The sequence below is a fragment of the Mytilus californianus genome, unplaced genomic scaffold (assembly GCF_021869535.1).
Source record: "Mytilus californianus isolate M0D057914Y unplaced genomic scaffold, xbMytCali1.0.p SCAF_2, whole genome shotgun sequence".
Lineage (NCBI taxonomy): Eukaryota > Metazoa > Mollusca > Bivalvia > Mytilida > Mytilidae > Mytilus > Mytilus californianus.
Genome location: NW_026262668.1, coordinates 58,545,356 through 58,687,910, shown reverse-complemented (window position 1 = coordinate 58,687,910; position 142,555 = coordinate 58,545,356). Strand labels below are relative to the sequence as shown.

Sequence of the window (142,555 nt, the reverse complement as noted above, 5' to 3'; positions counted from 1 at the left end):
TTCATGTAAATCATATAAAACTTTATGTACATATAACATGTATAAGGCTATTTTATCATGTAAAAAATGCCCAGTCATAAATAAACATATTACTGTAAACCAACAAATTTTTGAAGATACTTTATTTTGTGTTCAGCCGTTCCTAGCCAACTTCACTGAGATTTTTTTTCTCATGATATTCTAATTTTCTTGATCTTCTTACAAAAGAGAATATCTAAAGTTTGCTTATTCATGATGATTTATATTTATTTTAATTTTTATGCTTGTGGAAATAAATCGCTCACAAAAATTAGTTGGTTTACACTATTCATCTTTAGTTGTATAAAAAATATAATTGGCAGGTAACATTTTGTCCCATCAGAATCGACCTTACAAAAAACGTCTATTGAGATTCATAGCCACTGGTCTGACTTTAATATCTTTTTGAAATACAATAGTATCAAAAGGTTCTAGTTGTGTATATAATGCCCACATACATGTAATGTTGGATTTAACAAAAACAAAGACAGTACATGTATCACATATAAAATGGTAATATCAATTATAGCAAACAGTTACAGTTCATTTCAAGCAAAAGTTGACTAAATACAGTACACATAGGATGGTGCATTCAAAAATTACTCTATATATTAATTTCTTACAGAGATATAAAGTAAGATAGGAATAATGGGTTAAATGTCCTGATAAATATCTTCTCTAGTGTTCTAGCTAGGTCCTAAGGGCAGAGGGGCATAGTTTTCACATGGACACTTGTCGGTTAAAGGAAAACTTGATCAAGTTTATAGATATAAACTGAAATAATTTAATTCATTAATGTAATTTTGCTTGATTTATGAAGTCTTTACCAGCTGTCGAAATGATTTTTTTTTTCAATTGAAAAGTATTTATTTTCCTTCAGAAAAAAAATGCATAGGAAAAGACTATTAGGGTTGAGGAAATCACAGAACGGGCAGATGGGAGCTGCACACCTCTAGTTTGTGCCTACTAGAACACAGTTTTTTGTATATTCCATATCAAGGAAGTTATAAATCAGAATGTTATCACTTTATATTGATATAATTTATTCTCATAGGTATATAAACACCACTACCTTTATCCTCTTATTTTACAGTGACATATCTCAAAACCAGCAAAAGGGATTTTTACACGAGTCATCTTTTGTATACTGTACTTTAAAAAATTAACTATGTACATATTAGACAAACAATAAATATTATTGTTGTAAAATAAGCACCAAAAGTATACTTTCAGCACCAAAGTTAATATTGAATAAATTCCATAAACAAAAATAAACATAAGTCTTTCATTAAGAGTATTCTTTTTTACTGTCATGACTGTTTCTAGATATAAAGGTACATGTACTATACAAACACATAAAAATTCAATAAAACTTTCAAAAATGTTTTTCACAATAAAGAGAGAAACTAATTATTCAGATCATATTGGCATGTAAATAATGTTTGTATATAATGTATATATTGTATAACTGTATAAGTATACTGGTGGAAATTTTAACTATAATAGTTGGTTACAATAGTTCCAGGATAATCAACAACGGTAATTCACTGATACTTTTTATGCTATTACTTTTCTCTTTCAAGATACTTCATAAAAATAAGCTATAAAGGTAGAGAATCTCATACAACAACAAAAAGAATAGATCATGTTTATTTTGCAGCTTTAAATACATCTAGCAAAGATAAAAATAACTTCCCTTCAGCATGTTCAGTAATGAATGTATCATAGAAAATAATAAATTGCTTCACTGAGTGCAGCCGGATACGACCGCAGAGGTCCAACCCTGAACAGTTGGGGCAAAAATGGAAGCAATATTCGCGCTTGATACAGGTCTGAATTTGGATTGTAATTAAATATTTGACACATAAAAGGTTTCTGACAAGAATCACTGTAGTCAAAGAACTAAGAATTGGTTATATGATTTGAATTTATATTCAATTCTTTGCTTTTGTGCAATACACTTTGCTATTGCTAATTGACCCCCCTACCCCCACAAAAAAAAAAAAAATATTTTTGGCCCCCAATTCCTTAACTGTTGGTACCATAACCCCCAAAATCAATCCCAACCTTCCTTTTGTGGTATTGAACCAGCTTAAACTAAAGTTATTAAAACCAATGTCTCTTCGGACAACGACGACGCCAACGTCATATTTTAATATACGACCCAGAATTTTTAGCGGTCGTATAAAAATGTATGGATATATAGATTCTGAAAAAAATATATTTTACTTTGTTTATTCTTTGTTTTATTGCATGTATTTAGGAAAGGTTGTTTATTTTCCAAATCATAAAATTCAGAGTAAATACTTCCAGGTTAAATGTCTGATAACCTTAGGAATGTGATGAAAAGTTATTTACATACATGTCCATACATTTGTACATGCAAGTGCAATGTTCATGTACTGTAGGATACAAATTATAGAATTTCCATCTGATCACAAAATTTAAATTTCTCTACAATTACGGATAATCATGATAATAGTTGATAAATATTAAAGAATTTTCTAAGCAATTATTTTTTTTAATCTTCTCTTAATTTGTTAACTAGAGAAGATATTAAGCAAATTTCCAGAAAACTTTAAACTGAATAGGTAAAACAAAATTTGTGTATGAGTTGATGTATAATCCAGAATACAAATATTGTACATTCATGGCATTATAAAATAATTTTACAAAATTACATATATATGTACAACATTTGCACCTTATACAAAAGCGATTAATATTTTATCCTAAATCATGCTATGCTATCAAAAATGCAACTCTGGTTGGTAAGGATTCATTTCTGTCACCCATTTTCTTTTAGAAAGTAGCTTCATACTCTAAGTTTGACCTGATGGGATATTTAATGTAGCGAATAATTATGCTGATAATCTTGACAATAAGGAGAACTCCTGCAGAACACATCAGGACAAGCAAGAAGATAGAAATTCTATATCTTGCATCTAAATCATAGTTTTTGACGAAAGATCCAATTAAGGCAACAAAAAAGGTTACGTATGGACTGAATGTGTAACGTACATATTTGTCTAGAACAAAATTATCCAGAATAAACCACAGAACAATTTCAAAAGACAGGATTCCAAGTGCAATGGTACAAGCCAATTCCTGCTCTACATCAGCTTCATAAACAAGAACAATAACAAAATTTAGAAGTGATGCCACTGTTACCCAGGCTGCATAAAAAGCAAAACTATTCTGGACAAAAAATCGGATAAACCATATTTCTTTGGCAGCATCATTTTTAGACAGGAAAGCCAAGTTTCTGTAGAGCTGTCGAAACGAAAGAAACAAACACACATATAATGTAAATGGTGTGATGACAATGACACAGAGTCCTGCAATCATATATTGTCTATCCCATATCACGATCCAAGCAATGTTGGCCAAGTTGTTGACGATATAAATGGCATATACAGCAACTGGAAGTACCGACAGCTGGTAAATATAGTGGTTACGGACCTTTCTACAAATGGTTGTCAATACATATACGATGAAGATACCCTGCCATGTGTAGATTATTCCCCAGATACTGAATGTCCATCCAGCTGGTGTAATTTGTGTGTAATATTTGTCTGATATGTCACCAGTGGTGTTGAGGAATAAACCTAAAAGTAAAGAACAAACAACATTTAACTTCAAAACTATTTACCACAAATTATACTTAGTATTGCATATTGCTTAAGTTTTCTCACCATTTAAAGAGTTCTTCATTTATATTTGTATGTAAAGAAGGCTCTGTTAAAAAGACTATATATACACACAAAAAAACAACACATGTTTTCATTTTAACCCTTACTGGTACAGTAGGGCAAAATGATATCTGGCATATCTGGTAGAAGTGCATGGAACAACATGTACATGGTCAAGACAAATTTGGAATAACCAAAATATTATATTATTTATAAAACATATCATTTGTATTTAACAAATACAATGTACATGCATATATGTATCTCATGACAATGAGGGCCATTTCATGATTTGGCAGCTCTTCTCCAAATAAGTACATGTACCATGTCCAAATTTAAAGTGAATCCAAAATGTTAACAGTTTTCTATCAAAACAGCAAAGATGTATTTTTAACATAACAATGAAAATCAATTTCAATTCGGTGTTTTGTATTTTGTTGTAAGGTCACAACAGTTTTCAATATACAATGTAAATACATCAAAATATTTTTTCAGACATTCAGCATTACATGAAATGTTCCAAACTGTATATGGAAAAAATGGAACTTTATATATATATCAACTTTAAAATGCATCTATTCAAATGGAAAATTAAGACAAATGGCAAACATTTCAACATTCCTTATACGTTTGATGATTAATCATTGTTAATAGTGTTTTTGCTTTAAAGTCTAAAAAAATATACTAAAATTAAAACTGTATTTTCAATTACTTAACAATGACCAACTAATAGCTGCTTCCATCCACGTCATTTGGACTTTGGTCATGTTGGTGGATAGTTTTCTCTATATTTTATATGGCATATATACATTTAGCTTATGGTATACATGGTATAGATGAGCCATCATTTTGAAATTAGAAAAATATTTGGATATATAGTTTTCAGCATTTTGTTAGTATTTCCACAAAAGAAAGAATTCAACTTGTTATTTCCTTCTTGTCCAAAGTTCAAAGAAGAGCATACATGTACATACTAACATAACCTTGGTTCGTTTTAAATTCAATTATACTTTTCCATGTTTATTTTCCACTCAGATTTCTGTTACATGATTTACTAGAAAAGATACATGTTAAAAGTGTCACCAGTACTAGTTATGCCAGTATAGTACAGTAGGTGTCAAAATCAAAATTTGAGCTTCTGATTAGAAGATATTACCTTCATTTATGGGTAAATGTACATAACTTAACTAAATGTAAAATCTTACCTATGTCTCTACCAACTTTTACTGTTGCTAAAGCATTTACAACAATCATCACAGCCCACACAAAAACCATACAGCCTATAGTCAACAGCTTGCTTAAACTGTGGCCCGACATTTTTCTACAAATCAGATAATATTCAATGGTAAAAAAAGAAAATATTGGGTCTTTTATCTACCCAAGGTCATATTAGTGAAAAAGGATACATGTACAGACAAGATGCAATGTACCACATTTGCAATTATGGGATATGAATAATAAAATGATTATTTTAATGTTGTATTTAAGTGATAAATTGATTAAAACAAACTTAAGAGATGTACAAGATGTAGTTACATGTACACAGCTAACTACTGCAAATGTGGACATTTTCATGTCAGGTTATTTTGCTTGTTTTGCAAGCATTTTGAAATGCACAAAATATCTTCCTCTCCATTAGTTTGTACAAATCAATCTGTTATCATATTGATTAGAAGGGGTGCACTTCTTGTCCTTTGGCAAGTTTAACATCAGTACAAAATCCATGCTTAAAAATCGAGAAAAATAATGACCAAACCATGTCTACGATTTATAGTACCAGTTTCAAATTTCTTATCATCAAAATTGAAATTTTTTCACTGTTGATTGCATGGAGGAGTCAATTATAAAAATCAAATACTGTGTCTTTTGTATATGTTGTGTGATTTAAATTGTCAAATCATACAAAGTTCACTAAAAATAAATGATGACCATTCTTTGTAAATATACATTTTAGTTGTCATATGTATATATATATAAACTAATAATTAGAAATGTATGTTAATACAATCATAACAAAATTTTTACCAAGCTTAAACCCCAAGATTTAGCCTGAAACAGATCGATGGACAAACTAATGGACCCACAGACCAGAAAGTATAATGCTGACATTACCGACCTCTTAGTCTTAACATGTTCTTTAAGTATACCATGTGTATACAGTAGTATACAGTAAACAGCAGTGTGTTATTGTTTCTGTTTTTTGCGTGAACCCCATTCAAGCTTATATATTGGCGAGTTTTGGATGTGTCTATGGGCCACTCGATATCTCTCGGCCAGAAGTCGGAATAAAATTCTTGGAACGTCTCGAAAGTTTTCAATCATTTATACAGGTAGTTAACTCTATGGCTAGGCTACCACGTGACATTACACCATCAAAGTTAATTGGAAAGTAAACAATAAGGCTAGGTTGCAGTCAATAAATCGTTTAAATATAAGAACCTTTTTGCCTTTTCACAAAACATATGTGTTTTTAATAATGTGAATGTTTATAAGCGCTTTGATGTGAAAGTTTCTAAACAAGTATTATGACAACGCAATTATATTTGTTTTAAAACGACCCCTGTACACTGTGTGTATCTAGGTCAATTATAACGTGGTATGTTGTGCATTGTCATGATAACATGTAAACTAATTATGTCTGAAGATTTAACCACGCGTGTATTTTCATCATAGACTAAGGAGAGAACATTCTGGTTTAAATGTGTATATTAGAACGGAAAACAGAAAGATAATATTATTATCAAAAGTATTCAATTTTTTAATTAATTCAATAGAAATCAAAGAAATATATACACAGGACGAGTCATGGACATGCTTAATTTCTACTTTCTTTTTGGCTAATTATTATATGTTTAATTGATCCAACTTATTGTGTACTATACATATATGGATATCTATTTTTCTTTTTTTTCTTTTTGGGCTGCTTGTTTGTTATCTATATCAACCACACTTGCATTAAAATGCATTAGTATTAAAAAAAAACATACTATAGATTCTTTATCTACGTATTCTTCAAGAACTTAAATAGTTCTCATTAATCTTTTTTTTTTTTATCTCATTGTTTGTATTGTATTATGAAAAATTATTGATGTTGTAATGTTTATGCCCTTTGGGGCCCATAATTGGAAATAAAATATCTTATCTTATACAAAATATATACTGTATTTATGTTTCTGTAGAAACTAAATATTAAATTGAAGTCAGAATATTTTCAGAGTTGCAATTAAGAAATAAGTATTTATATGAAAAGATACTCTGCTTTGGTATTTTTAAATATTCATTTGTAAATGAAACATGCATAATAATTAAATCTGAATAAATCCTTGCATCAAGGGTCCGGAAACGGTCATATTTGCCAGTCATGTCCTAAGATGAAACTATTTGTCGTAAACGAGTAATTGGGATTTAGGACAAATCTTATTTTTTTACAGAAGTAATTTCAGTCATTTCTTTGACTCAATGTTTGAAATCGGATTTCTTAATCGCCATTTTGCACTTGTGATCACTTGTTTTTGTTTATAATCCCTTTCCTGTAATAAAACTTGGCTTGCATTATACAAAAAAAAATGTTGATAAACAATAATAATTATATTTCTACGTTAATTATTTCCCACCGTTTTAGTAAGGTTTTATAAGTAATTGTTATTTATTTTTTTGTATTGTAATATATCCATAAAACGGAAAGTAAGATAAATAAATTAAATATTTAAATTATAAATGGTCGTGAATAAAAATACTTGTGTGTTTTCAATTCACAAAGATTTTAAATCCTTGCAGCTCACAAAAAAACGTAATAATAATTTACAATAATCATAACAAATTTAATTAAGTACTATTTTTTTGTACTGTTTTAGTATGGATTTATAAGTCTTTGCTTATATTTTGTATAGTAATCTATTCATATAGTGGAATGGTAGAATTTAAAAATAGATTCATTTGATTTTAAAATGTCCGTCCGTAAATACTTGACGTTTGTGTTTATTGATACTACATGTATATATATTAAAAATTTCAGAAAAAAATAACTAACAGGAACGTATGTTTATTATTCAATTCTATTTTTGTTTTGTTTGTTTTAATAGTTTAACCTTATAACATCTACATATTTGTACTATGGTACGGTTTTGAAAATTGTTTTCACTGTGTTGCCCAACTATCCTACATGTCTTGATTCATTCACATTATAGATCACATTTCAAACGCACACTATCGGTTTGCGTTCTCAAAAATTCCAATAATACTAATTTCACTCGTGATTGCGCATTTTCATTTTTCTTGTCTAAATTTAGGACACGGCTGTAAGAGATTGACATGTGACTTTCATGCACGGTCATCATTACTTACGGTATTCTGACCTCTAGCTGTTTCTATTTTGTTTCTTTTTTGAGTCACTGTCCTATAATAAACTTTGACCTTTTCGAAAAGCTAAGGATTTTCTACCCAAGGAATAGATTCCTTAACTTTGTAATTTATTTGGCCTTTTAACTTTTTTCATTCGCGTGTCACTGATGCTTTTTTGTAGACTGGCGTCTGGCGAACATCATTTTGATTCTGGTATCTTTTTATATCTACATACCTTTTTAAATAAATTGGTTATTTTGAGGGTATGTACAGGTATTCATAAAATTTCTGAATTAAGATATTCTTCGGCAAAACCAAGTTTCCCTGTAGAATATTTGAATTGATTTAAGTAAAATCAGGAAATCCTTAAAATTTGAGATGTTTTATAAGACCAAAAAAAAGTCTCTTTATAAGATGTCCCAATCAGTTGCATGCCACAGGTTTCATTGCACATGGAAATTGGACTTTAGATTTATCTATACCATTAACATCTACCATGAGTACAGACAGCTTCAATAACGAGTTGAGAACATGAAGGTCCATGCAGGGAGCAAAATATTAAGATATGATAGATAAAATAAATGCATGCAGAATTCCAGATTATAAAGCAAACTGAGTGCATAAATTTATATCGCGATTAGTTTGTGCAATTTGCCTAAGTCATCCAGTTTGAAGAAATTGGGATTTGCAAAAGGGTTATCATCGGGGAAATTATGTACATTCCCAAGTACTAAATAAAATAGTATAGCTTTAAAATGTATATTCAAATAGTAGATGTAAATATACACTTTCAACTGACTTCTTCTAACATGTCTAATCACAGTCAATTATTTCAACTCAAAAGCAAACACAAATTCGACAACAATCTTTTTGTGACCCGGCAGTCAACGGTCTTAGGTTCACGTATTGCTTTTCTATTTTTTTTAAAGAAAGCAACTTGTTTCAAATTATGCAGGTAGGTTGTAGTGTGTGCTCTCATTATTTTAGAAACTATTTTTTGCACACATGCGTATATGATGTATGGACATTATTTCTTTCTTCTTTTTTTCTTTTCATTTTCAGAATTTTTTTAAATCAGGATACTATGAACAATTAAGCAAGAAATATTGAATTCAAAATATAAGGCACATTGGAAAATAAAAAAAAAATATTGAAGGAAGAGTTTGTTTGGTTGATTTTTCCATAGATTTAAAAATATATATATATATATATAATTCCTTTTAAAATTTTTTTAGTACAGTTTTGATTCAACTAAATGATTTGTTAGCAAAGTACTGCAGATACATTGAACATGTTGAACCACCTGAACTTGGAGATCACAATACTGATATAAAATTTTATTCTATTATAGCTATAAACGTTTGTGCAATTTTTTAAAATATTATATAAAGGATCTTTATTTGATTTATTACACATATATTGATGGCCATCATACTGGTGGGGTGTTATTGGATTTCACCTACATTTTGTACATGTAGTTGTATAATCATGTATTATAACAGGGTAACAAATAATTATTATCCTAATTTATGGCTATTTGTCCAAAATCAACTGGGACCAATGGATACATCAGAAATCTGTTATTTAATAATTTACGAGATTAAAAATTCAGGAATTTGTGTGAAAGGTGACATGTTTCTCCCTAACAGCCTAAGGCACTATGACCATGATGACTAAAATATCAACTGTATAAAGGTTTATGACCGTTTAATGTTGTTTTTTAAATTTCAATGTGTAACTTTGAAATTTCGGTGTACATTTTTCTTAATTTCAACAAGGATTTCAATGTGTAATTTTAAAATTTCAGTGTGTATATAATTTACTGGGACTAATTTAAAATAGTATAAATATTGTAAAATATCGCTATTTACATCGAGGACTATACAAATCCTTGTTTACATCAATGATTCAAACCTGAAATAGTGTTTGAGAGTTTGCTATTTACAAAATTCGTCGATAAGCGCCCAGTATTATTATGTATACTTACTCGGTTTCTCTGTCCCAGTTGCGTAATCTAATATCAAAAACGTAATAACCTGCGTGACAACTTCCCTTCGTATGTACTGAAGTTACGTAATATTTTCAATTTGGAACGTGGGCATAAACGTGATCTATCACGTGATACAAACTAAAGTGGAAAACGTCAAAGTGCTGAATGTGTTGTTGGAATGGTCGTAGTGCGTGTTAAAATAAATACCGGCGATGATCATTGCTGTAAAAATTATTTGACAAACTGGTTAATATATTATGTCCAAAACTCAATAGAAATAGAAATAATCTATCTTTTTTTTCCAAAATCCATTATTTTTTTTGTTTTCTATTAATTTCAATTATTTTCGCGTTTTTCTGTGTGAGATGAATACTAGAAATAATTTGTATTTGCTATATACTATCAATTCCAAGTTGACTATCCACAGCGGTCACTGCTATATATTATATACTAGAGAAATTGATAGAAAAAAAAAGAAAAAAAATAACGGATTTTGGAGAGAAAAGGGGAAGGCTAAAAATATTTCCTGTCCCCAAGTGCCTATGTAATAAACATGATAAATAAAATACATGATTACAACACAGGTGCGGATCCAGCATATTGGCTTTATATGTTAGTTTCTTTTTGTGCTTCGTTCCAATCTGAGCAAAACCCACTGATTTTTACAGTTTGTTCTTATTTTGTATTGTTACACCAACTGCCCCGGTTAGTCGGATGGTTAAGCGCTCACAAACATGTACTTAAAGCGCGGAAATCACTATGTGATCCGTGTAAACTCATCGAACCTTTAAACAGGCTTATTAGTAAAGGTTATCTTACCAATGTTGTAATTAGATCTTTGAATATAGTTTACATTGGCACTAATATCGATTTTGTCATCAGCAAATTAACACCCACGTTCGTTTAGATCTATAAAGAGGTTAAACTCCTAACTATCCTACTGTCTGTCGATACATTTATTTTTGGCATTGCACTAGTCATGTCTTCTTTGACTGTCCATGACGTTAAAATACTAAATCCCTGGGATGTGTTTTAGTTGATTTTATAGTCTCTGATGCATGATTTTTTATTATTAATTGTTTTGGCTTTTAACTAGCTGTCAGTAACTGCGAGTACTCTCAAATCGTACTTTCTTGTTTATTTGACCTGTTGATACTAATTGTATTGCTTTTTTGTTATTTAATGTTATTCAGGGTTATATCTGGTCTATATACCAGCTTTGATAAGTGTTTGGTATAACTATAAATTTTCACTTCGTACTATGAACATCAAAATTATTTATTTTGTAATAATATTTCCTTTCTCTATTGGTACTGTACACGTATACCTAACAACAAAATTATTTTCATTTACATGTGTTTAAAGTTATTGCAAATGGATGGTATTTTTGTTCGAGCATATTGTTTTTCTTTAATTGTTTAACATTTCTTACCGATATAACATGTTACTTTTATTATTCTTCCCTTAGTTTATTTATTTTGTATTCAAAATTATTTATTTTGTAAAAATATTTCCTTTCTCTATTGGTACTGTACAGGTATACCTAACAACAAAATTATTTTCATTTACCTGTGTTTAAAGTTATTGCAAATGGATGGTATTTTTGTTCGAGCATATTGTTTTTCTTACCGATATAACATGTTACTTTTATTATTCTTCCCTTAGTTTATTTATTTTGTATTTACATTGTGTCATAGGTCAAATTTATTTGTTCAGTGTATGTTCAATGGCGTTAATGTGTCCTTTGATTGAGTTAAGCTATTTCAGTTGATATTTTATAGTGTGTCTTTCTATGTTGTGATGTTACACTATTGTTTCAGAAAAAGGGTGAAGGTTTGGTACCATTAAAACGTGTAAACCCGCTGCATTTGTTTGCACCTGTCCTAAGTCAGGAATCTGATTTTCAGTAGTTGTCGTTTGTTGATGTGGTTCATAAGTGTTTCTCGTCTCTCGTTTTTTATATAGATTAGACCGTTGGTTTTCCCGTTTGAATGGTTTTACACTAGTAATTTTTTGGGGCCCTTTATAGCTTACTGTTCGGTGTGAGCCAAGGCTCCGTGTTGAAGACCGTACTGTGACCTATAATGGTTTACTTTTATAAATTTTGACTTGGATGGAGAGTTGTCTCATTGGCACTCATACCACATCTTCTTATATCTATTAATTTTTATGACAAAATAGCCATTTTTTTCATTCCCGATTGTTTATTTACCCTTTTAAGACGGTTTTGTCCTGCAGTGTGCATATTTCATAACCAGTTATCTGTGCCCGTGTCTGTAGTTGTGTTTTATATTTCGATGACCATAACCTATGTATAACTGATGAATTATCAAGATAGGAATTTAGTTACAACAAATTCAGTGATTAGAACCTTTACCAATTTCTTTCATTGATATACAGATTTGGTTAGGAAGTTTGGCTGTACCTGTAGAGCTCTGATTAAATACGGGATATCACATCCTAATTTTCACGGCGATATTGTTTATAAACCCGGAAACTCAGATACGATCCATGAAAATGAATTCTAATTGTTTTTTTTAATAAACGAATTCTTAAAGGTTATCAATCTAGCAAAGTTGTAAAATCTTTAAATATTATTTTGAGAACTCATGACTCTACATCCTGACGATACTGTTAGTTTTATTTTGGTATTGCACAAGGTCCTGCATTTCTCGGGCTGTTTTAAGACGTATTAAAACTAAATCCGTTGGATGTGCACGGATTGATACTTTAATCTGAGAGAACATGATTTATTTATTTGTTGTGACACATGTAACTGGCTTTGAAATTGATTTCAGTTACTGGTAGTACTTTTATTTCGGTGCTATGTGTCTATTGTTTTTATGTTAGTTGTTTTAGTGCCTCGTACCAATCTTTTGAGTTAAGCCAATTGCAACCGAATTTTACAGTTTCAACGTTTCTTTTGGTATGTTGTTACACCACTGTCCCAGGTTAGGGGAGGGTTGAGCGCTCACAAAAATGTTTAACCCACACACATTCTTTATGTGCCTGACCCAAGTCAGGCGTCTGTAGTTCAGTGGTTGTCATTGGTCATGTCTGTCATATTTGTTTTTCGTAAATTGTTTTATTGTAAACTAGACCTTTAGTTTTCTCAATTGATTTTTTTCACATTTTTCACGTCGGGGCCTTTTACAGTCGATTATACGCAATAGTTTTTCCTCATTGTTGAAGGCTGTACGGTTGCCTATAATTGTTTACATCAATTTCATTTCAACTTTGGTGGATACTGGTTGTCTCATCAGTTGGCAATCATACCACATCTCCTTTTCTACTGGTACACCTAAAGTTTTACAGTAAATATACCATTCCCATGTCTCAACACACTATATCAGTTGAAATTACTACTATGATATATTGATACAATGGATTGACATTTAAATTCTTCCGTTTAAAAGGAGGTGTGCCTTCAATGGAAGAAATTCGTCTACAGATAATAATTATAAAAAGATTATGAACAGTACGTTACTCTCCCCTCTGTATGTAGTACCCTTTGTTTTTTACATAATTTCGTTGACTTTGGTAGCCAATAACAGGGAAATTCGGTAAACAATGTTTGATAAATCTTTTTACTGATGTGAAACTAGTTAAACTGTTAAAGTTTCTGCCCATCAGATTGCCATCACCTTCTGTTGCTTTTTTGACAACAACAAAAGTTTTAAGTTGGATGTTAAAAATAGTGACAATCATCAGTTTTTGACTATTGCAAATAATGGATCACTACTAGTTGAGTACCAGTCCCCTTAGTTCAAATAACTAGACGTCTTGTATGGATATTTTTTATTTTTTGTAGCTGTGATGCCTTTCTACAACAATATAATGCTGAAGCCATTTTTTTTTTACTGGATCCAGAGACATATATATTAACTATGTATATGTCTCTGCTGGATCTGAGGAGAATTTTGCTCTCAACTATGTCACTGATGGCAAAAAATATTTGCATATTTACAAATTCTTATCTTTTCTGTTGCAAAAAATTTCCAAAAATATTCAAAAGATAAAATATGTTACAATTCCATCATGTCCATTTGAGACGACAATGATGTATAAAATGTATTGACCCAATTTAAGTAGAAAGTGTCACAGCAAAGAAATAAAAATAGCCTTACATTACATAGACATGATTATTTGGACAACAGTCCCCAATACCTTGCATTTATGCAATAACTGTCATGTTGGGTAAATACAGAATACTGCATTTTCCTTCAAACAAATATTTTTATTTCATTTGTAAAGTTACTGCATGTTTCATGCTTAAAGGCAGGGAATTGAAAAGCTTTTAAGCAGCAATAAACAAAATATGACTACTTACTACTTGATTCACACATAAAAAGAAATAATATACAACAGTACCCCCTTATCAAAAGAAGTTCACACAAAAATTGTATTATATATTATCATAAAAAATATTTTTGGCGACACTAGTGCTCTATGCCAGATTGCAAAAATTTTCCGAGATCTGGTAATTTTCCCTTATGAAACAATTTTAATGATGACACATACTTGTCATCATGTTGTATCTAATATTTACAATTACTATAAGTTTTAATTCTGACATTTTAGAATTGTGACCAATAGTGGTCTCTTACAGATTTCTTTGTTGTTGTTACAGGGTCAAATAGGCCCCTAAACATACCTCAATAACTTTTCACATTATTTATACAAGCTTTAGGATCTTTGTTAGATTGCCTTCAGAAGGTAGAAAGTTTATTAAGTTATACATATATATAGTTAACTTTTACTATTTACAGAGTTTGTCTGAACAGAAAATGAAGAATGTCAGCACCTACAATTAGTCATGTTTCAAGGGTTAGGGCACTTTACAAAGCAATCCTTAGGATACACAGAGGACTACCCCTGCAGATGAAAGCTATGGGAGACCAGTATGTCAAAGATGAATTCAAAAGACACAAAGATGCTCCTCCCCAAGAAACAGGAATTTTCATGGATGAATGGACTGTAAGATTTTTCTTGAGGATACATGTATCTTCTAAATTGAGATAATAAGAAGTAATGATTTTGTGTCATTTTGACCCAAAATGCAAATGTACTGTGGATTCATTTTTATTGATAGTCTGTAAAATTGATCGAAAGTCAGAAAAATGCTTACAATGTTTGCAACCCAAGCATGACCCAAAACATGCTTACAATGTTTGCAATCCAAGCTGCACCCAAAACATGCTTAAATGATAATAAATGGAATTATTATCTGAAAAATAATTTGTGTCCACCCTGCTCCTTCTTTTGATATTTTATTGAGTAAGATTCTATTTCGAAAAAAAAATCGTTTTTGTCCAGAATAAACAAAATGACATGCTTAAGCAACAATTTATCGAAATATTATTTGAAATGCAATTTGTGTCCTCTATTCTCCCAGTAAAAGATCTTTCACGAAAAAATGTCGTTTTGTCAAGAATAAAGTAAACAAAAATGCATAATTTTCATGTTAAAGTTTGTTTTTGGGTCAATACATAGGGAACCACCATGGTACTTGGTATGCAGTTGTATTAGCATTGGTTTTTTTTATTTCAACGAGATTATTTGGCCCTGCATCTTCAGTGATAGTTCACTGACCGTTAATGTTATACATAGTTGACATGTTAAAGTATTGCCATTTTAATTTCAACATTTGCATTATAATATCAAAAACTACATATAGGTGAGACATATCTCTGTGTCAAAAAAGAGACTAAAGATACGAAAGGGATATTCAAACTCATAAGTCAATAACAAACTGACAATGCCATGGTAAAAAAGCCAAAAACGACGATAAGACAAACAACAGTACACAAATCACAATAAAGAAAACTAAGCTCAACAGTTTATTTCTAATTTTCACAGTTTATGATTGCTATCTTCCTAACTACACGAGCTAAATTAAAAAAGTTTACTGCAAAAATGATCAGCGCAACAAGATGTATCCATAGTGAAAATTGGAGAAAAATCTGTCGACCAATTTTGGAGCTATCCATTTTTTTCCAATTATCACAGTTTTTTGGCCATTATCTAAAAAATATAGAAGTTAGGTTATAAGTGTAAATTGCAAAAATGATCAGCATGACAAGATGTATCCAACCTATTAAGTGGGAAAAAATCTGTTGACCTGTTATGGAGCAGTTAATCCTGAAATAACAATTGTTTTTTCCACTTTTTGAAGTTTTTGGTTGTAATGAAAAATATAGGAGCTAGGTTAAAAGTGTGAATTGAAAAACTGATCAAGATGTTAAATTTTATTAACCCTGAAATTTCGGAAAATATGTCTACTTGTTTTGGAGTTATTTCTTGGAAATATACATTTTTTATCTACTTTCACAGTTTTCTTGATGTAATCTTATAGGAGCTAGGTGATAAGTGTAAACTGCAAAATTGATCAGCATGACAAGATCTATTTACCCTGAAAGTTAAGAACATCTGACAATGTTTTAGATATTCCCCCTGAAATGTGGATTTTTACTGTTTTTGCAGTTTAAGCAGTCATCTCAAAAAACAATAGGAGCTTGGTAAAACATGTAAATTTCAAAAAAATAAGCAACACAAATAATAACTAGTATGAACATGTAAAAGTCCTTTTTAGCAGACTGGCTATTTTTTTACCAAGTGAGCTATACAGGCACAGGTGCAACTTCTTTAAAGATTTTATGGAATTTTTTAGCAAGCAACTCCCACAGAGATCTTATTTTTACCTCAGATGTTGTTCAAAATTTAACTAACTTTGAAATTCAGTTGTGACATCATGCATATGTACCTAATGTTTTATTGGAATTAGAACACAGCTTTGTTTAGAAAGCTGAAGCAGAGCATCCTGTTAGAATTTGAAAGAATATATGGAATTCCATTTTTCTGTAATGAGGAACACATGTAGTGTTAGATTAGTTTGGAAACTATACATTTATTCCCCTAGAGCTATCAAGTTCTTTGATTTATCTTTTTCAATGATACATACAGACATATTTCATATGGCGCATGTAAGATGCATAATTACTTCTCTTGAACATTAGCTTTTTTTTGTGATCAAAAGACAGTATCCAGAACAGAATAAGAAAATATTAGTATTCATTTTTCTGTACTTTACTGTTAAGAGAACTTAGTATGTTTTTTTTTGGCAGTTTAACAAGATAGGCTTGGGTTAAAGTTGTTTAAAAAATCAATATCTTTGTCAAAACTTTGTAGAATTTTATGAAACTTTGTTAGAATTTTTTGATGACAAAAGAGATAATATCTGGTAAAAATTTTGAAATACAGAAAAATGGACTTAGTTTGTTTGCAGTTAACATTTAGATACATTCTGGGTTTAAACTGTTTAGACAACAATAACTGTCAAACCTTCATGGAATGTTATATAGCTTCGGCAGAATCTTTTTCAAGATGAAGAAATAGCATATGAAAAAAAAGTTTTTGATTTAAAAAAAATCTGTTCTTTATTGATACATGAACTTAGTTTTGAGCAAATACCTGTACACCATTACTCTAACTGCAGCAATAGCAGGCAAGACACATGGTTCCATGGAACCCTGTACACTGTTACTCTAACTGCAGCAATAGCAGGCAAGACACATGGTTCCATGGAACCCTGTACACTGTTAGTCTGACTGCAGCAATAGCAGGCAAGACACATGGTTCCATGGAACCCTGTACACTATTACTCTGACTGCAGCAATAGCAGACAAGACACATGGTTCCATGGAACCCTGTACACTGTTACTCTAACTGAAGCAATAGCAGGCAAGAGACATGGTTCCATGGAACCCTGTACACTATTACTCTAACTGCAGCAATAGCAGGCAAGACACATGGTTCCATGGAACCCTGTACACTGTTACTCTGACTGCAGCAATAGCAGGCAAGACACATGGTTCCATGGAACCCTGTACACTGTTACTCTGACTGCAGCAATAGCAGGCAAGACACATGGTTCCATGGAACCCTGTACACTGTTACTCTGACTGCAGCAATAGCAGGCAAGACACATGGTTCCATGGAACCCTGTACACTGTTACTCTGACTGCAGCAATAGCAGGCAAGACACATGGTTCCATGGAACCCTGTACAAATTTTGTTTTATTTACCGATGAAAATTACTTGAAAGTTCAAAATATTATCATGATAAATTCTAGTCTAGTTTTAAAATTATCACTGACAATAAAATACAGATTTTTTTTTCGGTTATTTGGTGGATTAGATAATGAATTGCCTTGCTTCTATGATAAATGTTTTTTGTGTCAGAGAGAGTGTTTACTCTTTGATCACCTCTATCTTTTTAATGTTTCTGAGTGCTTAGAATAGTAAAGATGCTTTAAGAGAATTTTCAGTTCTATCATGCAAACAGGTAAAGGGTAAAAAGGAAGACAACAGATTTTGTTTTTCTGTAAAACATACTTATATATATATTGTAAGCTTAGAAAAGTAAGATAAATTCTATCACAATATGAATAAAAGAAGTGGGTTCAATGGGACAGCAAACAAGTGAGAAATACATTTAGAGGTCAATGTTCAGTTTATATTTGTTTTCTTCATTAGAACATTGTGAGCTTCTTCAGGCAGTTTATATTACTAAACTATTTTTTGCTTATATTTGGCTTCTCACATATAAGCTTATCAGTTAAAGGGGCCTTGGTGGTAGAGTGGTCTAAGTAGTCCGTCTACTATATCACTAGCCTGTCAACACTGAGGTTGTGATTTATAATCCTGCACGTGGCAGGTCGTTTGACTCCAATCTTAATTGACTAGGATAGTTAGTTTTCTTGACAAGGTCAGTAGTTCTCTCAAGGCATTCTGGCTTCCTCCACCATTAAAAACTGACTACCACAATATAGCCAATAGTGCTGAAAAATATGTTAAACAACAAAAATCAATCAATCAATCTTTTCAGTTAACATATGATTTCTATATATATCGATATTTTTGTTTATTACAGAAGTATTATTTAACCATTGGAAAGCAGCTGGCTGCTAGAAAGAAGGTGCAGACTATAGGAGTTAACATTTCTCCTGAACTTTTAGACTGTTTCCAGAATGATCAAGTTGCTCAGTTATTTGAACTATTTAAAGAAACCAATAAACCTTTAAACGATGATGTCATTTGATGTGTATAAAATAGATATGTAAATAATTTGTTAATAAAATGTTGTGAATTTCTGTACTGTCATAGATTACAAAAAATACTACATGTATTTCTTTGCCATTGAAAAGGTGTAGGCCTGGTAAGATTCAGTTTAGGGCCCCAAAATATAGCTTTTTACAAATTTGTTTAAAACTTTTAGCTATTTATTGGAAAGAAGAATACTTTTGTTACATAAAATATGGGTGTTTTTTTACAATACAATGCACATACATCAAGTACTAGCATCATTAATTCATGCAAAATTGCTGAAATCTTCAAAATTTTAGCATTTGTGGAAATTTTAAATGTTTTTTTTCTAAATTGGAAGTGGCTGCACTTGTATTCAGTCTTAATATTAAAATAGATATTGTATTTGATGATAATTAACCTGAATAATTCAGTCGTTATATTCCACTGCTCTACGATGGCTACATTAATGCCTGAAGGCCTTGTCAATAAAAAATCGTCAAATAATCATTCGGAATTAGCTCTGGATTTACTTATCTCGATAACATTGAGCTATTAGCTGATTGGCTCTCTCTCACAGAGAGCACCAATCAAAATCATGGATTCGTGACGCGTATTTATTGAATAAAGAATTCATATTTAAAGATTGAGACTGTCAGAACACGAATGCAGCCACTTACATTTAAGACTAACACCATCTGAAAAGTGACGTTTTATAGCATATTTGATAGATTTTAAATATTTAAGCTAGCATTTGAGCATCTTTAATGACCAAATCTGTTCAAACCCTTTACATAAACTAATTGAATAAACTGAAGGAGACACTTGAGTGCTTAAAAAATGTAAAAAAAATCTTTCATCAGATGTACTTCAATTTTTTTAGGCCAAAATTGGCCCTTATCGGACCACTTCTCCTTTATCTGTCCATATTGGTCAGGTTTTACATTTTTAAAGTAATTTTTTGTGGCTAAACAAAGTGCAAATTTAAGTAAAAACACCAGGTACAGGTGAACCACTAATTCAACCGTTCACCAAAATACAAATTTTCAATTGGGCTGTATACACTTTGGCAAAACCACACAATGAAATATCCATGAAAATGCAAGATTTCCTCAATCCAGGAAAGTTGGTACTGTCAAAAATAAATAAATCCAGAGTAAATAAAAATTCTATAGTTTCAGTCCAGAGGCTTCTTACTTTCAGATACATATTGAAGATGTGCAACTCAGTTTGTGTATAGCAGTACATTTTGAAGATTTTCCAGAAGGTGAAATTCAATTAAACAGCATTCTCAAAGGGCAATGTGAACTTTTCTCATTATTTGGCGTCTGTCATCAATTAAATTTTAAGACAAATTTTTTCTCTGAAAAGTCTTACGCAAGTTATAAATAAATAAATAGTAACGAACTTCTATGATAAAAGGCAACCTTGATAGAGATTCCTGACATGGGGTAAGCACAGTATAATTAGATCATCCTAACCTACTGTACCAAAATAATGGTCCAAGAAACACTTAAAATAGTTTTGGTGTGTATAGTTACTGTTCAATTAAGTTGTTTCCTGTTTGCTTACCATACATACTTTTAATGGACTAAAGTCCTATTGAATTTGACTTACAGGTTGATAATTGCTTCTTAGCACTAGTGCTGGTCAGCTACATCTTTTGATAAGTTAGATACTGAAGATTCATTTATTTCATGGATACTAATTTTTGTGGATTGAGAAAACATTGTAGTTTCATGGAATTTTCGTGGTTTTGCCAAAATGTGCATACAAACCTATAGTAAATTTGCACTTCTTTGAACATTTAAATTCTTGATTACCTTTACCCACGAAATCAAAGAAAATTGGTATCCAACGAATAATTATGAATCTCCAGCATTCCAATAGAAATTCCTCAAAAAACAGTGTTAAGGGTAGAAGAGTCTGGATCAACAAATCAAATTTAAAAATAGCGTCACTATTAGTTGCATAAGGTTAAACTAGCTAGGAAAACAACTACAACTTATAATCATTTTATTGTAATAAATTGAATGAGCATTACAACATAGTAACATTAAATAACAAGACATTGTATCCATTCATATAAAACAAGAAATTGCACACTTTGTTGTACTAAGCATAATCTTAAGTAGAGAGAACAGGAAGTAGAAGTCTGACATAAAAAAGTGCTTATATATTATTAAAAGTCATCACTGCCATGATATACACAAAAAGTGTACCTATAGTCATTTTGTTAAGTAGTACGGGAGATATATGTTGAATATTCAAAGTATTGGCCAATAGGAAGTAGAGGTCTGACAAATGCCCAAAACACACTTATGTTACAAGGCATCACTGTCAAGCTGTAGCTGCGGAACCGTAGCTCTATTAAAGGTCCTTATGATATTTTTGTACAATTTTCGCACCATAGACCACAAATTGTCAAATAAATGAAGAATGTGTCCATGAGACACAGATGATGCCCCTGCTGGCATATAACATATCATAAAGGGGCATAACTCAAGAACGATAAAAGTGAAGCAACCCAAATTCGAACTTGATCTGTGTTTTGTGGTAATTAGCATTGTGTATAAGTGTCATAACATTTGGTTGAGTCAAATTGAAGTTAGAGAATGGAAACTAATTTTTGGACGTACTTATGTATTGACGGACAAGGGTGCAATGCCCCCTCCACTGTGGCGGGGGCATAAAAATATCAAAAGGACCTAAGAGCTACAGTTCCGCAGCTATGTCAATCTGCTGATCAAAAAATGAAGTCATTCTGTTCTGTTGTTATGGAAAATGAGTGATGAAAATTTGAAGTTCATTAAATTTATTGAAAAATTCAACGAATCCTTAGAAAGGAAAAAGGTGTCTGACAAATCCCAAAAGTGTTCACATTATACAACTTACACTGTCAACATGCTGACCCAATACAAATGCATCCTCTTTATAAATACCTACGAAAAAGTGTGACAAAAATATTTGTTGAAAAAACAGACTGATGGACAGACTAGGTGATCGCAATATAGATCTCACTCCTAGAGTAGGTTATAATGACAGACTAGGTGATCGCAATATAGATCTCACTCCTAGAGTAGGTTATAATGACAGACTAGGTGATCGCAATATAGATCTCACTCCTAGAGTAGGTTATAATGACAGACTAGGTGATCGCAATATAGATCTCACTCCTAGAGTAGGTTATAATGACAGACTAGGTGATCGCAATATAGATCTCACTCCTAGAGTAGGTTATAATACAATAATTTATTAGCATGTCATATGTTCTAGTCCTCTCATCGATTAAATTAAGCTAAAGATATATAAGAAGGTAATGTCTAATGAAAAGGTTTTAGAAAGTACTTAAAAAATTCCTATATTTATTAAAATCTGCATTGTAGTTTCTCTTTGTTCTTAGGGAATAATTAAAATAAAAATCTTTGACTATAATTTAATTACACATTGTATACAATTCTCACTCCTTCATAAAACAAGATTGCAATTACACACAGAAAGACTTTGGAATAATACAACACATTTTTGGATTATAGTCACTGGGACTTTGAATTGTGTCTGTAATACATTGAATCTTTATAAGGAAACTAAGTAAGCTTTTAGTTCTTCTCAAGGGCATAACTTCAACATCACTTCATTTTCAGGCTTGAGAGAAAGGCAATCAATGCATAGCTTCTTTCAAAATTTTAATTATGCAGAAAAGCATTTAAAGAGATGGAGCCTTAATAACTAAGTAGCCATATTGATATCCAAAAGCCAGCTGTTTAAAATATTTTTTGAAACACCACAACATTATGAAAAAAATCTAGGTAGATAGTTTTTAAAAGAACTGAATCATAAAATAATTTGTATTTTCAAAGATTCACTGCATTAAATACACAATTCAATGAACAAATAACTAATATAAATCATTCAAAGTCATACAAATTACTGTTAGCTAATAATTCATCGTTATTATGTATAGATTCCATTGATCGATTTGGTTTCTTCTTCTTTACTTTACTCTTTGAACTTGCCTTTTGAGCTGGTCGTTTTTTAATGGCTAAACCTGAAGAAAATTTGATACAAGTAGGTAAATATATGTACATTTTGTTGCATCTGGTGATCTGTTTATTTGGCAATCGCCAATGGCAGTCAGCAGGGTTTTAGAACATCCGTTGTTCGACCTGCTAGTCAAATGCGTTTTGTTAAAATATACTTTTTCACTTTTTTGGTCTTTTGGAAAATGTTGTTTGTGCTGTATTTAGACCCCTCTACAAGAAATTTGTTTTGCATGCACACATATCAAAATTGCAGTTTTTATCCAATGCAATCATAGGTTTGAACGTTGTTTTCAATTTAGACTTGTTTATATTTTTTCGTTTGGGCTTGTATTATATTTGCCTATCGGTTTATATGATCCGTTCATCCTATTTCGACTCTTCAAAATTCAAGAGTCTATCCTAAATTGAGGTAAATTATATAGCCTTCCAAATACCTTTTCGATTCCTAATATCACTTTAGAGACATTAATTGTCGAAATCCGGATATGGTGTACTAATTTTTGCACCTTTTGATTGTGGTATACCATCTTTTCCGCAAGTTTATTGTTTTTCTGTTTGGTATTAAATTAATGAATAAGATCCATTTTGTTACATCTGGTGATCTGTTTATTTGGTAATCGCCAATGGCAGTCAACAGGGTTTAAGAACATCCGTTGTTTGACCTGCTAGTCAAATGCGTTTTGTTAAAATATACTTTTTCACTTTTTTGGTCTTTTGGAAAATGTTGTTTGTGCTGTATTGAGACCCCTCTACCAAGAAATTTGTTTTGCATGCACACATATAAAAATTGTGGTTTTTATCCACACAATCATAGGTTTGAACATTGTTTTCAATTTAGAATTGTTTATATGTAAATATTTATATACAAATAAATCTTATATATCTATATCAGTGTCAAAGGTGATTCTGTTATGATTAAATATTACCTAGGCTTTGCTGTATAGAACAAATTTCTATAGATGCTGAGCAATTTGACCTATTTCATTCAGATAAAGACAATAATAATGATATTTTCTCTGGGTTTTTTTTAAGTACCTCATTCCTGTATCTATTACCTCTAAAATGTTTCAGCTGAAATTAAAAAAACTAGAGGCTCTAAAGAGCCTGTGTCGCTCATCTAGGTCTATGAGTATCTTCAACAATAGACTCTCTCCAACATTGTGGACTAGAATAGAATTCATGACAAAATTTTTTTTTTTTGTTGATCTTGTATTGCTGATAATTTTTTATGTTTACAGTTTCTCAGTATTTTCTTTATATTTTGCCCAAAACACAAAAAATGTTAAAAACAATATCAATTAATGCAATCACTCCTATAAAGAGTAAACCAACAATTTAATCAAAATTTTACTTATTTGTAGATCTTGTCTTGCTGATCATTTTGGCTATTTGAAGTGTCTATCTATCTTATATAATTTTCAAGATAGTAGGCAAAAATGTAAAATATTGGTAAAAATAGTCAGTAAAGAGCAAGTACTCCTACAAGGAGTCGACTGATAATTTCTGCTATTTGACTTATTTGTAGATCAAGTCTTGCTGATATTTTTTGCTTAATAATGTTTCTATCTATCTATTATAGTTTTTCAGATCTTAGGCAAAAAAATGATGAAAATCGTTGTTAAAGGGCTATAACTCAAATAAGGAGTTGTCTGATGATTTCGACCATGCTAACTTATTTGTAGATCTTGTCTTGCTGATCATTCTTTGTATATAAAGTTTCTCCCTATCCATTATAGTTTTTCAGATATTAGGCAAACATGAAAAAAATCGGTAAAACCCGTCATTTAAGGGCAATAACTCATATAAGAAGCATCTGACAGTTTTAAAGCAAATACACAGTAGGTATATCTCATCATTTAGAACATTTTTGCCCATGTTGGATTTTCTCTATTCATAGCGGTTTTCAAGATAATAGACAAAAATTGCATTTAACCCCTATGTTCTATTTTTAGCCATGTCAGTCATCTTGGTTGGCAGGCGGGTTCATTGGACACATATTTTAAACTAGACACCCTAATGATGATTGTGGCCAATTTTGGTTAAATTTGGCCCAATAATTTCAGAGGAGAAGATTTTTTGTAAAAGTTATCAACGGATGACAAATGCCAAGTGATGAGAAAAGCTCACTTGGCCTTTTAGGCCAGGTGAGCTAAAAAGGTGCAGATCTCTTGAATGGAATTTTCACTGCATACATACAATTTGAAAAGGGCATTGTGATTAAGCATAGTGACATCAGAAAAGGCATAAAGCACAGGTTATGCATTTACTAAACAGAGATGTATTTCTCGGACTCTTCTTTACATCCTAACTTACATTAAATGTGTACTGATTGATATTTTGGTCTGGGAAATATGTTTTATTGGTTGCAATTGGCTTTGAACTAGCTTTCAGTAACTGAGAGTATTCTCAGATCGGTACTATGTGTCTTTAGTTCTACTTACTTGTAGTAGATACAATAGATCCAGCAGGGGAAGATGACGTTGAATTTTCTTCCCATAATGCATCTCTGACAGATTCACTATCTGGGTCATCTAATGTGTCAATATCTATGTGTACATCATCATCGCCTGATCTAAAATATTTCAAAGTTACATTTAAAAACATTTGATCAATAGGACTCATCTATATGTTTCGGAGTTTAGTTTGGAGTTTGTTTCTCTGAACTAGTATACATTATTGTTTAGGAGCCAGCTGAAGCCGGACTCCGGGTGCGGGTTTTCTTGCTGTATTGAAGACCCATTGTTGGCCTTGGGCTGTTTTCTGCTCTTTAGTCGGGTTGTTGTCTATGGGGAATCAGTAATGAACAGAAACTAGACATCAATGAGATGGGAGCCATCTCTGTGGGCCCCACTGTCCCTGAACTTTGACCTAGGAAGTTATACAAACATTACGACACACTCTCTGGTGTTGGTTAATACACAGCTACTTTTGCGTAGGTACTATTTCTGTACCAAAAATCTGTAGTACTGGAAATCAACTTTTAATATTTAGTACTATTTTGTTACTTTAAAATTATTGTAATATATACGTACCTGTATTTTACAGTACTTGATTTGTACTTGAAATTCAAGTACTACAAAATTTTGGTTACACCGTTACATTTTCAGCATTTTGAAAGTTTGTCTATATTAAATCTCTTATAAAGTTATGATGTTCAAACATGGAATATTGTGATCACTGTTTGTATTATTTCTGTACCAAAATTTTAAGTACAAATCAAGTACTGTAAAATACAGGTACCTAAATATTACAATGATTTTAAAGTAAAGAAATAGTACTTAATATTAAAAGTAAATTTCCAGTACTACAGATTTTAAGTACAGAAATAGTACCTATGCAAAAGTAGCAGTGTATACATGTCAAGTATAAAGTATGAAATTATAATGGTTCTCTCAATTTGTTATGGACGGACGGACAGACTGGTCACTATAGGGCGACCCGCCACTAGGCTGGGCCCTAATAAAGAATATACTCAGTCAAAGAAGTATATTCAAATTTAAGGAATAATAAAAATAGTAACATACACCTAGAAAATTATAGGTAAAGCATCTAAAAATGTTTTCATAAATTGTGAAAAAAATACCGCTATGAACAAGAAAGAGTTTGAAAAGTTTTGTTTATCATTTATCATATTACATCTGTCTTTGAAAAGTTTGAATTTTTCTTGATTTGTCTCTAATTGTGATTCATATACTAAATGTTACTTACATTAGAAATTGTCTAACTTGTATTCTTTGTTCATCTGAATGTTGAGGGCATCTATGTGATCTGTCAAAACAAAACATTCTTATAAGTAATCAAAACTGAACAGTACTATGAGTAATTGAAATATTACTTGGTTCAAAAATTGTAAACAAATAATTGCTGCATAAAAGAATTTCAGTGTTCTCAATTGAGTTTTCCAGATATTACAATCTTCAAAATATTTAAAACTAGATCCATGTCAATGTTGATTTTTTTTCTTTTTCATTTTTATTTTGGGGTGGAGGGTTGCACTAAAAAGTCTTGTTTTGTGTAAATAGAAGGAATTTTTTTATTTTTTTATTTTCAATATTAAGCAATATCTTATTCAAATTTTTTTCAATCTACATATACAAGGTACCCTGTAGGCTGTACAACTCAATGGAAGGATTTGCATAAAATCAGGGGATGTGATATGCTAGTCAGTTAAACAACTATCCAAAAGAAAGCAAATGAAAGGGATTTTTAAAACTATAGGTCAACATATGGAACTGAAAATTTATTCAGAATGGCCATAACCTTCGGTCAAATAAATCCATTATGACATATTTATGATGTTACAGTGACATCTCAAGTGACCTTTTACCCTTTTAAAAATTACCAATCTATCTTATTGCACTCATTTAACAATACAATTAAAATACAAAGGATTGAAGAAGTTTGCAATTTTTGCAATTTCATGTGCCAAATAATGACCATTTTCCATTCTTAGGCAAATATAAGATATTTTTGGCAGATTTTTTAAAGATCCATTTGGATGCCAAATATGGCTACCCATTTGGACTGAAACTTCATAGGCCATCTACACAACCAACTAAAACCAAAAGTATGAGTTTTAAGCCAAAGGTATCATTAGATGACTGAAACAGACCAATATCATAATTTTACGACCTGTATAAGGACTTCTGACTTTTTGATGTATGAATATTAATACATATATCTGTACCTTGTACACATCTTCTTTGTATGTTCTGATATCACACCACAAGTCTGTGAAAATAAACAAATATATTTATCATATCTTCATAGATATATGATTAGAGATGTTTCTTTTTTAATGCAAGGCCAAACTAGTGAAAATATTTGTATTCATCTTCACTACTTTTTATATGCATATATTTTTAAGGCCCTTTATAGCTTGCTGTTCGGTGTGAGCCAAGGCTCCGTGTTGAAGACCCTACTTTGACCTATAATGGTTTACTTTTATAAATTTTGACTTGGATGGAGAGTTGTCTCATTGGCACTCATACCACATCTTCTTATATCTATTAATTGAATTATTTTGCGGAATATTTCAATACAATACAAATCCCTATCATTATAATATATTGTAAATTATAATGCATTAATAAATCAACTTGAATTATATACTTATTCTGCAATAAGCACCAATAATTGGGAGATTATTGTATTGTGTTACAATATTTGCCACCATATATCATATATTTCATGAATGCAAAATGAGAGGTTCTGTGAGCAAAGTTTACACAAGAGTGCACACGCTGAAATGTCTCGCCTGCTTTACTGACCATTGATTTTATGTTGAAAGTATAAAAGAAAAATGTTTTACTACAAGTATCACATAAACATTTAAACATTTTTAAAGATCCATGACTAAAAGATCAAGGTCAGCTAAATTCTGTCAGACAGACATGTGCACCTTACAATTATTCCATACACCAAACATAGTTGACCTATTGCCTATGGTAATTAAAAAACAGACCAAAACACAAAAACTTAACACTGACCAATGAACCATGAAAATGAGGTCAAGGTCAAATGATACCTGCCAGACAGACATGTACACCTTTCAATTATTCCATACACCAAATATCGTAAATTGGGAAATTTTGGCGACTGGATATTTTGGCAGTTTACTCTCGAAAGGCATGTGTTTTATTTTGGTGTGTGTAATTTTGGTGCTTTGTCAAATTGATATGTTTAATTTTGTAACAACAGTAGTGAGCAGGCTCATTCATATTTGCCATTATCTACCCGTTTATTGACAAATTAAAATATCATTGAATTTCTCAAACTAGAATCACGCCAAAGTTAACTTAATAAAGGAATCAGATACGGATGCAATTGCAAATAATTCCGTTTATATTGTGGTTCAAAGCTGAATGAAAATATGAAATAAAGTCTTAAACATTAAAATCAATTTTTAAATAGATTATTTATTCTTTACAAATATCATATGAAATAAATTTTAATCATCTCTATTGAAGTACATGTTAATCTATTGACGATCAAGGATTCAAATTTTAATCCTTATGCCTCTGGCAGGACATGTTAATTAATTGAAGATAAAGGATTACAAGGAGTTTTGATTCTAATTACCAATAACAGTATCTAATCATCAATAACCTGTCATATTTATGACATGTGTGTTGTGTTTTCTTTACAATTTCAGAAATTTGACAATTCAGTAAAAATTATACAGTGTCTTTGTCAAATTATATCAGGTTTAATCAGGAACAGATATACTGTTTCCAGGTTTAAATTTGCAGATTTGGGTCTGTTGGAAATATATGGAACATACAATATTTTCCCCAACAATTAACATTACGATATTGTCGTACCGGTACACGATTTTGACGTTTCAATTTTTAGTGTTTGCCTTATTTTCGTGTGTTCAATTTTGGCACTTTCATTGGAGACACCAAATAAACCAAAATAAAACTACAACCAAAATAACCCAATTTACGGTATAGCTGACCTATGGCTATTAGTATTTGAAAAAACAAACCAAAACACAAAAACTTAACATTGACCAATGAGCCATGAAAATGAGGTCAAGATCAGATGAAACCTGCAAGACTGACATGTACCCCTTACAATCATTCCATATACAAAATATAGTTGACCTACTGCTTATAGTATCTGAGAAACCAACCTAATCATGTAACTTTAACCTTGATCATTGATCCATCAAATGAGGTCAAGGTCAGATGAACCCTGTCTGATGGACATGTAGATGATGCAAGGAATCAATATACCAAATATAGTTATCCTATTTCTCATAATAAGTGAGAAATTCACAAGACAAAAAAAATGAAATTTATTTTCAAGCAGTCACGGAACCATAAAAATAAGGTAAAGGACAATGGACACATGATAGACTGAAACTTCGTAACATAAGGTATCTGCATACAAGATATGAAGCATTAAGGTCTTCTTCCATTCTGAAATATAAAGCTTTATACAAATAGTTTACGCTGCCGTCGGATAGCAATACCTATGTCTCGCCGCGGGCGAGACAAAAATGATACTCCCATCTTTTTGCAAAGTCCTGATTTGCTACAGAAAACCCCAAAAATAATTCACATAAAAACACACACTATTGAGTTTATAACGGCTTGTCCTATTAATCTGTTTGCGACTGACAATTCATACATGGCAACATTTAGGATGTGGACCGGAAAACCTTTTCAATTTTATGTATTTAACAAAATGCACAGTGACGGTGACACCCTTCATAATACTTCCAAAGACCGTGTTATAATTGCTTTATAAAATAATATACAGGAAGATTTTATCACACAATCATAATGTTTTATCTACTAAAATATTCTAAAGACTTTTATTTACTATAATAGTATTTTAAAACATGATAGAGAACTTACATGTGTCAGGAGATTTTTTCTTTCATCTGGAAATAGAAACAAAAAATCAATCATGCAATGTCCCCAACATCACATTTATCTATAGAGCAAGTTATTATTCATAAACTGTTGCATGATACAATTTATCTATATTTGGTTTTATTTTGCTGCCATTTTGATTATCTTTCTGCTTCCTAAAACTGTTGTTTTGTAACACATTTTTACACTGCAACTCATAAAATTAACAATAAAAAGGCTATACTATGCTATTAAAGTAGAAAAAACAATATTCTGTGGATTCGCTACTTTTTTGTTTGAAATAGACTTTTGTTTTGTGGCTTCCAGTATTGCTTTACTTTGTTTTAGCTTTCCATACTTTTGTTTTTTCTTAATCATTTCTCATAAAGGTTAAACCAATAAACTAATGAAACTAATGCTATATTTGTAAACAACTTAAACCTTAATTCTAATATGACATGCTTCTTTTGCTTTGTAAACAACACCGTGATAAAATTCTCGATATATCTATACTTAGCGCAGACTCAGAGAAATACATAATATTGGCTGTTATAATATACCTCCCACGTAAATCTACATGTATCATAACCTATTTGCAAACGCTATGACGATTTTGTTGTGTTAAAAATTGTAATTGAAAAAAGACTACAGAACATTTATTATTATTCTGATGCATTACAAAAAGAATTAATGCATTAGAGCTTGGAGAAATGTACAAAGTCAAATCAAATAAAATTCCGCGAAAGTCCATTAATGATTTTGGCGCATTAAAGTCATTTCAAAACATGACGTCATACAAATGAAAACGCTAAAGCTGAATGTTTTTTCCGTTATGTGAACCATCGATATTCGGATAATATTGCATTAAAATGAAGTTTTGCGGTAGGTGCTGTTTTATTTTCTATTCAATTGCATTGTTCGCACATTAAAATTTTACTGATTTCAGCAAGTCAACATGGCGGCTCCTTAGTTACGAAATGTCAACTGTGGATTTGACGGTAGAATATGAGAAAAAAATGTAAATCCAAAATAGCAAACGTTGGGGTTTAGAATTAAAATTAAACAATTTTTTCTAGCGGTTATTTAAGAAATAGTTCATGCAAGCTATAGATTTATTGGAAATTTTTTAACTTTATTTAACAGGGGGTAAAAAAGAACTGCCATACAAAAGGCATACCCACCCTCGCTTCAGTTTTTAAATTACCGTATTTGTCCTATTAGAATCGAAATAATAATTTTTAGATTTCTCATTATGAAATTTTTACTAAAAAATAGTGAAAATATACCTACAGCTGTGTGTCTATCATAACAATTAGTATTCTTGATGAATAAGCAATTGGTCCTGAAATTGTCTTTTTTGTTTTTTCTATGTGACTTGGGTTGCTGTCTCATTGATGTATAAACTACATCTGCTTTTATTCAAATAGAAAAATGTAACCTTAAATTAATACTTTTTTTTTTTATTAAATAAACATTTATTTGGAGTTCACTTTGATAGAATAAACCAGACTTATAGTACAAACCTATTGTCATCATTTCATAATTTGGTTCTGGAGTTACCGATCTCTCCAGAAAACTGTCTCCTGAAAAACAATAAATACTAATGTACAAAACTTTCTAATCATAAATTGACTGATTGACAACTGCAAGTATTACACTCAATTATATTCAGGAGGATAACATTTTGATGTCATATGAAGATTCCCTGCATTGTCATGGACTGACATTTTTTTCCTACCAAATTTGTGACTTTTTCCCCATTTACCTGACATTCTAACTTGCATTTGAGGAAAACCAGAAAGTACAAATTTTAAAGTCTTTGGTTTGTTTCTTTCATTGAAACCATCCTTTTTTTCTTCTATTTCAGGAACATAAATGCTTATTAATATATTTGCATATTTTCAATAAGAAATGTAAAAATTTCTAAGACTTAACGGTGTGAGCATGTCATATATCAATAATCTACCATAAGTTCTTCTAAAACAGACCTTTACAGAAAACTCAGTAATCACTGCTGATGATAGAAAACAGTTGATATTTATAAAATGTTTTAGGAAAAAGTCGCATTATGCAAGTTTTTTATATCCAATTGCATCTGATATTCAAATCTAATTCTACATTTACAAACTCACTCAATTTTCATGTACTGTACCATTATGTTCATATTCATAGTAAGCTGATATATGGATGTTTAACAACAAGCAACAAATATCAATTGCATCAGGAAGAAAATGTTTAATGTTATATGATTATTATTTAAGGAATGACTGTAATATTTTATCTGTCTATTCGAAATAACATCAAAAATGTGCTGAACACTGAATAATCCGCATATCGGGTTATTTTAAAGTGTGCACCACATTTTTGATGTTATTTCGAAAAGACAGAAAAAATATTACAGTCATTCCTTATAATTTAATTCTAAATTCCATTTCAAGCCGGAGTAAATCATGAAAAAACGTTGATGACGTCACGGTCACATGACAAAATTATGTCTATGAGCTGATAGACAAAACACTTTCAGCCAATCAGAAGATGTGTTACATCCAAAATTAAATTATTCACAAATAATTGACAAACAGACTGAGCACAATTCTTGAATGTGCTTGTTCAAAAGATAACAATTTGAAGGAAGACTTGTCACATTACCTTCCATACAATTTGACTTTGAGTCCATCAGTCCTTTTTCTGTAATACTACTACCACATGCTTTACAGCAGAATAGCAGTAAATACCATATTTAAGGTCTATAGTTTAAACTAGCAAGGGAAATTACTCAAGACCTTCTGCACTTTTGGTTAGCACAGTACAATTTAACAATGAAGGGTGTTTCTTCTTGATCAACATATATAAGATGAGGGTTTCATAGTTAAGTTCTTTAAGGTTACTTGTGAGCATTAATAATAAATACCATTTCTAATCTTATTTTTGTTTCTTCTTGGAGAATTTGTCATCTTGTCTTTCTTTAATTTTTTCACTGAAAAAAAAACACATGAAGAGTATGTTTAAACTGTCAGCTTTATATCACTCTTTTCCTGAAATTATGTCTGAAAAATACATTATAATTCATCTATTTATCAGTGTTGTCATGTTAATACTCCATTTCCACATTTTGCAATGAACTGTGTCAACTGATTACTGTAAAATCAGAAATTATTGCGATGTTTTTATTATTGCGAAAAATGCGACAGGGTTATAAACGCAGTAATTTAAACTCGCATTTTGAAATTTTGAATATGAATTAAACAGGATTTTTCTCAAAATCGCAAAAATTAAAATCGTATTTTAATCTAAAATGACAAAATCGCAATAATAAATGCACGCAATAATTTCTGAATTTACAGTATTTATGTCACTTTTTTTTCATTTTTTCATTTGAAGCAAGAGCTGACTTATTGATGAAATAATTTTGGAATACAACATGTATTTCTTTGTATGTAAACTGTCTTGTTGCTTTGGATTTGTTTCCTCTATATTCATTGTCTTTTGAATTTCAATTTTTGATTCTCATGGTATCTTCCGTCTCTTTTTGTTTCAAAATAAACTGCTTTAGTGATATTTCTTTACCTGTTTATTGTTTGTTCTTATTTCTCTTTATTTGTATGTCTATTTTCTCTTCAACTTCATTTTTAATTTTTTAACTTTTTTTATTTGAGCGTCACTAATGGGTCTTTTGAAGACCAAACGTGCGTCTGGCGTACAAAATTGTAATCCTGATTTCAAAGATGAGTTTATTCTCAGATGAATCTGGTGGTGGTGGTTCCAGTGACCTGTTGTACTGTTTAATACTTTTGGTTATTTTTTTCATTTCTATTCTGTAGAATGTATGTATGTTATTTGATGACTTACATTTTTTATCAACATGATAGCTCCAGTCTACATCATTATCATCGTCAGGACTCTCATCACTGTCACGTTTACCTTGAGCACTGGATGGTCTGCAAAACAAATAATTTAAAAGCGTATTTATTGTGGATTTCGTGGGTATCCAGGAACCATGAGTTTAAATGTTCAACAAAGTACAAATTTTCCATAGGCTTATATGCAGAATTTGGCAAAAAAAGAAATCAATTATCCAAGAAAATATCATTTTTCTTCAATCCACGAAAATAAATGAATCCACATTATATAGTGTCCAGAGAATATTACAAGTAACTTGTGGGGTATACATCAATTACACAGCAACCTAATAAGACAAAAAAAATCAAAAGTAGCTTAGACGTCAACATACAATCTTCAACATTAGATAAGTGTCTATTCAATGTGTCAAACTCTGAATTGCCTCTGGTATATATAATTTATTATTATACTTCATGTTAAATTCCAGATTTTGATTGGTTAATGAGAGGTAGACATTCTACTATATCCAATGGCTTATATTCTATTACCCTTCACTGGGATAGTTGATCATTTACATGCTTTATCAAATATGGGTGGTTGTTATGTACATCATCTCATAGTTTATAACTTTCTTTTAAAATTTTGACAATAATAACAGAACATTCAGTATTATAAATTAAATAACACATAACTGAGAGTGAGAAAATTGTTACCCCTCAAAAAAAACATTGTCAACCTTGGTTTCGCCTCGGTTGACAATGTTTTCTCTGGGTTACAATATGCTCTATCACTCTCTCATCTATGTGTTATTTGTATAATGTTGCATACTTAATGTTGTGTCAATCTTTCTTTTGGGGTTTTGCCTTGATTAATTTTATTGAAAATGATTAAGAATTTAATTTTGTTTTGGATATTCTATTTTTATTTTATAAGTAAGTTTTAATATAAAGAATTACGTCTTTACAGAAAATATGTGTAAGTATTTCACATCAAAAGTCCTTTGTCAACATTAAAATAGACCCACTTGCTACTATGATTGTAAAATCCATTACCTGTCATTTGATTCTCTGGCGAGTTGTGCAGCCTGTCGTCTGCTTGCAATTCTAGAACTGTTTCTGCCCATGCCCATACACTTTTCAAGATGTGGAGCAAATCTAGATGCAGCCATGTTTCTCTGACAATTTGGACAAATACATTCAAACTGTTTCTTTGTAGGCAGTTGTCCAAACACATCAACACCAAATCTGTCAACAATTTCTATGAAAAGGACAAAACATTTATTTGGCACACAGAATAAATTACATTAACTGAAGTATGAAGGATTTGTGAAGCAATATATGAATTTAATTATTTAATCATTATATAGTGAAAAAGAGCTTAAAACATAGTAACAGAGTCTATCAATTAGATTGTCAAACTCTTCAATACCAAGTAAGGAACCAACTGATAACAGAGATATATTAACAACCTTTCATATATATGGAATAAATTTCAAACATGCCTGAAATAATAATCTACAAGGGCAAATCTTGTTCTAATACCTGAGTATCTATTGGTTCCAGTACAATGCTTATAATAACAGATAAACAATTTTTTGTTGAAACAATAAGATCTGGGGTATATTTATTTTTTTCAATACTGACACCTTTTTTCATCTCAAAAGTTTACAGTAGAACTTTTTTCATTTTAGAATTATCAAATAAATGTCAATATTGCATGTTTTGATTATATTTCTTTAAAGAGTCAATTCTTATTATTTTCACCATTTTAAAAATGAATTTTGAATTTAGGAGGGATTACAGTAGAGCAGGAACTACTGATCTTTTCAAAGCATCAATTACCACTGGTTTTAGGTGAGAATTGTGTTGCCCATTCGTTAAGTTTTCTGTGTAATGTTGTGTGGGATACTGTCTACTGTTTGGTTTATTAAATAGATCAAGGGGTTGTCTTTTTTTTTAGATTTTAGGGCTTTCTGTTTCTGTTTTCTTCAACTTAATGCTTTTGACTGCAATCTTAGTATCTAATCATCTATAAAAAAAAAGGCTTACCGAAGTCCTTTTGTGATCTGAAAAATAACAAATTAATTACTGTTTGATATTTCAGACAGGTAAGTGTGTACAGACTAAGATATTTGTATGCCACCTACAGCTATTGAAAATTTAGAAAAATTGCAAAGTGAAACTTATATGACTCACATTGTTTCATTGCTATTACTTTAATTTGTATAAAAAAAAAATATTAAAAGGAATATCCTGAATAACACTTCCTGTACAATGTATTTAAAAGTAACTTGTTTATATAGCATCTTATCAATTGTAGAGTTTTGAAAATATATGAAACAGAAATGTAAAATGAACTGTAGAGTTATAAATTTTGTAAAACTATATCATTTGTATTTTATTTACCACATTGTATCTGGTGCCTTCAAATATGTTTAACCCTGCCACATTCTTTATGTGCCTGTCCCAAGTCGGGAGCCTGTAGTTCAGTGGTTGTTGTTGGTTCATGTCTGTCATATTTGTTTTTCATATATTGCTTTATAAATTAGGCCGTTAATTTTCTCATCTGAGTTTTGTCATATTTTTCATGTCAGGGTCTTTTAAAGCCAACTATTAGGTATGGGTTTTTCTCATTGTTGATGGCTGTACAGTTACTTATAATTGCTTACATCCACTTCATTTGAACTTTGGCAGAAAGTTGTCTAATTGGCAATCATACCACATCTCCTTATTTTTACATTAATCATTTAGATATCACTATATAGCTCTATATAGCTGTAGATTAACAAAACTCATGCAATTTCCTTAAATAACATGAAGAAAACACAGTTGGGTCAATATCCTTACACTTAATGTTCCTCAAATTGAGGAACTCAAAAGTAGTGTGTAAACAAAAAATCTCTGTGCTGTGATATTGTACATGTTTCTAGAGACTGAGCTTAACCATTTGTGCTGATTTGGAGAGCAGAGAACCATAGACAAAAGGTATAAAAACTATGGAGTTATTAAATGTATGCAAAGAACTAAATTTTCAAAGAACTTATTGTGTGAAAAAAGGGGTTTTTTACCTCGAAAAGCCCCATCACAAAAGGCTTTTCGGGTGTGCTAAATTACTGAAAAATGAATCTCACTTGGTACCCCGAAAATTTAACCACACATGTGAAAATGTCCCAACTTCAAAACGAACCATCATACATATCCAAGTTTACGATATGGGCAGAGGAATTAAAAGGCTACCCTACTACCGCCTATCTGAAATGAATTGTGCATCTTTGCACAGTTAATAATTTTTTATTTATTTTTTTTTTTTAAACCCAATCTAATTAAACTGATTTTTGCTGTATTTTTATTTCTCTTTTCAAAAAAAAGAAGATATTAGACTAACTTGCACTAATTTATTTAATAAATCTCCTATCTATACATTTGTACTACATTGTATCTGATGTTCATGTTACCCATTGACAGGTTGTATCATATCTTACTTACTTTGGGTCTGTATCAGCTAAGAATAAAGTGCCTTTTTTATATGCTCTGTGGACTTCAAAACATAACCCTAAAGTAACTTCATCTATAACCTCATTCATAACTTCCTTTAGTAGTTCCTAAAATGGAATAAAAAAAAATATTCTAATAAATAGAATACTATCAGTAAACTCAGTGAAATTGTGATTTGGCACGAAAACGTAATTTGGCATATAATTTTAAAAATTCCCCTCAAAATTAACATAAAAATTCCCCTCAAGCCAGTACTAGGGGCTGTCTTAAACTTGCAGTGAGGTGAGTTTTTTGGCTCCGTGTTGAAGGCCTCACTATGACTTTGAGATGAAAAACATCAATAAAAGTGCTGTTCTTTTGCCTTTAGTGTGTTTTTTTGCTGTACATGTACTGATTTTGTGTAATGGATGGATACCCCATATCCTTTGTTTTTCTATTATGCATATTAAGTTTCAAGTTGATATGACCACAACTGCATGGCAATCTACCTTAATCAAAAAATTTATCTGAGAATGTACTGGTTTCACCCAATCACATTTCCATGTTCAGCGTACCATGAAACTGGTGCCAAACCGTAATTTGGCATACAATTACTAAGTTCACAACATAATACACATCTGTACTATGTTTCAAGTTGATGTGACAACAATTTCATGGTATAAAAACACTTTAACCTGATATGGCACAGACAGACACACAATAAAACTGACAATCAGAATAAACATCATACAGACAGACAGACAATCATGAATGATGGACTATGGACAGACAGATAAAAAACATAATGCTCCTCTATTATCATAGGCATACACCCTGGGACATACAAAGTTTTAAAAGCATACACAATTTCAATCATTAAGTGCTAAGGTGTTTTTGTTTGTAACAATGTAATTTTAATAGTTTAATAATGAGAAACATATTTGGGTTCGGTTAAATTATCTTCTAACTGCATGGTTTGAAGCTTTACAGTGAATGTCTAGTATTTCATTTCTCAATTTGAGGTAGAGAAGTTGATACAGAGTGGTGTCCTTGCATGACTACAGTAAAATATTTACTTAAGTACAATGAAAGGATTATCAATTCTGTTTTTATTTAGAAACTGATTTGTTTTAAGTGTATTTTTCTCAAAATGAAAATGAATTTTGAAAAGTTTTACCGTTTAACTTAAAGATAAATAATTTGACTTTTAATGTTTACCTATGCATTCCAAAGTGAACCAAGTATACTTTTTTACTTTGTATATTTAAAAACAGTTTTGTAATCTTTTTTCACTTCTAGATAATAAATAATGTCATCCGAGTGTAGTAGGATGTTTGATTCAAATCTAAACAGATATAGATAGATATAACAGTGATTTTAAAATATAAATCATAAAAATGTTTCATAATCATAAGAAGAAACAAGAAATAACTTTAGTAGAATTTTTCCAAAAAAAATGGTTTTTAAATGAAATTTATACAGTCAGGGGACTTATTGAAATAAGTGATTTTTAAATCACTTATTTAAGTAGCAAATTCGAAGTTTTGTCACAAATTGTAATTTTGTAGTTTTACCAAAATTTTAAACACATAGGTTTAGATAATATCTTTTCATTAGTAAAATTGAAAAAAATGAAATTTTTGCTTCTTTTAAGCAGCAAGGTTTATGCCTTTGATGCAATCATTTAGCTGCAAATTCTATTTTAGTTGAAAAAATGCTATAACAATGGCTTTACATAATGAATTGATACTTTCTTAACAGATTTTTCCCAGCAGTGGGAATATTTTTCCTGTAAAGTTCAAGGTTTTATCTTATAGATTATGTAATAAAATTCTACTGTTCGCAATCAAAATTTCACTGTTCGGGGGTGTTGAAATTAGTGGGGGTTATTAAAATAATGATACTGAAAGAAGTGATTTTTTGGAAGGAAATTGAGGTATGATACTTAAACAAGTGATTTTTATGTCATTATCCTAGATTTAGTACAAGGTTATCACCTGACATGACCCGGTCATCCTATCAACACAGATGTTGGTTCTGATAATTTTAGCAACATAATTAGTCCCTGGATCATTAGTATTCTATATTTAAAGCTACAATAAAATTAAATCACTTAGTCTAGTAATTAATTTGTACTACTTAAATAGGTGATTATTAAAGAAAGACAACTCTTACTTCCAACCTTTATGGACATAATGTTACTTGAATCAGTGATTTAGAAAGTCACTCATTTAAGTAAGTCCCTTGACTGTTATAGAGGAATATTCAAATGATGAAACACTTTTGACCTTTGACTTTAGCTTGGCTCTATGTCTAGGAAATCTAATTCTGATGATGGATGGCAGCTTACTTCCAGTGGCAAGTTGGATGCATATTCAGGATGAAACATGTTATTACCGTATAGCGGGTTATTTTCGCGGGGTGTTTATTTTCACTTATTTTGGCGGATAATAAATTCCGCGAAAATTTATGCATACGTTGGGTAGTTTCGAAGTTAACATGGTTAAAGGATTTTGTAAACAACCTATTTTTTTCTTGTCGGCAGGTCAATAACGGTATATGTTAGTTTTAACAAGATAAATGTCAAAGGGCATTGTACATAAATGTATTTTATAAAATCACTGTCAGGTGTGTATACCCTTATTAGTAAGTGTCAATTAGAATAAGAGTGTAAGGTACTCTTATCAGGTAATTACCCTTATTAATTAGTTTCAAACTATATAAGAGTTGTAAACACTCATGATAATTTTGTAACCTAATTAGTAAGTACATCAAAGTTCCGGTCAATTTCGTAACTAAACAATCGTAAAATTTACAAGACGTTTGAATACCTGTAACAAATATCTAAGTTAGCGGTATTCTAATGATTAACTGTATCAGAATCTAATCAATAAATAAGAGGTCATTCCGGTAAAAAAAATCAATTAACCATAACAATAGGCACTTGTTTGTCAAGTTTTACAACTTTTTAACTGCAACAATTTCAGTATCCACCAAAATATTTAATTGGGATTTAAGAATCCACCAAAATAAAAACCGCCAAAATTTTTCGTATACTTAGTTGCCCCTTAATTCCAAAATTTTACACCCGCTATACGGTAATATATGAATTTGAACCCTGCTTTGTACATGTCGTACAGACTGAGGCAAATTTTAAAGGTGCTAAGTTCACAAGGTCCAGTTTGCAGGAAGACATTTCACCTTACCCAGACACATTATTATGACTCTGGGGGCACCATAATCCCTATTGGGATTCTCAGTCCGTATCAGTTTTCTGATTTGGTCGCATCAGAATCCCTTAACAAGCCCTATTAAGTACCTCACCTCGAACTGGCTGCTTTCATACCAGTCTTTGCTCTTACTAATAAATCAAACATGCTTAGCAGAGAAGAAGCAGATACCAATTTTCAACTCTTTTGTTTGACCTAGCCAAAGATCGAACACACTACCTGCCAACCTCGAGGCAAGCATGCTACCAGGAGACCACCTAGGCAAGCATGCTACCAGGAGACAACCGAGGCAAGCATGCTACCAGGAGACTTCTGTGCATGGCCAGCATGCTTCCAGGAGACCACAGTAGTGGTACCCAAGGCGATAAATGAAATTAAAAGACATGTCACTCAATGTATACAAGAACCATTATATTTTTATGCCACTTAGTATTTTTTTTATGAATGATGAACATTTTAAGACAATTTTGTTTTATGCCAGAGATTATATTGGAATAGAGCACGCACACTGAGACCCTGAGCCTTATTATACATGGCTATATAAATTTAGTGGATTATGAATTTATGAAAACGGCGACACTACCATCAAATTTTGAGTGGGGACAACAGAATGCATTACTGGGTTTAAATCCTGAAAAGATGACTTCTCTTCTCCCATGACTAAGGCGCTAAGGGAAACTAAATTTCGACACACACAGCAATTCCAAGAGCTCAACTGCTCATCAGTCGTTCTGGGTTTATTATTGACGTATCCGTTCCGGTTTCAACAATTCTTTATTATTTAGTGATTTCATTTCCGGTTTGTCTGCAAAAATTATCATAATTTGATCGACTGATTGTGCTAGGTTTAGAGTCTAATCTGTCAATATGTCTGACAGAAAGGCAGAATTAGAAAGAAAGAAGCAGCGGCTTGAACAGATGCGAAAAGAGAGACAAGAAAAAGAACGTGCACGAAGTACAAGACAGGTGTGACCAAATATTGTCATTGATTTTTTATGATTTGTAGTATTGACTATTGTACATAATGAGTCATGGATGATAAAAACTTTTTTCTTCTTAATTTTGTATCCAGTTATCCATCAACATTGATGATTAAATGTAGCTGCATTTATTTGATAACAGTGCATCTGTTCTATTTACTCCTCTTGCTCCTACATAATATCTAATTGAAGAAATCTGGTTCTGTTTGTCCACAATATGCCAGTCCAAGATACGGTAGTTAGTTATATCCATCATGTGACTTCCATCACCATGTGAACAAAATTAGGCATCGTCACTTTCAACACATGTTACATGTGTGAGCTAATGGCGGTAAAAGTTTGATGCTATACAGCACGAAATATTCGGAAAATTCAAATCTAATTAGGTTGCCACCCTCCCTTTAGTTGTACAGGAATTGAGAGAACGTAACAATGGACTTCAATTATTTCTAGAGTACCCTGCAGAATTATGATCCTGAAGATGCTTGAAACTTTGATAGTGCAGAGATACATGCGCGCCTTCTATCTGCTAAATGATGTTATAAGGGTGTGTGTAATTGACGATCTTTTCAGTGAAAGATATAATTCAAGAAATAGCCTATAAGTTCACCCACATACATGTAGCTCTTTTCCCTGAGTTGTCATCTGATGAAAAAAAGATACGAAAGACAATAATCAGCTACACAACATACATGTAAGACTAGAGATACCGCTATTGAAAGGTGATCATCTGCAAACCCCTAATAAGACTTTGAAAGATTTGAGACTCCATTTTGTCCGTGGAGGAAGATAAAGCATTGTAATCACCAACTTTTTTTATACACTTGTATCCTTAACAACATTTAAAAGTCCTACCTGCCCTTTAGATGTTGAGGCATGCCAGGTGAAACCATAAGAGTCTGGAAGGATTATATCTGAAAATGTACAAATTGGTGGATATATTGGTTGAAAAAAATTATTCTAGACCTTCCACAGAAAACATATCTGTTGAAAGAGAAGAGATTTCTAAAGAAATTTGACAGTCACACAGCACAAGTTCCATAGAAAAAACGTGATGAAAGATAAAGTAAACCACCCTGTTAACCGCTTCTAAAAGAAAAATTTTAATATACAAATCAACTAATAACTATTGTGACATACAATGTAGTTTAATTATCAAATGGGAATGCATGGAAAATATGAAATAAAACAAATAAACATCAATCTATCACATCTCACTTATTATTCACTTGCTCCAAGCTTCTGTGTTTATCAAGATCATGAGTCAGTAAACTTTCAGCACCAAAACATGAAAGTTAATTAGAAGACAAAATGGTTCAATCCATAGTGGAGAGGAGCATTAAGTTTTACCAATGTCTGTACGTCCTGAAATTGGTTTCCTTTCTCTAACTTTAGTTTGCCTGAACCAAATGTTATGAAACTTATACACAATGCTTATTACCACAAAACACAGATCAAGTTTGAGTTTTTTTTTACCTTTTACCTTTCTAGAGTTATGCCCCTTTACAAATGGAAAAATTGCTGAATTTTTCCTTTCCGTTCTCTGACTTAAGTTTGCCTCAACCAAATGTCATGAATCTTATTATTTAACTTGATATAGTATAATCAAGGGTATGATGAATATTCTAAGCTGTAGTGATAAGAATTTTCTATCTGATAAAATAAATGTTGAAGAAAAAAAAAATCTGTTAAAGCAAAATGCTGATTTGTGTAATTGTGAACACCTTTATAAGAATTCATAAATAAGTGTCATTTTAAAGTGCATTTTGAACATGTTAATATGAAAAAATGTTTTTTTTACCTTTTTACCTTTTTAGAGTTATGCCCCTTTACAAATTGATGAATTTTTCCTTTCTGTTCTCTAACTTAAGTTTGCCTCAACCAAATGTTATGAATCTTTTACACAATGCTTATTACCACAAAACATATGTTGGGTTATACTGGCCTTTATTGGTCTCACAACCACTAACAAGGTCTTTCACATGGGACAGAGGGTGGCCGAGTGGTGTAAGTAGTTACTACTGTAATCACTAGCCAGTCAACACTGAGGTTGTGAGTTCGTGCGGGTGCACTCGACTCCAATCTTAATTGACTAGGATTGTCAGTTTTCCTATCGAAGTTCGGTGGTTTTCTCCGGGCACTCTGGCTTCCTCCACCAATAAAAACTGACCGCCACGAAATAGCCCAAAAGCGGTGCTTAAAAATGGTGTAAAAACACCAAAAATCAAAAAATCAAAATCAAATGATAAAATTGCTGAATTTTTCGTTTCCATTCTCTCTTTAGTTTGTGTCGACCAGATGTTATGAAACTTATATACAAAGCTTATTTCCACAAAACTCAGATCAAGTACAAATTTGGGTAGCGTCACTTTTACCATTCTTGAGTTCTGTCCCTTTATAATGTTATATGCAAGTGGAGGCATCATCTGTGTCCCATGGACGCATTCCCCATTTATTTCCTTTTTGTCGAGCCTTCGACTTTAGTCGAAAAAGTGAGACATAGCGATCCTACATTCTGTCGGCGTCATCGTTGCGGCGGCGTCCACAAATATTCCCTCTGTGATTAAAGTTTTTGAAATTTTAATAACTTTCTTAAACTATCCTGGATTTCTACCAAACTTGGACAGAAGCTTGTTTATGATCATAAGATAGTATCCAGAAGTAAATTTTGTAAAAATAAAATTCCTTTTTTTCCGTATTTTACTTATAAATGGACTTAGTTTTTCTGCCGGGAAATATTACATTCACACTGTGGTTAAAGTTTTTAAAATTTTAATAACTTTCTTTAACTATCCTGGGTTTGTACCAAACTTGGACAGAAGATTGTTTATGATCAAAAGATAGTATCTAGAAGTAAATTTTGTAAAAAAAGAAATCCATTTTTTCCTTATTTTACTTTTAAATGGACTTAGATTTTCTGCCAGGAAACAACACATTCACTCTGTGGTTAAAGTTTTTAAAATTTTAATAACTTTCTTATACTATTTTGGATTTGTACCAAACTTAGACAGAAGCTTGTTTATGATTAAAAGCTGGTATCAAGAAGGAAATTTTGTAAAAAAATAAATCCATTTTCCGTATTTTACTTTTAAATGGACTTAGATTTTCTGCCCAGAAACAACGTATTCACTCTGTGGTTAAAGTTTTTAAAATTTTAATAACTTTCTTATACTATTTTGGATTTGTACCAAACTTGGACAGAAGCTTGTTTATGATCAAATGCTAGTATCTAGAAGGAAATTTTGTTTTCTTCCAGTTAACATTACATTCAGTCTGCAGTTAAAGTTTTTAAACATTTATTAGATTCATAAACTATCCTGGATTTTTACCAAACTTGGACAGAAGCTTCTTTCAATCAAAAGATAGTATCAAGAGGAATATTTTTATTGATTTACTTCTTCATTTTTTGTCGAGCCTGCGACTTTTGTCGCAGAAAGCTCGACATAAGGATAGTGATCTGGCGGCGGCAGCGGCGTTAGCTAACTTCTTAAAAGCTTTATATTTTAGAAGGTGGAAGATCTGGATGCTTCATACTTTGTATATGGATGCCTCATGTTACGAAGTTTCCGTCAGTCACATTTCTAATGTCCTTGACCTCATTTTCATGGTTCAGTGACTACTTGAAAAAAAAGTTAAGATTTTTTGTAATGTTAAATTCTCTCTTATTATAAGTAAAAGGATAACTATATTTGGTATGTGCATACCTTGCAAGGTCATCATGCCTGTCAGACAGTTTTCACTTGACCTCAACCTCATTTCATGGATCAGTGAACAAGGTTAAGTTTTGGTGGTCAAGTCCATATCTCAGATACTATAAGCAATAGGTCTAGTATATTCGGTGTATGGAAGGACTGTAAGGTGTACATGTCCAACTGGCAGGTTTCATCTGACCTTGACCTCACTTTCATGGTTCAGTGGTTATAGTTAAGTTTTTGTGTTTTGGTCTGATTTTCTTATACTGTATGCAATAGGTCTACTATATTTGGTGTATGGAATGATTGTAAGGTGCACATGTCTAGCTGGCAGGTGTCATCTGACCTTGACTTCATTTTCATGGTTCAGTGGTCAAAAGTAAAGTTTTTGAGTTTTGGTCTTTTTTTCTAATACTTTATGCAATAGTTCAACTATATTTGGTGTATGGAAATATTTTATGATCTGTGTGTCAGTCACACAGGTTTTATTTGACCTTGACCTCATTTTCAAGGTTCATTGCTCACTGTTAAGTTTTTGTGTTTTGGTCTGTTTTTCTTAAACTATAAGCTATAGGTCAACTATATTTGTTGTATGGAAGAATTGTTAGCTGTACATGCCTGCCTAGCATGGTTCATCTGACCTTGACCTCATTTTCATGGTTCATTGGTCAATGTTTAGTTTACTTGGTTAATGTTAAGTTTATGTGACAGTTGTAATAAAGCTTTATATTTAGGACTATCAACATAATATCAATGATTAGTAAAGAAGGCGAGACATTTCAGTGTGTGCACTCTTGTGTTGAGCCTGGGATTAACAGAAAAAGTAGGCGAGACACTGGGTTCCGCTGAACCCTTACGAATTTTTTTTTCAATTCACATGATATTTATTTGTCAATGAAACATGATGGATTCATAATAAATGTAAAATAACATGCTCAGAGTACTTAGTTTAGTAAATATTCATGCTTTGGTTGAACAATTCCTTTACATTTATTTATCACCATTTTGGCAGAAACTCATTTCATATGACTTGAGATATATTTGACTTGCCCAGTTGACAAGTATTACTTGTTTACTACACAGAATAAATTTAGTTAAGGGAAATGTGAGAGAATTTACATCTACAATTCCATATTATAGTGGAAAATAAAAATACATATGTTTCACTGTCTTGAAAAGGGGGGCTTCAACAATGATCTTAAGAGATTACACCTTAAACCAGAAGAAAACAACCCCAGATGTCAACTTAAATGATATTTTTTTTTTATATCCACCAATAACTGTTACATTTATACAAATGCTTTTGTAGGTGAATATATGATATTTGATTTTTTGCCTTGATGAAAATATTTCAGTTGTTGTTAAATATATTGGTGATGTTTTTTATCCTGTTAATCATGTCCATGTATAATACATGTACATACATGTAGACAAATGCTATACACAATGTTTAGTCAGAATTATTCAGGGAAAGTCAGACATTTTATGCTAGAAGTTGTATCTGATAACAATGTATCAGATTTTGTTAAATCAGGACTCCACTTGATTGACTTACTTTTAGTATATGTTAAGTCAGATGTAAATAAAGAGGGTCGGTCTGGTTACCAAAAACACATTTATTATCTTTGTCCTTATCTAGTTTGAATAAGAAATATATCATATAGATTTCTCTTTTTTTAACAGACTGATGAAGCACCAAAGCCTGCACAATCACAAGATCTAAGAGCAGAAACAGATGAATTATTGAAGGATCTTGGGATTCCTCCTTCAGGTAATAGTTGTTTAGGATTTTACTTTCAGTTCATTTAAAGGAGAAAATAGAGAAACAAATAGTAGTGTACATGTATGTTAACATTATTTTAAATTTCTTTTTACATATATATATATATATTTTAATTAAATTTAACCAGTGACGACTAAATTTGGTTATATTCTGGCAGTTGAAACTGAATTTGTTTTTACCTGACCATGCTGACCTAGAATGTGTTCTTCTTAAGTTTTCAAACAGTCAGTGTATTTAAAACATGTTCATAATGATATAATGAACCCAGCAATAAAAAATCATTTGAGGTACATTATAGTCAGGAGCAGGTCCAAGGGCCTACACAGTATACAACAAGCTCTTTATATAATCATTATCCAGATTATTGAAAGTTGTGGAATTAAAAATAAAACCAAACACATCAGAAAATATGAGTGACATCAGAAAATATTAGTATCAACATATATTTCAAATTAATCTCAACTTCAATGTACTTCACATGTATTTCAAACTGAACTTCTTGAAAATGATAGAATAGATATCATTAAAGTAGAACATTTGTTGTATTATACTTTTGTAGGACCAAAGAGTTCCAGTCCAAGTCCAACACATTCCAATAAATCTGCTTCAGACACAGAGGCCAAACAAGTTATTGTCACAACTAGGTTTGTAATCAAATATGGGTCACTTATTGATTAAACAAGGATTAACTCAAGTTCCCTATGTATTGCCTACATGGAGGTCTGCATTTTTAAGTCATTAGCCTACAAAGTCAAATTTGTAAACCATTTTACTTTAAATATAGAGATTTATTTGTAATGTAATGCTTTGTCTTACTTAGAAGATATCAAAGCTATAATAAAGGTATCTTTGGATAGAATGACCCCAATGAATGGTAACACATGGAAAAAAACATCAGCTGATTTGTTGTCCTCAAGGAAAATGGATGGTGGAAGGTACCGTTTTTTTTGTACATCCTAGAAAGTGGTCATGAGAAAATTGACAACCTTATTGTTATCATTAAATGAAAATGTCCCTTGATTCAGTAGTCTGTTGGTCAGAAATGGCCACCAAACTTGGTCCTCAAAACTAGAAGTAGCCATTTCATGGTCCTTATATAATTCATTATAAAACTAAATGTAGACATATTTTTACATGTTTGCAACCTAATTGGACTTGTCTCCTGCTTTGTCTTTTAAAATGTGACCTGGAAAAAGCAGTCCACCACACACACCAAAAAAAAGTCTGACAGACCAATTTTTCCAAGTCAGAATTTGTGCTATGAGCCATTAATTTTTTCATAATACACTTCAAAATAGCTGTGACTTATTGTATAGGCGCATTATTTAAATTGAAAAGGAACTAAATGTAGCTGCCCTTTAAGACTGGAACGACCATCAGAGGATTTAAAACTAAATGTTGTACCTAACCTGTCGAAAGATAGGTCATGCATGGTAAGGGTTATGGATTTATATCAAGCAAATACACCAGAACTAAAATAAGTCATGAATACATTTTTTTGCAGGAATTATTTAACTTGATATAGTATAGTATAGTCAAGGGTATGATGAATATTGGAAAATGCAGTGATTATGATTATTTATCTGATAAATAAATGTTGAAGAAAAAAAAAAGAATCTGTTAAAGCAAAATGCTTATTTAGATAATTGTGAACACCTTTAAAAGAATAAGTGTCATTTTTAAAGTGCATTTTGAACATACTCTAGATCACACCAAAGCTTGAATTAACTAACTAATTCTTAAAAATTGCAGCAGAAAACCAAAAATTAAACTGTCTGTGGTCAAAGTATCTGAAACTAGCATACCACCTAAAGAAAATGTATCCTATAGTAAAGAAACACAGACTGCTGTAGTAGAACCATTAGATAAGGAAGGCAAGTATATTATTAAGACAGGAATATATTGATTGTGTTATTCTATCATGCATGTTTTAGGCTGACATATAAAATACCATTTGTGGAAGAGGTGCATGCTGACCAATAAAACAAATGGTAATTCAAGTGTTTTAAAAGCACTTATATGGGCATGGGTATTTGATATAAGAACAAAAACTAAATGCATTGGATTATGGAGTTATCTTTTTCTTTGTCATTGCTGTTTTGCATTTATAAGGATACTTTTTTCCAGGAAATTATAGGCCATGCTATTTATATGTTGCTGTTAAAATTGGAATTCAGAAGGACCAGAATCCTCCAAATTGGAAGTCAATATTTACCAGTAGAACTTGAAATTTTGACTCATACTTATTAAAATCCAGTACAAATCAGAATTTTAAATATCTACTTGTAAAAATTGGGATATCTAGATTTATACTAGGATGATCCTGGATTATACTAAATTTATTCTAGGATCCAGGATATTACTAAAGATTATAGCTACATTGTAAAATTGAGAATGGAAATGGGGAATGTGTCAAAGAGACAACAACCCGACCATAGAGCAGATAACAGCCGAAGGCCACCAACGGGTCTTCAATGCAGCGAGAAACTCCCGCACCCGGAGGCGTCCTTCAGCTGGTCTCTAAACAAATATGTATACTAGTTCAGTGATAATGGACGTCATACTAAACTCCAAATTATACACAAGAAACTAAAATTAAAAATGATACAAAACTAACAAAGGCCAGAGGCTCCTAACTTGGGACAGGCGCAAAAATGCGGCAGGGTTAAACATGTTTTTTGAGATCTCAACCCTCCCCCTATACCTCTAGCCAATGTAGAAAAAACAAACGCACAACAGTACGCACAGTAAAACTCAGTTTAAGAGAAGTCCGAGTCCGATGTCAGAATAGGAAACAAAAGAAAATAAACACAATGACAATAATACATAAATAACAACAGACTACTAGCAGTTACTGACATGCCAGCTCCAGACCTCAATTAAACTGATTGAAAGATTATGTCTTCATCATATGAATATCAGGCACAATCCCTCCTGTTAGGGGTTTAGTATTATACCATCATAAAATATATGAGAAGAACATAACCTGTGTCATGCCAACAACTGGTTTTATAATAAATATGTTTAATTCCGATGCAAAGACCCTATAAGTGAATCAATATTAAAGCCAAAATATGCAATCTTTAATGACCTGACAACAGTATCGTAAAGTATGATTCTGGATTGTACTGCGTTTTCTTTTTTAATCATTTTTACTGACAGCAATTAATTAGAAGGAAACAAAATAAATGATAATACAAGTCAAATATCAATACTTTATATTATTAAAAAAAATTTTTGGCGCAACAACTTTGGCTTTACTACTAGAAAATGGATTTTTTTTTTATACTAATCAAAATCCAGTACAAATCAGAATTCCAATGTCTTCTAGAAGAAATTAGGATATCCAGGTTTGTACTAGGAGGATCCGTGATTATACTAGAAGACACAATATATAATTACAATATTTTGATTTACTTCATAATGAAATAAACTTGCAATCAAAATTTGTCTTCAACAAGCCTTTTTCAAATACATAAAATGATAACACAATTGAAGCAAAATGAAATTTTGGATGGTGACAACCCTTTAAAAAGGCATGTTTCAGAATTGTTGGACTAATTTTGATAATTCCTGTTGGAAAAATGGATATTTTTTTTTGGTTAGTAATATGTAACCTATGTTCCAAAATTTGACAAAAGCATGTAAAATTTGCAATAATGTCTTCAACAGCAAAATGAAGCAATAAAAACATTTTAATTCTATGGAAATTAATGAAATTGTTTATACTGTAAACCAGCTAATTTTTGCAAGAGATTTGTTTTTCGCTCCTTTTGAGAGTAGAAAAATAATTTGAATATGTAAAACTTGGATCTTTCCTTATTTAACAACTTCAAGTAAATTGGAAATTCGTGAAAATTAAAACACTGTGAAGTGGGCTAAAATGGTCTAAACCCAAAATAAAGTATCCAGCAAAATAAGTTGGTTTACATTATATTATCATTTAATTCCATCCAGCTGCAACTGTGCATGGCAATGTAATATTAAATTCATGGGGGAACTTGAGGCACTTTTGTAAGACCCTGACCACCCATAACAAAAAAAATTTCATTTAACTTTTATTTCTTACAAAATTCTAAGAAAAAGGGAACCAGACGTATTTAATTAATTTGAGTGTCTACCATCTCACTACATGATAAATTTTTTAACAGACCTTAGTGAATATTGGAATTCAAATATGCACTAGGGGGATTCGGGATCCTACTGGATTCTGAATTATACTGTAACGCTTAAAAGTTGTGTCTTAAATTCTGCATCTCACTTTGAAATACATATAAATAAAAAAAAAATTTGATTTTCAGCAATAATTGTTGTCAAGTAGTTTTAAGTTCATGGTGATCAGATAAAGTAAATAACTTTAAAAATACTTAGTTAAGAATATTTTTTGAAGCTCTGAAGCAATGAAAATTGATCTGTTTTTTTTAGATATTCTTTTAAGGCATTTTTTTTATATAATTTTCTGTATTATTTTGTTGAACACTATATCTGGTTTAGAAAATGCATGACCTATGGGTTTGTTTGTATAGTTTACGATCTTTATTACCATGTTTTTATTTTTGCAATCTCCTCAACTTATTTGTATGAAATTGCACCTAGTAGTAAATATGATATTTTCATTCATGCAAACATTAGGAAGAAACCCGTGGGATTATTACGGTGAGTTGATTGTCCGCAACTATTTAAATATCTTGTGTTGTCTATTTCAGTTATCAAACGTATGTATTTTACAAATGTAAAAATATCTATAAGCTTTCTACAGTTGATACGTAAATATTGCATCATATGTCAAAGATAATCTTGATTTTGCTTCAGATTTTATTGTACAACTAACTTTATGTATTTTACAAATTTATTCAGATGTACCATATACCAGTAATTGGCAAACTTTTGTAGTCCATAAAAAAATATATTATTTGTATATTTATAAAAGATATATAACATGTATATGATGTATTGGTGAAAGTTAACTGGATTATTCTGAGTTTTTAACAGTGTTATGCTTCTAAGTTATGTATAAAAAAAGCTTTAAGTTTTTTGTTTTCCTCAATTACTGGTGTATCCTCAATTATATCATTCAGTATTTATAGACAGTTCAAAGAACCACTTACACAACTTTATCAAAGGTTAGGTTTAGATTAGACACATTTCACATTTGTCACTGTAGAGTTAAGTTCCTTCATAACAGGATAAATAGACAAATTTAAGATTTCTCCTAAGTCACTGAGTATACCTTAACAAAAACATGGTTAGTTTGATGCTAGAAACAACTGTATACATCAAATTTGAAATTGGCACATTACAGGTTTTTGGTTCTCAAATTATGTCCCCAAAGTGGAAATAAACAAAAATAATTTGGCATTTTAACACAAATCTATAAATAGCTTAAGACAGTCGTAGCTTAAATTTAACATATTTCTTGTTAGTGGTCCAAAGTTATGCCCTTAAATATTGTGACACAGAGAGGTGTGGGGTTTCAGCTTAATATCTGGAATATGTGTAAACGAAACCATCTGAAATACCAAGAAAATGCAATGATATACAAAACTCAACAGTAAATGTCTTTTTTTAACACATTTCACATATTTCATTAAACTAATGTGATCCTTAATAATTGGAAAGATATGCAGATTTCATTTCCGATTGATTTTGACATGATTCTTGCTTTGAAGCTAAAATTAAAGATGTGTTATACACATTCTTTTTCATTGTTTGATGTGTATCTACATTTTTTCTCTTTTAACTGATGCAGTGGATCTAAAACAGAACATTGATTACATTTATTAAACAAATATTTAAATCCATTTACAGAGATATTATGACTTAATATCTTAATCATCTTAACTTATTGGTACATAATATGCATGTTTATAACCTGTCTGTGAAAATTGTGGTCCATTGCATTAAAGTAAAAGATCGCATGCTTAACTGCTTAAATTAAAAAATACAAAATTAAATATTTAAAAAATTTAAATCCATTCTACATTTATAAGACCTTGCTTATAGTATAGCTAAAAGTTTACGACATACACTATTATTATTGATACAGAAAGGCATACTAGAAGTATGTGTTTATTTGTATATATACATGTATTTGGTGATGAATTTTTTTCAAACATCATGTGATGTACATGTATAACAAATACACATTATAAGTAAAACTGTCATTTTTTAAATTGCTTTAATAATATTTATAGTTGGGTTACAAATACAATTGTTCCAATTGTTTTGACAGAAAAAAAAGATGTGAAAAAATGGTTGTCAAACAAATGTAAATGCACCTTCCATCCTACCTCATGTTTTGTTGTTGCTTTTCAGTGTTGTTATTTTCTGTTTTTCAGCATAATGATTTTTTTTCTCATTTAAAGAATAGAAATAAATTTACAAATTTTAAATTTTGGGTTAAGAGGATAGAGACTCATAGAGAGAGTATTAATTGCTCTTGCATTAGAAAGAGAAAGAAAAAACAATGTAGCAAAATAATTATGTACAAGTTGAATAACTTCTAACCCAATTTACAGTTCTTTTTGAATTTATTTAAAGTAAGAAAAAAATAATATTTACATAAAATCTGTTCCAGTATCATGAGATTTAACCTCTGAAATTTTTTATTATGTTTTTCATTTCGATTTGTGTTTCTTAACAGTTTTTATTGCAACTGAAAGTTGAACAACCATCAATGGATCCATAAACTGTTCTTGTTTTTATTGACAATGTAGCTTTTTAGTTCAGCCTGTTTCCATGTTTTAATTTTTTGATTGTTTGACAAACAGACAATTCTCTGATAATGAAATGGTATAACAATTTAAATAAATATTTACAGCAGTGAAAACGTTCCTGGAGTGTGAATCTTGTATTAAAAGATAATGGGAAAAAAAGAATAAAAATAAAATGTCATATGTTTTTTGAAAAAATTTTAGATTTAGTTATTGGGGAAGTATATTTTTGTCAATATTTTGTAGAAAACTTCTCTGACGGAGACAGTTCCAGGCGGGGTAGGTCCAATGCTCTGCTGTCATTTTTTTCAGTTCAATTTTTAGTTCTTCAGTGTAATGTGAATCGTGGAAGGTGCCTTTGCATCAAGTTTTTACTCTTATTCAGTAGTGAACTATATTAGAGCAAACTGAAAAATGTATTCATCAATTTTTAAATTTGTTGTTAAATTACAACATAAGCATCTAATTTTTTTGGTTTTTAGATTTTTATGATTAATACTATACTCAGCAGTGTGGTTGGCACTGAAAAACCAAAAGAGCATATATAAGTTCAATTAAGGAATAATCTATTGCCTTATCAATAACAAATATTTTTAAGTCTAAGGTAGGAGAAAGGAACATGAAATACAAAAATATAATTCATGTTTAATTTAAAGAAGCTTAATTTATTTTTTCAAGTAAACTTGAAGATATGAACTTATCTATATTTGCTTGGAAGGTCTGCATAAAAGATATTAAATTACTTATAAACGTTGCCATCAAAAATCCTTTTTTTTTGTGTAAAATTGAATGTGTAAAGGATTTTTCAGTCATACACATCATTTTATATCCGTTTTGATACTGTAATAGAGAAAAAGTTTTAAAATCGAACACATTATATACATTCGATGCAAAGATTTCTTCCCATTTTCTTTTCATTGCGGCTTATGTTCAGGGGGATCACAATACAGTTCCCCGCTTCATGGATCTCATGGATCTCCGCGCTTTATACATCATGATTTTGAATGGGAGGATGAATTTGATGATGAAGGTACATTGTTGTTTGTGGTTGTCATGTAAATGTTTTGTAGGTGTTAGATATCTCTTCTTAAAAAGTCAGATTTTTTACTTGAAGAGATCTTTTTATTCAATTGAATAAGATTTTTTTATCAGGACAATGCATATTTTGATTGAAATGATCTGTATATTCTACTATTGCGGTACTCTTTACTCATTGTTGTATGCTTTAGCTGTAGTCATGAATGCAAGTTAGTGAATGTTAGTAATACTTTGTATATTGTTTTTTTTTATTTAAAAAAAAAAGTGAAAAAGTAAGATGCAAATATTTTTTTTTATTTTATGATGTCACTTAGGGAGAACTTATCTAGAAGTACAGAAACCAATATAAGACTGTGGAGGCATGAATCGGGAGTTGTTTCTTTGGCAATCATACCACATATCCTTATTTTTATTATGAATTCATTGTCATGAGATAGAGTGATGTGAGATAGCTTTCAGTAACTGTATGTTTATTATAATACAGTACTATCTAGTTCTTACATGTTACCGTGGTTTGTCATCTGTAATCAAGTATTATTTAATAATTGGATTTTTTTGTTTTTGATTTTTGTCGAGCCTTCGACTTTTGTCGAAAAAGCGAGACATAGCGATCCTACATTCCGTCGGCGTCGTCGTCGTCGTCGTCGGCGGCGGCGGCGGCCACAAATATTCACTCTGTGGTTAAAGTTTTTGAAATTTTAATAACTTTCTTAAACTATCCTGGATTTCTACCAAACTTGGACAGAAGCTTGTTTATGATCATAAGATTATATTCAAAAGTAAATTTTGTAAAAAAAAAATTCCATTTTTTCCGTATTTTACTTATAAGTGGACTTAGTTTTTCTGCCAGGAAACATTACATTCACTCTGTGGTTAAAGTTTTTGAAATTTTAATAACTTTCTTAAACTATCCTGGATTTCTACCAAACTTGGAAAGAAGCTTGTTTATGATCATAAGATAGTATCTAGAAGGAAATTCTGATAAAATTTTGTTCCATTTTTTCCATATTTTACTTATAAATGGACTTAGTTTTTCTTCCAGTCAACATTACATACATTCTGCAGTTTAAGTTTTTAAAACATTTATTAGATTCATAAATTATCCTGGATTTTTACCAAACTTGGACAGAAGCTACTTACAATCAAAAGATAGTATAGAGAGGAATATTTTTATTAATTTTTTTCCTCAATTTTGTTGAGCCTGCGATTAACACCAAAAGTAGGCGAGACACTGGGTTCCGCGGAACCCTTACGAATTTTTATATAAACTGAGGTCTTAGTGAAGAATAAGATATTGATTCATCTTACCATACTAAATCAGGAATATTTGTTTTTTTTACCTGCATCATTATTTCTTCAATGAAGGTGCAAGGGTTGAGAGAGGAAACTGCACATGTACCAAGTCAGGTGTTTTGTCCAATATTTTGTTTTTATCTCCAACTGTTTTGTGTCCCTTTACAGAATTTGATGTTGATTTATGACCTATCGCCTGTCTCTGCTAAATTCACATGAATAGATTTAATACTTGTATTTTGGTATACAGACTTGTCCATAATTGAATGTTTTATATTGGTCTTAGATGTTTATCTTTGGTAAACCAAGATTATATCTGTTTGAAGTTACTTCATGTTTCAGCTGTTTCTTTTTGAATTTTTTTGTATTTGTCTCGCTTTCAACGAAAGTCGCGGAAAGCAAGACATAGGGATTGCTTTTCTGCGGCGATGGTGGCGTCAACAATTGTTAAGTTTTCTGCTTAAGTTAGTTTGATAGGAACTACTTGTGATAGATCATTGATATTTAATACAAAGTTGCATTGCTATCAATACATATCAGTTTGACGACTATTTTTAGGCCCTGCCCCCTAGGTCATGGTCCAGCAACTGTGAATTGACTAGCAATTTTCAATGTTAAGTTTTCTGCTTAAGTTAGTTTGATAGGAACTACTTGTGGAAGATCATTGATATTGAATACAAAGTTGCATTACTATCAGTATATATCAGTTTGATGAATATTTTGAGGCCCTGCCCCCATAGTCATGGTCCAGTGACTGAATTAATAAGCAATTTTCAATGTTAAGTTTTCTGCTTAAGTTAGTTTGATAGGATCTACTTGTGATAGATCAATGCTATTTTGTACGAAGTCGCATTTCTATCAGTACTTATCAGTTTGATGACTATTTCAAGGCCCTGCCCCCTAGTTCATGGTCCAGTGACTTTCAATCAATTAACAATTTTCAATGTAAAGCTTTCTGATTAAGTTAGTTTGAAATGAACTACTTATAATAGACAATATTTTCTATAAAGTTACATTGCTGTCTGTACATCTCAGTTTGTCATCCATTTCGAGGCCCTACCCACTAGTTGGTCCAGCGACTTTGAATTAATTAGCAATGTTACTGTCCATCAGATTGTCTTTTTCTGAATTTTATGCTGACAGGCGAGACATATCTCTGTGTCAACAGTTTATTTTTAATGCAACTGATTTTTTAACTGTGATATTCTGCATCTCATTATAAAGAATAAAAATTTTAAAAAATGACATTCCAAAAAGTACTGATTAATTGTGATTCTACATGGTTTCTAAATTTTAGGATCACAAAAAGGATGGTTATTATCTCGGTTATGAATGGCATTTTATTCTTAGACAGTGCTTTATGTTGTTAACTATTTATGATGTATAATTACTTTTTAGTTTTAATGGGTATACAGAAAAAAACTTGTGTGTGGGGGGGGGGGGGGGGGGGAAGAAACAGAAGAAAATTTAAAGTATTAAAGTATTTTTTTTAAAGTTTTATAATAAATTTTGAGTTATCAGAGAATTTTATTGAAGAGTGGGCACTTAAATTTTTTAAATACAAATATAGTATCCATTTACATAGTCAGCAGATAAACTGCAGATTTTTTGTATCAATTTTCAAAAGACAATTAAAATACATCTGAAAATACATTAATTTCAGAACTGTTCTGATATTAATTATTTTTGTTTCTTCCACATGAACAACTTCTATATAAATAGAAGTCTGGTTTTTAAACTCTGACTTTTGGTCTGCTACAAAATTTGCTGCTAAATTTTTTGTATAAAAGCATCTTTTTTATTGTGGCCTTTTAAATTTTATTTCCTGAACAAAGTTTTCAGATCTGCACTTATTTATTCACTAAATTTATTTATGTTGAGTTTTGAATGGAGGGTGCATTTACATGAATGTTTGTTGTATATATGTAATAAATATAGTCAGTAATAACTTCTATGACAGTCAAATACTATATTAGTTTATAATTATTGTATACATTTGTACTTAAATCATTATGTGTGGCATTATTGCTTATAGGTAGTTCCCACATGCTTCTATAAGCATAACCAACCTGTTAAGCCTATTTTTGATGCATAGCAATTTTCTTTGAAAAGATTTTCTTGGTAGCTGCAAGTTATGTGTATTTAAAGAATTACATGAAATAATCATACAAAAAACAACAACAACAACAACAAAAGCAATTTTCCATTTCAGAATCTAAAGAACTATAGGAAATAGCATTGTTTGTACACCAAAATTGTTTGTACACCAAAATGAAAAAAAAATATCATGCCATTGGTTGAATTTCCAATGTTTAAGACATCGCAAGCAAACATTTTGTTGTACGCTTTTGAAAATATTACCCAGAATGCAGTAGATTCTGAAATGGGGAATTGCTAAAGGCTATTAAAAAATGTATGGGATTCTTGGAGCAGACATTTTTCTTGTGCCCCACACCCTTGTAAATTTTGTTAGAGATTTTGAGTATTTTCTTCCAATAAGTTATTTGAACCCCATCACCTATGAATATATTCAGGTGGTTTAAAGTTAAGGCCCTGCAAGTTAAAAAAGGAAACATTACAAAGGTATTATAAGAGGTATTTACAATATTAAACATGTTTTGCCTAATATGTACCAAGGTAAATCGCGAACATCAGTGCATCTACCAATTTTCTTCTTTCTATCTTTATTATAAGTCTGATCTTTAGAATGAGCTATTATTAAGTTTATCCATAGGGAGGCTTAGCAATAATTTTCAGTTTATGGTCAGACATTTCAGGTAACCTTCAGCAAAATTGGTAGACACTTCTTCATTTAAGATTTATATCATCTTGAAGTGTGAGAAAGGATATTTTAAAGAGCTTTTATGCATTTTATAACAAATTAATGTAGAGGAAAATAAATGCATGTTTTAATTTAATTTTTGTCAGAATGTATTTATTATGCCACTTTCACGCTAGAAAATAAAAAAATTCTCTTATACAATTAGTCAAAAGTACAAAAATAACACTATTAGTGTATGAAAATACTAACAAAATTGTTATTGGACAGCAACATTAAATACTAACACATAGTTCTTACTTATGACGACCCCATGGGTCACACAGATGAGGACGGAGAAACAGATTCTATGGCAGCCCAGCCACAGACACCAACATCATCTAAGATGCCACATGTTGAAATGGTGGCACCAAAACAGACACAAGAAGATTTGGACAAAAAGGAAGAAAAACCATGTAAGTTATGTTGGTAGAATAAGGATGTTAAATAAAAAAGAATTATCTTCATTAATATATGTTAATAAATTTGAAGTTTTTTTTTAATTATGCCCCCGCCGTAGCTTTTGCTGTGAAATATGCACCACAAGTAAGGAAATAATTTGCCTTCCTACCAAAATAACCTCAAGTTATTAGGAACAAATAACAGAGAAACTTAAGCATAGCCATTATTTTTGACAAATCCCCAATAAAAATATTACTCACATACCGGTATATGTAAAATGAATTCTATTTTAGTGCCAGAATTAAGTGAGGAAGAGAAACAACAGATTCTAAATTCTGAGGATTTCCAGACGTTCTTCAGTAAATCTGCTCGGCTTGTTGAAAGGATACTTACAGAGGAAGTAGATATCTACACTGATTATTCAGGTGGAGATAATGAGGGCAAAGATGAGTAAGTTCTTGTATAATTATGAACAATTTAAAGGTCACCATATGACCTTCAACAATGAGAAAAACACATACCATAAAGTAAGCTTTAAAAGACTACTGGATAAAAAAATTTGAAACAATTTCAAAGAGAAAACCAACTGCCTGACTTAGTTGATAACATTAAACAATAAACAATTATAGCAAACAGCAACTACAGAGTTCTTATCAACGAACATATTTCAAAGAAATGCAATTATATTATTGTTTTTTTTCTCAAATTTTGCTTTAATCTTTTTTGTGATAATTGTTCATATTACGCTCCTCGAGTGATCTTGGTTTTTCTATGTCAAATATAATGTAGAAAGAGAATGTATGACATCATGAGCCTACATTATTGATGTTGCCTAAGTAGAAAGAGAATGTATGACGTCATGAGCCTACATTATTGATGTTGCCTAGGAAAATAGCAATAAACAGATTATCAATGGTCTTTCAAACCTAAAGGATGTTACTGTCGCCCTTCCATGAGATTGTAGCTGAGAAACACCATTCCGTTTGAAAAACCATTGAAAATGTTTAAGTATCTTCATTTGTAAAGAGACAAGAATATGACTATAGTGTTGACATTTGGTCAAATTATAACATTGCTTAACAGGAAAAAAGTTAGATTGTATTTTTTTTCATATTTAACTTGTAAACTTGTATAAAAGAGTTTACTGAATGAGATGTTTGATATGTCTAAAACTTACTTCTGATGTATGTTACAGAACTATGTGTCTTTTGTAGTGAGTTAGCTGGAGAAAGACTGAAGTTAAACAGAATATTTTATGATGAGAGATGGTCTAAGCACAGAACAAATACTAGTTTAGATTGGTCTAAACAGGTATGTACTTCTGTTTAAAAAATATGCAGAATACCCATTAAAGGAACTATAAAAAATATAACTTGAAAAGAAGTAAAGTTCATTGACTGTTATTCTCTTATATATCTAACTGACCCTTTTACTGTAATGCAGTATCAAATTTGTGGTAAAATTCAATTAAACCACCTGTTAATTTTCCTGTAAATAACATGAAAAAGAATGTTTGAGTTGTCTCCCATACTCTGTCATTTTAAATGAAAGTAGACAGACTATTAGAAGTGATGATTAATACTTTGAATGTTATTTAGAATAAGTGATATGATTTCTATATGTTTCAGCATCCAGAACTACTGTTAGCATCCTACAATACCAATGAGGATTCACCACATGACCCAGATGGTGTAGCATTGATTTGGAACATGAAATTTAAAAAACAAACTCCAGAATATGTCTTCCACTGTCAGGTTAGTTCAAAATACATTGTATTTGTTAGAATGAATGAATTACTTTGAAGCAATTAATTAATCAACCAACAAAATGATTTTATTATACCAGGTATTGATTAATAAGAAGGACTTTTATAGAGTACTGACAATTTAGAAATTATTGCGTGCATTTATTATTGCAATTTTTGAAGACTGTACAAATATACAAGATGAATTATTGTGATTTGAGGAAAAGCTTCATACAGATATATATATCAGATATCAGACTGTGATTTCTTAGTATTGCGATACTAAACCAGTTGCATTATTTGCATTAATAAAGACCTTGGAATAATTTCTGAATTTACAGTAATTTATATATATAAAAAATATTACATCTACATAGCAATACAATTTGATTTTCCAAGACAAGGGTTATGGTTCCATGTTTTTTTGAATTAGTACATTTCTGTAATATTTAGCTCAGCAATGCAAATTAGCATGGCATAACAAAACATTTTACCTCTAAAATTTATATTCCAACTATAGTGTGACCACATCTATTTATGCTTATGATCAAAGTTTTCAAAAAGATGGTACTGCTATGAAATACCTCAAAATAAATTCAATGCAAATACTGGTAAATCATAGAAAATTGAGCTGAAAGGGGTAGGGGTGTATTGATGCCTAATACATCAAAGCCATGATGATTCCTTCTTTTCATAATGGAAACTAACTATAATCAATGATATTTTTTATTTCAGTCTGCCATTATGTCGTCATGTTTTGCTGAATTTCACCCTAACTTGATAGTAGGTGGCACATATTCAGGGCAGATTGTATTATGGGACAACAGAGTAAACAAACGCACCCCAATACAGAGAACTCCTTTGTCTGCTGCTGCTCACACAGTTAGTATAGTTATATTCATTTCTTTCTAACAGAGAAAAACTATGCTATAATATGATCATGTTTCTCTTAACACCCATCTTTGATAGGACAACTAGCTGTAGAAAAGAAAAGTAAAGGAAAAAACATGTATAAACTTTCTATTAATAATTTACCACATGCATATCCTTTTATTAACAGAATATAAGATCAATTAATGTGATTCCAGTCATTTTTAGCTCACCTGACCTGAAAGGTCAAGTGAGCTTTTCTCATCACTTTGCGTCCGTCGTCCGTCGTCCTGCGTCCGTCGTCCGTAAACTTTTACAAAAATCTTCTCCTCTGAAACTACTGGGCCAAATTTGACCAAACTTGGCCACAATCATCATTGGGGTATCTAGTTTAAAAAATGTGTCCGATGACCCCGCCAACCAACCAAGATGGCCACCATGGCTAAAAATAGAACATAGGGGTAAAATGTAGATTTTGGCTTATATCTCTGAAACCAAAGCATTTAGAGCAAATCTGACGGGGTAAAATTGTTTATCAGGTCAAGATCTATCTGCCCTGAAATTTTCAGATAAATCGGACAACCCGTTGTTGGGTTGCTGCCCCTGAATTGGTAATTTTAAGGAAATTTTGCCGTTTTTGGTTATTATCTTGAATATTATTATAGATAGAGATAAACTGTAAACAGCAATAATGTTCAGCAAAGTATGATCTACAAATAAGTCAACTTGACCAAAATGGTCAGTTGACCCCTTAAGGAGTTATTGCCCTTTATAGTCAATTTTTAACCATTTTTCGTAAATTTTTGTAATCTTTTACAAAAATCTTCTCCTCTGAAACTACTAAGACAAATTTAACCAAAATTGTCCACAATCATCATTAGGGTATCTAGTTTAAAAAATGTGTCCAATGACCCTGCCCGCAAACCAAGATGGCCGACATGGCAAAAAAATAATACATAGGGTAAAATGCAGTTTTTGGCTCATATCTCTGAAACCAAAGCATTCAGGGCAAATCTGATGAGGATAAAATTGTTCATTAGGTCAAGATCTATTTGCCCTGAAATTTTCAGACCAATCAGGCAACACGTTGTTGGGTTGCTGCCCCTGAATTGGTATTTTTAAGGAAATTTTGCCGTTTTTGGTTATTATCTTGAATATTATTATAGATAGAGATAAACTGTAAACAGCAATAATGTTCAGCAAAGTATGATCTACAAATAAGTCAACTTGACCAAAATGGTCAGTTGACCCCTTAAGGAGTTATTGCCCTTTATAGTCAATTTTTAACCATTTTTCGTAAATTTTTGTAATCTTTTACATAAATCTTCTCCTCTGAAACTACTAAGACAAATTTAACCAAAATTGTCCACAATCATCATTAGGGTATCTAGTTTAAAAAATGTGTCCGATGACCCTGCCCGCAAACCAAGATGGCCGACATGGCAAAAAAATAATACATAGGGTAAAATGCAGTTTTTGGCTCATATCTCTGAAACCAAAGCATTTAGAGCAAATATGATGGTATAAAATTGTTCATTAGGTCAAGATCTATCTGCCCTGAAATTTTCAGACCAATCGGGCAACATGTTGTTGGGTTGCTGCCCCTGAATTGGTAATTTTAAGAAAATTTTGCAGCTTTTGGTTATTATCTTGAATATTATTATAGATAGAGATAAACTGTAAACAGCAATAATGTACAGCAAAGTTAGATCTACAAATAAGTCAACATGACCAAAATTGTCAATTGACCCCTTAAGGAGTTATTGCCTTTTATAGTCAATTTTTTACAATTTTCATAAATTTTGTAAATTTTTGTAAATTTTTACAAAATATTTTCCACTGTAACTACTGGGCCAAGTTCATTATAGATAGAGATAATAGTAAGGAGCAAGAATGTTCAGTAAAGTAAGATCTACAAACACATCACCATCACCAAAACACAATTTTGTCATGAATCCATCTGTGTCCATTGTTTAATATGCACATAGACCAAGGTGAGCGACACAGGCTCTTTAGAGCCTCTAGTTACCTGTGTCACCAACAGTGAAAACAGGTCTACAAACTGCTTGACTCTGTCAATTCATCAGCAAGACCTTGGATAGAAAACTTCATCAAAGTTTTCTTGACTTATATGAAAGCTACTATAATGTTGTATCTGGCCTAGAGCTTGATAATGTTGAGTTGTACGGTTACTGTAAGCAATTCAACATTATCAAGCACCAAATGTTTACATTTGCCATGCAGTCACTTCCTATTGTGTTAAGTTTGAACACTCACTGTACAAGGAAAAATTTCGTCAAAGTTTTCTTGGGTTTCCGCAATCAAATCCAGGCAACAACACAGGTACAGACCTAGTATTGGTCTAATTAATGAAAAATTGATTACAAAGTAAATATATGTTTATTTTATCAAACAATGCTCTATCTGTCACATATTATTATGAATAAAACATTGCTATAACATTTTAATATACATTAATAGTAAAGAAGAGACATACATTGAACAAGAGAGTCTGAGATCCTTCAACTGCATCTGGTCTGTCTAATATATAATATTACCTATATATAATAAACATTCTTTCAGCATCCAGTATACTGTGTAAATGTAGTGGGAACACAGAATGCTCACAATTTGATCAGTGTATCTACAGATGGAAAGATGTGTTCATGGAGTCTAGATATGTTAGCTCAACCACAGGTGAGTAATTCTACCTATTTATCAAAGACTTAGAAAAATGATGCAGTGTAAAATTTTTGGATAGTATCAACATTAAATAAATTCTATAATTTATATGTAAAGCACCTATTGAAGTAAAAAAAAACTAGGTCTTCTTTCATGGAAAAGTAGACATATAAGACAAAAAAGACATCATCCGATGTGCAGATGACCTGCTGCTTGAAAAAATTTTACTTGTTGAGATTTAAAACCAATCAATTTTGTGTCAAAAAGTAGGACACCATATTGCTTCTTTTACAATTTTCATTCTTTTGACTTAGATATGATTTAAATATTTTCTTGGTTTTTTTTTTAATGTGAAATGATGTTTTATTGACTAAATCTTGATTTTGGGTTTCAGGACAGCATGGAACTGCATTTTAAACAAAGTAAATCTGTTGCTGTTACATGCTTCTCCTTCTTGTCTGGTGATGTTAACAACTTTGTTGTAGGCAGTGAGGAATGTACTGTTTATACTGCATGTAGACATGGCAGGTAAGGGGAGACAATATAGTGATTCGGTAATGGTAGGGAGGATATAATCTGTTGCCTTACATTAATAAAAAGGGAATCATATAATTTCTGGAGATCTTTGAATTAACATGTAAATGGAATATAAGGGAGGCTGATATAATTATATGATCTGCAGCTTGTTTTTTTTATAACTATTGAGGTATAAACATGGAGATAATCATATCACTTTAGTTGTTCATGTATTCTTCTTAGGTCTGTCGATATAGGCAGAGGTGAGAGGTAAGGGAGAAAAATAGTTTTGGTTACAGACGTTTTTGTAGATTGATGGAAAATTTTTGTTTGTAGGTTTTAGTTGATTAGTAAATTAGGAATTTTGTTTTGAATTAGTTTTTAGTTTTGGGTTGTCATCTAAGTAAATTGATAAAATTAGTTTCCTAATGGTTTCCAACGAAGTTCAAATTTCACAGAATTATATCATAAATTATTGCATATTTTGTATTAGATATGTGATTACTGTAAATTCAGAAATTATTGCTAGGTTTTTATTATTGCAAATAATGTGACTGGGTGAGTATTGCAATAATAAGAACTCGCATTCGGAAATCTGACACATATATTTGTATGCAGCTTTTTTTGTAATCGCAATAATTATTCTCAAATTTTGGTCTGTTATGTCGACATTGCAATAATAAATGCACACAATAATTTTTGAATTTACAGTAACTTTTTATAAAAAATGCCTTTGTGTGTTAGTAATTTCTATATTGTAGGTAACATTATCATAAGTTAATTTATTCAATAAATCTAACTGGTTTTATTTGGTAAATTTTTGTTTTACAGTAAGGCTGGTATAAGTGAAGGATTTGAAGGACATCATGGTCCTATCACTGGTATAGACTGCCATAAAGTTCCAGGACAGATTGACTTCTCACCTTATTTCTTAACATCTTCATTTGATTGGACAATCAAACTTTGGAGCATTAAAGTAGGCCAATTATAGATTATTATGTTTCAAACAGTTACATTTTCAAATTTTGAAGTTAGATAAATAGGGACTGTTTCATATAGATCTTTATAAAAAGTTTATTTGTTTCTTTGCACTCTTTATAACTTTGAATAAGATTTCTCTAACTGCAATATATAACAGGATATTGTAGGAATCATCTAAATATCTGGGGATTACACGTTGATTTCATTTGAATAGTCCCTGCTTTATTCTAGAAGATCAGGTTAAGTTAGATATTTTTTCGTGCTATCTCACAAGATGAAAGTATGTATGAGTACATAGGTCAAAAAGGTAAATACTGAAAAGCCCTTTGGATGCACCTTTGTAAAGTGTTTATTTCATTGTTGAGCTTATATACATTTGTGATATATTATCTTACTATGCTCATATATAATGTACATTCCAGTAAGAAATCTGCCATGACAATAAATTCCAAGTAAAAAATTCAAAGATTTTCTGTATAAGCCTGTGATCTAGTATTAGTTCATTATGGTTTGAATACAAATAATAAAAATATGACATTGTGTTCATCCCTTAGTTAGTTAAGTGTTATTGGGAAATGCTATATATTTTTTTCCACAGGAACAAAAATTTTTGCATTCATTTGAAGATAACAGTGACTATATTTATGATGTAAAATGGTCACCCACACATCCTGCCTTGTTTGCCAGTGCTGATGGTAATGGTAAATTAGACCTATGGAATCTTAACAATGATACAGAGGTAAGTATCACATCACAGTAGTAACAATTCAGTAAAAACAAATTGAGATTGTAATGGGCAGAGGGGCACTGTTTTATAATGAAGGGCAGAGGAGTGCACATAAAGGGCTGAAGTGAGCACAGAAAAGAACAGAGGGGAGATCGGTCCCTCTTATTTTGGGCTAGCTAGATAACTAAGAAAATAATTTTTATTGCCCAGTTGATGCAATATATTAACATAAAGTAGTATAATCCCCTGTGACTGATTAACAAAACAAAACCTCTGTAGAAAAAAATGTTTGAATTTGCAGAATTCAGTTCTATTAAAATTGATGTTTTTTATGCCCCCACCGTAGCGATGAGGGCATTAAGTTTTACCCTTGTCCGTCTGTACGTCCCAAAATTGGTTTCCATTCTCTAACTTGAGTTTGCCTCAACCAAATGTTATGAAACTTATACACAATGCTTATTACCACAAAACACAGATCAAGTTTGAATTTCGGTGGCATAACTTTAACCGTTCTAGAGTTATGCCCCTTTATAAATGGAAAAATTGCAAAATTTGTAGTTTCCGTTCTCTAACTTAAGTTTGCCTCAACCAAATGTTATGAAACTCATACACAATGCTTATTACCATAAAACACAGATCAAGTTTGAATTTTGGTGGTGTCACCTTAACTGTTCTAGAGTTATGCCCCTTTATAAATGGAAAAATTGCAAAAATTTTTAGTTTCCGTTCTCTAACTTAAGTTTGCCTCAACCAAATGTTATGAAACTTATACACAATGCTTATTACCACAAAACACAGATCAAGTTTGAATTTTGGTGGCGTCACTCTAACCGTTCTAGAGTTATGCCCCTTTATAAATGAAAAAATTGCAAAAATTTTATTTTCTTCTAAATATCAAGTAATTTTTAAAATTGGAGTTATCTTCCTTTGTCCATGATTACAGTTGAATCAACTACAATCAATGCTTTATACAATGCAATGTTTAATTTTGATTTCCACTGATAAAACTCAGATCAAGTTGAATTTGGGTAGTGTCACTTTAACCATTATTGAGTTATGCCCCTTTATAAATCGAAAGATTGCAAAATTTTTAGTTTCCATTCTGTAACTTAAGTTTGCCCCAACCAAACATTATGAAACCTATACACAATATTAAAAAACAAAGCTAAGATCAAGTACAAATTTTTTGTGCTCGTTTTCTAACTTTAGTTGCCTCAACCAAAATGTTATGAAACTTATACACAATGCTTATTACTACATAATACAGATTAAATACAAAATTTGGTGGCGACACTTTTACCATTCTTGAGTTATGTCCATTTATAAACATAAAAATTGCTGAATTTTTCGTTTCTGTTCTCTGACTTTAGTTTGCCTCAACCAAATGTTATGAGACTTACACACAATGCTTATTACTACCAAACTCAGATCAAGTTCAAATTTGGATAGCGTCACTTTTACTGTTCTTCAGTTATGTCCCTTTATAACTATATGATATGTAAGCTGGGGCATCATCTGTGTCCACATGTGGACACTATCCACATTTATTATCTCCTAGTTATATTATCAATGTCTTAGTAATATAATATTTTGATGTTATAAATGTGAACATTCAAAGATTCATTGATTGATGGTTCATGAAGATAAAACTTTTACTGAAAAAGATTATAATTTATTTATTTAGGTCCCTACAACATCAATAACAGTAGATAATAATGCTTGTCTAAATCATGTACGATGGCATGAAACAGGAAGCCATATAGCTGCTGGAGATGATATAGGCCGGATACATTTATATGATGTTGCAGAGGTAAATTTACACTACCCACCAATCATATTGTATTTTTAATTATGAATGTACAGTTCCTTAATTTTTATTTAAAGAACATATGAAAAAAACCTGTTAAAGTCAAAAGAGACATCAAATACTGTATATCAAGGATAGTTGATCAATAGGCAAAAAGACAAGATTAATGAGTGTGATTCCTTGAAATGCTTTATACGACCGCAAAATTTTTTTTGGGATCGTATAATGGTATGATATCGTCATCTGCTTCGTCGTCTGCGTCGTCGTCCGAAGACACATTGGTTTCCAGACAATAACTTTAGTTTAGTGAATGGATCTCTATGAAATTTTTGAAGAAGATTCAATACCACAAAAGGAAGGTTCTGATTGATTTTTGGGATGATGGTCCCAACCATTTAGAAATTAGGGGCCCAACAAGGGGCCCAAAACAAGCATTTTTCTAGTTTCAGGATAATAACTTGTGTATAATATTTTGATTGCTCTGAAATTGTATCACAATGTTTAATACCACAAGTAGAAGGTTGGGATTCATTTTAGGGGTTATGGGGCCAACAGTTTAGGAATTAAGGACAAAAAGGGGCCAAAAACAAGCATTTTTCTAGTTTCCAGACAATAACTTGTGTGTAAGTATATGGATCTCTCTGACATTCTACCACAAGGTTCCATATAACAAAGGGAAGGCTGGGATTGAGTTTGGGGTTAATTGCCCTAAACATGTAGGAAGAAGGGGCCAAAAAGGGGCCAAAAACAAGTATTTTTCTAGTTTCTAGACAATAACTGGTGTGTAAGTGTATGGATATCTCTGAAATTGTACTACAAGGTTCCATACTACAAAGGAAAGGCTGGGATTGAGTTTGGGGTTATTGCTCCAAGGGGGGTTTCAAAAAGTTGGGTGGGGGGGGGGGGGATTGTTTTCCCAATTTTTTTAAGGGATTCATATTTTTTTTTCAAAATTTTTAAAATTTCGAATTTTTGAAAAGTTTAAGAAGAAATCTTCAATTGCACAGTATTGCACAATGGATTTATAAGATCTTTGACCACATTTATTTTGTATCAGAAACCTATATTATGTCAAAAATTTGATCACAATCCAAATTCAGACAGTATCAAGCTTGAATATTGTGTCCAAATTTGCCCCAACTGTTCAGGGTCCGACCTCTGCGGTCGTATCAGGCTGCGCTCAGTGAAGCATTTTATTCAGGTACTGTGATCAGGATATAATATTTGAGCTCTTATTTATGCCATAATAATACCATCATTGTTTCACTATGATTAAAAAAAATTGACAATTAATTTTGATATTCTATGTCCAGTATATGTGGTGGTGTTTTGTTATTGTTGGGTCCATTTGTCAATTCAATTGTTTATCCATCCACATTTTTATCTGTTTTTATCAAACCTTCAAAACTAATGACTGAAGTTCAGTGAAATCTTCCAAAATGGTACTATGTACTTCTCATTTTTGATCCAAGTGATTCTTTGGTTTCTCATAGCATAATTTATTGTATATATACAAACAAGGGAACAGTTTGTATGAAAGGATTGGGTTTTGGTGCATGCTAGAATTTAGCATAAAATGATATCCAAGAATTTTAGTCTTTCAGACATTGAAGGACACACATTTTTCATAAATTTGTCATTTTGATGGGAGTGAAAATGACCATTTTAAATTGGACCATTTTGGACTATTTCAGCCTTTATAAACTATCAGGTTCATTTAGAACACTTTTTGCTAGTTCTATGAAGTGTGTTTTGTTTTATGTTGTAGACTGTAGCTGCACCTAAAGGAAATGAATGGTCCAAGTTTGCCAAAACATTACAGGAAATGAAACAACAAGCCACAGAAAGGGAAGAAGAAGCTATGTCACTATCAACAATGACATCACCCTTACGATGAATTCGGCTTATTATACATCATTTATTTATATGGACTTCAAAAAACTTTTTAGCTGGATGTATTCAAAATTTCTTTGATGACGATTTATGTTTATCAAGTTTCAGCAAAAATACTGTGTATTTATCTGTAATTCTGAACTTGTCATGCATCAGACTTTGATGTTGTCTACAGTTTGCATGTTTAAAATTAATTAGTAGATTTTCATCCATCTGGAGAGGAAATGGAACATTTTGGAGGATTTTATTTTTCATTTCCTCTGAAACCATGTTTGCTTGAGTAGAATATAAAAATAAGTAGATGTGGTATGCTCTCTTTAAGATTGCTTGCATCAGTTTCCTTTCACTTTCTGAGCTCTGATTTTTAATACCCATTCAAACGAATCAGTGCTTCAGGAACACCACAGGCCCTTTTAGCTAATGTGTGATGATTATCATCTACATACCACAAAATATTTCTCCTTGTATTAACCAGATTAACTCCAAGACTGTTATAATCTGTTGACAAAAACTTGCACCCTGTTTCTTTAGCCTCTCTATAATATCATGAAACAACTTGTTCTTTTGGTTCAGTTTATGTTTTAGGTTGGGTAAATAAATGGATATATTTGCACTTTGTATAAGAATCTTAAAAGCATCAATCTTAGTATTTTCAACAGATATTTTGTATTCATCTATATTCACTCCCTACTTATTGTATAGTTTTGTATGAAAAAGATTTATCAGCACATCCACCAGTAACAGAAATGAACAAAGTCTGGATAATGTCATTTAAGAAAAAAAATTTGGGAGAGATGAAAGATTGCATTCTTTCTAACTGCTTATTCAAAAATAAAAACAAAATGTAAGCATGCTTTAAAGGTCATTTTTTCACCTTGAACTGTGTTCTGTATTCAAATTCTAGTTTTTTTACACTTCGTTTAAGGTATTACTTGAATTTTGAAAATTTATGGAGTAGATTAGGTAGAAATAGCAATGGGGTTTTTCTTAAGTTAGTGAATTCATTATTTTTAATGTATGATAGATTCTTATATTTATATCAATATGAGGTGGAAGTTGATTTAAGTATTATCTGAAGTTTCGATGATAAAAGAATACATTTTTGTATAACAAATAAGTTATGCCAGGCATTTGTCACTTTTCATGGTGCTGACTTAAAATAGCTTCAGTTTATGTATATGCATTGTTTATATGGTTATATGATGAACTTTTGTATAGAAATACTTGCAATATTAATTGAACAGTTATAAAATCATGCAAATAAAACATGCTTATAAATACTCAATTGATACTTCAAAATTTTTTGTGTTTTCAAAGATGATCTACCCCACATGAGCAATATCTATTCAGTCTGCCAGTCCTTTTTATTGTCGAGCCTTCGACTTTAGTCGAAAAAGCGAGACATAGCGATCCTACATTCCGTCGGCGTCGTCGTCGTCGGCGGCGTCCACAAATATCACTCTGTGGTTAAAGTTTTTGAAATTTTAATAACTTTCTTAAACTATCCTGGATTTCTACCAAACTTGGACAGAAGCTTGTTTATGATCATAAGATAGTATCCAGAAGTAAATTTTGTAAAAATAAAATTCCATTTTTTCCGTATTTTACTTATAAATGGACTTATTTTTTCTGCCGGGAAATATTACATTCACTCTGTGGTTAAAGTTTTTAAAATTTTAATAACTTTCTTAAACTATCCTGGGTTTCTAGCAAACTTGGACAGAAGCTTGTTTATGATCATAAGATAGTATCCAGAAGTAAATTTTGTAAAAAAAAAAATCCATTTTTTCCTTATTTTACTTTTAAATGGACTTAGATTTTCTGCCAGGAAATAACACATTCACTCTGTGGTTAAAGTTTTTAAAATTTTAATAACTTTCTTTTACTATTTTGGATTTGTACCAAACTTAGACAGAAGCTTGTTTATGATCAAAAGCTAGTATCTAGAAGGAAATTTTGTAAAAAAATAAATCCATTTTTTCCGTATTTTACTTTTAATGGACTTAGATTTTCTGACAGGAAACAACACATTCACTCTGTGGTTAAAGTTTTAAAAATTTTAATAACTTTCTTATACTATTTTGGATTTGTACCAAACTTGAACAGAAGCTTGTTTATGATCAAATGCTAGTATCTAGAAGGAAATTTTGTTTTCTTCCAGTTAACATTACATTCAGTCTGCAGTTAAAGTTTTTAAACATTTATTAGATTCATAAACTATCCTGGATTTTTACAAAATTTGGACAGAAGCTTCTTACAATCAAAAGATAGTATCAAGAGGAATATTTTTATTGATTTACTTCCTCATTTTTGTTGTGCCTGCGATTAACAGAAAAAGTAGGCGAGACACTGGGTTCCGCGGAACCCTTACGAATTTTTACATTTTACAGTTATATTGTTTTAGATTCACTGAATGGATTTGAATGTAACTTGATGGACATTTCCTTTGACAATCATAATTTGAAAATATAAAAAGGTTCCAGGAGATAACATAATTGACACTAGATATGAAAATGTTTGCCATGCATCATGCCACATGTAGCAGACTTGCTGATAGAATATGAAAATAAGAAGATGTGGTATGATTGCCAATGAGACAACTTTCCACCAGAGACCAAATGACATAGAAGTTCACAACTATAGGTCACCATTCAGCCTTCAACAATGAGCAAAACCCATACCCCATAGTCAGCTTTATAAGTTCCTGAAATGACAAATCTAAAATATTTCAAAGGAGAAAACTAACGGTCTGATTTATATACAAAACAATGAACAAAAATCAAATATGATATACAGCAACAAATGACAACCATGGAATTACAGGTTCCTGACTTGGGACAGGCACATACAGAATGTTGTGGGGTTAAACTAGTTTACTGTCGCCAAACCCTCCCCCTAACCTAGGACAGTGATGTAACAATACAACATAAGAACAAACTATAAAAGTTGAAAAGGGCTTAGCTAGTTCAAAGTCAATATCAACTAAAAAAAAAAACATGCATCTAAGACTAGAATATCTTTCAGAAGTCTAATGTGAAGAGAGCTAGGCAGTTTTCCCAATTAGACATACATTGGAGGAGTATTATAATACATAATGCATAACCATAGATCTTAGTAACCAGAATATTTGTCTGATCTTTTAATGAACTGATTTTGTCCCATTGCATATCTTGACATTTGGACTGTGTTTGGATTTGCATGGCAGGTGATGCATGTATAAAAGGAGACTAACCGTGTCAGCTCACCAGATCCCTCTCCTTTTAAGGTCATGTGATCACTTTTGGTTTTTTTCAATTGATTTGGATATTCAAAATGGAGATTCGATCATATTCTTATTCATACTAGCAGACAAGAAAAGTCCAGGTGAAATGCTTCTTATCTATACCTCAGTCATCCTTGAGAACCTGGATTTCAATTATTTTCAAGACGGTAATGACAAAGGAAAAGGCAAGATTTGAGCCCAAATTGGAGATATTTAAGAACTGAATGTTGAATCTACGAATTTTAATAAAACATTTTAACTTTGGCTAAAAAACGATCTTTTCATGAGTTAAACAGCCATTATACGACTGTAAATTGACTAAAATGATGAAATTATGCAAAATATCAACCATATAATATGTACATGCTTAGAGTTTATAAAGAACAAAATGGTCACCCATAAGATATTTCAACAGTTAGAGTATTTTGTGTTTATCTATTCACTGACATACAATTATTTGAAGGACATGTGTGTTCTTATGTTAATTTTGAAAAAAAAAGTTCTTAAAATAAGCCTACTTTTCCCCCCAAAAAAAATCTGAAAAAAACTCCACTTATGACATCACTTTAATATCACAATCAATTTGGCTTAAATTCTTATTTTCGAAAAGTTTTCTTTCTGGTAGGTATCATCTGTCCTTGACCTCATTTTCATGGTTCATTGGCCAATGTTAAGTTTCTTTTCTCAAAAACTATAAGAAATAGATTAACTATCTTTGGTTATGAAATGATTGTAAGATGGACATGTCTGTCTGGCAGGATTCATATGATCTTGACCTTATTTTCGTGGTTCATTGGTCAATGTTTAGGTTTTTTCGGGTTAAATCTGTTTGTTAGATACCATAAGCGATAGGTCAACTATATTTGGTGCATGGAATGATTGTGAGGTGTACACATTTTTCTGGCATGTTTCATCTGACCTTGACCTCATTTTCATGGTTCATTGGTCAATGTTAAGTTTCTCTTCTCAGATACTATAAGAAATAGATCAACTATATTTGGTTATGGAATGATTGTAAGGTGGACATGTCTGTCTGGAAGGATTCATATGATCTTGACCTTATTTTCATGGCTCATTGGTCAATGTTTAGTTTTTCGGGTTAAATCTGTTTGTTAGATACCATAAGCGATAGGTCAACTATATTTAGTGCATAGAATGGTTGTAAGGTGTACACATTTTTCTGGCATGTTTCATCTGACCTTGACCTCATTTTCATGGTTCATTGGTCAATGTTAAGTTTCTCTTCTCAGATACTATAAGAAATAGATCAACTATATTTGGTTATGGAATGATTGTAAGGTGGACATGTCTGTCTTGCAGGATTTATATGATCTTGACCTTATTTTCATGGTTCATTGGTCAATGTTTAGTTTTTCGGGTTAAATCTGTTTGTTAGATACCATAAGCGATAGGTCAACTATATTTGGTGCATGGAATGATTGTAAGGTGTACACATTTTTCTCGCATGTTTCATCTGACCTTGACCTCATTTTCATGGTTCAATTGTCTGTAAAGTTTTCCTATATAAGTCTGTCTTACATACTAAAATCAATATATTAACAACATTTGGTGCATGGAATGATTGTAGGGTGTACACGTCTGTCTGGCATGCATCTTCTGACCTCGACCTCATTGTTATTGTCAATTTGTCCGTTTTCATGATAAGGTCTGTTTCTCAGATTCTATAATGAATTGAAGGGTTTATCTGACCTTGACCTTATTGTCATGGATCATTGATAATGTTAAGTTTCTATGATACTTGTAGTTAAAACTTTATCTGTAAAATTTTCAACATTAAATCAATCGTGGTCAGTAAAGCAGGTGAGACATTTCAGAGTTCAAAGTGGTGAAGTTGAAATCGTCACTTCGTAAATTTTATGGACGTCATCACGAGTTGGTTGACCTTTATGGAATATCCGTTTCACAGATGACAACGGTGTGTTCCAATTGTTGGAACAACAATCATGTCCACTTTTCCTCAAATGTGACCTGTCGGTATATTTTGACTTATGAGTTTGAATTTCCCTATGGTATCTTTCGCTAATTTTTTCAGCATGTGCACTCTTGTACATCAACGTTGAGATTTTCGTGATTATGTCCGTTTTTCAGATACAGTAGCAATAGGTAAACTATATTTGGCATATAGAATGATAGTCAGGTGAACATGTCTGTCTGATGTGGTTTTCCTGACCTTGACCTCATTGTCGGCAGTTTTTATGATTAGGTTTGTTTCTCAACTTCTATAAGGGAGCTACCATTTGATTTTTATGGGGGGGGGGGGGGGGGGGGGCTAGGATGAAAAATTTTGTCCTGCCTTTTTATTTTTCCCTCTATTCGGTCCTGCCTTTTTATTTTTCACTCTATTCGGTCCTGCCTTTTTTTAGTTTATCTTGACTTATTTTTTACATAAATTGTCATCCTGCCTTTTTTTTTTTGCAAATAATCTCATCCTGCCTATTTTTTTACTCAAAACTCCTGTCCTGCCTATTTTTTCAAATTTCATCCTAACTCCTCCCCCCCCCCCCCCCCCCCCCATAAAAATAAAATGGTAGCTCCCTAAGTATTAAAAAGGTCAACTAAATATGGTATATATATTGGTTCTGAGGGGTACATATGTGATTCCTATCTGACAGGCTTCCCATTTGGTCAACTGTTTGACGATACTAATTTTAAGCTCTACATGTCCGTCTGACAGGGTTTATTTGAACTTGACCTCCTCTTCATGGATCATTGATAATGTAAAGTTTATTTGTTATTTGTATACGTAAGTAGGCGAAATTTCCGGTTTTTTTTCAAAATTTATATGTATTTGGATTTCGTTGCACTGCACCCATCTGAATAAAAACAATAATGTATGAGGCATTTAAACTTCCAGCGATACTATCAACTACAAAGTTTATGAACTAGGTCTAAAATTGTATAGAATGTGCGTAACAAGCAGGAAAACAGTTTTGTCACTAAAAATATCGATTTATCGAAAATCCGTTTACAGAATTTTACATGAAAATTATATATGTTATTGCTGTAAACATTTCTGTTTGAATGACAAGAAAATATCAGAGGATCACTGGATTGTTTTTTTTTCATTTGATACCAGCAAAATGACAAAATCAGTGTAACGAGGTCACCGTCTGACAAATTGTAATTTTTCATGTTTTTTTTTAGACATCGCTGAAACTTACATGATTTTGACAGCAACAACGAAAACGAAGACACCGAGTATTTTCATATCATTTGAAAAAAACGGAATTTCCGAAACATGATGTTCACAACAATAACATTTAAATAAAAGTTCATAAAAATCTGAAATACGCCCAATTACGTATACCTTTCTTTAAAGACCGTAACATAAAACTCCATCGTAAAGCAATCGAGACATTTTAAACTCTTTTTTTTTCAAATTTGATTTAAATTACACAATCTTGTCAAACGTCATAAACTTGATGATTTGAACTCTTTGCAAAAAAATCTCATTTTATGGTAATGTATCGTCTACGTTAGAAACTATAGAAAGTTACGTTATCATCTCTGACATCATCTCTGACATCTCTCCGGTCTGAGCCAGTCCTTCTAAGATAAATGTGTGAAAGGTCCATCCAGTATAAATATTACTCATTTGTAAAATGACAAGCCTGATTTAACCTAGTAACTGATATGAGTACACATATAAACAGACGAATGAAGATACTCCTAGAAACATCTGGTTATTGTTTACTCGGATAGAAGTATCGCAACAACTTATAAGATTGTTTACAGATATAAATATTACAACTGCTTATTACGGTACATAGAGTCGTACAACACGTAAGCTTTTATTCAAGACTGATACTAGTTTTTAAAAAGTTATCGTGTATCAGAGCATTTACCTTTAAAATTTTACAAACGCTTTGTTAGCAAGGTGCCTTATTAAAAGAGTCATAGATGAAAGCCACCATTCAATAAAAATAAATCAATCATATATAAGTTTTATGAATGAATATCGTCGATCAATGAACTCGTGTGATAGGGGCGTACTACCGTACGTCCTGCACCTTGCTGATTTCAATTTCATAATATTTAATATATGTTAATGCATTCTGAAAAATCTTAAGAAAATTTGAAATATCACGTATATTGATCATATAGTTTTGTGAAAATAAATCGTACACACCCATAACGAAACGTAACATAGATTTAATAAATACTTATTTTTGACGAACTGTATAAAAGCACTTTAAAACTTCTTAAAATGAACTGTATAAAAGCTTCAAATTAAAAAAAGAACCACTGTATTACTCCTTAAAATGGAAAACAAATATATCCATTTGTGTTTCTTGTATGTAATAATGTTCTTATTTTATAATTGTTTACATTGTCTCTATCTTATTGGTCACTCACTGACTATTACCTGAAATACTGAAGAAAAACGTAATGTCATTCACGAAAAAAATATGGGAACGTTCTTATAATTTTCTGTTTTAATGCTTGTAATAATTTGATGAAATGTGAACCATGGACGTATAATAATTTTTAGACATAAAAATATCAAACATCCTAATTTGTTTCTTTATTAATATAGGCGTAAATTTAGAAAAGTGTCAAACTTAAAGTTTACTACGGGGGGGGGGGGGGGGGGTCTTTTTTTTAGATAAGCATTTTTTTCAACTTTAGTCGAAAATTTTAATAAATGCTGTTTGTTTTCAATTAACAAATTATACTTTATTTTAAAAAATTAAGAATCAAACAATTTATTTAAAGAGAACAAATGATGCTCCTTCCCCAAAAATGTGTGTTCCGTGCCTGAGATAGATAAAACGTTTAGTCGTAAAAGCAAGCAACAATCAATTTAATTTGAGGAATTAACAGTAGTTAATGCACATTAATTGACACACGTGGACAATCAGACAAGCGTACATTGATTGCTTAAACTTTTTACTTTACACTTGATTTCCCGGGTACCTCAAAAATACACACGACGGAAACGCACAAGTTATTGTTCCATTCCACAGGCCCTTATCTCTGATTTTTTTCTTTCTTATATACCTTAATATAACACAAGGTACTCAATAGCATTTGTGAGAAATGACACTCGGTCGCGAACTTACGTTATATTTCGATTCCACTGACGGTTGTCTATCCCACTGAAACTTGTTATGTCGTAATTCTACTTCGAATTATCGAAAAATGACGTATGACACGCTTATTTCTGGTGTCGGAATTCTTCGTGGTAGGCCTTCCAAATAGGTCAACCGTAGATTAATTCGTCTTCTCATAGCGAAATGGCAAAAAGTTGGTTACGCGTTATATTAAGGCATAAATGAAATTTTTTTCACAGACAAGTGTTACATTTGCTGTGATGTCCTCCAGGTAGAACAACAGAATCAACAAGGATATACATATGTTAAGATCTTATTGCACCAGAAAGAAAGAAATATCAAACAACCCAATTGTTTTGTATTCATTTAAGATAATAAATACAACATATGTACATGCTCAGTATTTTATTTAATTCCGTGGTATTATGAAATGATCGCAAATGAGTTTTAAAAGATTTCGCTTGTAATTGAAACATTCGCAAATGTAATGCATTCCCAATATTGTACACCATGTCCTATTTCATTAATTAATACTTTACATTTGAAGGTATAAACAATTTGCCTGTAAGTTTCAAGTGGTCTCTTGCAACGTGGATTTTTATCCTAGCTTGTACTCAAAAGGCCCAAGTTTTCACAACTGACGTTTAAAAAAAAAACAGGGAGGCATCGTAAAATCACTGTAGCTGAAGTAAAATATAACATTTAACGTTGAATATAAACCCTTTAGTTATTTACTAACTGTAAAAGGTACAACTGATTTAAAATGATAATTCCAGAAAGAAATCCATCATTTGAAAATACAATACTTTGAATAAAAATACAGTCTCAAAACGTACATTTAGGTCTAGCTGGGAACAATATATATGTTCCTGGGTCTGGTTAAATCTTAAATAGCGTGAAAGACGTTCAATATAACATGTACATTATTATTACTTATTATAATTTTGTTTAAACTCTGCGATGTGAAGTATACAACTTAATATAAATACTAGAAGAACTTTCACGTTCTTGTGTGGGAACATTAAAGATAATGATTAAACTTTCTTTCAAACTCACACATTTTTAAAATGATTATGCATAAACGCGATTTATCCAATCACAATACAAATACTTTCCGGATCAATTCTCTAACCATAGCGATATTAAAAAACTTGAACATATCGGAATTAAGTCACTAATATTGTTGTTGCGGTAATATTATTGGGTGTCGGCACAAGCTTTCAATATGCAAAATACGTAAAAGCCACAGTTCAATAAACGTCTAAAATAGACACTATAAAAGTGTAACTATAAACAGCAAAATAGATGAATCCCCTCCCATCACTCAATAACATAACTTGTTTATATCATGGGGTCCACAAACCAAATTAATTTTCATTCATTCTTTATTTTTCGTACTTAGTAGTGTAACTTTAGGAAATTTCTTACAAACTTTTCGGAAACCAATTACCAATGACCATAGAATGGTGAGTCTCTATTTAAAAAGTTATGGTGGAATCTTATTAATGTGTTGAAAATTAATTCGGTATATTGCTCCATAAATCAACATTAACATTACTTTTTAATAACAAACGTATTTTTGCAGTTTTACATTTAACATCACGAACTACTTTGATGCTGATCTTACTTATTTTAAATTTTCATGTATTACTTTGTCCTATTATATTTACAATTTTTTGCCTCTGGCTGCACTTTGAGAATTTAGTCCAATAAGCAATACGCAAATAATATCAATTTTTCGTTGAACACTTTTTTATCCCGTGCTTCTTTATTTTTATTACCGTCTGTGTGCATTTTGAATTGTATCGTCAGCACATACTGGTATAAAAGCATTTTTAAGGACAGAAGCTATGAAATTATTTTTTGAAAAAGGGATATCAAAAACACAGATGTGGACATGTTTGGTTTATTCAATGAGCAAACAAACAAAAAAGAACATTTTTTTACTGATGGAGAAAATGCTTGATCAGGGATCAGGATATTGACAACCAACCCTATCTCCCTTGATACTCTTATCACATTATAGAATCGATTGATAACTGTTCTTATAAAGTGAAAATAAGATTAATCAAGTTAACATTCTACTTGCAATTAAAAATTCATTGAAACTTGCATGAACCTAATTAGTGGTACTGGATTTTATTTAAATATTGATTACCATAACGATTCCTCTTGGAATTGAAAGAATATATTCATAAGAAATGTGCTTAGAAAATGAAAACTTTGGATTTTTTGGAGCTTGACATATTGTATAGAAACCTATTTATTGCTGAAGTCTGTATGTTGACCTCTAGATGTCTTTTGGTCAATAGTATGTCTTCCGGTTGCTGTCTGAATAGTTCATACCCGCATCTACTTTTATTCATGTTTAGATATATCTATATATTTGTTAAGACAAAGTCTCATGCATTAGCCGTGCATGTAACTTCATAACGGGGAGCGCCCCTCTCCCCATTAATCCACCTCTGAGACCTATTATATATACCATCAGTAATGTCGTGTTCTGAAGATAGGTGTAACTTTGAAATGAACGGAAGCAGGCCAAAACTTTTGTACGTACCAGCACCGGTTTTTTCGTTCAATGCATGCACTACTTGACATCACCCAGACGAATTCATCGTTTTCGGTCCTCGTAAAATATGAATATGATATTAATTATTTTGTTTGTTAATACTTGTAGAATATCATTAATTTTAATGTCTGACTTGTTATAGATTGAACTGTATTTGAAAACTCTTCATATTTTTGTGCGATTACATTGAGGAATCATATCACATCGAACGGGTAACTGGCCAGTTACTGATGCAAATATGCTTGATGACTGAAATGATTACATATACAACGTAACATGTTAAAAGGCTTTCTATGGCGTAACATTTGAAATCAAAATATAAGGAATCTTTGAAAATGATTAGTTAAGTGTTAAGGTGATCATTATAAAATCATTCGGGTGCTTAAGTCATCATCCGATAATAACTAGTATTCATTCTATAATGACAATTCATAGAGAGATTGAAAAGTCAGTGAGGTGCAGCAACCCGACAATGAGCGACCTAAAGCTATCAGAGATCACTGTGCGAACTATTTAAAAAGTTTACCTCATTGGTTTTAGACACTAAACACGATTTTCAACTATAGGCAATAAACAATATGACAAAAATGGAGATTGTAATTGTCCTGTCTGTTCAATAATGTAAGATTTCTGCAAGGATTTGTATAGTCACTATACAAATCCTTGATTCCTGGAATCAATATTTTATAAAAGTAATAAGAAGATGTCATTGATTTTGGACTTTTAACTTTGTAGTTAATTTGTACCTATAATTAAGCCTTTAGTTAAAAAACAATGTATAAACGCGCAAGCTGGCACAATTCCTGTTAAATTTTGACAAGACTTCAAGAGTATCTGCAATTTTACATGTGTCTAGGATTTCATTTTATCTACATTTGTATTCGTGTTTATGCTTTTAAAAAACGAAAATAAAAATGTGTGCATATAAATATGAAACAGAAAATGTTACAAAGACTATCAATTTAATTACATCACTAGGTATCAATTAAAACGGTTGCTTTCACAAAAAAATGATATAAAATGAAGTGTTCTTTCTATAAAGATATGACACAGACACATGTGTGTGCCTCCTGAATTAATAGGGATAAAGGAAACATACTTTTAAATAAAAGTTCATCTTAAAATGCAAGAAAATAATGACAATTATCTCAAAAGTCGTTGAATTCCAATGTAAAATCGAAAGGATTTTGCAGTGACAAACTTTCCTATAAAGATATGAAGTGTTTCATTTTTGTTTTAAGCCACCCCTATAAATCAATCGGATATAAAAAGGAAAACAAGTGCGCAACTAAATGCAGTATAGGTAATTCTTTCGATACTAGTTCCATCTTAAGAAAAAAACTATAGATTTTGATTGAACAAATTTCTACATTTTGTTCGTTGAACCCACAAAATCGTTCCCAATTGCAAGCGGTACGTCGTAATTCTTGTTTGGTTCGACTCCAATGTGAACTGTAGAAAATTTCCCAATATCATATTTAGTAGTAAAGTCCCTTTTTTACCATTGAAAACCCGAGAATCATTCTAAATAAATAGTAATAATAATAATTCGATACACCAATTAAAGAAGAGGTGCACAACCACTTATGGTATATATGATGTAATTTTGTGATGTTTCGTTCCATTCCCATGTTAACTGTATGTGTTTAAATACTTTTGTAAGTGGCAGATTATAAAGGGACTATAATAAGTTTGATCCGAGAAATGGAAAGATTAGTTATGTATTTCATGAGAATTTTACTGAGCTCTTACAGCCTTGAATATATGTCTTTCTAAGTGTTTTTGAATGACAAAGTTAAAAGCATTTTAAGCTTTACATAGACACCAATAAAAAAGAAAACATTTGTAAAGTAATCCCACGATTTATATATTCTTTAACAATTCAAACTTATTTAAATAACTTATTCTAACAATTTTAAGGCAAATAGTTTTTTGTTGCGTGTATCATTTTATTACCTAATATGCACTTAAAATCAATTCATTACAACTTATTTACTTTATGGAGGATTTGTCAAACTAAGGTTTGGTTTACGACCAAAAAAATGTTCGGCTGTTGACTCCACACCTTTAGAAACACGTCCTTACAAATATCTCGAATTATTTAGCCATCTCGCCAAATGACAAATGAATATACCTTTGAATAAAAGTAGAATTGTGATGAATACTATTATTATAAATAATAATACTTAATTGCCTTACAGTCATATAGGTGTTGGGGACAAACAATAAGCTAAAACAAAGAAATGGCCAATTTCGATTGATATAGAATGAATAAATGAAAAATTTAGAGACTTCTGTCCTCAGTTCTAATGACTGTTTTATAAAGGAGCCAGTAGCAAGATTAAATATTTCTTCTTGGAGAAAAATACAGTGAATAGTATGAAGACGAAGTATATTAATTTTCTTAAAGGTATTTCATAGTTTTACAGTCAAGGAGGTAGTGCTTTTCGTCCTCCAGCAAATGACAATATGATAAATCGTTTCTAGGAATTTGATAAAATCGACCCTTCACTATTTTCAGATTTTTATACTAACTTTAAGCTCAGAGGAGCATTTTCTTATAGAAAACAAGAATACAAATATGATTTTCTATCCGAACTGGACTTCATTTTTTTGTAAAGACAACAATTTGCTGTTTTCATCGTAACTATTTATTTTGTTTAAGAATATTTTTTTCTACTTTTCTATTTTTTTCCTTTTCAAAATTAATTTTAACGCTGTTTACTATAAATATAATTTAGACAACCGATCAACACAATTTCATTAAAATAGACTCGTCGGTAACTGCGAGGACTCTCAGTTCTGTATTTTGTGTCTTTTTTGTTGTGAGAGATGTATAAATATCACGTCCGGTCTGTGTTTTAGTTAGATGTTCTTCTGTTTTGTATCGATCTGATGAGTTAGGCCATTTTCAACTGATTTTTATAGTTTGTTCTTATGTTGTACTGTTACACCACTGTCCCAGGTTAGGGGAGGGTTGGCGCCTTCAAATATGTTTAACCCTGTCACATTATGTATGTGTCTGTTCCAAGTCAGGAGCATGTAGTTCAGTGGTTGTTGTTGGTTCATGTCTGTCATATTTGTTTTTTTCGTAAATCGTTTAGTTAAAAACTAGGCCGTTCATTTTCTGAATTGAATTGTTTCATAATTTCATGTCGGGGCTTTTTATAGCCGACTATACTGCATGGGGATTTCTCATTGTTGAAGGCCGTACGGTTGCCTATAATTGCTTACATCCACTTCATTTGAACTTTGGTGGATAGTTGTGTCATTGCAATTGGCAATCATAACACATCTCCTTAGTTTTATAGTGTGAAGGTTATTATACGACCTTCAACCAAGTGTATTACAAGGTTAAAATGCACGACCCTACACCGCCGCGGCTACGGTCACCCAGACAATCAGGGTACAAAACATTGGTCCAGAGACGAACAGCCAATTTAGACTAGCCTTAAAAACATTTACTAGTGATCACCAAATGGAAAACAATTCTCAATAAACAAAACACGAAGAGTTTTCTAGTTTGGACAAATTACATAACTGTTGCGAGCTTAACCAAGATAAAACTTACGCCTTTCTTTCATGCCCCGATCTATGAAGAAAATACAAAAAAATCAAATAGAATCATGTGCAAAACAGTGTAGCCGAGACCATTGATTGGCGCGCTAAAATATCCCATTGACTGGGTCAGATTAGGTGAACGTTCTAAATATCAAAACATTTATTTGTATTACAACGGTATTGCATAATAACAATTCAGAGCAAGATAAAACTGATGTTTTCTAAGTTAGGGACTGAAGATAACACTACTGTACTTTGAAATTTGTTGTTAGTAAAATTATTTTTCTTACCGACCATGAACTTACATAATAGCTCACATACAGCAGCAAAATCTGCAGTGTAAGAAAAATGCATTTTAGCGCAATATTCATAAAAAAGGGCAAAAATTAAAATAAAATTATTTTGATATACTTCGTGTTGAAAAATATTAGAAATATTGATAAAAATCTTTTTTCTTAATTCAAGCTTCAACGACAGAGGTGTTCTTAAGTCAATACGTTAATCAAGCAATCCGAAAATAATAATAAAGATCCAGAAGGACACATCTTAAACGTGTACCCTTTGTTTACGAAATAAGCATACCATGTTGGATGGAAACATCGCTTTTAAATTTAATTTCTTCAAGTTTATGTTTAGACTAAAACTGATTATATAGAGACTATGCTTGCACAACATTTGTATTCAAAATAACTGGTCACATATTTTTTGGAACAATCATGATATAGGCTACTCTTAAGATGAAAGATATTAACTATTGCTTATTTCAAAGATTTAAAGCACAAGCACTTGTCTGAAATTTGTTTTCCTATACATCTTAGTGTTACATTAAGGTATAAAGAGAGATGAAAAAACAAGAGACAAGTGCTTGTGATTTGAAGACCAATTGATGTTTAGGAAACGGCAGTACTGTTATTTTTTATTTCATAAAACTTGTAACAAATAAGATATCAAGGGTATTGACCGGGATACACGCTGACATCATTTTATCTAAAATCATGGGTATATTCAGTATGTGAAGGTTCATAATTTAGACTCTTTTTCAAATTAAATCTATCGGAAACATACAAAGAATGCTTTATACAGAATGTTTATTTGACTTGAATCTTGGATAAGCGATCTCGGGTCTTCACTGTACGTAAATACAAACAAATATTTATGAATGGTTTTTCATATATCTGAAATTTTATGAATGATTCCAGAAAAAAAATATATAATTGATTTTATGGATGTACAAGTACACAAGCACGTCCAGTCGGAATGTGAACATTATAAACGATGCCTTGTGTATGGAGAGTGCCAGGCTCTCTGTGCGTTAGAAAAACATTCGGACAACTCTTTCAGTGGTCTGTTGATGGCCTGTTGCAAGACACAGTCCCAACATCTATCCACTCTACCGACTCGTCTCTATCATACCCTCGTTTCCAGTGGAAGTCGAAATTCCCGCCCTTTATAATGCTTATTCCGGTCGACCCACTTTATACAACATACCTATTGGATTTATTGTAGATTTGTTCTCAAACTGAATATGAAATATTTGCCACTGGGCGTTACGGAAACAACAACCAATAAATCAATGTGCATTTTTGAATGTTTAATTAAATTAATGGAGGGGTCTTATTTTAACTTGAAAATGTAAAAATGGTTAATGTGGACATTGTCTTCAGAACATCCTTAACGCCCTTTATCAATGGCAGAATTTCTAGTTCAAAATCTTTTACTTTTTTAAAGATTTCTTTATAAAATAACTCGTTCCTGAGTTTATAGTAATTAATTAAATCATGATAAATGTACATGTATCTACATTTGACTTCTTGTAAAATTTTGTCGTATCAATTTGACAGTGAGAATAAATGATACAAATGAAAACTTCAAATTAGTAAAAACAAGTCTTGATGATAAGACAGGTATAAATACGACATTGTTTGTTCTTTGATAAGCTACAAACTAGAATTTTTCGACGGGAACGGAACCTCGTATCCTGGGCGTCCCTTCAAGAAAAGTTCACATTTAGTCAACATGAAATAATTCGATATTAAGTTTTCTGGAGCATTAAAAAAATATAGAAAATACAAATATCAGAATAAAGTTAATGCTTCTTAAAATAGTACCCAAGAATAAAAAATCTCGACTATCCTATTTTCACAATAAATAGATTCCAGAGAACTTGTTGATGCAAGTACTATAAAGCCAAAGCAGTGGCATGAAGGAATTTAAATTGTCAATAATTCAAATAAAAACCGAAATCAACGAGTACTTTTACGGTTACATGCACCATTAAGTTCTACAATATCCATTATACGTTTTAGGGTGGAGTTCATATCATATGAAGTGAAAAATTACTTAATTTTGTATTCGAGTTCAAAATGTCATTAATTTTTGTATAGGTTGATATAATGTCACCATGATGAGAATTATAAACCATATTTTAAGGATCTTATAATAATCCAACGTTTTCTAAATATGTCGTATTAAAATTCTGGGTTACATGTGATTGAAATTGAGAAGCACCTGAATCTTACTTTATGTATTCAAACATATATTCAAACAAAAATTATATTGAATATTTCATTATGAAGACTAATTCATCAATTTATTAAGTTATGTTTGAAAAAGATTGAAATGTTTCATTTATTATATTTTCTGCTTTGAAATTCTGTACAATTGCATTCTTGGGCTCTCGGTCATAAAAAATTACTCAGTACTCGGAGTACAAAATTTGTGCTCAAAACACCAAATCGAGTGTTTTGATGTGTTGACTTCTGAGTCTGAGTACGATAATCGACCGTACTCGAAATTGTTATGACCGCAAGGGTTGGCATTACTAAGATCGTGTCTTCCTATACTGTTTATGAGGGTGTGGATCGGGGTTTACTGAATATAGAATAATGAGCCAAAAATATAAAGAATAGAGAAAAATGGGCCAAAAAAAAAGAATACTGAGGTGCATTAATATAAAGAATAGAGAATAATGGGCCAAAAGTATAAAGAATAGAGAAAAATGGCATAAACAAATAAAGAATACAGAAAAGAAGGACTCCCATCCAGACCCTCGCTTATGACGTTGCTGTATTAAATTTACTCCGAAGTACATCCACTGATACCAGATTGTAGGACGGCAGGATTTTATATCAGTAGTTTCAGTCAGTTTTCTGATCCTTACTTTCAGTAACTACAAGCACTCCTTGATACGTAACTGAATATATTTAAAATTTTCATAGACGCAAAGCAATTTATAGCTTGATATAATATAGATAATTGTCTATTGTTGACCTCTAGTCTTTTGTTGTTTTGAATTTTTGTCGGTGTGTTGCTGTCTCATTGGTGTATACTACCAATAAAGATACAGAGATAGGTGGAGTAAATTAACTTGCATGTCTTACGTCAAGAATCTCATTGGTGGTTGTCTTGTATATTTGACTGTTTTTTTTTCTGTAATTCAAATAGTTTAGTTTTAGAAAGTCAGTTATTGAAAAAAGGCAGCTGAACAGCTGATCCTTGACTAAAGACATACGCATAAAACCCGGGAAAATGAAACTAAAATTTTGAAATCGCCACCTTTGTTTCAGCGGGTAATAGATTGAAACACATAGATAAAAACCCAAAATCAGAAATGATGTCAATTTATAATGTTATCAATGAGTAAAGGCGCAATAAACGTTTTAAAGGAGAAAATCTTCAAAATTTGTACAGGTACTGTCTGATCTAAAAATTTAACTTATAGATTTTAGCATAGCACTTTATGCTTTTTATAGCTTGTCATATCGTTTATAATACACTTGTCTATTGTTAAAAACAATATCTTCACCTCAAGATGTTTTTTTTTTGGCTTTTGTCTCATTAACATATACCCCATCGTGTTCTATTCTAGTTTTGATAGTACTAAAAATTATAACGCTCATTTTCATGTTGTAAATGATTTAATTTTTTATTGTAGATAAATACTTACATGAAAACAACTTGGGGCATAATATTTCTGGTATCGGCCATTCAAGATGACTTCGTTTTGGCTGCTACAACTACACCACAAATAGATACGACTTATTTACCAACTTCTAACATAACAACGCAGACTGATACTACAGCATCAGATCAAACTGTTACCACTGAAGCTCCTACAATAACTGAACAGGTTACCATAACAACACAGACTGATACTACAGCATCAGATCAAACTGTTACCACAAAAGTTCCTACAACAACTGAACAGGTTACCATAACAACACAGACTGATACTACAGCATCAGATCAAACTGTTACCACAAAAGTTCCTACAACAACTGAACAGGTTAACACAACAACGCAGACTGATACTACAGCATCAGATCAAACTGTTACCACTGAAGTTCCTACAACAACTGAACAGGTTAACACAACAACGCAGACTGCTACTACAGCATCAGAACAAACTGTAACTACTGACGTTCCAACCACAATAGAACAGGTTAACATAACAACGCAGACTGCTACTACAGCATCAGAACAAACTGTAACTACTGACGTTCCAACCACAATAGAACAGGTTAACATAACAACACAGCCTACAACGTTAACATCAGAACCAATAGTTACAACCGAAGATCCTACCACAACAGTTCCAACTGCAGAACAAACAACAACTGTAGATCAAATAACCACTGAAGCTCTTACTACAACTGATGAACAAACTACAACATCAGATCAAACAACCACTGTAGCTCTAACTACTACTGCAGAACAAACAATCACTGAAGCTCAAACTACAACTGCAGATCAAACTACAACAGTAGATCAAACAACAACTGCAGCTCAAACCACAACTGAGGAACAAACAACAACAGTAGATCAAACAATCACTGCAGCTCAAACAACATCTGTAGAACCAACTACAACAGTAGATCAATCTACCACTGAGCCTTTAACTTCACCTGTAGAACTAACAACAACAGTGAGTAAAACAACTACTGTAGCTCTAACTACTACTGCAGAACAAACAACCACCGAAGCTCTAACTACAACATTAGATCAAACAACAACAGTAGATAAAAAAACAACAGAAGATCAAACAACCACCGAAGCACCAACTACAACTGTAGAACAAACAACAACTGCAGAACAAACAACAACTGTAGAGCAAACTGCAACTGTAGCTCAAACCACAACTGCAAAACGAACTACAACAGTAGATCAAACAACCACTGAAGCTCCAACTACAACTTCAAAACAAACTACAACATTGGATCAAACAACAACCGATTCACCAACTACAACTGTAGATCAAACAACCAATGAGCCTCTAACTTCAACTGCAGAACAAACAACAACAGTAGATCAAACAACAGTCGATCAAACAACCACTGAAGCTCTTACTACAACTGCAAAACAAACAACAACAGTAGATCAAACAACCACTGAAGCTCCAACAACAACTGCAGAACAAACAACAACAGTAGATCAAACAACAACTGAAGCTCTTACTTCAACTTCAGAACAAACAACAACAGTAGATCGAACAACCACTGAAGCTCCAACTACACTTGTAGAACAAACTACAACTATAGATCAGACAACCACTGAGCCTCTTACTACAACTGTTGAACAAACAACATCAGTAGATCAAACAACCACTGAAGCTCCAACTACAACTGATGAACAAACAACAACTGCAGAACAAACTACAACTGTAGATCAAATATCCACTAAGCCTCTCACTACAACTGCAGAACAAACAACAACAGTGAGTCAAACAACGACTGAAGCTCTTACTTCAACTGCAGAACAAACTACAACTGCAGAACAAACTACAACTGTAGATCAAACAACTGTAGATCAAACAACCACTGAGCCTCTAACTACAACTGTAGAACAAACAACAACAGTAATTCAAACCACTACCGAGCCTCTAACTACAACCGAAGACCAAACATCAACAGTAGATCAAACAACCACTGAAGCTCTAACCACAACTGCTGAACAAACAACAACAGCTAGTCAAACAACCACTGAAACTATTTCTTCAACTGCTGATCAAACTTCAACTGTAGATCAAACAACCATTGAAGCTCTTACTTCAACTTCAAAAGAAACAACAACAGTAGATCAAACAACCACGGAAGTTCCAACAACAACTGTAAAACAAACTACAACTGCAGATCAGACAACCACTGAGTCTTTAACTACAACTGCAGAACAGATTACAACTGTAGATCAAACAACTCCTGAAGCTCTTACCTCAACTTCAAAACAAACTAAAACTGTAGACCAAAAAACCACTGAAGCTCTAACTACAACAGCAGAACAAACTTCAACTGTCGATCAAACAACCAGCGAAGCACCAACTACAACTGCAGAACAAACAACAACAGTAGATCAAACAACCACTGAAGCTCTTAGTTCAACTTCAGAACAAACAACAACAGTAGATCGAACAACCACTGAAGCTCCAACTACAACTGTAGAACAAACTACAACTGCAGAACAAACTACAACTGTAGATCAAACAACTGTAGATCAAACAACTGTAGACCAAACAACCACTGAGCCTCTAACTACAACTGTAGAACAAACAACAACAGTAATTCAAACCACTACCGAGCCTCTAACTACAACGGAAGAACAGACATCAACAGTAGACCAAACAACCACTGAAGCTCTAACAACAACTGCTGAACAAACAACAAAAGCTAGTCAAACAACCACTATAACTCTTTCTTCAACTGCTGATCAAACTTCAACTGTAGATCAAACAACCATTGAAGCTCTTACTTCAACTTCAAAAGAAACAACAACAGTAGATCAAACAACCACGGAAGCTCCAACTACAACTGCAGATCAAACTTCAACTGTCGATCAAACAACCAGCGAAGCACCAACTACAACTGCAGAACAAACTACAACTGCAGAACAAACAACAACAGTAGATCAAACAACCACTGAAGCTCTAACTTCAACTTCAGAACAAACAACAACAGTAGATCGAACAACCACTGAAGCTCCAACTACAACTGTAGAACAAACTACAACTGTAGATCAGACAACCACTGAGCCTCTTACTACAACTGTTGAACAAACAACTACAGTAGATCAAACAACCACTGAAGCTCCAACTACAAGTGATGAACAAACAACAACTGCAGAACAAACTACAACTGTAGATCAAATATCCACTGAGCCTCTTACTACAACTGCAGAACAAACAACAACAGTCAGTCAAACAACCACTGAAGCTCTTACTTCAACTGCAGAACAAACTACAACTGCAGTACAAACTACAACTGTTGATCAAACAACTGTAGATCAAACTACTGTAGACAAAACAACCACTCAGCCTCTAACTACAACTGTAGCACAAACAACAACAGTAATTCAAACCACTACCGAGCCTCTAACTACAACCGAAGAACAAACATCAACAGTAGACCAAACAACCACTGAAGCTCCAACTATAACTAATGAACAAACAACAACAGAAGATCAAACAACAACTGAAGCTCCAACTACAACTGATGAACGAACAACAACAGTAGATCAAACAACTACTGAAGCTCCAACTACAACTGATGAACAAACAACAACAGTAGATCAAACAACTACTGAAGCTCTAACTTCAACTTCAGAACAAACAACAACAGCTAGTCAATCAACCACTATAACTCTTTCTTCAACTGCTGATCAAACTTCAACTGTAGATCAAACAACCATTGAAGCTCTTACTTCAACTTCAAAAGAAACAACAACAGTAGATCAAACAACCACGGAAGCTCCAACTACAACTGCAGATCAAACTTCAACTGTCGATCAAACAACCAGCGAAGCACCAACTACAACTGCAGAACAAACTACAACTGCAGAACAAACAACAACAGTAGATCAAACAACCACTGAAGCTCTAACTTCAACTTCAGAACAAACAACAACAGTAGATCGAACAACCACTGAAGCTCCAACTACAACTGTAGAACAAACTACAACTGTAGATCAGACAACCACTGAGCCTCTTACTACAACTGTTGAACAAACAACTACAGTAGATCAAACAACCACTGAAGCTCCAACTACAAGTGATGAACAAACAACAACTGCAGAACAAACTACAACTGTAGATCAAATATCCACTGAGCCTCTTACTACAACTGCAGAACAAACAACAACAGTCAGTCAAACAACCACTGAAGCTCTTACTTCAACTGCAGAACAAACTACAACTGCAGTACAAACTACAACTGTTGATCAAACAACTGTAGATCAAACTACTGTAGACAAAACAACCACTCAGCCTCTAACTACAACTGTAGCACAAACAACAACAGTAATTCAAACCACTACCGAGCCTCTAACTACAACCGAAGAACAAACATCAACAGTAGACCAAACAACCACTGAAGCTCTAACAACAACTGCTGAACAAACAACAACAGCTAGTCAAACAACCACTGTAACTCTTTCTTCAACTGCTGATCAAACTTCAACTGTAGATCAAACAACCATTGAAGTTCTTACTTCAACTTCAAAAGAAACAACAACAGTAGATCAAACAACCACGGAAGCTCCAACTACAACTGTAAAACAAACTACAACTGCAGATCAGACAACCACTGAGACTTTAACTACAACTGCAGAACAGACTACAACAGTAATTCAAACCACTACCGAGCCTCTAACTACAACGGAAGAACAAACATCAACAGTAGACCAAACAACCACTGAAGCTCTAACAACAACTGCTGAACAAACAACAACAGCTAGTCAATCAACCACTATAACTCTTTCTTCAACTGCTGATCAAACTTCAACTGTAGATCAAACAACCATTGAAGCTCTTACTTCAACTTCAAAAGAAACAACAACAGTAGATCAAACAACCACGGAAGCTCCAACTACAACTGCAGATCAAACTTCAACTGTCGATCAAACAACCAGCAAAGCACTGACTACAACTGCAGAACAAACTACAACTGCAGAACAAACAACAACAGTAGATCAAACAACCACTGAAGCTCTTACTTCAACTTCAGAACAAACAACAACAGTAGATCGAACAACCACTGAAGCTCCAACTACAACTGAAGAACAAACTACAACTGTAGATCAGACAACCACTGAGCCTCTTACTACAACTGTTGAACAAACAACTACAGTAGATCAAACAACCACTGAAGCTCCAACTACAAGTGATGAACAAACAACAACTGCAGAACAAACTACAACTGTAGATCAAATATCCACTGAGCCTCTTACTACAACTGCAGAACAAACAACAACAATCAGTCAAACAACCACTGAAGCTCTTATTTCAACTGCAGAACAAACTACAACTGCAGTACAAACTACAACTGTTGATCAAACAACCATTGAAGTTCTTACTTCAACTTCAGAACAAACAACAACAGTAGATCAAACAACCACGGAAGCTCCAACTACAACTGTAAAACAAACTACAACTGCAGATCAGACAACCACTGAGTCTTTAATTACAACTGCAGTACAGACTACAACTGTAGATCAAACAACTCCTGAAGCTCTTACATCAACTTCAAAACAAACTTCAACTGTAGACCAAACAACCACTGAAGCTCTAACTACAACTGCAGAACAAACTTCAACTGTCGATCATACAACAAGCGAAGCTCCAACTACAACTGCAGAACAAACAACAACTGCAGAACAAACAACAACAGTAGATCAAACAACCACTGAAGCTCTTACTTCGACTATAGACCAAACAACCACCGAAGCTCCAACTACAACTGCAAGACAAACAACAACAGTAGATCGAACAACAACTGAAGCTCCAACTACAACTGAAGAACAATCTACAACTGTAGATCAGACAACCACTAAGCTTTCAACTACAACTGTAGGACAAATGACAACAGCGAGTCAAACAATCACTGAAGCTCTTACTACAACTGCAGAACAAACTACAACTGCTGAACAAACAACAACAGTTGATCAAAAAACCACTGAAACTGTTACTTCAACTATAGACCAAACAACCACTGAAGCTCCAACAACAACTGCAATAAAAACAACAACAGAAGATCAAACAACAACTGAAGCTCCAACTACAACTGATGAACAAACAACAACAGTAGATCAAACAACTACTGAAGCTCTTACTTCAACTTCAGAACAAACAACAACAGTAGATCAAACAACCACTGAAGGTCTAACTTCAACTTCAGAACAAACAACAACAGTAGATCAAACAACCACTGAAGCTCCAACTACAACTGCAGAACAGACAACAACAGCAGATCAAACAACCACTGAAGCTCAAACTACAACTGTAGATCTGACAACCACTGAAGCTCCAACTATAACTAATGAACAGACAACAACAGAAGATCAAACAACAACTGAAGCTCCAACTACAACTGATGAACGAACAACAACAGTAGATCAAACAACTACTGAAGCTCCAACTACAACTGATGAACAAACAACAACAGTAGATCAAACAACTACTGAAGCTCTAACTTCAACTTCAGAACAAACAACAACAGTAGATCAAACAACCACTGAAGCTCCAACTACAACTGCAGAACAAACAACAACAGCAGATCAAACAACCACTGGAGCTCCAACTACCACTGTAGATCAGACAACCACTGAAGCTCCAACTACAACTAATGAACAAACAACTACAGTAGATCAAACAACCACTGAAGGTCAAACTACAACTGATGAACACACAACAACAGTAGATCAAACAACCACTGAAGCTCCAACTTCAACTTCAGAACAAACAACAACAACAGTAGATCGAACAACCACTGAAGCTCTTACTACAACTGTAGAACAAATTATTTCTGTAGAACAGACAACCACTGAGCCTCTAACTACAACTGTAGGACAAACAACATCAGCGAGTCAAACAACCACTGAAGCTCATACTACAACTGCAGAACAAACTTCAACTGCAGAACAAACTACAACTGCAGATCAAATATCCACTGAAGCTCTTACTTCAACAGCATTACAAACTTCAACTGTTGATCAAACAACCACTGCAGCTCCAACTACCGAGCCTGTAATTACAACCGAAGACCAAACATCAACAGTAGATCAAACAACCACTGAAGCTCTAACTACAACTACTGAAAAAACAACAATTGATCAAAAAACCACTGAAACTGTTACTTCAGTTGCCGAACAAACTTCAACTATAGACCAAACAACCACTGAAGCTCCAACTACAACTGCAAAACAAACAACAACAGTAGATCAAACAACCACTAGAGCTCTTACTTCAACTTCAGAACAAACAACAACGATAGATCAAACAACCACTGAAGCTCTTACTTCAACTTCAGAACAAACAACAACGATAGATCAAACAACCACTGAAGCTCCAACTACAACTGATGAACAAACAACAATAGATCAAACAACTACTGAAGCCCCAACTTCAATTGCAGAACAAACAACAGTAGATCAAACAACCACTGAAGCTTTAACTACAACTGTAGAACAATCTACAACTGTAGATCAGACAACCACTGAAGCTCCAACTACAACTGGTGAACAAACAACAACAGTAGATCAAACAACCACTGAAGCTCTTACTACAACTGCAGAACAAGCTACAACTGAGGATCAAACAACCACTGAAGCTCTTACTACGACTGCAGGACAAACTACAACTGCAGAACAAATTACAACTGCAGATCAAATATCCACCGATCCTCTTACTACAACTGCAGAACAAACAACAACATTCAGTCAAACAACCACTAAAGCTCTTACTTCAACTGCAGTACAAACTTCAACTGTCGATCAAACAACCACTGAAGCTCTATCTTCTACTGATGAACACACTACAAGAGTAGATCAAACAACAACTGAAGCTCAAACTACAACTGAGGAACAAACAACAACAGAAGATCAAATAACCACTGAAGCTCTTACTTCAACTGCAGTACAAACTTCAACTGTCGATCAAACAACCACAGATGCACCAACTACAACTACTGAAAAATCAACAACTGTAGATCAAACAACCACCGAAGCTTTCACTACAACTGTAGAACAATCAACAACTGTAGATCAGACAACCACTGAAGCTCCAACTACAACTGCAGAACGAACAACAACAGTAGATCAAACAACAACTAAAGCTCTATCTTCTACTGATGAACACACTACAAGAGTAGATCAAACAACAACTGAAGCTCAAACTACAACTGAGGAACAAACAACAACAACAGATCAAATAACCACTGAAGCTCTAACTTCAACTGCAGTACAAACTTCAACTGTCGATCAAACAACCACAGATGCACCAACTACAACTACTGAAAAATCAACAACTGTAGATCAAACAACCACCGAAGCTTTCACTACAACTGTAGAACAATCAACAACTGTAGATCAAACAACCATTGAGCCTCATACTACCACTGTAGAACAAACTACAACAGTAGATCAAATAACCACTGAAGCTCTTACTTCAACTGATGAACAAACAACAACAGTGAGTCAAACCACCGAGCATCTTACTACAACTGATAAACAAACCACAACAGTAGATCAAACCACTTCCAAGCCTATAACTACAACAGTAGATCAAACAACCACTGAAGCTCAAACTACACCTGTAGAACAATCAACAACAGTAGATCAAACAACCACTGAAGCTCAAACTACAACTATAGAACACACTTCAACTATAGATCAAACAACCACTGAAGCTTTAACTACAACTGTAGAACAATCTACAACTGTAGATCAGACAACCACTGAAGCTCCAACTACAACTGGTGAACAAACAACAACAGTAGAAAAAAAAACAACCACTGAAGCTCTTACTACAACTGCAGAACAAGCTACAACTGAGGATCAAACAACCACTGAAGCTCTTACTACGACTGCAGGACAAACTACAACTGCAGAACAAATATCCACCGATCTTCTTACTACAACTGCAGAACAAACAACAACATTCAGTCAAACAACCACTAAAGCTCTTACTTCAACTGCAGTACAAACTTCAACTGTCGATCAAACAACCACTGAAGCTCCAACTACAACTGCAGAACGAACAACAACAGTAGATCAAACAACAACTGAAGCTCTATCTTCTACTGATGAACACACTACAAGAGTAGATCAAACAACAACTGAAGCTCAAACTACAACTGAGGAACAAACAACAACAGTAGATCAAATAACCACTGAAGCTCTTACGTCAACTGCAGTACAAACTTCAACTGTCGATCAAACAACCACAGATGCACCAACTACAACTACTGAAAAATCAACAACTGTAGATCAAACAACCACCGAAGCTTTCACTACAACTGTAGAACAATCAACAACTGTAGATCAGACAACCACTGAAGCTCCAACTACAACTGCAGAACGAACAACAACAGTAGATCAAACAACAACTGAAGCTCTATCTTCTACTGATGAACACACTACTAGAGTAGATCAAACAACAACTGAAGCTCAAACTACAACTGAGGAACAAACAACAACAAGAGATCAAATAACCACTGAAGCTCTTACTTCAACTGCAGTACAAACTTCAACTGTCGATCAAACAACCACAGATGCACCAACTACAACTACTGAAAAATCATCAACTGTAGATCAAACAACCACCGAAGCTTTCACTACAACTGTAGAACAATCAACAACTGTAGATCAAACAACCATTGAGCCTCATACTACCACTGTAGAACAAACTACAACAGTAGATCAAATAACCACTGAAGCTCTTACTTCAACTGATGAACAAACAACAACAGTGAGTCAAACCACCGAGCATCTTACTACAACTGATAAACAAACCACAACAGTAGATCAAACCACTTCCAAGCCTATAACTACAACAGTAGATCAAACAACCACTGAAGCTCAAACTACACCTGTAGAACAATCAACAACAGTAGATCAAACAACCACTGAAGCTCAAACTACAACTATAGAACACACTTCAACTATAGATCAAACAACCACTGAAGCTTTAACTACAACTGTAGAACAATCTACAACTGTAGATCAGACAACCACTGAAGCTCCAACTACAACTGGTGAACAAACAACAACAGTAGAAAAAAAAACAACCACTGAAGCTCTTACTACAACTGCAGAACAAGCTACAACTGAGGATCAAACAACCACTGAAGCTCTTACTACGACTGCAGGACAAACTACAACTGCAGAACAAATATCCACCGATCTTCTTACTACAACTGCAGAACAAACAACAACATTCAGTCAAACAACCACTAAAGCTCTTACTTCAACTGCAGTACAAACTTCAACTGTCGATCAAACAACCACTGAAGCTCCAACTACAACTGCAGAACGAACAACAACAGTAGATCAAACAACAACTGAAGCTCTATCTTCTACTGATGAACACACTACAAGAGTAGATCAAACAACAACTGAAGCTCAAACTACAACTGAGGAACAAACAACAACAGTAGATCAAATAACCACTGAAGCTCTTACGTCAACTGCAGTACAAACTTCAACTGTCGATCAAACAACCACAGATGCACCAACTACAACTACTGAAAAATCAACAACTGTAGGTCAAACAACCACCGAAGCTTTCACTACAACTGTAGAAAAATCAACAACTGTAGATCAAACAACCATTGAGCCTCATACTACCACTGTAGAACAAACGACAACAGTAGATCAAACAACCACTGAAGCTCTTACTACAACTGATGAACAAATAACAACAGTGAGTCAAACCACTGAGGCTCTTACTACAACTGATAAACAAACCACAACAGTAGATCAAACCACTTCCGAGCCTATAACTACAACAGTAGATCAAACAACCACTGAAGCTAAAACTACACCTGTAGAACAATCAACAACAGTAGATCAAACAACCACTGAAGCTCAAACTACAACTATAGAACACACTTCAACTGTAGATCAAACAACCACTGAGCCTCATACTACAACTGTAGAACAAACAACAACAGTGAGTCAAACAAACACTGAAGCTTTAACTACACCTGTAGAACAATCAACAACAGTAGATAAAACAACCACTGAAGCTAAAACCACAACTGCTGAACAAACTACAACAGTAGAGCAAACAACCACTGAAGCTTTCACTACATCTGTAGAACAATCAACAACAGTAGATCAAACAACCACTGAAGCTCAAAGCACAACTGCTGAACAAACTACCAGAGTAGGTCAAACAACCATCGAAACTAAAACATTCACTACTGAAGTTGCTACCACAACAGAACAGGCTACAATCACAACACAGACTGGAGCTACAGCATCAGAACAAACTGTTACCACTGACATTCTTACCACAACTGCACAGGCTACAGTCACAACACAGACTGGAACTACAGCATCAGAACATACTGTTACCACTGAAGTTCCTACCTCAACAGAACAAGCTACAATCACAAAACAGACTGAAACTACAGCATCAACACAAAATTTTACCACTGACATTCCTACCACGGCAGAACAGGCAACAATCACAACACAGACTGAAACTACAGCATCAGAACAAACTGTTACCACTGACATTCCTACCACGGCAGAACAGGCAACAATCACAACACAGACTGGAACTACAGCATCAGAACAAACTGTTACCACTGAAGTTCATACCACAACAGAACAGGCTACAATCACAACACAGACTGGAACTACAGCATCAGAACAAACAGTTACCACTGACGTTCCTACCACATCAGAACAGGTAACAGTCACAACACAGACTGGAACTACAGCATCAGCAAAAAATGTTACCACTGATGTTCCTACCACATCAGAACAGGCTACAGTCACAACACAGACTGGAACTACAGCATCAGAGCAAACTGTTTCCACTGACGTTCCTACCACAACAGAACAGGCTACAATCACAACACAGACTGGAACTACAGCATCAGAACAAACAGTTACCACTGACATTCCTACCACATCAGAACAGGTTACAATCACAACACAGACTGGAACTACAGCATCAGAACAAACAGTTACCACTGACATTCCTACCACATCAGAACAGGTTACAGTCACAACACAGACTGGAACTACAGCATCAGAACAAACAGTTACCACTGATGTTCCTACCACAACAGAACAGGTTACAGTCACAACACAGACTGGAACTACAGCATCAGCAAAAACTGTTACCACTGACGTTCCTACCACAACAGAACAGGCTACAATCACAACACAGACTGGAACTACAGCATCAGAACAAACAGTTACCACTGACGTTCCTTCCACATCAGAACAGGTTACAGTAACAACACAGACTGGAACTACAGCATCAGCAAAAACTGTTACCACTGATGTTCCTACCACAACAGAACAAGTTACAGTCACAACACAGACTGGAACTACAGCATCAGAACGAACTATTACCACTGAAGTTCCTACCATAACAGAACAGCAACTAACCACTACAGGAATTCCCACTACAACTAAGCAACTAACCACTACAGGAATTCCCACTACAACTGAGCAACTAACCACTACAGGAATTCCCACTACAACTGAGGAACTAACCACTACAGGAAGTCTCACTACATATGAGCAACTAAACACTACAGGAATGCCCACTACAACTGAGCAACTAACCACTACAGGAATTCCCACTACAACTGCAGAACAGACTATAGTTGAGACTACAGAAGCTACAACAGTTACTACAAATACAACAGGAGTCTCTTTCCGAGTTTCATTTGTAGACGATGCAGCTTCTGACCCTTCTGTGTATAACAATCCATCTTCTACAGAATATCAGAATTTATTGTCAGGGGTAAGTAAAATATTAAAATGAGTAAATGCCGAACAAAACATCAAGTCTAAACACCTGTGTAAGTTCCTCATTCAAATACATTGATAATCCGACCGTCCATTTTAAAACTGCCGACTTTAAGATTGACACAACACTTTTCTACAAAATTTGTAAGCATCCAAAGTGAGTCTAAAAATCCATAAATTGAAAACATTTAAAAGAGAGATGAAAGATACCAAAGGGCTATTTAAACTCATAAGTCGAAAAAAAAACTGACAGTGCCATGGCAAAAAAAAAGAAAAACGATCAAAAGACAAACAACAATATACAAATCACAACATAGAAAACTAAAGACTGAGCAACACGAACCCCACCAAAAACCGGGGGTGATCTCAGGTACTCCGGAGGGTTAAGCAGATCATGTGACACCCGTCATGTTGCGCATGTAAATACAGACTAGTAAATATTCTAATGGATTTTAATGATGATTATGCCACACAATGGAAACATGAGGTAAACTTATGCATCCTTGGCTTTCAAATTTTGGGGTTTTTGATCGTTCCTCATAAGATATCTCCAGAAAAGCGTTTCGGGCGCACGAAAATAAACGATTTTAAATAAGCAGTCTATGTATTTCAAAATAAACAATTTTTTAGACATTTTTACTGATTAATGCAACAAATCTTGGATAAAATATAGCACTCCGTTTATGCATTGGTTCGTACAGAACCAACTCATTTCAGAGGCACTTTTCAATGTTAGTTTGATACATTTATACTTGATACATATAATTTAAAAATATGTGTTATACTTTCATATATATTTTTTTCTAGCTTAAAGATATTTTCAAGTCGGACCCAGGATATAATGGAATATCAATTCTGAATATAAGGTAAATATTGACATTTTTTATATTTGAGCATTAATATATTTTACTGTAGTTACTTTAATCAACATAAAATGTAATATGTCATTTGATCTGTAATCAAGGACATCTATATAAAACTTTGAATTGTTCGAAATACTAAGGATTTTCTACCACAGGAATAAGTTAACTCAGCTGTATTTGGCAAAACTTTTCGGAAATTTTAGAAATCAATTCTCTTCAACTTTGTACTTTATTTAGCTTTTTAACTTTTTTGATTCGAGCTTCACTGAAGAGTCTTTTGTTGACGAAACGCGTGTCTGGCGTATATAAGTATGAGTCTTTTGTTGAAGAAACACGTGTCTGATGTATATAATTATGAGCCTGTTATTTTTTATTAGTTTTTTTTTATCTTATCTTACCTGAATTGTTACATAATTTCATTTGCAGTGTTGTTAATGGAACAATATTAGTGGATTTTCGTGTGAAAACTAACAACACTGTAGACACATCTCCACAAGGAGCTTATGGACAAACATTGCTGCAATCCATTAAGAACAATGGCGGACTGTCTATAGGTGGCAATGTCAAGTTGATACAATCACCTCCTACTATATTGGTAACCGATACAGGAGCCTTAACAGTTGAAGGTATACTTTGCTTACACAAACTTGTTTGTCGTATTTTCACAATTTAACCACCATCTTAGAGACACGTACAATCGCAATTATGGAGCAAACAATGAAATACACATGCAAAGGATTTTATGAATTTGGCCAAACGATTTCACTGAAAATCATTTGTATACAAGATAATCTAACAAAAATAATCATTATATTAATATATTTATTACAAAATAATCATTATTTTGATATAATTATTACAAAAACAATAATCTAACAAAAATGTTTATCAAATCATTTATTTTATTATGTATTTTTGGTAATTGTTAGGAGTAATATGTTTAATTGTGTTAATTCATGTTTAAAATGATACTTGAAGGAGAGAGAGGCGAAAGATAATAAAAGGGATAATCAAATTCATTAGTCGTAAACGAACTGACAATGTCACGGCAAAAGACAAAAAACCGACCAAAAGACAAACAACAGTGTACAAAATAGAACATAAATAACTAAAATCTATTCAACACGAACCCCACCAAAAACCAGGGGGTGATCTGATCTTGAATATAAAAATAAGGAGATGTTGTATGAGACAATGAAACAACTATCCACAAGAGTTGAATGAAGTGGATATAAGCAATTATAGGTGTTGTAATTAACAATTAGTCTAGCAGTTTTATAATAACTTGTATTTTTCCCCCTTATTTTTTTTACCTTTATTATATTTTTTCCCCTTATAGTTCCACTTGATGACGCGTGCTTTCTCTATGATCATCAGAAGACTTGTTTAAATGGTGGCAAATGTTTCGTCAATGGAAATAATAAACCGGAGTGCAGGTACATATACAATACAATACTTTACTTTGATTTGTTAATTATGACGCTCCAAAGCAGCAGAGCAATTACAAGTATAATTAAAGTTTAAAAATGATTATGATATGTTTTATTTTTTTATTGGAGAACAATACTCTAAAGTAATACAAATATGTGAAAAGGGAGACACCAATCACAGTGTGAACAGATTAGATCGACCTTTTCGGTACATGTGTAAAGGATTGATTGATTGGTTGGTGTTTTTTCAGCACATTGTGTTATTTCGTGGCGGTTACTTTTTATTGGCGGAGGAAGCCGGAGTGCCACCAGAGAACCACCGACCTTCGATAGGAAAGAACTCACAACCTCAGTGGAAATTCTTACAAACTCTTCATACTATTTTACAGGTGTACAACAGCTTACACAGGTAATAATTGTCAGACAGCAGCAGCAACCGATGATGATTTATTGAGAATAGTTGTTCCAGTAGCGGCAGTAGCTGGTTTATTATTAGTTATTGCAATGGCGTGTTGTTGCTGGTGCCTTTGTGTAAGACGTAAGAAATGGGAACCAGAAAAAGACGAAGAAACAAGTTCTGAAATGTGAGTATTTATTCTAAAAAAAAACCAATCCGATTGAATATATTTTATTTCAAAAAGAGTTCCTAATGATATATTTGAAAGATTTTTGTTCAGTGTTTACTGTGATATAACACTAAAACACTAGTAAAATAATTTTTTTTATTTAAAAAAAAACGCCAAAAATACGTTGTGCATGTAAATTTTTTTCGATCAAATGTTCTTTAACAAATATTAGAATCTAAGAAAATCCTTATACGTTCTACTGTTTAATATTTACATAAACCTGATTTACTACAGAAAATGAATCATAGTCTGCAAAAATGGTAAGGTCAAAACAAATATTTCTTTTCAAATTTGTAGAGACATTCGATTAGTATGATATCAAAAGAGTATCCTGTACAAAGTAAATAGTAGAATGGGCTATAAAATGTGGTCAGCTGAACTTCTCTCTATCATTCATCAATCATTATAAAACCAAAGCCAAAGAGGGCATCCGTTTGGCGGTGAGGGATGTATAAATACGCAGCTACGTCTAGTTAAATGCCTCGTTATAAGGAGAGCACCACACTTTCTGAACGTCAAAGAACCGTTGCAACATTTCTTTGAGGAGTTCGTAGGGGGACAGTTGCAAGGCAAAATGTCCATCCTTATTAATCATACACTCATTTTCCAATGGCATTCGAAATTCCAGACTTTCAGCCCGGTGGACCTACTTGCAGAACCTACATATTGGTGTGTTTTCGCTTTGTATGTGTGTAAAATATTTACCGCTGGACGTTAAACAAAAAAAAAACAACAAATCATGCATACAGTGACAACATGAGTCAAACTCCTAAGGTCCGTTTATGAAGTATACTATTAAATCAAGATGCAAAAAATAAAAACACTTTTGTCCAACCAAACTATGTATGTTATTAGTATCAAATATAACGACACAGAGTAAGCATTATAAATCATACAAGAAAAGTGACATGACTCCTACATTCCGTCAAAGATGAAAGAAACACAGAAAATGAAACAAACAGTAATCTACTCAGAATAACAAGGGTCCATAAAAAAATGGCTAAGAAAATGACCAAAGAACATCGGATGTACATACATTGTTCTATAGATATTTTGTAAAACTGATTTTTATTAATTCTTTCGTTTTTTACAATTCAGGTCAATGGATAATCCATTTGCTGGTGTATTCTTACCAAGACTTATTCCAGATTATATGAGATACCAAGGTTCACCTTTTGGGTTAGATGAATGTGGTGCATCACCGTTAGCGCTCGGTAAGTCTCATTGTTTTTCTTTCATTTGCATTTCAGAAGAAATTAAAAAGAAAATAAAACGCTTTGTCTTCTTGATGTCAGTCTTCTGCTGATTTGAATATTTTTTTATGTTTTCGGCTTGAGGTAATGCAAAGTCTATAAATCGCAGGGTTTCACTTTTGAAATGATGAAAAACGAAAAATACATCAAAATAGCATCTTCAAATGACCATCCTTAATTACAACTAGGATCTTTAGATAAACACGAAAAAGATCGCGTTTAGAATAAAATATCCATATCTCAGCTCAGTATATAATATAAGATTTCTACAACCAGAACAAAAACGCTTGCGTTTATGAGAATCGTCTTTGCACAGATTTGTTTTTAAGTATAACAAATAAAGAATTTTTGCTAGAACTTAGAAAAGTATTTAAGATAGTTAAACCACTGTGATGGTAACCACGATGGTGATTGCATCGTTCAGACGAGAGGCGAAGGATACCAAAGGGACATTCAAACTCATAAGTGGAAAATAAACTGACAACACCATGGCTAAAAATGAAAAAGACAAACAGACAACAACAGTACACAAAACACAACATAGAAAACTAGAGTCAAACAAACGTTCAGATATGGTGGAAATTCATTTTTTTTTCTTTTTCATTTCTTATTTTCGTTTCCGTCCGCGATTGATGGGGCTCACGGGCAGTTTCATAACTTGAAGATTCAATTCTAACAAATGTTAAAAGTTTGCTAGTTCAAAGCATGACCAATGTTGACAGGAAATTAGAATGATAGTAAAGTGATATTTGGGAATATATGGATTTCAGAATAGTCATCCATTTCATCAAAACTTGAACTCCATTTGCACAAATAAGGAAACATTGATGTGACAAAATATATTTACTTTGTAGGATCTAACAAAGAACAAGATATGTCTTTATGGGAGATGCATCTTAATGATGAAATCCGACGAGCGTGAAAACGACGAAGTTAGTGCATATAGAGAATGGGATGTAATGGACGGCGCCCGACCCGTAGAAAGCTTTTTGCGGCCTAAGACGGGGTTTTAGTTGCAAGCCGAAAATCAAAGCAAACGACAATCTAACTACAGCAAGGATATACAGAACATATTTTACTGATAAATGAGTCTCATAAAGTCGGACTACTTATTTCTGTGACCGGGATGTGTTGTAGACATCAGTAGTCTGACTGTGCGATGCCTAAAGCTTTGGAATCGAATACTAGTAGTTTATTCAGCAGAAGATATTTCGATTTTATATACTAATATTAGATACATTGGTGTAATATTGTATACCAAAGACTCTGATACTGCGAATGTGCTGGTCACATATAACTGCGTGTGTGTCAGAAAAAATTCCAAGATAATATTTTGCAGCCATGGAAGGATTAGCCATTTATAAGAACGCAGCAAATGTTGCGTGGTATGGTAGCCTTTTAGGTGACTGTCTGAAAAAAAAAATACATCTACAAGAAACAGAAACGATGGAAGTCAGATTTGCGCATGACAAATACTGAAGAGTTTGATGTATAAAATATGATCTGAAGAAAAATTATTGTTCGTAAAAATCATATAGGAAATCACAGGAATATGTGTTGTTTCAAACATTAAGCAATGCAATATGTCAAAAGGTTTTTATATTTAAATACTAATCTTTTGTTCACCATTTTGGTATTTGACAATTTAAAATGTGTAATGAAATATGGCAAGTTCAGCCATATATCAAGCGTTAAGATAATTTTGTAAGAGAAATTTATATTAGCTGTGTGGAATAGCTTTAAAGAATATTGATATTATAATTTATTTATTTAATTGTTTTTGTATCGATTATATTTTTATATCCTTCATATATTATATATGAAGACCATATGAAATACAACTGTTTTGAAACATATAAAGCAAAACGATGGAAACAATACCGGATCTATCGTAATATGTAACATGTTTGCATTTGTCATGGTCTTCATTATTTAAGTGTTCATTGCGCTGGTCGCATAAAAGTATTTTACATATATTTTTTTTAATTAAAAATAAAATATGATCGTTTTCATTGTGATTTTTACATGTTCAGATATAAGCTATACTAGTTATCACATTGGCAATCGCACCACACAATTTTATAACAGACGTTTTCAATGTGACGGAATTTGCATCTTGTATATTTACCATCTGCTGAACACATTCGCTTCCAAAAGAAATACTTTCGGAATTTTGGGTCCTCAATGCTCTTCAACTTCGTACTTGATATAGCCTTTTAACTTTTTTTATTCGAGCGTCACTGATGAGTCTTTTGTAGAGGACACGCTCGTCTGGTATCTTTGATGAGTTTTTCCCCAAAAGAAATATAATTTTATATTTATCGTGTGGCTTTATCTCTCGGCACCTATTGTAGTTTCACTGAACGAGATAGAGAAAAGAGTTCAATACTCACAAAACTGGTGTAAACCAACTTCAACTTACTAATCTAAATTTACATAGAACGAATGTCCGTGTCAATGATATTGAATGTCAGCACATAGATGCTGACTATTGAGTTGGTGATACAATTGGGTACCGAACATCTACAAGCAGTATTACCGACCACGTGTTTGTTCAAATACACGAAAGATACCTGGTTTATATTAAGTAGGCCAAATGCGCGTTTCGTCTACGTAAGGATAACCAGTGGCGCTCGAATCAAGATAGTTGGAAAACCAAATCAAATACGAAGTAAAGGAACACTTATATGAAAAACACAAAAAGCTGTGTCTTATCTGGATAAAACAATCTTTTTCTGGGGTAGAATAACTTAAATTAAGTGCTCGAATAATTTACATTTTATGAACAGTAAATTTACAGCGATTGATCACATCAATAAAATCTCATGTCAGCACAGACACGTTTCATTGATATAAACTCATCAGTGGCGCCTGAATCCAAACAGTTAAGAATAATCTAAACATTTAATGCACACGCGCTTTTGCAGTCATATTATTCCGTGTCAACAACCTCTGAACAATGAAATAAGTTAAAATATTTCATTCGCTCACTGTACCAGGCTTTATGAAAATTGCATGATTAAATGTTCTTTTTTGCCTAAAAGCTTTCCTTATCATGTTATGTCGTATTATATCTGACTTTGTGCTGTATCATAAGGAAATAACACTGTGTAAATTTGGTGCGTCCGAAGCGCTTTTCTGGATTTACCGTTATCAGGTACGCGTAACTAGAATGAACGTCAAGGCAGTATATATAATTTGATACTTGAGAAGCTATATGAACAAAAAGGACCTAAATGAATAGTCAAGCCAACTTTAGGTCAACTTTGCCGGTGGGAGTTAGAACCTTATTGTCTATAACATTTCTAGATTTATCAACAGGATGAAATTTAAAAAAAAAAAGGCAGGACAGGAGTTTTGAGTAAAAAAAAAGGCAGGATGAGCAACTTGGCAAAAAAAAAAGGCAGGATGACAATTTATGTAAAAAAATTCAGGATAAACTATTAAAAAAAAAGGCAGGACCGAATAGAGAAAAAAATAAAAAGGCAGGACAGAGATTACAACTAAAAAAAAAAATGCAGGACAAAATTTTTCATCCTAGCCCCCTCCATAAAAATCAAATGGTAGCTCCCTTACCTTCACCAGTGGCGCAAAAAAATAGTCAAGTCAACCTTAGGTCAACAATAATTTGGAATAGCCCAGGATGAATTAATACTAAGTCTTGTGGGCTATACGACCAAACGGTACCTAAAAATTAGAGCCAAATCAACCAAAGTTCACTTTTTTTCTGAATTTACCTTCAACAGGAATGAACGAACCCCCCAAAAAAGTGTTTTAAGTTTTTGAAATCTTGAGAAGCTATATGACCAAACGGGACCTTAAAAGAATAGTCAAATCAACCTAAGATCAACTTCGATTGAGGAAGTTGGAACCTTAGTTTCTTAATATTTTTTTAAATGTATTTAAGAAGAAATTAAAGTATAACTATCCAATTCTGTTGAGTTGGCATATACCTAAAATCGCATGAATATGTTTAGCAGAAATTAAAAAGAGTTGAGTAGTAAAGCACTTAAAATGAGATTAAGGGAATCACAATAAGATTTTTCGCAAAGCGCTTCTATATCTCTCAGATTCATAAATGTTTTGGTAAAACTCAGTGTAATGCCACTCTGAAATAGGTTTGTTAATTTTGCCATTACATCTCTACATTCTATGGTTTAGTCGTATAATCTATAATTTTACCTATTGTGTCACATTCCCTATTGGGATATTTTGACAGAGTATGGATTCGCATTGCGGGTAATGTATGCATAACAGGAAACGCTTATCCTGTCGACGCACCCAGTTTCTGTCCTTTTGGAGTTCATGCGATTCCTTCAATTTTTTTTTGTTTCCTTGATTTGTCTTCATAATCGACTAATGTGATATGAAAATCGGAAAACTACTGTTGCCTAAATTGAGCAAACAAATCTACCACCTTGTTTAATATATTTAAAATCCCATTTAGAATTGGTTTAAGCACTTCTACGAAAATATTTGTATTTTCTCTCAACATTAATCCATTCTTCATTTCAGATGTTTTGCTTTATCTTTACATAGCTTTGCACGTGTTTAAGGGCAAATAAATGTAGTGACGAATTAGACATGCAACATATATATAATTCTTAAGGATTGCAGTCTTTTTGGGTTCACAATTGCTCATGTACTGTTAGGAATACTAGTATTCAATTTCAAATTCGTAAGACGGGTGATATACTAGTAATTTACACCGTTAGTTATCTCATGTTCTCTTTTTAATCTTACATTGTCCTCATTGAGTGTGAACATTTTGTGAACAGGCTGTAACAGTATTATTAATATCCATCGTGAACTAACATTTGATATTTGTATTCAGTGTGTTGTTCAGTCCATTATTCTGTAGCTAAGGATTCTTCTGGTTTTTACACTGTTGATTACTCAACGTCTTTGTTTTGACAACAACTGTCATATTTTTAGAGGAAAATTTGTTGAAAAGGATCCTCGATTGTTTCGGTGAATTCAACTTGATTATTGTTGTTGTCATTCTGTTTTTTATTCAAACCACTTGTACGAGGTGGAATACTGCAATGCTTCGTCATTTTAAAACAACGCCAGCTTCGTGTTGACAGTCATGTTACATGTTTTAAGAATAGGACAACACAGTGTATTAATTCAAACATATAAAATATTTTTCTAAGGCGAGAAAGGGGAAAGGGGTCCTCATTTAAAAGCAGGCTATTTTCTTATTGAAAAATTATTGTAAGCTAGTTTTTACTCCCATTCTTTTAAAGGTTGTCAAGGGAACAAAATTTCGCCTAAATACAATTATCGCTTATCTTATTTATTATATATATCATGCATTTTGATGTCAAATTCGGAAGAAATGTTTCACTGAAATCCTACAACGCCTCTCTGGATATACAACTATATTGGTCAACTTTACTATTTTCGATATTTTGAAAATATATTTCCATTGTTTGGGTTAAGATTGCATTTATGTATTCAGAACCTTTAGGTGACTGGCTCGATATCTATATCTTCCATGGTTAATAACCACCTTTCATAGTTAAAACAATACATTGCAGCGAAGTGAACATACTTTAGATCCTATCCAGGCAATTACATGTAATTTATTAATGATATGTTTTCCTTTTCCCTTTTCCCTTTTCCCCGAATGTGACCTTCCGAATTAGACTTGTACTAACATGAGCAACACGAAGGGTGCCACATGTGGAGCAGGATCTACTTACCTTTCTGGAGCACCTGAGATCAACCCCAGTTTTTGGTGGGGTTCGTGTTGCTCAGTCTTTGGTTTTCTATGTTGTGTTTGTGTGCTGTTGTTTGTTTGTCTTTTTCTTTTTATCCATGGCGTTGTCAGTTTATTTTCGTCTTGTGAGTTTGAATGTCCCTTTGGTATCTTTCGCCTCTCTTATACTCAGTTTTTGAATAACTATTCTGTCAAGAAAACTGATTTAAATTACATTAGTTGTGCACAGTGTATTAATCGGTTCATCTAAAACCTGTCCAATTATGAACAAAGGAAGATAACCCCAATTCAAAATATAAGATTTGTCTTAATGCACAACAATGTTTAATTTTTAGTTCACATTGCAAAATAAAAGCAATTTTTACTCTTCAGTGCTCACAAGCAGTTTTATTATATATGTTGATGGTGACAGGTCCATTATTCAATCGTAGTTCTTTCAAAAACTAACAGTGATTTCATATTTTCATGTCAGTCCTGGTTTTAATATACTAAAAGTTTGAAATTCAAGGATACCAAAGGGACATTCAAACACGTAGGTCGAAAATAAACTGACAAAGCGATGGTTAAAAAGAAAAAGACAAACAGACAAACAACAGTACACAAAACAACATAGAAAACCAAAGACTGAGCAACACGAACCCCACCAAAAACTGGGGGTGATCACAGGTGCTCCGGAAGGGTAAGCAGATCCTGCTCCACATGTGGCATCATGTAAGTACAAACCCGGTGACATGTCTAATTCGGTAGGTCACATTCGGTGGAAAGGGTACGAGATTGTAGTTACGACAAATGGAACATATCCGTCGTCATCTGTGAAACAGATATTCCATAACGGTCAACCAACTCGTGATGGCACCCATAAAATTTACGAAGGATGATTTCAACTTCACCACTTGGAGCTTTTGGTTTAATAGCTTTCTTGTGAGCAGCAACCCTCTATCAAGGAAATCATGATAGGAAACACCAGCCCTGGAATATTGTATCAACTGGGAGATATATGCTCCGTATGCAGGCGCGGCTGAAATGTTGCTACATAGAAATGAAAAGTTCACAATTGGAAAGCTGAAATCATCTCTTTTGTCGTAAAGTTTTGTTTTCAACCGACACTCATTATCAATTTCTAGATGTAAGTCAAGATGTAAGTCAAAACATTCATGAGCCCAAAATCCGAAGTGGCACAAAGAGAAGCGCCAAAGCAGCTAAGGAAACCGTTGCAGGCAGGAGTTGAGACATTATCATGAATACATTATTTTATGGACTTGATAGTAAGACAAAATGTATCAATTGAATCACACTAATACCAAAGCACTATCTTCTGGGTGGGCGGTACCATCAGGTAATATAGTTCATTGGCATCAGAACTATGAAGTGGTAGTTTAAATTGGCGTATCATTCATATTTTCATTGCAGTTGTCTCTATGTGACGATCGGGAATAGTACACTGGGTGGGCAGTGCCATCAGGTAATATAGTCCATTGGCATCAGAATTATGAAGTGGTAGTTTAAATAGGCGTATCATTCATATTTTCATGGCAGTTGTCTATGTGACAATCGAGAATAGTACACAATCGGTAAAATAGTAGATTCAACAACTATTCTGGTATCTCTAGAACTAAAAATGTCTTTTCATGTCGCTAGTGAGACACAGACATATAGCATCGGTCATCCGTAAGACTAATGTAATGTCGATTTCAGTCGTTCTTCCTAATAACTCTGTTGGATCATTTTTTTGTGGAAGGAGCACACTCATGCTAATGAAGTCCGTAAAGTATGAACACTTGCACGAGCGTGACGTATCAATCGATATATGTCAACGCCATATAATGAACCAGAGGTTATGTTATTGCTGAGAAATGGGATCTTGACAATTGGAAAGTTGTTATCACGTTTGTCAAAGATTCTTAAAGTCGTTCATCTGTGTCAATTTCGAGGAAAGGATCAAGGTATGAAGCAGAGAAGACCTTCTAGTTTCGGTAGTATCTTAATTACAAGTTCACTTGGATATGAGCACTCACTGAAATCATCAATATATCTGACAGTGAAATTAAAGAACTTTGCAAAATGTTTTTTTTTTTCTTTTTCTTTTTGAGATGGTTTGTATGAATTCTCTTTCAAACATGTCTGCCAGTAGGGTAAACAATTTGTTCCCGAACCCAATCAAAACCCAGGATGTTCTCAGGTGCTCCGGTAGGGTAAGCATATTCTGTTCCACTAGTTGCTCGTAGGAAGTAAAAATTCTGTGATTTAATAATTGAAGGAAACAGTCCTTTTAAATATTTAACAAATATGACAAAACGTTAATAGAACACAAACACGTACACAAATGTGACAAAGACAGTAAATTTAAGTTAAATATAATTAAATATTTTTATTAAATAATTCTCCTGATACAAAAGAAAAGTGATGATTACCCATGCTGACAATAAAAATAGCTTTATAGATTCACCTTTTCATTGATTGATCTATTTCTTGAATTAAATTATAGTGTAGCATTTGGTACTAGTAATTCAAATTTTGATTATCTCGCCTTCGCCAATATACCATTAGAAATATAAAACAAACAATTAAAAAAGTTAGATATATAACATAAAAGGATCTGTGGGTCGTTTATAAATTTCTAATTTTTATCTTTAAGATACACAGGGAAAACGCCAGAATGCTTTTAAATATGCATTTTGACCTATAATGGTTTACTTTTATAAATTTTGACTTGGATAGAGAGTTGTCTCATTGGCACTCATACCACATCTTCTTATATCTATTTGATTTGTTTCTATGTTTGTATCAGCGAAAATCTAGAAAGCGGACTTAAGTCATATAAGGTAATATATTACTTGGGTAGATTATCCTTAGTATTTCGAACAATTCAAAATTTTGTTAACAGAAAATTTATAAACATGACCATATCTATGATATTTCATGTCAGCACAGAAATGCTGACTACTAGGCTGGGGATACCCTCGAAAAATAAAAGACATTTGAGTCATGTTTGAAATAATCGATAGCGAATTCATATTTATCCTGTTGTATAAAAATAGGATGAAATTTACCATGGGGCAATAAGTTGAAGAAAAAAAAATACCATATAAAAGACGAAAAGACTAACAACAATCCACTAAACATTATTCATAAATTAAAGATTGAGCAACACAAACCCCGTCAAATACATTGGTGAATCCGGCGTGATGCTCATTGCAAGTAGAATACGGCGAAAATTTGAATTCGGTGATGTCACAATCAAAGAAAAAATGATGGGTTTCCTGTGCTTTAGATATCTATCTATGTTGCTTGCTTTAAATAATGCCTCGATTGTCCAATATCATGTTGAATGGAAAAACTTCTATTTCTACTAGAACACTGTGCCAGTCTTTTTACAAATATCGTACACTTGCAATAACATATATTAATAACTTTATCATGGGTCTATATTTATTTATATAGCGGCTAGGCAATCTATACGATCAGCAGTCAAAAACTACGTTTATAGCCCTTCGTAAATATTGACCGCGCCCCAGCTTTGACAAATGGAACCTATTCGTGGTCATCTGTGACGCAAAAGACCGTGTTGATACCAAAAACCACATCCAATGTTAACTTGAATGCAATGAAGTTGTTCAGGACTAACCTAGATAATAGGAATCAGGATCCCTAATTTGAAAGCTATGATATTCACAGATAAGCAGGAACACCATCTCAGTTTTATCTGGATGTGAGAACAAAAGAGGAAGAGTTATAAAGGGACGTCTCTGGAGTGTTATAAAAATTCGTTAAACCGGTATCTGAAGTCACCTCCAAATTTAAAGAACTATGACATTATCAAGAGTGAAGAATGTTCTGGTGTAAATGAAAATTTTAGGCGTGCAATGACAGAAATTAAAGCCGCCGGAAAGGGAGAAATCGACCATTGTCCTGAAATTATACAAACTGACTTAGAAAAACTATACAACAGTGTTTATTTGGACAGAAAACCCCAAGAGGACTCGCAAATGTGATACAGCTAAACATCAAATTTTACTGCGGTAGTCGAGGAAACGAAAACATGAAGACAATATCGAAGAACACTTTTATTGTGAATAGGTATGCCGATACAAATCGGGAATATGTTGTTAAAACACAGATGAACTCACTAAAAATTATAGTGAATCAGACAAAGAAAAAGGTTTCGGGTAATATACCAGCTGATCCTAGTGCTGGGGAAAATTGTCCGGTGGAATATTTCAAGAAATATCTGTAAAAGATGCAACCTAACTTTAATCGCCTAATCGATTTCTTTGGAAGAAAGGGGAGCTTGCTGGTATCAGAAAAGAAGTTATGGGTGACGCTATTTGGATTTCAATAAAGGGCCAGCCTCTTGGAATGCCAGGATTAAAACAGCTTCCTTCGACTGATCTGGTTCCGCACAGCAGGAGTTTATAATTTCGACTCTTCTGGAACTAAAAATGAACTAGATGAAGTTAACATTTCTGACCTTTTCAATGACTTTGAGCCCGAAGCAAGCACCAAAATTATGGTAACCACCAATATGATGAGTTCAATTTCACGAAAAGTTATGCCAGTCTTATATGGTTGCTTCATTAACAATTTAAACATTAATTTGATCACAAAGTTAATTGTTTGATTTTATGAAAATACATCGAGTTAACTGTTAATTGAATGAATTAGAAGTGTTTGTTGAAATAAAGAATTTTTTCAAATAATACAATTTTGTTGAAGATGTTAAAATATTGAATATGTTATAATTAAAGAATAAAAAATATGCTACATCTGTCTCATCAAGAGAATTGTTGCGCAATAGACCGGGTTTTATATTGTAAATTGTATCAAGAAAAAAAATAAATATGGGATTGATTGATTGTTGGTTGCTTAGCGTCCAACGAATATGGGACAATGACATAAAGACAGTATAAAATACTAAATAATACTCACAAAACAGACATGTTTTGTCTCACTCTGTCAGTGTAAAACCACTCAAATAGGATATATTTGATATTCGGGCTCCACAGGGGATCCCGAATAACATACAATATATACGTGTTTAATTATAAAGATGGTTCGTTCAATGAAACCAAGGACGTCACCGAAAACAATCATATGAGATATCTACACAAGATAAGAAGGCTCTACAGAACACCAAGGAAAGAAAAGTTAACACTAGGAAATGAAAAGTCGTCCATCTTATTATATATTTTTGTGTTAAATTCTAAACTCGAGGTTTGAAAAAAGGAAAATGATCACTTTAAAAGGGTTGAATTCAGTAACAGTAAGTTAAAGTGAGTATATTGCATTTCTATATAAATAAAAAAGGAATTATTTAAAGAAAAAAGTATGTATAAGATTTGCAGGTATTTTAAAAATATTTAGCAATGGATTATGAAATTGGGCCGTATACAGAGAATCACAACAGTAAAAGACAAATTTGCGAGAAGAGTGTAAGTAAGTCCCCACTCGAATACCAATTATTTGAAAGAATAATTTCTCTTCAAAATACGTAATATTTAATAATAACAAGCAAAATAATAACTAATGTCTTTGAATTATAAACTCCTTAACGTTGTAATAACACTAGTCAGATGAACTGAAAGTTGCATAGTTAAACATTTATCTGATGTCAATATAAATAACGAAATTTGTAAGTTTACATGTTTTCTTAAGAAAGCCAAAGCATATATAGTGAGTATACTTGTGTGTGCTGAAGAAGCTTTCAAAAAAGTAGTTGTTGAGCCTTCTTTCGGTTATTAAGAACTTTTCTTAGGCCTGGTATCACCTAGTTTACTTTTATGTATGTTTGATATAAGCTTAGCTATATTTGGCAAAAACCTTTCGGAATTTTGGGTCCTCAATGTTTTTCAACTTTGTATTTTATTTGGCCTTTGAACATTTCTAATTCGAGCGTCACTGATGAGTGTTTTGTAGACGAAAGGCGCGTCTGGCATATAAAATGATAACCATGGTATCTTTGAGTAGATATTTTTTATGTTGTTTTGTATTTAAATTCTATACAAATTTAGTTTGCACATTGCATGCAATTGTGTCTTACTGCAACGTTTATCACTTTGATATATTCAAAATGTTCATAAGAGGGTAGGATGGTAGGGTTTGTATAATAAAGCACCTTAAGCTTGCTTCAGTATCTGCGAGCATTCTTTTAAATTATCAAGTACTTTCTCTATTTACTACGGTTTCGGAATTTTAAGTTCTCAATGCTCTGCAACTTTGTTCTTTATTTGGCCTTTTTAACCTTTTTTGATTGGAGCGTCGCTAATGAGTCTTTTGTAGACGAAACGCGCGTCTGGCGTATAAAATTTTAATCCAGGTTTCTTTGATGAGTTTATTTAATGGTACCTGTGTTTTTGTTGGCTATAAGAACGGTATTATCTAGAGTTGACGTTTTTCGAAACTGATTGTTATAATGTAAATTAATTCATTACTTGTTTAAACTCGGGGCATTTTTGTCGGTGACTTATTGCACAGACATTTTGCAATTATGAAAGACAGTATGTTGACCTTTGGCAGATTTGTTTTTGTTCTTTTTTATTTTGTGGTAGTAATGACACATACCTGAATTTCCTTTTCTTCATGACCAGTACGTTTATTTATTGAAAAATCCATATATTTAAGCTCTAATAAGATCCAATATCGCATATTTTATTTCTGATAAGCAACGTTATAAGTAGCGCAACAAAAACAAGATCTGATGCAATGCCTAAAGTGAATTTTTATACAATTTTCAAATAGTTTGGCCTCGAGCAGCACTAGAAGAGACATTTATTGTCAAAATGCGCATCTGGCATAGAAAAATTGGTACCGTTAATGGTAAAGACGTGTGTTCCAGAAAACAAATCTTAAATGTCCGTTTTATTGGCAAATAAAAAGCCCCTTTATGGAATAAAATTTTGTTTGTTGTATTTTATTTTCAGACAAAATGTTTCGTGGGTGATTCCGCCCAAAACACCTGTCTGAACATCCTATTCATGGCGCCACTGTTTTTTTAAACAAATATCATTTTTTAAATAAAATTGAAATTTTATCCATTTGAAATTTAATTATTTACATTCAATTTCCAATTATCTAAAAGGATGTTATGAATTATGAATTATGACATTCACGAGTACTTTAGTTTATAAGTTATTCAAAATATAATTTGATTGCATTTAAATTGCATTTAAGATTACTTTATTCGTCAATCGGTAATTATTTTTCATGTTTGCATCTTTATTTAAAGGACTTCAAATGAAATTTTACTTAGAAGCAAGATTTGCAAAATGCTGAGAAAACAAGTTAAGTTAACTTTAGCTGAATTTAGCTATTCTATTCAGGTCCTTTTGAGTCATTGAGCTCTTAACTTTTCTACATGTTTATACATCCCTGATTTTTAAATGTTTGTGTTTGATCGTTCCTGGTAAAGGTTACTCTAGGAAGGCTCTTCGTACAATATAAAAAAAGTATACACGCCCAACAGACATTTCTATTTATCTCTTTATGTGAGAAATACTGTTTAGACCAAACGCATTTAATCTCTCAGGTGTTTTTTAAAAATGTCTTTTTTAACTTCATCCGAGTATTAAGTAAGTGCCAAATGGTTTTCACAGAACATGATCCCTATACACTTAGACACAAATGTAAAAAAAATGTTATGTTAGAAGTAACGCAAATAGCACTCTGTTCGACATGTTTATGCTATAGTATCGTCCCGCCTTCAACGACTTGTTTAAATACTGGTAAAAACAAGACCTTGAAAGAGACAGACAGAATGGCTATGAAACATGTTAACAACACTTCATAAATTTCATACTTCCGAAGCGCTTATCTGGATTTACCTTCATATAAAATCAATGAGATAAAAACCCAACATCGTCAATTCGCGGAGAAAGAGGATACGATATCATATTACATGCTACGATAACATTTAAGCGTTGGAAATAATGCTTATTTTCTATGCTCATATTAACTTAAGGACACAGAGGTAAAAACCAGACAAGTTGCTTTCTTTAAAAAAAAGAAAAGCAACACGTGAACCCAAGACCGCTGACTGGTCACCAAAAAATTGTTTGCTTTTGAATTCAAATAATTGACTGTGAATAGAATAAGATAATGATGATGTTAAAACACCTTTATCAAAAATATGTAATTGTGTGTAGATTCATGCATAAGGCTCGACTATTTTATTTATTACTTGGGAGTGTACATCATTTTTTCATAACCCTTTTGTAAATCCAAGTTTCTACAAACCGGATGTCTAATGCAAATTGCACAAACCAATCGCAATATAAATTTAAATACTCAGTTTGCTTTATTTTATCTATCATATCTTCATATTTTGTTTCCTGGATGCTTTCAATTATTTTCAACTCTTTATTGAAGCTGTCTGTACTCATGGTAAATGTTGTATAGATAAATTTAAAGTCCAATTTCCATGTGAAGTGAAACCCTGTGGCATGCAACTTATAAGAAGGTTTCGTATATTTTCTTTGAGAGTAACACACCAGCTTCATTGATACCTCTTATATAAAGACTTATTTTGGTCTCATAAAACATCTCAAATCTTAAGGATTTCCTGATTTTTCTTAAATAAATCCAAATATTCTACAGGAAAACTTGGTTTTGAAGAATATCTTGTTTTCAGAAGTTTTATGAATACCTGAACATACTTTCAAAAGAACCAATTTATATAAAAAGATATGTAGATATAAAAAGATACCAGGATTAAAATGTTGTACGCCAGACGCGAGTTAAGTCTACAAAGAATCATCAGTGCCGCTCGAATAAAAAAGTTAAAAAGGCCAAATAAAGTACGAACTTGAAAGGAATTCAGTATCCATAAACAAAGAGTTTGCCGAATACATCTAAAGTAATCTATTCCTGGGGTAGAAAATCCTTAGCATTTCGAAAATGTCAAAGTTTATATTAGGACAGTGACTCAAAAAAAAAAGAAAAGAGAAACAGCTAGAGATCAGAATACCGTGAGTAATGATGACCGTGCTTGAAAGTCACATGGCAAGCTCTTACTGCCGGGTCCTGAATTTAGATAAGAAAAGCGAAAATTCACATTTACGAGTGAAATTAATATTTATGCATGCACGTGGTATTTTTGCGCAAGAAATAGTAAATAGAAAGCATACGCACTGATACTCTGGATAGGAATACGCATTTGCGTCATCACATATATTAATCTATAATAGTTGAATTCGGATGTCAAACTACCTACCTCAAGTGTTTTGACTCCGGATTCATTGCCATTTAATCCGGATTTTGTGTGAACGCAAACCCATAGTGTGCGTGTGAACAGGGTGATGTATAATGTAAATGAACCAAGACGTGTAGGATAGCTGGTCAACACAATGAATACAATTTTCAAAAATCGTACCATAGTGCAAATATTTAGATGCTATAAGGTTAAACTATAAAAACAAGCAAACAAAAAAGAATTGAAATTTTATAATTAACATACATTCATGTTAATTAATTTTTTTCTGAAAATTTAGAATATAATATCAATAAACACAAACGTCAAGTATTTACGGATGGACATTTTATTTATCAAATCAATCTCTTCTTAAAGTCTAACATTCCACTATATGAATATATTGCTATACAAAATATAAGCAGAGACTTATAAATCCATACTAAAACAGTATAAAATAATTAACATAGAAATTAAATTTTGTTATGATTATTGTAAAATATTAATTACGTTTTTTATGAGATGCAAGGATTTAAAATCCTTGTGAATTGGAACCATGCAAGTATTTTTTCATTCACGACCGTCTAAAATTTAGATATTTAGCTAACTTTGGGTACGCATCCCTGCTCATTGGTGCTCATACGATGCATATGATTTTCATAAATGTAATGACTGTTCAAACCTGTGAGACATAATGCACGTATATATGACAATTTTAATTATATTCTAATTAGAATAAATTCAGTCTCAGTTTAAACTTAATAATGAATATTCTCTTGGTCTAGTAGTATCTTTTAATGAAATTAGATATTTTTGACAGAAAAATCCTTTTGTTTAATTATCTTTCTGCTTTCCGACCACTGTGTTTCCGACCTAAGATAAATATTTATAACAGAAATATCGTTTTCTTAATTGTCTTCATGCTTTACGACATTTTCCCATGCTATGATTGAAATACAAAATATCAAATGATAAACGTTCAGAAATAATTAGTTTATTCTGGGACATTATATATCAATAAACTTTTCACAGGATTATGGTCACAATGCACAACAGCACGCTGTATTAAATACTACACACAGGGACCGTCTCAAAGCATGAAATATATAATTGCGTTATCTTTATACTTGATATTTAATAAACATTATTATTATTAAAAACACATATGTTTTGTCAAAAGGCAAATAGGTTTTAACATATAAATGATTTTTTGACTGCAACCTAGTCTTTATTGTTTTACTTTCCAATCTACAAATAAACTTTGTTTATTGAAATATACAATGCCACGTGGTAGCCTATCAATAGAAGGACCGTATCAAAGACATAGATAACTACCTGTATAAATGATCGAAAATTTTCGAAACGTTCCGAGAATTTTGATTCCGAGGATATCGAATGGCCAATATAAACTTCCAAAACTCACCAATATATAGGCGTGAACCCCTCAGAACCCTTCAGGGGGTTCACGCAAAAATATTAAAGCCTATTTCGGTACGAGGAAAATATAGCAAATAGTCTACAACAATTGTTTTATAGCATGATGAACCAACGTCTGGTCAGTCTCCTACTTCATGGAAATATTCAGCTTATTCCTTATAAAACGGTGGCTGGTCTCCTGTTAGTAATCAAACCATCCATATTTTATTTATTTTCGACTTATGAGTTTGATTGTCACTTTGGTATCCTTCGCCTCTCTTCTGAACGATGCCATCACCATGAACAGTGGTTTAACTATCTTGGCATCAAGAATAATGTGGATGGTTTATCTTCTATCATTGTAGGTTGATAATAACTGTTTCTAAAAGGAAGTCAGGGAGACGGCAGAAATCTTTCTATCTACCGCTGCACTGACCACCATATTAGGAACAGCTGTCGTTTTCCCGTTTCATCAGTGTAATCCTGTTAAAGATACACGTATTACAAATAATGAATAACTTTACTGAAAGCAAAAAAATTACTTGGGTTAGTAAAAATAAATGATAAAGTTATGATAAATATGTGTTGATGGTTAACATATGAAGCTAAGGTTCAGTAGTATGTATGTTATATTTCAGTTTGAGACTGATAAAGACAAAAAGTAAATTAGATTTTCAATATGATTTGTATTGTATCCGGGAATAATTTATGCTAAAAAAGTCTCGAGTTAAAAGATGTAAACTGGTCGTTACATGTTCTTTAGAAAATTTCATACAATTGTAACGCTGTTTAAAATCATATCCGTGTACTAAGCCTCAGTGAAACCGACAGTTAACGCATGACACACCAAACCATGAAATGTATATTACATTATTATGAGACTGGGATTATTGATGAGTTTTAACTTAATTTAAAATATCGGACAAGTGTACATATCTGAAATATACCATCAGGTATACACAATGTACCAAAAGAGTGCATATAATTGATCTAAGGCCATCTTGTGTAATTTGTGATAGTAAAACAGATTTACAATGAGGTCTTGGCATAAATCGCGTTGCTCTAGATTTCTGAATTACTTATTATCTATATTTCGTGTTTTTCTTTTCTAATATTATGTTTCATCAGATAGTTTGTCAACTGTTATTTAAAGGCGGTCTTTGTACTTACTTGTTTCTTTAAATACATGTAATTTTTTTTAACTCAGAAAAAAACATCAAGCTCTTTAAAACCGGTTTAATTTTAGTAACCATAAGCAAGCTCAAACACTTCACTTTCCAATGTAGAAATCAAATCATATCATCTTTCAATTTTATTGGTGGCAGCATTTCCTATGAGTTTCCATTTAGAAACGTTATGAATAGTTTGACGGCAGATATTGTGCAATGCCAAAAGTAAACCTTGTAAAGAATTACTAATCAGTTTTTAGAACTATAGATAAGTGAATTGATATATACCGCGCAAAAGTTGAAATACAAAGATGCGATGATTTAAAAACAATAGTGTCATCATAAACTTTTTCAACACGCCTAGTTGACTTTGATTAATTTTTGTTGTTTGGGGGTTTTGTTTTGTTTTTTCTTTTTTTGCTGCGCGCAGACCTGATGAGTCTAGCTTTTTTCAACTAAATTTTACAGTTCGTTGTTGTGTTGTGCTGTTGCACCACTGTCCCATGTTTAACATTACCACAATCTGTATGTGTCTGCCGTCCGAAGTCAGGCGCCTGTAATTCGGTTGGAGTCTTTTATAGCTTACTATACGGTAATGTGAATGATCATTGTTGAATCCATACGTTGAGATATAATTGCTTACATTCACACCCTTTTGGTGTTGGATGATAGTTGTCTCAATGACAATCATACCGCATGTCCTTATATTTATAGTAATCATTAGAACCATGACGGCAATGCCAACGCTTATTTTCCTTATCAATTATAATGCAAAAAAAAATCTCCTCTTTTTTATATAATACGTCAACGATACATTCATACAATTGTGATCAAACTGTTTCAGGCTACTAAAGATTTTAGCATGCCACAAATACTTAATACCACTATCAATATAAAGCTCTCTCACAAAAAGCGTTACATGATTCTTAAAGTTTTTAAGCACAAGTCACAATAACAGAAATATTAGTGGTTGAACAAGATGCAGATTTTGCGATGTTTCAAATTTGGATCTTATCTAACTTAATACAAATGTTATGTGTTGTGTTTAACAGCTAAATCAATTGATAGGGATAAGGGGTAGATGAATAAAGAAAAAGGGATGTGTGTCTTAAATGAAATAAACGCTTTATAAATTCAGTGCGTCCGAAGCGTTTTCTGTATTAACCTTATAAAATTGGTTTATTATGCGACACTCACAGGGTTTGGACTGCTCAAATGTGTTTATATACATCTTGAATGAGAAAAATTACAAGACAATTTAACATTTAAAATCTTTAAACAAGTAAATCTATTACTCATTGGATATTTATTTTTTACATTTTATCATTTTCACTGTTAATAAGATTAACAAATCGGACAGGTAATATTAAAAATAAATTTTATAGGAGAAAAGCAAAAACGGTTGCTTTGGTTAAACAAACTGCTGAGCAGATATCTGGGGAAAAAGAAGTCTAATGAAATGCTTTATAATTAAGTATTAACGATGCATGAATATAATAAAATTCTTACCGTAGGTGCAAGATTCTTACTTGAGACTGAATAAGTACATGTTTTCTTTGTAGACACGTTTGCTTTATTTTACTTTAAAAGTGTTTCATCTCTATTCTTTTTCACGCTCCAAAGGTCTCGATTTTATCTTTGCTATGGTTGGCAAATGAAATTTATATAAATAATATTGTACTACTTTTAAGTACTCTTAAAGTACATTAAACGTTCTTTTGCGCAACAGTATATACATGGATCATTACATTCGGGAAAAATTTGATAAACAGCTAATATCCGGGTTGCATTTGAAATAATTAGGATTGCTTTGATTGGTAGTGAACTTGGAAATTTCCACGTAAATGCTTCCTTGTCTAGGTGCATATGGTACGACGGAGATTGTGCAACATAATTGAATCTGCTTCTCAAAAAGTTTTACAGTTCGAGTGCAGCAACACGATGTTGATAGATTGATTGCTGATTATAACTGTCTATTCAGGAAATAGAACAAAGTTAACACTATTAAATATGTTAGTTATGACAAAAGGGGGCTTTGACCCCTACTGGAAAAGTAGGGATTCTTCCTCAAAATCTACAAACATAACCATTAACATACATATTACTTCTTATTAGTCCATAATGCACAACTACTTACATATCCTTTAAAAAAGGTTTAGAATGGGTTATGCCCCATGACTAGACAATACAGCTGCACTACATTTTACTTTACATCGCAAAGCTCTTTGATGGAATCAAAGCAATATCTAGTTTAAATATTCATTGCATCATCACCCGCCAACACCTCCCGATCAAACACACACCATTATCACCACCACCAGAGTCATCTACGCTTCTCGCGTAGATTCGATTCGTTAGATTGGTTTGACTCTTTTGATGTTCTTTAGGTTGGGTTTGCTCTTCACGTAATTTTTTGCCTGCAATGAACGATAGGAAATTAGTTGTTGTGCCAAAACATTATTTGTCATATATTAATGTTACCCGATGCATATAATATTACTAAAGGAAAATAAGAGCTTTTTTCTGTTGATAGTTTATGATTTGGATTTCTAAATAGGAGTCGTATGTGAAATATTATCTTATTTTTATATCTTCTCTTCTGATCGCAGTGACTGAAAATGCATTTGATCATTCTTAATTACATTTTACATTTTAAGTCAAACGCTTTGAAGTAAATTGTGTTACTAGCTGTTTGTAAATAGGGTTTTCTATAATTTAAAAACCCCAATAAAAATTGTGAATCCGTAAAAAGATGTAGGTTTGATCTGAAAACTAAATAAAATTATATAAAAAAAAATAAGTATAAACCAGGATAAATTATTCATATTGATAGATTGAACTTTTAATTTGTGTAATTATGTAATGGTTAAAGATTGAATATCAAGGGAAAGTGATAAGGGCAACATTTATTTGAAATTGTGCAGTGCTATCCAAATATGTTTTGCACTAGTATAGAAAAGGGACGAAAGATACCAGAGTGACAGTCAAACTCATAGACCAGGCAAGCGAACATAGAATTTAACGAGAATAGTTTTCAGTATAGGCAAACCAAAAATCTATTATTTTTAAGTGTAAGGGCACCGTCTATTGTTAGCTAAGGAGAACCAGTAACCTAATAAACGGCCCTGTAAAGGTGTTTTGTTTTTTAAAATTTAATTGTTTGAATAAATCTTACGTGTATGTATTGCTGAATGTTTTATTTTTGAAAGTGTATTAAGAATAGTTGTATATCTGCTTCATATTCATAATATATATTAGCCTGAAATAGGAATAGATATCATTTTAGTCCACTTTTTTTAATCGAAAACAAAAGTTGAAAAAGTAATACGGTAACGACAAAGACCGAAAGTTATTTTTTGGTAAACTATGACTTTGTAAAAATCATAATCAATAAAAAGCTCTATACAAATCAATATTGAACCTTATTGATGGTAAAGAAAACAAATGTAAATGACCAGGTCGCCCCTTCGTTTAAAGACTTCTTTTCCTTGACTAATATATCAAACAATATCCAAGATCTAGAAAGGAGCTTATAATGAAAATCATCACTTCTTACAATCCCATCTTAAACAGTTGTATGTTACAGCATTGTGTGATTTGCCTTCCCCATCATCTGATGTATTTGTCGGCTTTAATTCAGTGTTTCCTTCTGTTTTAATGTTCATATTTGTTTGCTACTTTTTGCCATGTAAGTTGTCTCGGTTTAGTTTTCCACAATTGTTGTATTGGTATTTTCATGCCGAACAATTATGATATAGTCAAAGAAATAAATGCACTATGTTAAGCAAAATAATTAGTTGTCGACTGCGTAGTGACCATTCGTTATAAATTATAAATAATGTTTAAACAAAACACATTTTTATATCTTCGATTACATTCTAAGATATTGACACTGTATAGTACTGGCATGACTTAAAGTATTAGTTTTGTTTGTAATCGTCCAGTTCATAAATTATGTATTTATATATATATATTAAAAAAACCATGGTTGCAACTCCCTCAAGCAGAGTTCATCGTATGCCGTTTTGGTTCTACTCTGTTTATCATGCTTTCAAAAGGTTTAAAATGTGGCTTTCTGAACGTTTTGGTAGTGATTTTACATGATGCCGTTTATTCGAGAAACAAGAGTCTTGCGCAAGAAATCAGTAACATGCATTTTTTGTGGGACACACATAAATGCTTCAGTGACATTTTCATATCTACTAAGATCTTTGTCTTTGCAAGAATCTACCTGTGAAAAAGATAGTCATTGCTTTAAGCACAGTGTTATGAAGGAGGCAATATATTTGTATAACTAGGGCATATTTTCCATTACCTTAACATTTTAACAGATTTTTACACAAACATATGTCTCTTCCTTTCCTTCCTCCAAAAGCAATCTGAAATAAAATAAATGTCTTGCACAAATTAACAGTAATTATGACAAGTTTCTTTACATTCAACTGTATAACATAAAACGTAAAAATTAACAAAAAATGTTCACTTACAAACAGACAGACGTATATAAAAAAGAATATTGTCCCCATAAAACAGGGGAAACAAATATTACAATAAAACCAATATCGCCAAATGAAGAGATCCGTTTGGTGTATTGATTTTCCAAGTACCTGATTAAATTAACCAGCACGACTATGAATCGTGAAACAAGCATGAGTAGTTCTGTTTGTCTTCCTAATTTTTCATTATTTAGTTTTAACTGGATTATCTTTGTGAAATATTTTGTAAAACGAAAATAATTTCCAAATACCTTTCCCATTAAACGATTCGGTTTTATGTTGATATATACGTTTCGTATGTCAGCACATAATCAGTAAAGATGTGATTAAATTTCATCCTCATATCTAACGGGGAAAAACACCAAAGAAACCAAAATGAAAGATCGGCAACTTCCAAATTTGAGTTCATGAAAACAGAATAAATCAACAAAACGAAATTAATAGATTACTTATATAGATATAAGAAGATGTGGTATGAGTGCCAATGAGACAACTCTCCATCCAAGTCAAAATTTATAAAAGTAAACCATTATAGGTCAAATTTGTCCCTTTCTAAGTTAATAAAAACCACATGCACTTTATCACTTTACAATGTGAATTTTGAAAATAAACATTATAATGAACTACAAATTCTCGTGATTTCGCGGGTGTCTGTTATTATGATTCCAAATATTCAACATTGGTTGAAAAATTCTGAATGCATTTATACATCTCCTCCTTCATCGTCAGTCTTGCTGCTTAAAGGAAGAAGTCACGTAAAACGTATTTCGGTACACAAGTTAATCTTGGTCAGCTTGGAAAGGAAAATTGACGTGGATGAAAAACTTAGAACCCGATTAGAAAATACAGTTAGAACAGTTGTTGAAATGGTATCGGGATAATATTTTGGAAATCGTCATCAGACATAAGAAAAACAAATATTCTATTAATGCAGGATCGGATCCTGTCATAAACCACTAAGACGAATCTCTTTGCAAGGAGAATCGAGGTTAAGACAGTAATAGACGACATGTTGGAACAGTCTCTTGTAGCTCACTGTCAAGTCCAATAGATTAAGTGAAGAAACAAAATAGCAACGCACGTTTTTGTGTTGACTTTTGAATTGTTAACGAAATAACAAAGAGAGACGAATAACAAATTCCACTCATCGATGAAACTTTTGATACTTTAGTTAATGCAAAATACTTGTCTACTGGCAAGTGAAAGTAGAAGAGAAGGATAAAGAAAAGTTGGCATCCCAACACAATAGGGGTTTATACGAGTTCAATGCAATGCCATTTTTGATGTGCTGTTCCAGAGATTGATAGAAAATGTGTTTAGAGGACTTCATTTTGAAATATTTTTAATATATCTTGATGATATTATGCTTTTCTTCTCATCGTTCGTTGAACACATTCATCGATTAAGACTTGTATTTGAACGATCAAGAAACAGTGAGTGAAATTGAAAAGCATTTAGAGTTACTTCCCTTAGTGAGGCATTAAATGTGACGTTATATAGTTTTAGAGAATGGCAAACACACAGATTCAAAGAAAATTGCCTCCGTCAAAAACTTATTTACATGTGCTAAAGTCATCTCATGGCCTAGCAAGCTACTAGAAAAGATTTATCAAGGAATTCGTTGCTATTCCCATTGTAAATTCTTCTCCGGAGGACTGTTAACTGACATTTGAAAGATTGGTTAGTGCAGCAACATCATTGTTTACAATGGATAACGGACTATTCACTTTTGATACGGCTGTAAGTGGGTTGCGTGTAGGGGCAAAGCTACCTCAGTGTCGAAATGGCAAAGCATTTACAGCATTACTTGAAAGTTAGAGTACTTTATTGACTTAGGAGCTTCGGTGAACCAGATCATCAGACAGTTAGATGGCAGGCGTATTTGTCAGAATTCGATTTGAAAATAAGATAAGTGGAGGAGTGGTTTTTTGGTTGATTTGAAGTTTTATACGATAAAGGTAGAGATATCGAATATATTGAATCTCATTTGTTTGTGTAAGTGACTGAATTATTTGAATGCATGAAACAAAGTTGACGTTCATTATATAGTTATGGCCTATCGTTGTAGCGTTAATGACTCCACTTGTTTTACTCCGGCTACGTTGATGTTAGAATGTGAATTGTGTCTTCCGCTCGATATTGTGTTATGACAGTGCTGTTGGAAGAATTGCGACATAACAGAATACACATTAACTTTTCGTTTGAGGTTTAAAAAGCATTACGAAATTCCGGGAAAATATTAATAAAGCACAAAAGAGACAAAGGAACTTTTTTGATAAAACAAAGTTTCTGGAAACGATATCCATGTTTGTAATCTCCATTTAGAAACTCACCAAAGCTTCATTTTCCACGAAAGAAAGAACATAATACTGTAGTCGAAAAAGTATCGGAGGTGGACTGCAATATTTAAAAGTGCATTTTCATCAGAAATAAGTGATTTGCAGAACAGGAAAATGACGATAGCAGCAATGAGCATGTAATCAATATACGTCTATGCAATACTGAAAATAGGACAGTGAATTAAAAAGGTGTGAGCAACGTCTGTCACTCAGCATCAATTAGGACGTTAAATTCTGCTATGGAGCTGAAGTTGGCAGCTACTAGCAAAATGTCCGCTCATACTTGTCATGAAAAGAAAGTTTACGGAGAAGGGAGAATAACGTAGAGCTCAGTAAAAGCATTTGATAGCTCCTTAACGGAATAATGAACGCAACAAGAGTTTCATCGATTGAAAAGGAAGAAAACGCAGATAAGGACAGAAGCCTAAACGACCCTGATGATGGAGAGATTTAGAGTTTGAAGCGTTGCACAGAGTGAATATATTGATAGTAACAACATTACTGAATTCAAAATTTATTCAGAAGAAGATGGCGACGAAGCTTTCATCAGTATGAGACCACATAACTCGATGAAGTCCGGGATATCTGATAGACTTTAAAGTCGACTTTTAGCTAGATTGATTATTGATGGTTGACATGTGGTCTTGTCTTTCAGAGGAGAAAGTAATGTAACACATTAAAAAAGAGGATGGGGTTGTTTAGACTGTTTTGGGTCGGAATAGTATTGTTTATGCGGATGTCAGAGATAGATAAACGTGCAACTGTAGTTCATTATTTTGTTATAGTTGTAAATATACGTTTATAATGTTTTGAAGTCATCCAAATAGATAGATTTTCATCTTTTGCAATGCCAAAAATTACGGTTATTCGGTAAGTTTTGAATCTGACCCCAAACAAGTCAAATTTAAAATATGTATCATACGTTATTTTACCGCTACAAAAACTGAGGGCTGATGTAGAGAGATAATTGAAATGTTAATTTCTGCTATCTTTTAATAGAAAATGTGAAAACTGTAAAAAGAAAGATAACCTTCACGGACCAAATAACCTGTCTATTCTGCCTATCACTTACATTTGAGAAAAAAATACAAAGATAACTCTGAAATTCTACATACTAATAGAATCTTTGTAGTTTGATAATTATCATTTTAATTAAAAAGTCAAAACCTTAATAATACAAGGAATGTAATCTACATCGCTATTTTTTTTAATTAACGAATTATGCCGTTATAGACAAATGACCATTTGGTTCAACAGACTTATGTCTTGATAAACCGATCGAATACCATATGACTAATACCAAATCTAGTCCTTATTCTTCTGTTCAGGTAAACGTTGCATAAAAATGAAAAATCTGGAAGGATTTCAAAACATTTTGTGAAATTGTACCAATGTTTTACATACTTAGTCAGTTGTTTATCTTTAACAGTCTAAAAGATTTTTTTTTTAAATTATTTTCATCGTACTAAACTCATATCACATGTTAGAAATATTAATCTCTGTAAGAAGTCCACTTTTTGTTGCCATTAGAAAACAGACGTATTGGGAAAGATAATATTTTTTCCTTACACCAGGTCACCAACATACTTCTTAAATATTTGGTGGGGTTCTTCATCGTACAAAGAACATAACATTGTCCTTATATGCACACTGAAAATTGTAGATAAATTCAGGGAATACTAGATTATCATATAATATGATTAAAAACATAAAAACATTCTCGGCCAACTCTATAAACACCTGTCTATTAATACTGATTGTATCTTGACTTCTAGAAGTCTTTTTTTGTGGTGCCGTTAGGTTGCTTCTCAATGGCAAATACGCTACATCTCATTTTGTTCAACGAAAAACGACAATAAGACGAAGTCCACAATATACTTCATAGCTTACTAAAAACTGAGCACCACAAGCTCTGCCAAAAATCGGGGTGAACTCAAATGCTCTTATATTTAAATAATCTAATTGAATATTGAAAAAAATGATGTTAGGTAAATGTCAGACAGCCACTCAACAATACACTCAACCTAAAACAAAACAAGTAATCAGTTGATAACCTTCAATAATTGGCAATCGTCATTTTCAAATGTTAACCAAAATAGCTCTCAGTCTACAAGACAAATTGTGAATGAATTCAATAAAAACTCATTTATTTCAGTCATCACAACCAAATTCCTATATGAACGAAGCTAATTATTTAAGAAACGACGACAGCAACTGGCCCGGTTTCTGAATTTTCTCACATTATATATATAACGCATAGCGAGGGTGATAGAGCAGATTTTTACCCCGAGAAAACATTGTCAATCGAGGAGAAGCCAAGGTTAACAATGTTTATTCGAGGGGTTACAATCTGCTCTATTACCTTCTCAGCTATGTGTTATTTAATTTATTATACTGAATAATCTGCCATTATACACTTTTAAATTTCAAATTGAAAGTTAGTTAACTATGACTTCATGTACATAACAACGTTACAGTTATAAGAGACAAAACAAAAGTAACAAGCAAGATGTATCTTTTATTTTGAAAGTCTATGAAAAAGCTCTGAGGCCAAAACGTAAAGCGTGAGCATTGTCTTTAAAATAATTGATGTAAAATAAATTCATTTTTCTTTAAATTATTGATTTTGATTGGTCTGCACGAGAGGGTGACATTCTAAAAATTGTCTCCCGTTAAGCCATGGGATAGTATCAGATTATTACATGGCATTTTTCGAAGGCTATATTGAACCTTTGGCTGATAATACATCTGATATGAAAAATGACATGTTATGATCTTTTTATCATATGCTTCAACAATGGAGAAAAATAACAGTTTAATATATTGATCCTTCCAAGTAGTTCTCAAGTTCAAAAAGTGAAAAGTTTACTGACGACGGACGCCAAATGTAATACATCCGATATGAATTCTTTCTATCATATGCCTCAACAGAGAGGAGAAAAACAACAGTATAATATATTTTTATATTGACTATAAAAAAATCAACAAAACATAATGAACACTGTTTGGAAAAGTCAATATCTGTAAAGTAACTTGCTAAATTATGCTGGAAACTTTGAAAAATGCATTTATTGTATCATTTGTTTTGCATTTTACATGATATATTTTCCTGTTTCTTATATTTGTTTTGTACCCTACTTTGTTATGTTTTTCACTAAAAATGTACCATTGAGGTGTATTTTCCAGAATTTACCGAGTAACGTCGGAATGCCATGCGATACCGTTACGGAAAGGCATGCGATAATAGCCGGAAGCAGTTAATATTTTTTTCGTATCAGCCCACTAAGCACCATTTCGGAAAATATGGAATTCACGTAAATTAATGCTATTATCATACTGTAAAAATTATAAGTTATTTACTATAAGTATATGATAAAGTAAATTATCTCCCTCGTATTAGCCAATCAAAAACTTTTATTTTAACGCGAAGTATAATAACAATGGTTAACTCTATCTAATAACTACATTACATGTATGTTTCATAATAATACGTACTTTTCCTATGATGACAACAATCGCAAGGCGTCCTCAAATCAAATTTTATTTTTTAATAAAATGCGACATGAATGCACATATTACCCTTGACAACGTCAAGACATTACTGTAATATCTTCGATTATTCCGGGAATATACCATACAAACCTTCGGGACATTCATTATTACGTTACGTTGCTACGGCGATACGACTTGTATATTTGTTAGCCATTATTAAATTACTATCTGACCTATCAAGTCTTGCTCCGATCTTTCAATGGCGACGACGAGGATGAAAAACCACCACGTATAGAAAAATGGGGGATGGATATGGAAGATGTTGATTTTGAATTGATATATTAACCAGGAAAAGAAGAGGCAGACCCACAAGAATTTTTGTCGAGACATCCTTTACCAGAAAAGGAAACTGATGAAACTGAGAAGGTAGTCATAGCTGTAATTGTAAACGAACATGCAGTGGTAATGGAACTTTTACTAGAGGAAACATTGAAAGATGAACAGCTACAGAAACTGAAACAAAGGATTCTTAAAGGTAATTGGGAACAGAACAAGAAAGACGATGATATCAATCCTTTCTATCACATGAAACAAGAACTATATGTTGCAGAAGGACTTGTATTTAGACTGAATCAAATAGTTATACCTAGTAAGTTACAACAAAGAGTGATAAGAGCTGCACATAGCATGGGGCATTTGGGAATGACTAAGACCAAAAAGATGTTGCGAGAAAAGTATTGATTTCCCACTATGAAAAGCATGGTTGAGAAAATCATAGGACAATGTTACGAATGTCAAGTAACTTCAAAACAAAATAAACAGGAACCTCTGAAAATGACATTGATCCCTGAGAAACCCTGGGAGGTTGTATCAGTAGATTTAGGTGGACCGTATCCCGATAAACATTATAATCTAGTAGTAATTTACAAAAGGGCAAGATACCCAATGGTGGAATCATTACGTACAACTGGAAAGCAAACAATAGAAAAAATTAGGAAGATATTTTCTTCACATGGAACACCAAGCCAACTAGAAAGTGACAATTGACCACCTTTCAACTCCAGGGAATTTTCGGAATTCGCTATGGAACAAGGTTTTAAACACCACCGAGCTAAACCAGGACATCCAAGAGCAAATGGAGAAGCTGAAGTATTTATGAAACTCATTAACAAAAGCGAACAAATAGCAAATCTACAAAATAAAGACAGTGCAACAGCTATACAGGAGATGCTTATGGGTTACCGTTCAACACCTCACCCAGCTACAGGAGTATCACCATATGAAGCTCTAATGAACAGACCCATTAGGACAAAATTAGGATATATACCAAGAACCACAAACAAGAACGAAAACCTATTTGAGGATATAAACGAAAGAGACATACAATATAAGGAGAAAATTAAAAAGTATGCTGAGAACAGAAACACACAGGAACATGCATTCCAAATAGGAGATTACGTTTTACTAAAACAAACCAACAGAGACAAATGGTCAACAGCATGTGAACCAGCATTTTATATTGTCTACAGAATCAATGGATCAGCTATACGAGCAAGGAGGAAGAGAAATATGTCGTGATGCCAGCAAGTTCAAATTAGCAATCAATCGGAGTCTGAGACACAAGAAGATGAAGAAAATGCCCCCCCCCCCCCCTCCCAAGACAGGCGCGGGAGGGGGCGGATTGGAGAGAAAGACTTCTATGGAAAACCAGAGAAAAACATCACAACGAACAGAGAAATAAAAGAAATCAGAAAACCCAACTAGAAGTACCAGCTGATAGCCCAAAAAGAGACAGACTCGCACCTCAACATTTTAGAGATTATTTTATGTGATTGCGGGCACATAAGAAAGAATGAGAACTCTATTTTATTACAACATAAGAAAGAATGTGAACTCTATTTTATTACAAAAATATAAGTTAATATAACAAAGAGACCAGTACAAAGACTGTGATAATTTAATTCATGAATACAAATTTTATTTTACATATTCTAATTTACATGTATGTTCTTCAGTTTATTCAAAGTTAAGGGAGGAATGTTATATCTTCGATTATTCCGGGAATATACCATACAAACCTTCGTGACATGCATAAGTACGTTACGTTGCTACGGTGATACGACTTGTATATTTGTGAGCCATTATTAAATTACTATCAGAACTATCAAGTCTTGCTTTGATCTTTCAATTACGTAGGAAAACAATCTAAAACTTGATATAACTCGTATATCATGGTTGCGGCATATAATGTAATTATATGAATTGAATGCTTCTTTTGCAATTGTATAAGGTTGTAAAAGCGTTGATCGTGCGCACATTTTTAGTATGAAGCGTTTTTTTACACCTTAATAAAATTACAAAAGAAACATTTAATTCTTAACCCTTTCAGTGCCATGACTAAATCGTGAAAATATACGTTCAGTGTCAAGGCATGTTTTTCCATCCAGAGTGGCTGTGCATTATGACGTTATCCCAGATGCTTGTTAAAACCCAACAACATATTGGCCACAGCCTTTAATATTACTTAATTTATACATATTGTATATAAGTAATCTCAATATAAATGTATGTATGTGCCGCAGATCGCTGGTAATTTAACTGTCACTTGCATATCTGAAAATATGAGGTTACCGGCATATCGCTGATTATGGCAACCTTACTATCAAATATATATATATATAAATGACTACCACAGATTGTGGTAACTGAATATAAGATTAAAACAATTTGGATCACCGTGGGAACATAGGTGATGGATCAAAACCTTTTCATAATGACTACCACAGATTTTGGTAACTGTATATAAGATTAAAACAATTTGGATCACCGTGGGAACATTAGGTGATGGATCAAAACCCTTACATTGTTCATCTGTAGTGAATGATACTATTTATAAAACGAAATGTTTTTTGATGCAGCGAATTATGCCAAATTGACATTGATACCAGACCTTGGTTACACTGTCAACCGCCATTAAATGGGGGGTTCGCTGCCAAGCTGTGTGCCAAATACATTAACCAATAATCAAAACATTTCAAACTTAAATTATAAAGTGGCGTCAATAACTGAAAAGTTAAAAATCATTTTTATGTAACTTAATCTATACAAGCTAGATAATTAATTATACATATATTTTATACCAATCTTCTGTAGTTGAAAATATATACTTACCAATTGCCTTTGCATGAGCAACAAAACCACCTTTGGTCGATATAAGAAAATTCCAAGAGAACATAAAGAGTGCAAAGTTTGCAAAGTTTTAGATGCTGAGCAACACTTTTTCTTTCTTTGCCAAATCAGCAGTAATATTAAAAATCCCATTATAAATACAATTAAAACCCATCATCATAATTTAACCAGCTTTACTCAAAATGTAAACTATTTTAGATCCCAAAAAAAATATTTAGTCTAGCGTTGTGGCTATATTATACAAGCAATCAATGGAGTTGCGAAAAAATAATGTCCACATTGGTCAATTATCTAATACTAATTATAAATACAAATGTATATTATTAATATTAATTCGACTCGTTTAGAACTTTTTTCATGTATTAAATGTTTCTTGTGTACATGTCTATTATGTTTTCACCCGTCAGGGTTTTACTTTTTGCAATTATGTTATGTATTTAAGACTTTTTTTTTATATATATATAGATATATATATTATTTCTTGCAAATAACAGATGTACCCCATCGATTTTAATATCTTTCTACTTCTGGAAATGTCTCACAATCTCCAACAACCAAATATTGATAGGTTAACCTACAAAACTCTTTGTTGCGTTTAAATTGACTTTAATTCGTATTTGTGGAGGAAAATTATCAAACTATTTACTCAATTGCGACTTTATTATGACAGAAAGGCTTGAAACATTTAACATCATTATTGAAAAAACCTTTTATGCAAATTAGCATTGGCCGACCATGCACGATAAAAAACAGAAAAATTCCCAACTGACAGTTATTGGTGTAGTTTGCTTGTTCTTGCCGACTGTCTGCACTAAGCAGACATAATTGCTAAAAATAAACTCAGAATTTTGTTACACAATATAAATATCAATTGGTATATATACATTTTATTTTAAATAATTTAAGTTGGAAATCTAGTGACAAGATATGATCTCTCCTGAAAACACTGATAACTAGATCTTTTCAATGTTTGTCCCGTTTCAACTTTGAGACAGGACGCTATCAATTATAAATAATTTGAAATAAAAACAAACTTCCATTTAATGTTATTTTCTTCTGTAAATAGAAAACGACTAGTACGGCAAGCTATATGAATTTGATATAAAATTGGTTTAAAATGTTGCTATGCCAATAAATTCCTGGAGTACCAACTTCAACTTATTTTTCTACTGTCTGTATATCATTCTGGAACATGTCAATTATCCGGATATATATGCAGCTAGATCAGAAAAGTTCAGGGAAAATAAAGTCTTTACAGCAAAGACTAATACTTTGAAAATAAGTTACTAAGCAAATTCAAACGGACCTTGTCCTGATGTAAACATTCGGAATGTTTATAGATCGAAAAGACCACAACATGTACAAAAATCAAGACGACCTTTCCTTAAAACTGTATAAAAACTGGTACAAAAATACCTATCTTATCAAAATATTTAACTTTTAACTTTTGAACCCGCACAGACAGACCCTAAAATTGCCTCATTCACGAAAAGACAATGTTTATATCGAATGATCACGTGACAAGAGCAGGACCGGCGCACTCAAAAAACTTAGATGTGAAAAAACAAGTATATTTTGGGAATCTGTAACATGCTTACGACTTTGTGGACCACTCCGAAAATGGGTAACCTGAAAGATCTTTAGATTTTAAAATATTTCAAATTTTTTGCATCAATATGCAGCAAAGATAAATACTTTCCCGACTTCAGTTTCGCAAGCCTCCAATACAAATAGCTCGACCACTACCGAACACTAAACATCTTGTATGTGGTAATTTTATAACACAATTTGACAAAACTTTCTTAAAATATACAATGGCTGATTAAAAACAACTTTCCATCAGTACCGTCACCTGCACTGTTTTATTATTGACTTTCTCAACTTTTTATAAGGGTGAATTTCTATTGTTCTCGTTCACTAGATTGCCCACTGCTTCATAACTACAAAAAAAAATAAGTTCCCAAGATGTACATTTTGCTAGCTTACCGTAATGCAAATATACATTTATATACAATGATATCATGAAACAAATTATCAATGTAAAATTTGATTATTATCAATAATGACAAACAACTCATCCGTAAATATGAATTAGATAAAACAAAAACCATCTCTTTATGATGTTTGTCATCCTCACAATTGAATATTGCATCCACAGGCTTGTTTCTCATTTATTTTATTTTTTCTGCTTAAAAGCACATTTAGTTGGCCTATTAAAATCTATATAAGCCCAGTAGTAATATTTCAATCCTGGGTTGAACATCTTGTAGTGGCGGGTTGTTTTCTCCTTGACACATTCCCCATTTCCATTCTCAATTTTAGTTCATTGTAATAGATACAACACGAACAGCAAAACTAAACATATATTGTATTAAACTAAAATAAATATTAGATAATTTAATTTTTATTTAGGCTGTGACCGGTTGTTTATTCAAAACAATGTTATGTGCAATGCATTTAATGCATACACATACAAACTCTATATTTAATCCTTAGTCAATAACACCCATACTAATGAATGCTTAAACCAAACATAGGAAACATTAGTTTGTTTATAAAAAACTGTAAAATTCGTTAACGTATGGAGTCTTGCAACCTAAAGTGATGTTGCAAACTGCTAAAATCATCATTTAGCACAGAAGGTGAGAACCTAATCAAAAATCCTCACACAAGTTGGAGAAATTTAAAACAATTGAATCTGGTTATATATCTGTAACTTTGGAGTTCCACAAGGTTCTACACTTGGACCTTTATTATTTCTGGTCTATTTAAATATTTAACTAAATAATTCTGGCGTAATTTGTCAAAGAATTTAAGGAAACAACATAATTTAGATATATTCAAGATCAATTGTTTTAATTATTTAACCTTACAATATGAAAATACCGATACACCAAACCCCTTTTATGTGATTTCCGTTCCCCATCAACCCGACACGGGATATACACATCAATAACAATAAATTCCCGGAAAAAAGGAAAATAAAGCAAACCAAGTTATTGCAAGACCAAATGTAGTAAATTCCAGAAATGTTTTGGATCCATAATACCACAGCAGGAAAATCTCATAAAAAAGATAGAAATCGTGCAAAGACGATAAGCATTAATACAGTACAGAACCTGTATGATGTATCAATCACTACCATAATTTAGGAAATAAAAATAGTCATTAGAAACTAGACGTAAAAATCAAAAATCCCTGCCGGTTTCATAAAGCACTATGTTATAAATACTATAACATCATGAAATAGCCATAAATATGCCAGATAATGTAGAACATCAAAACAGGGATACCAATGTATCAATTCAGAAATCTAGCATCAACGAACACACACAAATACAGATTGTTTCCTGTATAGTCAAAGGATTGGAACAGCTTACCAACAAAACTATTAAATATCGATGATGCAGAAGCATTCGAGAATAGCCTCACAATGCGTCACATCTTATCTATTAGAGGAGTCTACAAAAAAAAACCAATCATAATTTAAATCTACACATGTACATCACTTTATTGAATAGTTGATTTGGTACCTGCGTGATGGATACTACTCTGCATTTCAACAATGTAGTAGTAGACCAGAATTAATGTATAATTGAATTGTTCTGTCTAAGCCGTAAGCGGTTACCTGGATAAACTTCCAATTGATTAACCGTTTAATACGTCAACAAATTTCACACAGACACAATTCGTGAAAAAATATTTCGGGGGGGGGGGGGGGGGGGTGTTGACATGGTCGCAATACTTCCGATGAATAAGAAGTGTGAAACTGTAGTTCATCGAAAGGATACCCAATCTATAAATAAAACCCAATAGTCAAATAAATTAACTTGGTAAAAAACTTAGAGAAATGATTTTTTTCCATGTGGTCGCCATGTGCTTCTGTATTTCAGTCAACATACGTTAAAAAATAATTCATCATTGACGTCCATTTAAGACGAAACACCTCACTTGCGTTAGTTAAACCACCAAATATAACTTCAAAGGTTTAAATAATTCTAAATACTCCCTGACAATATTAAAAATTTTCAATTTCTTTTGGGTTTATATTTTAGCTGAATTGTCTTCTGCCTTCCTCCTTGGATGCAAATTGAAAAAGGCTCGTGACGTCAGATTTTAAGGTTCAGTAACCACCAATGAGATTCGGTATACTTAAACTTACTAATAACCAAACAAAACATATATGGTACAGCGCACCGTGATAACTGAATTTACGTACAGGACTTAAATTCTATTAAAGTACTCAAACGTCATAATGTAGGCGTACTGCAAGAAAGTGTTAGCGAAAAAACGAGGCGAGAAATGAAAACTTACGGGAAACTTGAAATTATTCTTTTAATAAGCATAATTTTTATCGTATACGCATAAATAAATTATTTCTTCTTAAAAAAGATTTTTAAAGTCGTATGAAACTTCAAATTGAACAAAATTTATAAACATGTTTTTTTTAACTAAATAGCTGATTTTTCTAATAAAAGACGCATGACTGATCATAATTGAACTCTTTTATTTTGTCCATATCCTAAAGAAATATACATGTACTGCCATTCAATTATATTGTCTTCCCATAACATAATTCCGTATACATTGCTCCAGTGCTTAGTGAATTTTTTTTTATCACAATTGAAATGTTATAAACAACTGATAGAACATGTAAGAATAAATTATATTCCGATGATATACACGTAAATAATAATTAATATAGAAATTGGATAAATAATTAACGGCGAGTTATAGTATATATATGTATCTACTTTGCAATTGGCATCTTCAATGTGAAAATTTTAACTGAATGATGTATATTTGACTGCAAGTTGATTCAGATACTTGACCATTTCAAAAACGAGTTATCATATCTATAAAATAAGAACACTGCTTCTCCTTTCCTTTTATGATATATACTTATAGCGCAAAATGTAAGTGCACTTTTTATTTTTAATTAAAGTAAACCAATTTAATCTAAATTTTGCGGTAATATTGGTGTTGGAACGTCAACGTCATTAAAATTAATGACTTCATTATAAATAATATTTAAGATCAAAGCGAAAAAAATGGACGATTCAGATGAATCTTTTTCCGAATCTGATCAAAGTGATATAGAAACTGATAGTGATGAAGGAGAAGAAGGGGAAGAAGA

The 142,555-nt window shown here is 32.4% G+C and overlaps 4 protein-coding genes across 30 annotated transcripts in view; 2 read left to right on the top strand and 2 right to left on the bottom strand.

The window, feature by feature from the left end:
* The window catches only part of LOC127730129 (uncharacterized), a 10,167-nt gene extending 28 nt beyond the window's left edge, over positions 1-10,139 (bottom strand). The window contains exons 1-3 of the mRNA XM_052238261.1: positions 10,039-10,139; positions 4,916-5,031; positions 1-3,626 (exon numbers count right to left, since the gene is read on the bottom strand). The exon at positions 1-3,626 is cut by the window's left edge and continues 28 nt beyond it. Of these exons, the coding sequence (XP_052094221.1) occupies positions 2,821-3,626; positions 4,916-5,027 (918 nt within the window). The 5' untranslated portion in view covers positions 5,028-5,031; positions 10,039-10,139 and the 3' untranslated portion in view covers positions 1-2,820. The remainder of the gene's footprint in view (positions 3,627-4,915; positions 5,032-10,038) is intronic.
* Positions 10,140-21,124: 10,985 nt separating this feature from the next.
* LOC127730120 (ataxin-7-like protein 3) lies at positions 21,125-41,824 on the bottom strand. The gene is made up of 12 exons (XM_052238254.1): positions 41,695-41,824; positions 37,858-37,973; positions 36,421-36,437; positions 35,425-35,629; positions 34,382-34,470; positions 33,444-33,509; positions 32,056-32,115; positions 30,536-30,561; positions 27,856-27,899; positions 26,877-26,936; positions 25,610-25,740; positions 21,125-23,173 (listed from the first exon to the last, which is right to left on the bottom strand). Exons 1-12 carry the CDS (start codon positions 41,731-41,733, stop codon positions 23,034-23,036), a joined length of 993 nt encoding a protein of 330 aa, XP_052094214.1. The 5' UTR covers positions 41,734-41,824; the 3' UTR covers positions 21,125-23,033.
* Positions 41,825-41,869: 45 nt separating this feature from the next.
* Positions 41,870-72,299, top strand: LOC127730109 (cytoplasmic dynein 1 intermediate chain 2-like). 5 transcript variants are annotated; one of them, XM_052238229.1, is made up of 17 exons: positions 41,870-42,041; positions 47,431-47,518; positions 48,090-48,174; positions 49,283-49,404; positions 52,163-52,186; positions 55,178-55,273; positions 59,680-59,808; positions 60,088-60,244; positions 61,009-61,105; positions 61,423-61,548; positions 62,274-62,420; positions 64,992-65,105; positions 65,485-65,618; positions 66,438-66,582; positions 67,186-67,326; positions 68,999-69,124; positions 70,890-72,299. In XM_052238229.1, the coding sequence occupies exons 1-17, from the start codon at positions 41,943-41,945 to the stop codon at positions 71,016-71,018; spliced, it is 1,959 nt and encodes a 652-aa protein (XP_052094189.1). In that variant the 5' UTR covers positions 41,870-41,942; the 3' UTR covers positions 71,019-72,299. The 5 variants fall into 5 exon arrangements, with proteins under 5 accessions (XP_052094189.1, XP_052094191.1, XP_052094193.1 ...); XM_052238231.1 differs by lacking the exon at positions 55,178-55,273 and adding an exon at positions 54,490-54,522; XM_052238233.1 differs by lacking the exon at positions 55,178-55,273.
* An 8,455-nt stretch (positions 72,300-80,754) lies between these two features.
* On the top strand, positions 80,755-108,414 carry LOC127730101 (mucin-17-like). Of its 23 annotated transcripts, none has more exons than XM_052238208.1 (12): positions 80,755-80,817; positions 89,419-89,847; positions 89,926-95,626; positions 95,933-96,130; positions 96,812-101,397; positions 101,476-102,234; positions 103,047-103,105; positions 103,529-103,728; positions 104,442-104,538; positions 104,922-105,116; positions 106,257-106,372; positions 107,266-108,414. In XM_052238208.1, exons 1-12 carry the CDS (start codon positions 80,815-80,817, stop codon positions 107,331-107,333), a joined length of 12,411 nt encoding a protein of 4,136 aa, XP_052094168.1. In that variant the 5' UTR covers positions 80,755-80,814; the 3' UTR covers positions 107,334-108,414. The 23 variants fall into 23 exon arrangements, with proteins under 23 accessions (XP_052094168.1, XP_052094167.1, XP_052094166.1 ...); XM_052238207.1 differs by having other exon boundaries at positions 95,933-96,331; positions 97,004-101,397; XM_052238206.1 differs by having other exon boundaries at positions 95,933-100,009; positions 100,583-101,397.
* Positions 108,415-142,555: the final 34,141 nt, after the last annotated feature.

Bases quoted from the DNA above. Each gene is read 5' to 3' on its own strand.
- LOC127730120 (XM_052238254.1), bottom strand. From the start codon at position 41,733: ATGGGAGAAGAGAAGTCATCTTTTCAGGATTTAAACCCA. The intron at 37,974-41,694 runs GTAATGCATTCT...ATTCCATTTTAG, and splicing joins CTTTTCAGGATTTAAACCCA to GAACTACTAAAGGAAGTTAT. The intron at 32,116-33,443 runs GTATTTATTATT...ATTGTTTTTCAG, and splicing joins CAAAAATAAGATTAGAAATG to GAGACAGTTTTCTGGAGAGA.
- LOC127730101 (XM_052238188.1), top strand. The intron at 101,398-101,475 runs GTTACAATCACA...ACATCAGAACAG, and splicing joins TTCCTACCACATCAGAACAG to GTTACAGTCACAACACAGAC. The intron at 104,539-104,921 runs GTACATATACAA...ACTATTTTACAG, and splicing joins AATAATAAACCGGAGTGCAG to GTGTACAACAGCTTACACAG.
- LOC127730109 (XM_052238229.1), top strand. From the start codon at position 41,943: ATGTCTGACAGAAAGGCAGAATTAGAAAGAAAGAAGCAGCGGCTTGAA. The intron at 55,274-59,679 runs GTACATTGTTGT...TGGGTCACACAG, and splicing joins GGATGAATTTGATGATGAAG to ATGAGGACGGAGAAACAGAT. The intron at 65,106-65,484 runs GTGAGTAATTCT...TTTGGGTTTCAG, and splicing joins ATATGTTAGCTCAACCACAG to GACAGCATGGAACTGCATTT.